Here is a 143,501-nt window from a genome sequence, read left to right as displayed (position 1 = left end):
TGGCCAGTTTTGGCTAGTGACCTTTCAAGTGGCCACTTACAACTTCTCTCTAGTTTTGAGAGTGGTGGTGGTGATGGTGGTGGTGGGAACGATGAGAGGGCCGCACGTCGGTAATTCGTTGGCGTAAATGGGACATGAACTCAAACATTGTGGCTGCCAGACTCTGGTGGATGAGGTAGCGTGGCAGACGGCCCTGATGAAACAAAAAAATTTGCTTTTTAATATCTGTATTACATTTCATATTCCTTTGTTTTTGATCTTTATCTCACCTATATCTGTTCCATTTTGCCTTTTTCCTGCATTCTTTCTATTTATACACACACACCTGTTCAACTGCTCGTTAACACAGATATCTAACCAGTCAATCACATGGCAGAACTTCAGTGCATTTAGGCACGTAGACATAGTAAAATGCTTATCTGCTGGGAATTTCCCACACAATCATCTTTAGAGTGGTCCAACAAAGAGGAAATATGCAGTGAGTGGCAATTCTCTGGGTGAAAATGCCTTGTCAGAAGCTAGAGAACTATTTTAATCTGGTGGGAAGGAAGCTAAAAACCAAGAAAATGAGACTGGAAAAACATTGCTTGGTGTGATGAGTCTTGACTTCTGCCACAATATTCGATTAGTAGAAAAATTCCAGGGTGGTGCAGGGGTAACAGTGTGGGTTTAATGTCACAGTCTGCTTAAGTAATGTTGACCACAGTATAATCATCGTCAGACAGCTGTTCTCGGGATGATAACATACTATAACACAAACTGGGCAAAAGGGGGCCCAACCTGGTACTAGCAAGTTGTACCTAATGAAGTGTCCTGCTACTAAAATCATTTAGAAAACAACTTAGATTTTTCTAATCATACAAAGGGAAAGAATATCTTGAATACTGTAAAAATAAAGAAAATTCAAGAGTAATTCCACCATGTGTTTTCATACCTTTAAGTCTGTGTTGAGGACCCAGATGAAAGTGCAGATGGATGGGTTACTGCTGGATTTGAGGACCACAAAACCTCCGGGCCCATTTTCTCCTCTGAGACCAGCAGTAAAGGAAAAAAGACAAAGTTATACAAGTTAAACTAACACAGATGCCCTTTGTCAAATCAATACAATGTTCTAATTTACTGGATCAGTGACAAGGCCACAGGCATGGTCTGACCTGACATAGCGATTGCTTGGAGGTTTGGCATCGTGGTTGGTTGCTATGCCAGCAGACAGGTAACAGTCTCGTTTGCGCTCCACTCGGCGAACATTAACAAAGTCCCTGAAGGAAGAAAAATCAATCACCCAATCAACTCACTTTAATTCAGACTCGAAGAAAAGAAACGATAAAGATGGGACAGAAAGAACAGATGACAGAAAGAAAAGTCGGTAGGATGTTGTGCTGATGTACCTCGCAGACACAACTCCCCCTGCTGCTCCAGCAGATACGTCATATGAGACAAGAGTGTTGTCGTCAACTCTCTGAAGGATCTGAGTATAAGACGGGAAGAGATATCAAGCTGTAGCACGCCACAGGATTACAGTGAAAAATGTGCAAAAACAGCAGGAAGACTTCTGACCTGGCAGACAGAAACTGTTTTGTTCCACTGAACCATCTTCTCCGGCTGCAGGATCACTTCCTGATACACAAGCTCAGCGGGACACTGCATGAGGGCCTGAAGAGGAGAAAAAAAAAACAAGGCTGTAAACTAATGTCCAACATAGCCTACAGTTACAAGAAAAAAATGTCTGTAAGACATGACACCTAATTGCTGTCTGCATGTACTTTGGGCTATTTTCTACCCCTTTCTGTTGCAGATGATATAAAAAAAGCTCTCTTTTCTGTATGGTGCACTTCATCCCTCCGAGGCAAAGGTCAGAACAGGCCTTACTTCACTAATCTGTAATTGCCTGTCTGACTAGTTTCAAAACAGGATCTTGTGTCTGTTTATGACCATTGTCTTGTTGGAAATCCCTATTATGTAATATTTACTTCTACAAAGAGCGTTTTGTTTCAGTGACAGTTGTTGCATGCCAGCGATGCAAATTTTGTTATCGAAAACTAGTCTAGAGGTTCTATGTGGAAGTCTACATACCCTCTATATATAATATATAATAAGAACTGCTGCAGCAACTTTTCTTTAATGTCTACAGCTCTCAATCCACACATCTACAAGAGACTTTACTCCTGGCCTTACATCATTCATTTTGCTTTCCATTTTGTTCATATATGGCGTTTTAATGTGCCGATCTAGCTTGGAAAGAAAAGCAAGATTGAAAGAAGTCTGCCAGATAAACATCACACTGAAACACAACAGTAGTGTGTCAAAGAAAAAGTAAATTTGAGACTGCTGCAATAATAAATGCACAGTTGTAAACCTTTGAAAACAAAGTCCCTTCAGTTATGAGGTCTCCAATAAAGAGCAAACTTCCTCTGAATTCCTTAATGGGAAGTTGTACACGCTACAGGAACGTCCTTCTGACATGAATCAGCTTTTTCTGTGCAAGGCACCGAGTCTCTGTTGTATCTAATTGGATTTAGCATGCAATTCGTCTTGATTATTTCAGCAGCAGAAACTGTGCAAATACAGGCCCATCAGCTGCAAGAGAACTGGATCCATTTGTAGCAGAGTGTTAAGAAGTGTGACAGCTGACAGATTCAGAGCCTGTTCTGGTCTTTACGCTGACATCTATAATAATGGAGTCCAAGGAGATACGAGTTGTATATTTAAAAAGACCAGGGAGGCTTGAAAAAATATATCTGAATTCAGCCTATTAACAAATGCAGCCTATCTAAACATGATGAAAATGTAGCGTGGCATGTTTGGTGAGATACTGAATACACTAGAAGACTGTTGCACCTTGAGAATGAAAGTCTTTCCATGGAAAGGAACTTCCAGAGTGTAAACTGAGTCGCCCATATCCTGTCATGGGAGGTGAAAAAAAGACACAGTATTAGTGATACTTTCACTTTCATTTGAGTAAAAACAGATATGAATTAATAACGCAGGAATAATAAACCACTAGTAAGACAGGTAATGTAGTTTTCATTGTAATTAAAAGAACTGATACAGAAATACACCTCCTACAGAGAAAAATGTTGCATTGCTAAAATTAGGTTTCAGTTGGGTGTTGTGGTGCCAACATACCTGTTTGATTACATTCTTACCTTAATGCCCTACAATGTGAACAACTATGAAGTTAAAGTTATAATCGCAGTGTTTGACTCATCTCCACCAAATAAGCTACTAAAGCACTTTATCCCTCTGAGGCAAAGGTGGTTCTGTGAGAGTTTAAAGGGGTTTGATTTGGAGGGATTTATTTTCCCCTCAAAAAACAGCTTTTAATATTGTGTAAATTTGCTACAGTTCTGAGCAAAAGTCTTGAGCCACCTGTCATTTCTGTATATTTAGCAAGGAAAATTGGAAATGGGTGCAGCGATTTAGTGAAACCAGATGCTTTTACCAAACTGGCAGTGGTTTTTTTTTAATCATTATCATGCTGGGAAATGAAGCCTTTGTCAATCAGATGCTTTTTAGCTTGTATTTCATGTCAAATCGAAATCTGATGGCACTCTTCTATGCTCAGAATTTTAACAAGATCCCTGACACCACTGGCTAAAATCACAGAGCCCTCACCATGTTTCACAGATGGCTGTAGACACTCCATTTTTTACCTCTCTCCCGACCTCCTCTGTACATATTGACGACTATTTAAATAAAAATTTTCAAATTTGGATTCATCACTCCATGGGACCTGTTGCCACTGATTTTCAGTCTAGTTCTTATGTAATATGTCATATCTCGGCATTTTCTCTCTGTGCTCCTTCATTAAAAATGGCTTCCTGACAGCCACCCTTTGAATGAAACAGTTTGTGATGAAACTTTAGTGATCAATTGAAAAGCAAGCTGCATCACTGAGGTCATGAGTCAGGTCTTGGATTTGTTCCCGTTTCTTAAGGACATGACTTTCACATGTTGATCATATGATGTAAACACTTTGTTTTAGGGTTGCCACTTCTTCTTTTGCCCTTTAAAAGAAAGTTTTACTGATCGACTGCAAAATAGAAGAAACGAGGGATGGTTCAAGGCGTTCCCACAGTACTGTAGCAGCTAAATCTGACAAAAGGTATTCCTTATTTTATGAAATCAGCACTTTTGTGCATCACTCCTCAAATATAAAGAACAGAAGAAATTAAAAAAAGAAAGAAACAATTAAACTGCTGCTTAAGATGGCTGGCCCCTGTGCTTTAGTCATTTTTTGTAACCTGGCGTGTGCAGGAAACTGCAGGATTTTTCCCAAGTAGCGACACCCATCATTACAGAGAAGGCTGCAGTGAGCCCGGCAAGCCATCAAGCATGAGTATAAACGCTGACGAATCTATGGTGGTGTTTCAGTTGGCGCACACACAACCAATGCGATAATCAAGATATATCAAAAGATAGCAAAAATAACCTTTCAGTATCTTTGTTGGTTATATCTGTGTTTCATGGTTCATTGTTGCTTATCAGCTTCCTAAAATAGAAATGAGGCCATTAAAGTGCCATCTCTATTGCTGTTCGCAAGAACTATAAGGGACACTTTGATAGGCAATTAAATCTTTAAAAACAAAAAAGTCACTAGAAATATTTGCATTTCCTGCGAAAATGCTGTGTGGATGCCTTAACGCTGAAGCTGTCTGCTGAAAAGATGAAAAAGATGAAAAGTTGCAAAAAGTTGTATGGTGGTGAAAAAAAAATGTCGTCCTGAGCAGGATTCGAGCCTGGCCCTCCTGGGCTCAAGGGAGCTACTCATCTCACTGAGCCAAAGTCATTCTCACAAAGAAGAGGTGGACAGACTGACAATTCTGCTGAAATTAGCAGAAGCTGCTTAGAATTGTGCTGATAAGAGGTGGAAAGGCTGAAAATTTTGCAGAAAAGAGGTGAATTAGCAGAATTTCTGCAGAAAAGAGGGAAAGAAGCAGAACGTTGAACTGAAAAGAGATGAATCAGCAGAATTTCTGCTCAAAAGAGTTTTTTCTGAAAACAGCTGAGATTTGTTTTAATAAGAGGTGAAAAGGCTGAACATTTTGCAGAAGAGGTGAATAAGCAGAATTTGGGCTGAAAAGGGGTGAAAAAGCTGAAATTTGTGTTGAAAAGAGTTAAAAAAGTTTAACTGTTAACTGAAAGAAATGTTGCCATAAGCAGGATTTGAACCCCGGCCTCCCAGTCTGAGAACGGATGCTCATCTCACTGAGCTAAAACACAGGTCATCCCGGCAAGGAAAATCAGTGAGGCCACTGATAATATGGCAAAAATGGGCAAAAAATATTGCAAAAAAAAAATCAATATCTCAAAAAGTATAGAAGTTATGAGCACCAAAAGTCATAGCCATCATTAGCAGAAAGAGCAGAAATTTTTAAAGTTTGAATGGCGAAAATCGGATAAAAGCTGTGGGACTAGTTCCACGGCGAAAAACGTACGGAAGCAACTAGAATAATAAAGAACTAGAAAAATTTGCATTTCCTGCGAAAATGCTGTGTGGATGCCTTAACGCTGAAGTTGCCTGCTGAAAAAGCTGAAAAAGTTAAAAACTTGCAAAAAGTTATATGGCGGTGAAGAAACTGAAAATTCTGCTGAAAACAGGTGAAGAAGCAGAAAATGTTTGCTGAAAAGTGGTGAAAAGCCAAAAACTTCTACTGAAAGGGGTAAAGACAGGGAAATTTTTGCTAAAAAAAAAACATTGCCCTAAGCAGGATTCGAACCTGGCCCTCCAGTTCCTAAGGCAGCGACTCATCTCACTGAGCCAAAGTCATTCTGACAAAGAAGAGGTGGAGAGCCTGACAATTCTGCTTAAATGAGCAGAAGCTGCTGAGAATTGTGCTGATAAGAGGTGAAAAGGCTGAAAATTTTGCAGAAGAGGTGAATAAGCAGAATTTGGGCTGAAAAGGGGTGAAAATTCTGCTGAAAAGAGTTCAATCAGCAGAATTTCTGCTGAAAAGAGTTCTGCAGAACTCTTTTCAGAATTCTGCTGAAAAGAGGTTTTTGCTGAAAACAGCTGAAAAAGCTGGGATTTGTGCTGAAAAGTGGTGAAAAAACTGAAAATTGTGCTGAAAAGGGGTGAAAAAGCTGAAATTTGTGTTGAAAAGAGTTAAAAAAAAGTTTAACTGTTAACTGAAAGAAATGTTGCCATAAGCGGGATTTGAACCCGGGCCTCCCAGTCTGAGAACGGCTGCTCATCTCACTGAGCTAAAACACAGGTCTTCCCGGCAAAGAAAATCAGTGAGGCCACTGATAATATGGCAGAAATGGGCAAAAAATATTGCAAAAAAAATTCAATATCTCAAAAAGTATAGAAGTTATGAGCACCAAAAGTCATAGCCGGCATTAGCAGAAAGAGCAGAATTTTTTAAAGTTTGAATGGCGAAAATCGGCTGAAAACTGAAGGAGTAGTTAAGTGCCAAAAAGTGTACGGAAGCAACTAGAATAATATAGTGGAATAAAGAATAAAGAGAAACAGGAACTCAATAGTGTGGAAGCCCTTTAGGGCATCCACACAATAAAGAGAAACAGGAAAACAATAGTGTGGATGCCTTGAGGCATCCACACAATTAGATGTCACAGTGAAGACAATAGCATTGATTACAAGTTTTCTATGAGATGCGTTTATGTTAAAACAAAGGCACCCTGAACACTCTGTCTGTCATCATAAGCCTGCATGAGGAAGCAATGAAATCTGCGCCAGTGATATGATCTTTTAGTTATGTAAGCAAACGTCTTAACTGTGCATCCAAATCTGAAGAAGAGAGGAAAGCTATTCATTCAGTGGATACATCCTGGAGTCATGTACTCACATTGTGTTTTTCAAATTTCCAGTTTTCCTCCTGGGCTAGGATCTGTTCCACCACAGACATTGCCTCATAACCCTGTCTCACATACTCCTTCTCCTGGAATAAGAGTGAGAGGAGTGAGAAATGAAGCAGAAAATCATCATGTGAAGAGGAGTCAGTGGGGCTGATTATAAAGAGTATAACAAAAGCTACCTGAGCAGTGACAGCTCTACGCCCAGGACCCTCCTCATCAGGCTCCTCGTCAGAGTCTGCAGACACAAGTTCAAGACCATAACTCAATTTTTGGATTAAGTATGAAATGTACAATCATAACAGAGATAAAAGAAAACACTAACTAAGAAACCACTTGCACAAACATTCACCTGCGACAGATTCAGGTGGAGAGTAGAACTGTCCATCTGAGACAGCGTGAGAGTAAATAGGGGCTCGTTCACAGGCTGCATTCACTGCTGCTAGGTAGGCTGAGGTCACAAAAGAAAAGCAGTTAAGAATTAGACAGCTTTACGTAAGCAGCATTTGAACTTATCGGGCACTGTTATCCTACCCCTTTCATCATCAGCCTCCTGAGGGAGAACTTTGAAGTCAAGGAACCAGGTCTCCAACCAGGCGACCACAAACGAGGTGATGGGCAGAACATAGCCAAAAGCATTTTGCTTCTTCAAAATAGAAATCAAAGACTACATTTACTACTTCAGCTTCTAAAACAGAAGAGTGTGCAGCATTTGATGTTGGTTCACTTCCCTAATGTCAAATGTGAAAAGTTTACAAAGCTACATAAACTAATTTTGAACCACTGTAAAAAAAAGAAATCACATAAAGTCTTATCAGCTCAGACTGTGAATAACTGACTTTAAAGGCAGAAGTGAAAAAGTGGAAGTGGTTTAAACTGATATGCTTGCAAACGGTTCACATTGACAAATACAGGCTCAGTAGCAAAGAGAGGACACTCACATTCGATATGATAACTTTGACAACGAGGAAGATGGTTGTTACCAGAGTGGTAATCTGATGAGTAAAAAAAAAAAGTTAAACAGCTCACGTCCAGCAAATAACATATAAGACTTTACATTATCTATTCAGTGTGTAACTGAATACTGTAACTGAGATGACTTACCGCAATAACCCACCAATGCCTCAACCGAAAACCAGCATAGGCCACTTGTAGACACAGGAAACGAAACAAGGCAAGGAGCTGAGACGAGGAGGAAGAAGCAGAAAAAGAAAATGACCTTTCATTTTAATTACATGTTGACTTTGCAAATAATTTCCCCTTGTGTGTCTATAATGATGCAATCTGCCAGCTCTACACTTATGTAGCAGTATAATTTTAGTGTCTCTAAAACAAACCAAAAGGCAGGAATTACAAGAGCAGGTTACACATAATTAACTGCTCATTGTGATCAAAGCATGATTAGAATGACATGGTAATAAATGACCCATCATTTCAACACTGAATGCAAATAAACACAAATTTGGATTGACCCACTTACAGCAATGTCAAAGAAGGATGACTTGAAGTTATAATGGACGACCTCGTTCTCTAAACTCTCCCAAAGTGAGTTTAAGATCTGCAGAAAAAGAGGGCAGAGATCACATCAAACGGAGTCTTAACCATTACTGCTGCAGCAGCAACAAAAACAGTCAAAGCACACACTCACGTTAAGCTCAATAATCCAGAGAAGGAAAATGAAGAGAAGGTCGAAGGTCACAAAGAGACAGAAGGTGCGGCGCACGTCAGAGATCTTTTTGCGCTCTGCAGGTGGTGTCAACAGGTACGGGGATGGGATGGACATCGATGTAGAGTAGGAAGCGTTCAGGGAGGCGATGGCGGGGAGGCTGCCCCCGAGCTCCCCATAGGCTCCACCATGCATTCCTGCTGTGCCACAGGAAAATCCACCTGCAGCAAAACAGACATAAGTGGGTGGTTGTCATGTTTAGCACTGCTTCTTCTTCTTCGGGCTGCTCCCTATTGGTCATCAAAGCAGATCATCTGCTTCCATCTCACCTCCTCTGTCGCGGATGCCCTCTACATATCCTCTTTCACTACAACCATAAATCTTCTTCGTGGTTTTCTTTCTTTTCCTCTAGTCTGCCAGCTCCATATTCAACATCCTTTGTTCAGTATATCCACTATCCCTCCTCTGCACATGTCCAAACCCTCTCAGCCTTGACTCTCTAACTTTGCCTCCAAACTGCTCTACCTGAGCTCATTACTCATCTTGTCCATTCTGGTCACTCCCAACAAGAAAATATTAACATCTTTAACTCTTCCACCTCCACTTACTGTGTTTTTGGGGTTGTTTTTGTTTGTTTGTTTTTTTGGAGGTGAAAACAGCAGATGATAACTAGCCTTCAGTGGAGTCTCATGATCTCCTTTCACCTCCCTATGGTGAAGACAAACGTTGCTAGTTTTGCTTTATTTTACAAGAACAAACAGCCTGTGTGTTTGTGTTAAACGATGAGTGTTATATCTGATTTTCCGCCAAAAGCTTTTTAAAATGAACGACTCCAACGTTAATACTGCGTAAAGCATGTGGCGAGACTTCTTGAAAGCAAGTCTATGGTCACGAATCATTAGCTGAGGGATATTTCTGGTGTGACATCAGAGTCTGGGATAACAATTCCCACGAAGCAGGAAGACAGCGGGTTTTATTACACCACTGAGCCAATATTGAGCCGGAGGTGAGCGAGTTTCAATCACCTCTGGACCAATTCAGTAACATCGGTAGACGTTGACAGGTAGAGGTGATCAAGCATGTCTTATCTATTAACCGAAATAACATCAATTAAGTCAACAAACCGCTAAAGCGGAGTTTAAAGTCAGGTTAAGATCCCGTGACTCCCCCTAGCCTGTTCACTTGTGCCAAAAATAAAACAGCCTGACGGTCCGGGAGCTAATTCCTGTTAGCAAGCTAACTCAACGCTGTCAAACTGTGAAACACAAGACACGGAGGCAATATTCTCAGGGAACAATGGCTAGACTCAAGTCTTTCTTCTAGATAAGCACGGACTGGATAATTAAGAGATAACCAATAGCCAATGTTGTTAGCTGCCGCTTAGCTTACACTGTTCGTTTCGATAACAAGTTGGTCTCACTTGCGGAGAAACAAATACACTCCTCAAACGTAACGAAACGGGCACGCTAAGCAACGCTGCGAAACTTGGCAGAAATCCTTCTTTAAGTATTTCATAAAGCAAACTCACGGTATTGAACTCACTTGATTTACAGTAGCATCATCGCCTTTCGAAGTCTTCCGGGCTGACCTTCCAAAGAAGAAGTATCACAACAAGATGGATCGCTCACCCGCCGAGTGTCACGTGATCACAATCGCAACACAACTATCTCCCTGCCCCTTGCCGCACGCTGAAGTTTCACCCTAGGACCTAGGTTTTTGTATGCGTGTGTTTTTTTTTTCTTTTTCCTGTCATTTCGCATTTTCAGTACACGACCAAGCTATCATATAAAGCGGCATGCTTTTTTTTAATTACTACTGCTCTTGCCCGTGGAATCTTTTGCAGCAAGTGGTTTTGACTTTTTGATTGTTAGTGACCATGTGCAAAATCCAGATCGTCTTGTTGCTGAAACACTGCATTACACTTTTTATTGATCTTGTATGTCTCTGTATCCAGTCTATAACTATAAGGAATAATACTGGTGGAAGAATGCACCCCTGTCCTAGAAGAATGCTGTACTCAAAGTTTTGGTATAGACTTTAATGAGTGTGACTATTATGTTTTAGGACGGACTACCAGTTGGCATCATTATACCACGATCGGTCGAACCTGTGACTAATCTGACAATATTCTATGCTGAAATGTCATACTTGTCAGGTGTGTGAGATTTAAATAGACTCTTGAGTGCGATCGAGTGGGGCCTCTGCGCATCTGTAACACTGAAAGGTTTAAATGGGCAGAAATCTAATTTTCAGACCAAAACAAACTTACCATTTGGTCGGTAAAAATCTATATCAACCATGAAAAACTCACACACATGCACTCGTGCTAATCTTTAAATAAAAAAATTTATTTAGACTGGTGTGCAAATTTGGATTAAAGTTGAATCAACAACTCCGAAACTAATCAAGCGACCAGCGCAGACTCCGTCAAAGGATGCTAGAGAATAACCTGTAACGTATTTCCGGTTTCGTTCGAAATCGAAAGTGGTACTTATTTAAGCCAACACGTACACGCCGAACGTATTACACATACAGCATATGAAATATACTATCAAAACTCACAATACAAAATTAAGTATTTACAGCTGTTCCGTTTTACGGTTTCGATGAGATTAATAATGCTGTTTTGCCGTTTTTTAAAATAAATATTGTTATACATTGTAGTTGGACTGTCATATACAGTTTTAGATTATCTATCTGGGCCTACATTTCCCCTTTTGGTCTTTAATTTAAGATTAGTTTTGATGTATTGTTTTTAAACCTCTTTATAAAATCAATGTTAGTTATAATTATCTCCACTTGCTAATGTAGTAGTGCTGAACACTGGGAAAAAAGGTGAGGTCTAGTTGGAACATTGAAACAGTATTTGCTAATGCGAGCCTAACCCATTACAATACATGATATACAAAATATCAACAAATGAGCAAGCAAAATGGTTTTGAAACAACCAGAGAAAATTATAAGGAAGGATTGATTTATGTATTTACTTACTTATTGGTCTTTAACTCCATTAGTTTAAAGCTCAAGTAAGCCAAAGTGTAAATAATGAATGGTCTAGTTATTTTTAGCTCTGGCTCATTACTGTTTCCTGCCCTTTGCTTAAGGGGTGGGGAATGCCAACAAATGAAAGAACTGGAGTGCAAATGAATGAAGGAATGACTGAAAGAAATATTTGGCACATACTTTAAGAAGGTGTTGCATGAAGACTATATATTATTTAAAAGAAATTTTTAGATTTTAGGAGTTCTTCTTTCTTTTGCTGTTTGTTTTAGTAGCTCTTATATCAAAATGAAGGCAGTGTAGGATAATAATGACCTAACTCTTTTAGTAAAATATAATATAACATCATAAAATAAAATAATAATAAAAAATAAGGCCCAGGACCCCCAAATCGGCCTGGCAATGACTTTAATACACCTCTATTAGACAGCTTTGGAAACATGAAGGCTATAATTTTGCACTTTTAACTGTATTTTCACAGGTTTTACAGCTTCATCTTTACTAATAAAGACCTCTCCCATGGGCCATTCATGCTACAAAAAATTAAATGACAGAAAAGTTCCTGTTTTTTCACACTCTACTGTAGAAATTTTGGGGATACACAATAACAAATAAAAGGACATGAAAATTAACAAAAGCTTTATGTTTTATAATTACAGGATTATGAGTCAGCTGCCTGAAGATTTTCCTTAATGTAACACATTTCTTTATTACTATTCGAGTCCCAAGAGTTGTACTGAGATTTCTTTTATTTACTACAACACCATGTCTTTATCACATAGATAGAGATGTTCTGTGGAAGTTGTTAATTTGTTTCTTATGAGAATGCCACCCCTGGCCCAGTTCAGATCAACATAGGCTCTATCTGGCCCACAATGTAAAGTGAATTTGACATCCCTGGTGTAATGTAATAATAATGTGGACATTGTTAAAGATAAAAGGAAAATGTTTTGATGAAATAAACTGTGACAACATTTGTCAAAAAAAATAATTTGAATGGAATTTACCCACTCTGTAAATTGTAAAATAATTTTAAAAAATACTATTAAGCCTGTTAGCTTCCAAATTTTACATGAAAGTGAAGTTAAAATAAAGCTTAAAAAATTAATTATTTTATGAATCAGTCTTCTCTGGGAACCAGGGAAAAGTCTTACTCCTAAACTGTGTGTATATGTGTCTTGTGACTGTCTTTATGTCTCTCTTGTTGTCTGATTTTCTCAGTTGAATTCAGCTATGTCTCCTTGCCTTTCTGCTTTCACTGTCGTTGATTAACCCCATGTGTATAAATAGCCTTGCCCTGCTCCTTAGTCTTTGTCATAGTGTCTGTTTTTTCCCCTGCCTATTTTAAGAATCAGTCGAATCACTACTTTAAATTGGGTCTTTACCAAAGGTCTTAATTAACGGTGTGTTTTCAATTTAACCTCTTCTTGTGTCTGCACTTGGATCCTCTACCTGCAGTCCCTGACAGTCCATAACTGATTCAAGGATAAATTCTATAGAGAGCAGTGAATGTAGGGGGGGGTTTAAAAAACATGCAATTAAAAAGATCTAAAAGAATTCCCAAGCAAAAAATGTCAGAAGTAAGATTTAAGTAAGATTTAGGTTGGGATAAAAGAGAAAGGAAAAATTGTTTATTTCGATATCATACAGTTGCTCACTTTAAAACAACCACATCACATTGAGAAACAACAGAATGGAAAAAAGAAAAATAAAGACAGATTAAGCGCTCATACATGTCTTTCCATGATTGTTTCTTCTGACCTGGGATGAGGAGGGAGGTGGTTATAAAGAAGGAGGAAGGACATTATTGGCTGCAGAGCTCAGCACACAGAACCTGCTCATCCAGTCATCCCACAATTTAGGCAGGTCAGAGGTTGAAAAAGTCTCACAAAGTTTTATTTACAAACAGCAGCCTAGATGATAGAAACAGCAAGATTTATTCATCCTGTGGCACAACTAGAAATTTTATCATTAGATTTGCTTTGTCAGTTAAACAAAGTTTAATTCGATGCTGAAGGAAGTCTACCAAATGTCAGTCGCACAGTAGTCGTAGTGATTCGTTTGTGTATTTGGATATAGGTAGCAGAAGCAGGATAGTGCTAAGCAGTGCTCCCCATAAACTGGATTTTGGATTAGAAAAATATCTCTTTCAACAGACGATTAGGGAATGAGAAAAAGATGACATTACAAAAGTGTCAGCATACAAAAGGGAGATATCCTAGATTAGAAATGAAAATGTTTTTCAATTAATTTTTTTAAATTTCCCCAATAAGTTTCTGAAGAATCCCGTTCAAATGTGCCACAGAGGCAGCAAATGGGTGTTTTTGAAAAATTAGAGGTAGCTTTACAGATTGATTTTAAATTTAGGTTTATAAGAAAAAAACAAGGCTAAATGCAGAGTTCATATAATTTCAGATAAAGATTTTTGAGCTAAAAGAGACATACATTGATCTAAGCATGAACACCAAGCAAATTGTTTTAATGTAGACTCAGTGACAGCATGACTGTTTGGTAAATGCTGAGCATATAAAGCAAGAATAAAAGTAGATTTTTTTATATAGAAATGAAATAATTGATAATTTTAATTAAAGCTGATGACTTCTGTTGTTGTCAGTGACAAATAACATTGGCAACATCCGCCATTCAAGCTTCCAAGAGGCTAAAGTTATAATCAATAAGATGAAAGATTTGGCAACATACAGCTCAGATACAGCAAATTAAAAGGCTGTTGTTTAAAATGCAGAACATAAATCGCATCAAAACAGAATTTGAATAATGGATTTTAACTTTAAGTAGCCGCAGTAGCACTTTAACCTGTCATTTGTATTTTTTACCACAAGATGGCAGCACACACAAAGGACTAAACACTGAGGCTGCTGTAAATCAAAAAACAAACGATGTAGGCTGTGGTTTCAAAATAAAATGGAACACGTACCGCATACATTTAAAGACCTTCAAGTGTTTTTACAAAGGGTCATACAGGAGAGTTTGTTGTTGTTTTTTTAATCAAATGTACCCGAGAAAGATAATGTCGACTTTGTATTCCTTGTGGCCATTTTAGCCTTCTTTGAAGGTCTGGTCTTGCAGGGTGTTTGGTCACGCTGACCTTGGCCCTTCAACTGTCATTATAAACAAAAGGACACCAGGGCCAAAGTAGCATCTGTAGTCTGCTCTGTCAGTAGATCACTCCTCACCTGCTCATAAGGGCTGACTAATACAAAAACTCCCTCTTCGTCCTCGGTTTCAAAACCATGCTTTAGAGGTGAAGTACTACAAGAACCTTTTCTCACATGTTTAAGGTCACGAAAGAATCCATCGCTCAGTTTACTGACAGCTGTCATCTCATCTGTGTATTCAGACTACACACATTTAAAAAGACACACAACCCATTTCTTGATTTTTCTGAGTTCTTCAGATTTTAACCACCATGAGTCTCCCCACATCTTCCCTTCAAACGTTCTCCCCACGCTATCTTTCTCTCTCAGTTACTCCCACAACTGTTCTCCTCTGTCATGGCTTCAGTTTTGTCCCCCTTCATGTCTTCTTCCTCCTCATCTTCCTCCTGCGCTGGTTGTATCTGCTTGGCCGTCTCTCTCACGCTGGAAAACTTGTCTGACTGCTCAGTGGCAGCTGTCTCTTGGCGATCTGAGGAGGCAAAGACTGGTATCAAAAACAGCAGTAAAAAAAATCACAACTAACTTTGCTTATATCTAACTGTAGATATCGTTACCATACCATTGTGTCATAAATTTAATAAGAAATGGTAAATTAAATACCTGCTGGGCAGAAGGACACAAGTACTGACTCTAGAGCTAAAGCTTTTTAAGCAATTTCCTGCTTCAGGTATCTGAATCCCCATGACTTTTGCACTGTTTTGTGCTCTTGGTTAATTAATTTAGGAGTGAGAACATAAAAAAAAAGAAGCTTTATAGTTTCACTTTATTTCTTTATTCTTATTCTATGTCTTTCCTAAACTGCAAACTCACTTAGTATTTCAGAAACACTGAAAAAGAGATTGTGCTCATTCCTGAAAATGATGAACAGCTACCTGATGAAATAACTTGAGTTCCTTGGTTTGTCTTCTGTTTGTTATAGGATAGGCCGAGTCCGAACTGTGTCGCTTGACTGAAAGAACAGATGAACTGTCATCAAAAAGGCCCAATCAGTATATTTTAGCATCCTGTTTGGGTACTTTGTGTTTCAGCAGGCTTCCACAAAGGGATTTACCGAGAGAGTCTGTCATCTGGGCCGACAGAGCAATAATTCTGAATGAAATGCCACTGCTCTCGTGTGACTTTATGGGGATTATAAACCTATAATTTGGCATCATAAAACCAAACACACAGCGCACATAAATTTGATTATTATGCAAAATAAGAAAATGCACATATATAAAAAAGTTTAAATCAAAGAGATATGTAGATTTGTTTGTTTTTCTTTTGGCAGAGATTAAATTTTGCACAGATGCACATCCTGGCTGGCCTCTTGCACTGGAATAGGTGTTGGTGACACACCGAGACTTCCAATACATTTGGGTTTAAGAGATGGAGGGATAATGTAGCACAAGAGCTGTACCAGCTGCTCAGCACACAAGGGGCTTCCAGATGCTGAAAACCGCAAAGCAATTGTTCACTAAGAAGCACAAAAATGTAATCTTACTGTGGTTTGCTATTTTTCTTTTGTTTGTGCCTGATTTTTCTTTCAGTTATCTTAAACTGCATATAATAATCCCTCACTAGACACTTTGTTAGTTATACCTTGCTATTACACAGTTGGACCTGCTTTTACGTTCAGAATTGCGTTAACTGTTCATGGCATATATTCAACAAGGTGCTACAAACATTCCTCAAAGACTTTGATTCATATTGACATGAAAGCATTACACAGTTGGAAAACAGCTTAAGATAATTTAAGCTTTGTGATATGGTGTGTTATCCTGCTTGATGCAGTACAATGTGGTCATAATGGAAATGGTCAGCAACAATACTTAACTAGGCTGTGGTGTTTAAATGGGGCTTAGTTGGTACTAAGGGCCCCAAAGTGTGCTAAGAAAATCTCCTCCACATCATTACATCACCATCAACAATCTGAGGCCAGAGGTCAGATGGAGCCATACTTTCATGTTGTTTATGCCAAATTCTCAACCTCACCATCCATATGTTGCAGCAGAAATCAATAGAGAACGCAGTCTGGGCATTCTCCTCTAACCTCTGGCATCAACAAGGTATTTTCACAGAAAGAACTGTTGCTTGCTTATTTTTTCTTTTCCACACCATTCTCTGTAAACCCCACAGATGGCTGTGTGGAGAAAATCCCAGTAATTTCCTAAATACTCGGAGCAGCTTCACTCAGACCAACAACCATGTCACATTTAAAGTGACCTAAATAAACTTTGAACTTCAGCTGTTCATCTTGACCATGTCGACATGGCTAAATGTATTGGTTTGCTGCTATGTGATTGTCTGTCAACGAGTAATTAAACAGGTGTACCCTAAATCTGTGCTGAGATGATTTCCTTATATGGTCATCTAAATCTGTTTGTGGAAGGCTAGGTGAAGAAGTCAAGAAAGTGGACTTTTTTTACACCTTGGCTCATGTGATGACTCATGTGATCAATAAGGGATCAACAACCACCTCCAAAGGGGAGAACTCCTTTAGGGAGGGAAAAGCTACAATGGTGTCCTGTATGAGAACATTTCATCTTGAAATGTCAAATAACTGAAAAACATCATTAGGGAAAATGTACAGAAATGGGAATAACTTGGCTATTCATACAAACTAGAAGGAAAAATACACCTTTGGACTAGTTAAAAAGTGATATTTTGTGATGTTCAGTGTATAAGCTTCTCATAGGAGATTGTGATTTTAAATCTTAATGCGCAAACTTTTCCAGTTTTTCAAGATTTTGTAAGCACAATTTTTTCTCCAATCACTTTGAAATAATTACCAACTAGCTGCTAATTTAATTGGTAATATCAAAATGCAACCAATTGATTGTATAAAAAGAGTTCTACTGCATGACATTAAACCATTTATGCTTGGAAAAATCCCAATGACCCAACCAAACAAGACCCATAAAATTAACAGCTTTAAGTCCCTCAAAGTGTATTTTGGCTTTGAGAAACAAACATCAATGTCCTCGCTGTAACAGTGTTGTTACTGTGCTCCCTGACAGTTGAAAGAGAACCTCCCTCTCACCAGCAGCTTTGGTGGGAGCTGCATCCTCTCCCTCCTCTCCCTTCAAGTAGTCCTCATCCTCCTCCCCTTCACAAGGGTCTTCCAAGGGAGGGTAGACACCTAGTTTCTGCATATGCGCTTCAGCCATCTTCTGCACAGCTACACACAGGTAAACACACACAGGGACAGCCACACAGACACATGGACACAGACACAGGGATAGAGGGATATGTTGTTTTGGTTTTACCACACTTCAACTCTGTCAGTTTTTGTCAAGCCTCACGGGGGTTTTTGAATGCATGCCAGGCAGGCAGGAAGCCAGTTGTACACATGCACTGACAGACAGGCAGACAGGCAGGCAGGCAGCTACAAAACGGTATCCCGCACTGATTTTTACAGTAGAGCTTCCGCTGTTGTTTTCTAGCTCTCCTCTCACCCTGTTTTCCCATCTGTTTATTTGTACCCTTGTCTTTCCTCGACTGCCCACCCTCCCCAGCGCTATCTTTTGGCAATACTGCCTCATCCTCTCTCTCTCTCTGTTCCCTCTCTTTAGCGATATTATCTCAGCCACTCTCTCGCTTCCTCTAGGTCACCTTGGCTTCTCTCTCTCTATCATTTTTTCACACCCTCACTTACACAGTGCAGCAGCAGCACTCAGGCAGGTCACTTTTTAGCTTGAGATAGGTTATGCAACTAGAAATAATAGAGTTAGTTCTCTCTTTCACTCTGCGTCTGAGCTGATAAAGGGCAGATTTGAGATGCAGGACAAGGCTTCCTGGCTCATTATATCATCACTCGACATGTGGCAGCGCACACCCACAAATCCAAAGTAAATGAAACCCCACCGACAAACTTACCTTTCTTATTGACCACATGCAACAAAGACACAATAGAAAAATGCACGTCTGTGTTCATGTATGCATTTTAATCACGCCTATATGTGTGTGTTCGTGTGCGCCACAGCTGTATACACAACTGACTGTAATCCTGGATGATCCAGACTTTCCTAGACTCTCACTCAGTGTCTCACAGCTGTCACACTCTAATCTCTCTCTTTCTCCCTTTCTCTTTCGGTCACACACAGATATATGGACCCTGCTGCTGAGTGTAATATAAGGGCAGAAGCAAACAGAAACACAACTATGCATATCACACACGCGCATGCAGTGAAAAAAAAATAAAACTCCTTTATTGCATATCCACCCATCTGTCACATGCACCTTTATAAGGTATTAGAAAGCAAGTAAGAAATGCCTGCAGCGAAGCACGGTAAAACAAAGAAAGGATTTAAACACAAGGATGAATCACAACACACACAACCACCACCTGTAACACAAATGCTTGTACCAACCTTTGAGTGATGGCGGCTGATACACATTTGGATTAACTCGTTTTGGTTTGAGTACTCCATTCTCTCCTACAACCCACTGTGAAGAGAAAGAGCGAGCCACTAATCATGACATTCTCCGTCTGTCTGTCCTCAAAGCACTGGCACCTCGGAAGTTTCATTCACTATATGTATTTTATTACATTATTTGAAATTTCAATTAAAACACTTTCTTCCTCAATGAGATCTAAAGTCATAATATGCATGCAAAATATCTCCTACACGACTGATGCAATCTTTTTCTTAGTTCTTGTAGTAACCCTGGAGGTCTCTCCTTAGTTATTCAAGTTGTTTTGGGGGGATTTTGGCTTCCAAAGACGCTAGAAGCTGATTTGAAGTTTCTAGGTACACACTGGAGAGCAAAGACAAACTGTTCCTTTTCAATAGAAGTAACGTAACCATGAGGAAAATGGGGAAAAAGCATGCAAATTTAAAATTGCCTTGTTCCAAAACATTAAGAATATAAAGGATGGCATTTTCAAACAGCTATTCACACACTGCAGCTTTTGATGCAAACATTAACATCTCTAAACCCAAGGTGTCGTGTTTTGTCATGGTTGTGCCTCCTTATATTATCTTACATTGGCTAGGCATGCAGTATAATTGTTGGATGTCCAGTCTGCAACTCAGTAATGTCAGCACTACATGCTACTACATGCTGGCTTTCCCAAGGTCCCTTAACTCTTCGTGCCATGCTTAATCTTTAGGATCTTCACTAGAATTTGAAAAGTGTTATCATCAGGCCAGCTTACACTGAATTTCACTCAAGCTTTCAGCCTCATCTCACCAACATCAAGTAAACAAGATATTTTCTAACCTTGGGGCTCAAATAGTTTTAAGATTTCAAGGTGAGTTTGAACTGTGGCTAAACACAAACTCAACACACAGGATTCAATGTGGATTATTATGTTGTTAGACAGTGAAATAATGGCATGAAGTAAATTATATGTTGTAGGTAAAGTAGTTACGTGGTTAATAGGATTGAAATCTAATGGAGGAGGATGGATGAGAGCACAAAGACACTTATATAAAAAAGTGTTTTGTCTTCACCTTTACCTGATGGGTGGACTGATCATCCTCAGGAGACGACTGGTCGGCTACTCTGAACAGTGTGGCGGGTGTCGGCCTCCTGCGTCGGATCTGCGAACAAACAACACAAATGGCAGCCATAAATAAATGAATAACAAAACTGACGAACACTATATTATTAATAATGCTCAGCACAAAGCCATATCAATCACACGGATCCCTATATTGACAGTTTATGCTGGTGAAGGGCATGCTGGGCCCTCAAGGACTTCATTAGTCCTACCTCAGATTTATTTGACAGGTCAGCAGCCAACAGTGACTTTCAGTGTTCAGTACTGGTCACGTCAGAGCACACGCAACAGTCAGGTGCAATAGAAGAATCATTTAGAAACCTCAGATTGTAAAGACAGAGTAAACAAAGAGAATTCTGTGGTGTGAAACAGACGAAAATTATTCTTTTGACAAAGGGTTTATTTGAAATGAATGTTCTCCTCACATTTACGCAAACATGTTTTGCCACCCGTGTGCACCAAAAATGCAAATATTAAGTCTCCCAAACAGAGAGTCCATAGAAAAGGGATTAAATGAACCACTGCAATCAGCCCAGACACTCCCATCCACTCGCTCCTTTTCCATCCCAAATGACTGCTTCTTGGAGGCCTAATTCAGGTAGCTGACAGCCTAAAAGCAGAAAGGGGCCAGACAAAGTGCAGGTCTGAGCTACACCTCTACAGCACGAGCCGCTGTATACAGCAAACTCTCTGTTCCTGGGAATAAATGCACAGCTGTGCCTACAGCTCCACAGTATCATGGCCTGTCTGTGGAAATTCACTCATCAGAAGTGCTCATTGGGGCTCATTGACCCAATGCACAAAACACAGGGCCCTGCATGGATACAGAGACAAAAGTGCATTTAGCTGCATTTCATCAAAACACTAGTATTATAAATACTGCGAGTGTAGTAATGGAGGGTTTTTTCACTCGTTGGCAGTTACAGTTGTCAGTCAGTTAGTATATATGAAGCAAATATCTATGGACAATTTGATACTGAGCTCCTGGAATTCTGGTGCACATAATTGAATAACTTCTAAAACTATTTTTAAGAAGATTTAATCAGAAAAATAACCTATATTTGAATTTTTCTTGAAAGAAATCATTTATTTCCACCTAGACAGGCTTGCAGCAGAAAGGCTTGCTTATGCTGCAGCAGAGATTTAAAGTTTCTGTGCATGTTTTACTACGCCTTTTCAGCACGAAACTTGGCAATGACTGAAGTAAATTTACACTGAAGCTCACATTCACAGTCTCTGTTTCCTATGTTGGAACAGACTGTAAACTTTTAACAAGCAAACAGGAAGTGACTGTTTGATAATCAAAAGATAAGTTTGGGGTGGAGTATTACTTTTCAGAGTATTTTTCCCTTGCTAAGCAGAATGTGTGGGGCCTTTATAGAGAAAATGTATGTGCACAGCTCAGATCTTTGGCTCACATTTTCTACAAATCTACACAATACGAAAATGCATAAAATGATTTTTTTGGAAAAAATGTTAAAAATATATAAAACACATTTTAAAAAGGTAAAAGCAGTGGCATTAGTCAGGCAAATCAGGTGCTGAAAGGTGTCCTCTGTGGAGCAAGCCAACCTTGGCCATGACATGAACCTATGTGCTGCTGTTTACTATATCACATAACATTGCAGGAATATAGTTAAGTAGCCTGGCTCCATACGGAGAGTTGTGTTTGTGTTTGTTTCCCTTCTGTCGTGTGCGTCATCACAACGAGGCGCATGTTGCCAAAGCAGAGGCTTGCACGGCCCACGTGGTGGAAATCTGCCTCTGTCAAATTCGACGACATGGAGTAATCAAGCATGGATTTCACCCTTATTTATAACACCAGACACACATTTTAATCTCATCACGCAACTTCAGGCTTTCCTGCTTCCCCTGGATCTCTCACACTATCTGTCTTTCTCTCATTCTCCTCTCATTTCCTCCTTGCTCGATCCGTTGCTTCCTCTATCCTGTTTACTTCCATATCCATGCTATTTTTCATTCCTTGACAGTGACATTAACCTCATCCACTGTTCGCCTCTCCTTTTCAACACCACAGTGTGTCATAACCAAACTCATATTAGTGTGTTTTTGTTTGCTGGTTTGTCTGGCATTTCCTTTTTGTCATAGATGAGTAAGAGGAAAACATCCACAGAGCATCCTTTGACCCCACCTCTGCTTTCCCTGTGTCTCCCCTGGTTAGGTGTGGAGGCCTGGGGCTTCACGTTGATAAGAACCCTGCTGGCTCTGCCTGCATGACACCTGCTAACTGCCTTGCAGGGCAGCCTGAGGTGCTTCAGAGAGCCACAAGAGACAGAGAGCAAATACCAGATGTTGACATGACCAAGCCTGTGCCCGAGTCCTGGGGACGTAAGCAAGGACTGTATTCAAGTCCGGCAGATTATTGGTACGCTTGTGTATTTGTGTGATATATTTATTAGATTATACTGAGATTGGAGGGCCAGCAGGAAGGTATACGGATGGTTCTGCAAACAGATTCTTGGTTATTAACTGTAATTACTTGATTAGTCAATTAGCTGCCTGTTAATCGTTGACTGCCATATCAATCTTTATACAAAAATACCAAAAAAAAGGATTGGAAACTAGATCATTAGTAGTGGATATTTTCAGATTTTCTGTTTTTTTAGACATTTTTAAAGTAAGCCATTACAATATCTTGGGAGACTGTAATGGATGTTTCCACTACTTTGTCACATTTTGTTAGTTCCCACGCCTCTTTTTTGGTTTCTTTACTGTGATGTGAGCTTATTTTTATGAAAGAGAAAGGCCAAGCCAACGAGAAAGGCGTATTATATTATTATATTTTCTAAACTCCAGATCAGGCCCCCCAAAGTTTTAACCTCAATAATTAAACCCTATAAGAGGGAGCTGCTTCGAGAAAAGATTTGCTCAAATGGTGATTAGGGTAGGAATGATGACATAAACAGGATATGTCTTGATGCACACTCAATAAAATGACTGAATGGGATAACTTCATTGCTCTGTGACTTCACTGTGAAGCATAATACGATGATCTAGTTACCAGTAACTGTTCTCATGCTCAGCGTGCATGTGTTTGTGTGTTTGTGTAAATGGTTGTTATCCAAGGGCCATCTTGTCATCTAAACACTCAGCATGGTGGTCTCATGAAATGTCACGACACAACAGACCTCCTATAGCATGAGGCACAGTTTGCAATGCATGTAATGAATAAAATCACGGTGTTTATAAACATAAATGTATTTGTCACATTTACGTACACAAAGTGATGCCGGCAGTGGTGGCGGTGGTGACCTGCTGTTGTTTTGTGATGCCGGCGATGCATAAACATACATATTGACTCTAGTAATTTTCCAACCTTAAAACCCACTCCACTCTGAGTTACATAATATCGTATGTGACTTCCTCATTTACGGCAACACTAGGGCAAAGCATGTGAGATTACTCCAGCGCTTTATCCCTCTATCCCCTCCCTTCACTGCTTTTCTAAACCCCCTGCCCCCAATCTCCCAAACACTCCACCACTGGCAGCAATTGTTTTTGTACCAAGATCAGTCAAGCTGCAGTGGACTTTCACTGAGGGACTCTAAGCAGGCGTCTGCAGTGGCATTTCAGCAGCTCCACAGGTGTATGCCTGCAGGCTTCCCCAAGAGCCAGCAGCACCCCACTAGGTTTCACAAAGAGCTATTGTCTCAATAAAAACACTGGCTCATAGATCATAACGTATAAAGGTGTTTCAGTTAATCTGAAACTGAATTTGATTAATGTCCTGCGTATGCATTGTGTGAGAGATACAAACAGAAGGCTAAACTTAATTACTTGTACCGGTGTTTCTATAAGCTGTTTTCACATATGAACTCAGGATAATGTCAAGAGAATGAAGTCAGAATATCACCCAGTAGTTACCCTTTCTCATATGTGGCACACAGCCATGTTGTCATAATTTAAATTATTTTATTTGGTTTATGCAAACCTGAATAGACTGTGCGTGAGTTAGCACACAGTGTAACCACTTCCTCTTTGAAGTCACCATTTTAAAAAAAGCACTTTTCTCACATAGTATTAAGGAGATATGAGGTTAAGGCTACAGCTGTGCTCTTACATGAAGTGTACCTATGCAACAGATTTGTTTTCCATGTGTAAATAAATAACCTTCCCAAGTTTAACTGGGGACAAAGCGCTTCAGTACCCAGGTGTAACGCCAATATAGTACCGAGTCACTGGTAAGTGTTGACTTTGCATGTTTTTGAATGAGTTCAAGTGTGTGTGTGTTAGCTCAGCACTCTCTTCCATCGCAGTCTGGATGCAGATGGGCTGATATGGGTCTGCTCCCCAAAGACCATCCTCTAAGCTGGTGCTCTTGTGGCTGGGTCTATAAAAAGCAGTTTCAGTAGGACAGCATAAACTAGATCACAGGAGTCCCTGTGGGATGAGACCGAAAGGTTCTAAAACTCTGCACCAGTGCTAATAGTCGGGTATCCCGAGAGGAGTCTGCTGTGCAGATCTGGCCCCAACACGAAGACAGCACAGAAAGAAACACACCTCAGATCTCCTTCAGTTTTAGCTAACATCCCTTGTGATCTGTAGCACTTTCCATTGGGTCATCCTATCAAGCAGCGTGTGGCTTTGTGATAGAGATGGCAGCATGACGCAGAATCTCATACTCTCTGATGGCACAACTGTAAAATCAGTACCACGTGGACGGCTATCGATTTGTACAACGTTTATTTGCAGTTATGACATCTGCCTACATTCAGGCCATGGGTGTGCAATACATCAGCTGAAAGATACTCTTTTCAACATTTAGCTAGAAACTATATGAATTTCATATCAGTCAGAAAAAAGACTTATTTCCATCTCTAAAAGAAAGCACTTTAAGCTGCTCCCTTATTTTCTGTGGGGTTGCCACAGGGGACAGATCTTGCACTGATGGCCTTTCTGATAAAACACTAATGTCTCCATTGTTGGGACCAGTGTTTGTAGTGCACTAGCTTGTGACCTGTAGATCAAACTTTAGTAAGTAAAGCCATTGGTTATTTTTACTTTTATTTCAACCTGCAATTTTTCATATTTGGTGGTTGGGCTCTCTTCTAAGATAAGATAAGATAAGATAAGATAAGATGGCCTTTATTAGTCCCACAGGTGGGAAATTTGTTTTGTTACAGCAAAAGTGCAAAGTTATGTAGCAGAAATTAGAAAACACTGGAATGCAATAAAATACAATAAAATAAAATAAAATACTATATACAATAGAATAAAATAGAATAGAATAATATATACAATAGAATAAAATAGAAATACAAATACTATATACAACTGAGTAGGAAAATACAAAAACACAACTTCGTCAGAAGAAGAATTGCACGTATAGCAGTCTTATTGCACATGTGTGGGTTTGTGTGTTTGATCAGCTGCAAAAGTCTTTATTGTAGAGTCTGACAGCAGTGGGGAGGAAAGACCTGCGAAATCTCTCCGTCCCACACCGTGGGTGCCGCAGTCTCCCACTGAAGGAGCTGCTCAGTGCCTTCACAGTCTCATGCATGGGGTGGGAGATGTTGTCCAACAGGGATGACAGCTTAGCCACCATTCTCCTGTCACTCACCACCTCCACTGGGTCCAGAGGGCATCCTAGAACAGAGCTGGCCCTTCGGATCAGCTACACTAGGACCGCTACACTCCTCCATGTACATGCAGGGAATATCATTTGTGTTTTTGGTCAAAGGGTTTTGGTCAGGGAGCTTGGTCCACTACAGTGAAAATATGTAACTTTAATATTGGTTGTCATGTGATACCTTATTTCTTTGTGATTCTTTAACTGATTAAAATGTATTTTGTTTCACTCGACTCATCTTTTTTATGTCCTTTTATTTGTATCAAGTCTTTAGCAGGTTTTTACACACCCCCATCATACAACCTTAAATGTATCTGCTAAATATTAGCTTCCCTTTCTCTTGGTCATATTTGATGTTCAGCTGAATAAGAAGTATGAAGGGCAACTAATTTAAACAAAGCCATGATGTTGCCCTTTTCTCTCAGTCATGCCCCTGGAGATAGCCTCTTAAAAACAAATGGAAGAACCCCATGTGGTGCTCTAAGTGCAATCTGGCAATACAGTAAGGTGAAAAATGATCCCTTTTATGTGTTTGTGTGTGTGCGTGTGTGGGTGGGTATGTGTGCATGTGTTTTTTTTTTTGTTTTTTTGACTGTTTTATCATTTCTGCTATAAAGATTTAATCTATAATGTGTGATTTTTTTTTTATCTGTCTTATTCTTTATGCAAGAACTGCGCATAACGTTTTGTCTGTGAGGATATTTACACTGGATTTCTTTCTTTCTGTCTTTTTTCTTTAATGCTTATTTATTAAGATTTACTATTTAAAATTACTAGCAGATAATGCTGGCGGGCTTTAAAAAGGTTGCACTGAGAAACACCCGCTTGTTGAGTTTCCAGCTGTTTCAAGGGGGGTCAAGGACAAGGCTACACAAATTTCAACCCCAGCTGCAGCTCTGTCAGATCGGTGAATTCCCATAAGTCAGAGAGGCTGCTGCATATTGCTTCTCAGCATTCACACAACACTTCTGCAGTGACCTTTGGCCCCACCACTGGCTAACTGAATAAACAGATGGGCAGCAGATAGCATCTGGAGGGGTTCTCCAATGACCCCCAAATAGAAAATGTAATTACCCTGCACCCACTGGCAGAATTACATCATACTCAGACAACTATCCACCTCGCCCCACTCTTTCTTCTCTCTCTCACAGTGCCCCCCAGCATTTATGTAATTAGCTGCTGATAACTGCTGGCCTGTTGTTCCAGAGACTGCTGGTTTACCATCACAGCACAAATACTGCGCCACTGGCTGATGAGTGTCAGGAAGCCCCCTGCCAGGCCACAACCCTCAACTGGGAAGGTGCCAATCAAAGCTTTCATAGAGAAAGTAGCATGGCCAACAGCCTGCAATCACTGAAAAATTCCGCTTTTGTTCATGCACTCATATTCAGATGTGTCATAGTATGTAGCTGACAAAGAGCAGTTGCAGAGGTCCATAGGCTGGCACAAATGGAGGGCAGAGCAGCTATAGTTACTCATCTGCAACGTCACGTGTAACCACCCGTGATAAATGACATAGAAGTTACTGAAAAGGTTACCAACAATCCTATTTTATTATTCCTATTCCTACTATAATCTCAGTAAAAATGATATTACTGTGAAATATAACAGCATTTCCTTACCCATGTGCCCCTATTTATTTTAATTTTTCTTTTTGCCTTTATTGAACTATGACAGCTTGACAACTACAACCAGGTAGCATCTGGAGGAGCTCTACAGTGCTTCTGAAATACTTTTCAAATAATTTTCGATAATCTATGTTTCTCAAAGAAAATATATTGTATTATACCACAAAAATGTGCAGAAGCTTGCTCTAAGTATTTACTCCCTTAAAGTAACCCATTTACCGGAATTGAACTATATCTACATAGAACAGCATGTTACAAAAGAGACATTACAAAATTTTAGTTTCCATTTCCAGCAGACTATCTACTGTCATCTTTCTGCATATCCTTTCTTTTAGCTTTAGGGGTTTCCTTCTAAATGCACTGAAGATAACTGAGAGCTTGAACATGTACAAAGCTTATTAGGTTCCAGGCAGATAAACGCTGGAAAAAAATGTCTCAGTTACTGCCCTGAAAATCGGAGATTACAACTCATAGAGCAGCAATAACAAAATGCTATGTCTTCTCTGTGTTGATGAAACAGGGATTGGGACCAATCCTATTTGTTTTGATTCATGCTTCAGTGCTCCCCTCAATATGTTTATATCAGTGTGACTGTCCTGGGACTCCAGCTACAAAGCAACTGACCCTGAAAGCAAAATCAGGAGGGGTGGAAAGCCTGCTAAAAGGTGCAGTGCAGGGTTCAGATCCTGACAACCCCTGATCATCCCACAGATCCTGTCTATCTCTTATCCCCCACCCTTGATTTCTGTCCCTGCTGCTGCCCGACTGTTGCCCTTCTAATCCTATCCCTCAATTTTCATCACAAATGTGGCCACTGTTTTGCTGTACTGGGCAGGGTTAAAAGACATCCTTGCACAGTGCATTGTGATTTCTCTGCTACAGCTAGACAAGAATTTGGATATGTGTTTTGAAATGCATGAATGCAGATTAGGGGAATGCACTAGTCGGTATCTTTTCACTCCCTGGCCACAGCCCGACACTGTTTGATTAAAGATGATCCCTGAAGCGATAAATTAGTGACTGGATTGGAACATGGCACTGGCAGACAGTGGGGGATTTATCGACCAAAATGTTGAAAGTCTAAGGGAGTGTGCTGCAATACTACAAGCCTGCAACTTCCATTATGAGTTTTACATGCATGAGCTCCCGAGGGCATTATGGCATATTTTGAACTCGCTGTGTACAGTGTAATCAGGTGGCAAATCGCTCTACCCATAGTCAATATTTACACTTTTTAAGTGTTTGCACATTACACAGGTCTGCAGCACAGGAGCCAAGAGGAGGTGATAAATTGTTTGGGTTATATCATCATTAAGAGAGCATGATTTTCAGAATACCTCACTAATGGCTTTCTTACACAGAAGCTGTACTGTTTTGTTTTTTTATGGTGTTGTTTTGGGTGGAAAAAAGCAGAAAAAGCATAAATAATTAAATAAAAGTTTGGACAAAACTGCAAAAACAGATAGAGGCCATGAATAATATGTTGGTCTCCAGAGTCATTAACTACTCAAAATGCCCCAACTGTCAAAAACAGGGAGGAACAAACACATACGTAACCCCCAGTAGACAGAAGCCCATTGATTGTGTCCACACTGCAATTATAATGTGTGGTTTCAGCAAAGCAATTCATCTTTCTTTTTTCTTTTCAAAATAATGTCTTTCCCAATTAGTTTTTTGCCACCACAAATATCATTAAATTGCTTTGGGCAGGCAGCCTGGAGAGGAACCAGCCTGCGTCACTGGGAAGAGTGAGTAAGACCAACACAGTGGCATTCCTGGCTGTCCATACGCAGGGAAAGATCACTGCACCCTCTTGTCCAGTCCCAGCATGCTTTGTGGCATCCAGCAAGATGTTCTTTCTGGGAGCGCATGTTGACAGTCCCCCAGACAGCTAATGTTTACACACAAACACTCGCTGCATCAAAGGTCGCTGTTTGATGTTTAACCCAGAGAGTGGACTGGGAAGAATGAGGGGAGGACTGGAGGCCCGATAGGTGTTGGCTTTGCTACGGAGGATGAGATATAGCATGAAGAGCGTCATCAGGGAACTGTGAGTGAAAATCATACCCTCAATAATACCATTGAGGTTTAATATAGATTAATATGGACTGGCTTACTGTTAGAAGCCTTCGGCCAAATGCCCTTTCCAGGCCTTTGTTATTCCCTTTGATGTTATGCATTTTCTGTCACTTCAACTGGTCAGCATGAGCTAACAGGACCAGGCTGAGTGAAGAAAGAGGAGAGCACAGAGATATGTATCTGCTTGATGAGGCCGTGGAGAGGCAGACTTGAAGGGAATCAGGGATGCTGTGCCATGACCTTAATCTCTGTCCATTATGCACATTACCTTACATCATTTACAAAGCACGGAGGATTGGTGCCTTTGTGGAGTGGCATTAGTGATGGTAAACACAGCCATGTGCTCTCTCTGTTATGTTTCAGAGTCAATCTTGACCGCTTAATGTGAAGAATATTCTAAAGTAATGACTTTTAAAAGTTGTGTATTTTTAGAGCATATAAAGGAGATCGTGCCTGTTTTCCGATGTGGTGCTGGTACGTAATCTAGAACAGATCCAGTTCCGTTGATTAACATTAAAAAACAGACTGGCCCCAAAAGCTGGTACCAGCACAACACCACAAAGCTGCTGGGGCTAAAGTGAGGAGCTACTATGAGAAATTAAGTAATCATTTGCAGAAGCAGCCTGCAGATGTATTTAGATTGAAATGTGGGAGGAAGGCGGAGTACCTAGAGATAACACACACAAGAGGAGAACTTGCAAACACTACACAGTCTAGATTCAAACCTAAGACTGTGCTCATGCTGTGAGGTTCTTATATCCTGAATACACAAATACATTTTTATGGTATTCAATCACATAAAAATCCAACACATGTAGATTCAAAGATTCTGCCCCCCAGGATTTTGTTCCCAACTTCTGCATTACATAATGTTTGATTCTCGAATCAGTCCAACAGTAAAATGGACTGGCTCTTCTATAGCACTCTTTCTCACCCTTTCACACACACGTATTAATAAAAGCACCTTTTCCTATGCTTAAAAGGTTTTATCCTAGCATTCCCACAGTCACACTCCAATGGATGCAATAGGGTAGTTCCCAAAAGATACCAAAGCAGAACTGGTTCCACGGTAGCACCAGCACTGGATATCAATGTCAGGAGGTTAAAGATGGAAGGGATGGAATTAGAAAGTCTGGATGACACATGGAATTGACTTAATTTATCTGAGTGATCTGAAGAATACGGGTTGACATGTTTACATCAGTAAAATAATTCTTCAATGCTGTGCCACAAACAAAATTTCATGAACCTTCAACATACTGAAGAAGAAACAAGTAATTAGTGTCTGAAAATGAGACAAAATAAAACCAAGACAATCTGCATGCAAACAGGGGCATAAAGGGAGGTTTTATTTTAGTGTTATTTGACTTCTATTTATAATGGCTCTTGCAGATGTAAAAGGATTCCTCTGGAGTAAACAAGCAGGTGAGAAATGTTTAAAAAAAATCATCTTACACCTTTAAAGCATTTCCAGAACCTGCTATTTTCTCCCAAAATGTGCAACATTTCCATTCGTGGGAGGCTTGGAAACGTCATGAAAGAGCATTCACACATATACCTCCAAAAAATGAAATACTACCTATGTAAACAACCTATCAGATACACAGAACTATCCATTAAAGTTGACCTTTTAGATGCCAACTGTGGGGGTGCTTTCAATGACATAGTTGGACAGCTTGTCACCATAGTAACAAGGCAGTTCAGTCAATAGTGGTTTTGGGGTTTAAATGCCATTGCAACGAACAGTAAGATGTTACCGGTTGTGTAACAAGTTCCAAAGAATAGTATTGCAACTCATTAGCAAAGTCGGACTAGTGGGCGACAGTAATTGTTATGGGAGGGGAAGGGAATTAAACGAGTGTCGTTAACTGTTACCCCTGCCCACCCACATGTCCCTGGAGAATCCCATCCACCACTGGTAGATGCTATCTGCTTTTAAACAGACATAAACACGCATTCTCTCCTGAATGCCCTCTCTGTTTCCCATACTCCCTACCAGCTCATTTGCTTCCTTGTTCTAACTATCAGCATCCATCCATTTGCATGCACAGTAAATAAAACCACCGACCCCAGGCTTTCTAATTCTATGCTTCTGAAACGGTTGTATAGGGAAAGCCATTTGAGAATTTATCCCACATCACACAACACTTTCCACCCACTAGTCCGGTCCTTGGCCTTGCCAGAACTGGTTCAAGATTTCATTGTAATAATTTGTCATTTAGAAAAATGTACAAGTCAGCTAGCAGCACTTCTATCCAACTAGTTTGAAACAGAATCCATATTAGTGGCACTAAAGCATCAAAAACGTGTTATGTTGTCGATGCACAAATGGTGTAATGCTGAAAACCTTGGTATTTAAGTAGTTCTAGTTAACTAGGACTTTTTAAGTTTTCAATTTAGTAAGAGTAAAAAAATAGTTAGATTAACATGTTAGAAAATTTGCAGATCACTAGTTAACTATTAGTTAGTTTGAGAGTTACAAATTCAGCCCTCCTGGGCATCACTAGTAACAGATGGACTCTTGGAGCTAACGTAGGCTGTTTATAAAAGAAGGACATAACCACTAAGGCATTGCTCATTGGTTTTTGAGGTCCTGTTTTGAAACCTCAAACTGAGTATTTAGAAAACTTTCCTCTTAGCTTTTGAATAACAGCTTTGTTGAGTGAACAGTATACTTGACTGAGAAACTGAGGACACTGCAGGCTCTAATGGTAGCAACCTTTTCATGGAGTAGCCATGACATAAAACATATGCTGTTTACTATCTATTTATCCCCAAATACAGCCATAATTTACAAAATGAACATCATGTTGTATTAAATAAGACTTCAGGCTAGAGATTTAGACAATAAACTTTAAGCCACTTATCTACTGGCTTGTCATACCCAGAAGCTACGTCCATCCTCTATATACAGCCTGTGCTTGCTGAAAAGGTAATTAAAGAGTTTTTGTTTAACTAGTAAAGCAAAATCCTGAACTAGTGAGACCAAATCTCCAACTAGTGCAGACAAAGACCAAATTAGAAGGGGGAAAAAAATTAGAAGCCTGACATGGAAGCTTGACTGAAAAGATGTGGTAGTATTAATATGACATAGAAATTTCAACCCACATACCCTATTTGAAGGTGAAGCCCAGAGTCTGACTGGGGGAATAAAGCCAGCAAATAATCCTAAAAATACGTGATTGCACTTTGAACATTGAGCAATAAAATAAGGATTTTTTTTTAAAATGAGGGCGTAGCCCACATATGCCAGATTGGTATCCTGTGGTTTCTTGGAAGAGGTGATAAGGATCATAGCATGGTGGCAGGGCATAAGGGAGAAAGAGAATTAGAGGGGAAGGAGGACAGCACGTGTTAATATTTATTTTTAAGTAAAAGTCTTATGAAGTGCTGTGAAAATTTTCCATTTTAAAAATGTATCCTGTAGCACAGAAGAACACGAGATAAGACAAAAAACATGGAGGAAATTCAGCACAATCTCAAAATAAACTCATGAAAGTTAAGTGCAATCAGCCAGGGTAATGACAAAGTGTGATCAGAGATCACTGTTCTTCATTAAAAGCCTCTATTTTGCAAGCAGTGAAACAGGGGCAGTCACTAAGGGAGCTGACCCCAGACAGGTAAAGATCAGGCTTTGTATCTTTGTCTCTTTCCCTTCCTTCATATAGAACATCTCACACTTGCCCTCCCAACCCTTCTCTCATCAAGCCCTCGTGAGAAATGAGTCGCTGTCCTCGATCATTGTGAGATACTAAACAGTTTCTACTTTGGCCCACTTATTCAGATCTAAAATAAGAGCCACCGACATTAGTGCCAAAAGGAGAGATCTGAGTTGTCCCATGAAAAATGAGCATAAAACCTTCCACAGAAAAATGCAGGCATTGCTGAGTCGGTCATAAGATAGTGCTGTGGCAAAAGAGGACTAAAGGATTTTACTAGCAAAAGCTTATCTCAAAGGTCAGAGAAGGTGCCAAACAGCCAAGGACTAAAATATGTTTGTTAAAAACAAAATGTCACAGAAGGAGCAGGCTGGCGTGAAACAGAAGATAATGACTTTTGTGTCAATGTCAGAGTTTTAAACAGGTCAGGATGACATGAGGCAGCAACAAGGCACTAATCTCAAGAGGAAACCAAAACGAAGAGAGGGAAATGTCATCAAAATTTCTCAACAGTGTCTAACAGAGCAATCAAATTTAGCTTTCTATTGGAAAGCTGTTAAAAGTGACACAAAGCAGAGAGAAAACTTGCAGAGAGAAGATGCTCTGAAGAGAGAAATTTGGCCATTACATGTACAGAATCTAACAAACAATGTGGCCTCTGTATTTGTATGAGTGAGTGGTATTTGGATGGGAAAATACCAAAGAGAAATTCATCTGTTAAACTCCAATAGTGAATATTCAGAAACACAAAGAGAACTTGTCCTTATGGGTTTATACAGTAACCTAACCAGCGCCTGCTCACCATCTCCACTTGCCGTGGATCCAGGTTGGTGGGTGCATTGGCTGGCACAGCAAACTGGATCTTCTTCCTCTCCTTGGGCTCCCCCTCGGCCTCGGGTGACACAGAGGGCTCCATGACTCTGGATCCTGGGGGTCTGACTCCCAGCAGAGAGGAGAGGAATCGGCTGGAAATCTCTATAACCTCCCAGATGAACCTCCCACTGCTGGGTAGTCCCAGTCCTGAAGACTTTTCTTCTTTCTCCTGCTTCACTCTTTCACACTCTCTCTGTTTCTAGCTCTCTTAGAAAAAGTGAAAAGACTTTTTCACCTCTTGTCCTCTTTTGCTCTCCAGCAGCTGCTACAATTCCCCTACACCTCTCTGGGTTTCACTCTTTCCCTGTTTGCAGTCCCTTTAAACCTGTGCAGCAGGAGTGAATGAGGCATGTCCTTAGATCTGGCTGTGAGGGAGCGAGGTGGGTGGATAGAGGGTGGAGGGGAGGGGCCAGTGACCAAAAGAAGGTGGAGATATTCAGGGAGAGGGAGGAGTCACAGTAAATGGGGAGGAGGGAAAACAAGACGTGACAAGGGGTGGAGGGGGGGCAACGCTTTTTTCTACCTATTTAAGCTGAAGTTGATTTGTAATCAGAAAAAAATAGTAATCTCATCACATCAGCTGAGCCTCTTTTGGCCTCTATATGTGAGAGATTTATGATGGGAGAGGAGGGAGTGCAAGGAGAGATAAACAAGAGGAGAGTGATGCGTGCCGTATGCAGGAGGAATGTACAGAGGGATCCTGCTGCTAAGCCGCTGCCACCGACATTACTGGATTTACAGGCGGTGTTGTACGTGATGCTATGACCATATGACTGATAGCAGTCAGGGAAAGTACCATGATTGTCAGAGAGAAATGCTCAGGATGTCCTTCTGTCAAAAGCTTGATTGGATCTCAGTGTAAAAAAAAAACAAGTAAATGTATGCCAAATAAGATAAAAGTTATCACAACCTCAGCTTGTATGATTTAGAGTGAATGGGACATAGTGATCTTTAGATGACAAACATGGAGAAGATGCAAGCGAGAACAAGAGAGGGGGAAGACATTGTGGTGACATACAGGGAAAAGAGGACAGTTTCAGTGTTATTTTCAGGGCCTTGCTGTTATTTCACTCACATGGCAGAGGGATTTGGACAGTGGAGAGGAGTGGATTTGGCCTCAGGACAGAGTTGGGCTTTGGCACAGGCTGGAATGAAGGAGTCTGCTATAGTGTTGGTCATAGTGGAGGAGGAATAGGAAGTGCACAAGGGGCTGGAGGGCCTTTGTGGCCATAACAAAGAAGGTCAAGGTATATATGGCACTTGGGGACTGCATCTACAGAGTCTGAAAAGAAAAGAGTCAACATAGTGTTTATCCTGCCGGTAAGAACAAAATGAACTTGCCAGAATGAATATTGCATTTTCAAGGGTTTGCCTGAGTGTTTGACCCTGCTACAAAGCCACTTCTGTTCAAAGCAAAGCACCACCTCCACATGCCTGCAAGATGCAACTCATTAGTGCATTATTATCTTCATCTACTACATGAATCCCCAAAAGGTGGTGATTTGAAATTTATGATACAGATTGTCTGAGATGTTGCTGAGTGCTTCTAAAGAAATTTCAGTAATGCACTGCTATTTGATTTTGTTCCAGAGTGGTTGCATAATTTTTAGTGTGTTCAGGGGGGATTGCACAATTTTTTTTTTCTTTTTTATAAAAACTGTGTAAAATGCACTGTGTAAAAGTCTAGTTTACTACAAGGTACAGATTCCAACTTTTAATGAATCCAGAGATTGAGTAATTCCAATCGATGATGACGCAATGATCAAACAGAGATTTTCCTTTATACTTAAAAGATAGCCCCATGGCAGAATGACATGAAGCATACTTTATGAATCAGGGAGGTTTAATAGAGCTTGAAAGGCACATTTGACCAAATGTAATAAATACAGGTGCACTTCAGTGCCTTTGTTCTCATCATAGCAAATAAGACACAGATTTGGGACTCAACTTGGTCTCTGTACAAATATGAAGGAATGCTTTGCAGGCATTCCTCAGAACTATAATATTGCCATTATGGGAAAGCTCTAATTAGCCTCTGTCAGATCAGTACCATTAGTAACAGCAAGACAAAGAGGCCTCTCTTTTGTTTGTGCATTGCCTGAAAACCTACAAGTGAAGTCGTTTCAAATGTTTTGTTTCACTTCATTTACATCCTCATATTTTTCATGCTACACTGCTAAAAAGAGTTAAAAGATAGGTAAAAGAGGCAAAACTTTTAAAGAAGCCCAGTGACTGTAACTGAGTACCAAATGTCTGTCAACGAGGGGGCATGAGATAGCACAAGCCCCTCTTGAAATATGTCCCCCTCCTTCTAGTGTAAGAGTCCTGATAATCTTTCAATGCTCACTTGCACTGGACGACAGCATGGATATGACCAATGGTGCATCTTACTTAAAACAAATATCCATGTAATTTACTGAACTCAGGTTTTAATTTGCAGCTTAATCCATTTCTCCACTAAAAACTCTTCACCATTACCTAAGTAGGATTATGACTTTTACTTCAATAATCCAAAGAGTCGTGAGCCTGTGTTGTAAGCTACACTTGAGGCTGATGATCACGTTCAGTGGTTTGTTTGTTTGTTTTCTGTTGTTTTGTAATACTAATTTCCCTGTCTGTTTATAGTTCTGAGCAATGTTGCCCAATTTAAAAAGAAAGGGGAACTGCCCCTGCTGCGTACAGCTAAAAATACCATCAAGCTAAAGCTAGTAAAGAAAGAAAAAAAGAAAAGGAAAAACATCACACCTGCTTTTCACACTATTCCTTTGGGACACCATATGTAGGGATTTGTTTCCAACTTTGTTTCCTCAAACTAGAAGCAGCTTATAGTCAAACTATAAGCTTCCTCTAAGCATAATGAAGTGGTACCGGTACCTAAACCTAACACTGTAATTTAACGCCTTATTTATAATTTGAACCTAATCAAACAGAGACAGAAAATACAAGTGACAAGTTTAAGTTCATTCTCCTTTTTTGCTTATACTACAAACATATCAAAGTATCAAAATATGGAGTTCATGCATCACTCAATAAACCACTCATTTCCCTCTTCTCGTACTGATGGTGCATTTGGGATCTGGACTAAACTAAATATATTCCTTAGGTATTTGAATATAAATACGTATCAGTGGAGACCATTTTGTGGCCTATTTTAAATCATACTGAAACTCTGTAACAGGTTTCTTTGCAGGGTTATGTTGGGAGGCAGGTTTGAGAGAGGAAACTAAATCAGTGCTGTAATCAAATGCAAATTCCAGCATGGTGCCCACTTCACAGGAGTTAAATCTGCCAAGCTGACTCGGAATAAGGATCTGTTTATCATGAGCGTCGACAAGTGCAAACAGGACTTCGCTCATCTTTTCGTCAAAATTTCTTTTAACCCATTTTAAGATAAGTGACAAACCCAGAAAGAACTTAAAGCTCTGCTAGCACTAGTAGCTGAAGAGACCCGCTTGATAGTGAAGCTGGCTAAGATGGAAATCTGCAACTGCGCTATGTCATAGTCAGTAGATAAAGCTGAGAAATGCACCATAAAGCACCAAAGCTGATATGTATGTTTGTCTTCAACATCGTTTTCATCTAAGATCCAGAAAAAATGTTTTGATATTTAGATTTTTTAAAAATAATTTTAGCATTGTGGTCGTTAGAAACATGTCACAGGAATTTGTTTGGGCCTTTTTTTCAAAATTCTTTATTTTTTATTTTTTGTTCCTAGTAGTGGACACCGGGTCTTGTTTGATCACAGAATGGCGTGATGGAATGACATTTCTTCCATTTTTGTGTGGAAAAAAAATGTCTGATGAACATTAAACTCCATTCTGTGCACCCAATACTCACCTAAACTGGGGTTCTTAGGCCACATCCCTCATGGCAATAACAGTGATTGCAGATGGTATGAGAGACAGGTGAGTGAGGCAGATAGGATTTTACTTAGACCTGTGGAAGATGAGTCATACTTATTGCTGTCAGGATACGAGCTGCAGGAAGGCCAGACATTAGAGCAGGAAGATGAAAGCCCACAAGAGGACATTCTTGCTTTTGAGAAGCCCAAGGGGGTCAAAAAGATGACATATAAAATCCATTATGGAGAAGAAGTTGTGGAATTTGGTTTCTCAGCTCCTATACAGGACACCGACTTATGAAGGTAGTCATCTTACCATGGTCTCAGCAGATTCAGGCAGCCTTGATGCATTCTGTTTAAGAGAGGTCTCATCTTGCAGAGAACTTTATTCTTTCCCCCTCATCAGAGATTTCAAGATAATCTATGACTTTGATGCACTGCCTATTACTGAACAATCTGTATAAACTCAGTCGTGGAGACAGATTTGCTATAACTGAGTCATGCATGAACACAGATGTGCTGAACAATGTTTTCAGTGTTTTAAGTTTTAATGCTACCTTTAGAGATGAGCACCATTCTCTGGTTTGTGCACTCTGACCTATTTTTTTCTAAAACCTGGTTACCTATTTTCTTTTTGATGTAATCAGAGGACCACCTGTTTTGGTGGTTGGAGGCTGCGGTATCCTGTTTTCATGTTTCATCATAAAAAAAACAACCCAGTTTCAGTAGGGGTATAGTTTAATGCACTTTTATCATATAGTTTATTTATTATATAAATTAACAGGATATTCAGTAGGATAGATGATGTGCATGAGTGTGAATTAAAAAAAAATGTTTTTCCCTTTTAGAAATCCTAATGCTTAAAAGCATCAGAACCTTACATTACACAATTCTTCTCTAACATACCACCTCTAAATTAACCATGTCCTTCCTGCTATAATGACTTCCTCCACCTCACCACCTCCTGACAGCTCTAGGTCTGACTCTTCTCCCTCAGTTTTGAATAAAATCCTTTCTGTCTCACAGTCCTCTGTTTCCTGAAGTATGGACATGTGAGTTTTTGTTTTGGAAGGAGTAAAAATTCCTATACATTTCTGAAATCCTAAGCTAAGACTCTCAAATTGCACACAATTTGATTTTTAGCATCATAATATGTGAATGAAAATTGATCACTAAACTTCACTTCTGGCCATAAAATATGAAAGTTGCAATTTCTGTCATTTTCAAAGGAAAGTGCTCTGTTAGTCCAAATCCCACAAATCAGAAAACACAGGATATCCATTGACAATACAGTAGACCTCATATAGATTGCATAAATAGTGCTTGATGTAGAGATCTCAGACTCGTGTTCTCCACAGTGGAAAAAAAATGAATTTCTGGTTCTTGGAGGGTTTTTTGTAAAAGTGAATAAATAAAAACAGAGAAAAAGAAAACACACAGACTGAACGAGCAAGTGTGATGCTGGCACAGTAAACATAAACAGGATGATCATCTGGGATCTGAAACTTCAATTTCAGATAACGCTGTAGTTCTTCGAAAAGCAATCACAATTCTCGGGCAAAATAAGATTAGAGAAGAAAGGAGCAGCAAATAAAAAGAAAGTGTTTATAAATCAAGTAAAATACAATTTTAAAAAAGAGATTAAAAATAAATGATAATAAATGATCATTAAAATTGGTCAGAAAAGAGCGTGCTGTTCGGTATACTTAAAATAACAGTTTAAAATTCATACTTCATAATAAAAGCACATTTTAAACACTCTAACTAAATGATTTCATATTTTACTGAAGATTGACTATCATCATGCTGCACATGATGCAAAGCACATACCAGCTAAATTACATTAGAGCACCAGTAAATCAGATTTAGGGCACTAGTAAATCAGATTTTTTTTTCTAAATTCAGACGACTCCTTCTATTTCTAGGAAAATCTAACAGTATTTAATGTTGCTGTTATGGGCTGCTGCTCTGTTCTGCTAGCTCATTGTGTACAGTTCCACGAAAGCAGCTGAAATTATGTTAAAAGATGAAACCGTTTGGTTCTGTAGAATACGCAAGGCTGACTATTTCAGTGCATTATGCAGTGAAAATGTATTCAAACATTACATGCTAATCAGGAGCATGCTTCCTCTTTGGCTGTATGGATTACTACAGAGACAAATTGTCAGGTAAGCTTTCAAATCAGAGCAGCCAGGCATTGTAAAATCCCCCGACCGCCTGTCATATTAACGACATTACTCCACATTGCCGACACACTGACAAGTAGAACAAATTGCTCTAATTGGAAAGCAAACAGATATTCTACAGAACTCATTTGTGCATGAAGGGATTAACAAATAAAACTACTTCAAAGGGAAAAAAAAATGTTTTAATGCTCTGATACTAAGCTATCTAATTTTTTAATTTGTTCACTGTTACACTAGTGCCGGCCTACCTGTAGTGACTATCTCCGGGGAAGTCAGTTTTTATTTGTAGCTCTAATTAAATCAAATATGTCACTTGCTCTACTCATAATGCTGCTGTGTGTATTTACAGACACTGTCTAAACTCATCGATATGCAGACTCGCATGTCTCTAGCTCTATTTTTATTGCACTTCACTGTGTTTATTCATTTCGTTTCCGCCTTGTCATTAAATCACTATTTTGGCAAAACCACAGGAAAAACCTTTCGAAGATAGATCTTACTAGCAGCTTTAGAACAGCGAGCTTTATAATAACTCCAGCAGCCAGCAGGGACAACCTGTACAAAATGTGTGGCATGTGTACTGTAAACTCACGCACACAAGCACTCACAGTGGAGACACTCCAAGCCAGATAAAAGGTCCGTAATTCTATCTGCTCCTAAACAGAGCATCCTGTGCCGTCTGACAAAAACCTCCCTGTTATGAAACTAAATCACAGGTGCATTAGACCCCCTGCAGAAGATACCCCAACCATTTCAAGCTCAAAATGCATTCTGGTTATCTCAATAAAGTCGTGTCAAAAACAAAAGGGAACAATGAACTGTGTTGGTAAAAAAGCAACAATATAACAGATTAACCTGTCTCTTTGGGGCTAGCATAATTCTCTCTACCTGCAGGGTCCTGTAGTAGTAATAAACTCACACATTCGCAGGGGATTTCAGGGAGAAAAATCACTGTGAAAGGTGAAGTATTCCATTAGTCTGGATGACAGAGAGGCTTTATAACATAATAGCAGGTGGTATCTCAGTTGAGGGGCACAGAGAGATACTGTGTATCAGTCAGCACCTCACTTGACTCCTCACTCATCCAGTTATATAACATACCATCGCACAATAAACACACTCTGTTCATATAAAAAACCACAGTCAGATACACCTGGGAAAGCTGCCCTTCCCAGCAGTATCAGCACCAACTGTGGCAACATCATGTTGCATTGTGTTGACTAAAGATGCGTGTGTACCATCTACTGTTCTACTAGTGTAATTACAAGTTCTTAAACCGCTTTTGTCTTGAAGGCTTTACTTTTTTTCATTTGTTTTAATGTATATATGCATAAACTCCTTGGTCACTTTATTAGATACACCTTTCTGGTACTTGGCTCTATCCCCTTGTGCCTTCAGAATTACCTTAATTCTTTGAAAACATTACTCATAGATTTTGCCTCATGTTTACATGATTCTGACAAATTCTGACCCGACCACCCGAATGTCACAGCAGAAATAAAGGCAATATTTTTCAAGTCTTCTATTGTCCAATTTTGGTGAACCTATATGAACTGGACCCTCGGTTTTTGTGTTCTTAGCTGACAGAAGTGGCATCTGATGTTGTCCTCTACTTCTAGGTTTGATGTGTGGTGCAATCAGGGATGCTCCCTGATCGATGCTTTACCATCAGCTTGATTAAGTCTGGTCATTCTCATCTGTCCTCAGACAAGGCATTTTCACCAAAGAACTGCCAGCTACTGGATATTATTTTTTTTTTTCCTGACTATTCTTTGTAAAACCTAGAGATGGTTGTGCAGGACAATCTCAGGCGATTAGCAGTTTCCAAAATACTCTGACCAGCCTGTCCGGCACCAACAACCACGCCACACTCAAAGTCACTTAAATCACTTTTTGCCCACATTCCGATAATTGGTGTGAACTTAAGCACTTCATCCCGACCATGTCTAGAGCACTGAATTGCTGCGATCTCATTGGCTGATTAGATATTAGTGTTAGTGGAAGGGGGAGTTATGAGTTATTTTTGTGCAGAACTTGGATTGTTTTCAGATTTTTCTCACCATTTCAGCAGGGTGGATGTTTGACGCCAAACCAGGTTGTCTGATTGAATCAGATTCCTTCAACCACTGGGTGCCATCTGTGGAAGCCATCATCTGGAGTGGTACACTGAGTGCTGTGCATGGAAATATGGCAGAAATCAGACAGCCATAAAAGGAATTACCCCCCTGGAGTTTGTTAGGACAAGATCGCACAAATAAACCTGCAAGAGAATCAGTGAACGAACACAGGATGAAAAGACAAAAAACTTAATTCAGGAACAAAACAATATACAACAACGCATCAGGGGACACAAAACCTTCTGAAACAATAAAGAAGTCAATGCAAATTGTTCTTAAAATTTAACTTCAGTGTGATAGGCTGCTTGAAAAGTAAAATATGGTTCCCAGACTAGTGTGTAAAGACCAGCAACAGACCATGCTGGAACACCACTGAGGTCACAGTTCACAAACAGAAGGACAGTAAAGTTTCATACTTTCAACTATACTATACTATAAATCTAGACAATAAAATCTAGATAGTATAGATGCAAAATAAATAAATAAATAAATATAATCCTGTAGTCTTTTTGGTGGACTTTCACATAAAGTAACTTTCTAGATTAATTTGTGCAACACCCTGCATATCACTTTCACTTGTGGAAAGCACACCTGGCAGAAATTAGGTTGCTTTTTATATTGAAAAGTTATATTACATTGTTATATTTTTAATATATTAAACTCTTAAGCATTTTGTTTGGCATAATTTCTATTGTGAAATAAGCGCTAAAAGAAATTCCAAAGAAAAAAGCCTGACGGTATTTACACTTCATTTATTGCAAATTCCACTTCAATTTGTGATAAGCGATGAGTAAATACAGATAGTACTCAAAGCTCAACTCAGCACCATTAAATAATAAATGATACAATTATAAACAAATTCCAGTAGATGGCAGCCTTTTGCTACATTTGGCTCTTAAGCGGGCTCATCCCTTGTTGACTAGAAATAACTTTCCTAGTGGGGGTTGAAACTGAAACTGAGGTGCTCATTTAGGATGAAAGCAAATTTAAAACGTGTTGCCACTGAGGGGTATTAAATAGTTGAATAAATCACTCTTAATAGGATGCGGCAGTCTAATCAAGATACAGTGAAAACAGAGGAAAAAATTCTAAGACAGGACTATGAGGGTGAAGGACAAGCTGAACGGACATGAGGCAACAATGAGAGGAACTAAGTGTTTAAACTTTGACATGTAGGTTTCCTCAAGGATAATAGAGGGTGACGTGACTGATAGATACGTGAGAGCAACAATACATGTGTGGCTGGATGTCAGGAGCAAAGTAGGGTGGGGTGCTGTAGATGTAGCAGGTGGAAGACATGGTGAAGGCAGAGACAGAGGAGGACATGGCAGTAGGGCAGTGATTTAATTAGCACCCTCTACCCCCTCCAGCCCTTCACTCATAGCATCAATAATGCATGGCCCCTTGTTTCCACTGCCATAATTAATCCTCTCTTACTATAATTAAAAGCCAAAAATCCCACAAGATGGTTCAGCTTGGCCAGGCATGGGTAGGGTTGGCACGGGAACTGATGAAAAACTCCAGAGCCTCATATTCGCCCTGTGGACAGACAGATCGACAGACAGACATGTTGACAGAAAGATCAATAGTCGACCCAACTCCATCACAGGCAGAAGGAATGAGGCATGAAGACAAGCTGAAATACAAGGGGAAAATGTGACATGCAGCAAATCAAATGAATGAATTTGACAGACTTGTGATGAGAAGCGCTCCTCGAAAAGGGGGCTTTGTGTGCAACGTTTGTAAATGAGTGAGTAAGTGAAGAAAGAGCAAGCCAAGCACCCACCTAAAAACCCCAGAAAAGAGGACGGGTGTACAAATACACACACACACACACACACGTACTTACAGAGACATCCTGCTCCCAGATGAGGTTTATCTCTGCTGCAGCCAAGCCAGACGAGAGGGAGAGGTGGAGCTTTCTGATGCTGCAATTAGGACCACACTGTCTGGGCGAGCAAACAAGAATGAATATTTCAGTCCGGAGATCTCCATGGGTACCTATGGTGGGGGCCTGGCACACCTACAGGCACACACACACACACACACATACATAGACGAATACACAGCTTACCATGGCTGCCAGAATTATTCACCTCCCAATCACAGATGCCACAATTATCACATCAGTATCGCTGCGTAAATGATGCCAACTGTTATGCTCATTGAACTATTGTACAAGGTTTACAATGTGAGCATAAATATGGATCAGTAGGAGCAGTCCTAGTATGTAGCTGATCCCTTCTCCTTTATGAAAATAGGTGCAACGAGCATCCAAGCTTGGCCGCGTGCCAGGAAGCAGCACAGTTGGCAGAGCAGAGGTCATCTCTCAACCTACCTCAATTTCTTCTCTCCCCCCGCCTCCCCTCTCTCTGGCTACCTTTCTCACCTCCTCTTCCAGACAGAAAGTACTCACCTCCCTCAGTCACCCCTTTGGTCTCTTCAGCATTTTTAAACGGTGCTTTACTTCAGGATCTCTGGTGTGCACATTCTCTGCACAGCACACACACGCACACAAGCCTTGTACATTAGGATTACTCCCTCTGGTGTGGGTTCATTGTCGATGCTCCGTGCAGCCCTCCTCCTGCCCCGCCGTCCTCGGCCCCATCTCCACTTGATTTATCGCCCTAAAATACCACTGCACTAATTAGTCAAGTAATTAATTAATAGACATTTGCATTTGTGCATATGCAATTAGGGGGCTGGAGAGAGGAGAGTGCAGATGGGGTCCGGGAGTCTGATGGGGGTGGGAGGGTCCGTGTGTATGTGTGTATATGTGTGTTTGCATGTGAGCTGTATTTCATATTTGTGCCAGCAGAAGTTTGCACTTCTTCCAGAAAGACAAGTGAAGTGCAGGTCATCACCTCACATGTCTGACAGTGAAAAAAGGGAAGAAGGAAGGGGTGAGGGAATGACAAAGGTATAGGGAGGTGTGGCTTGATGACTTTGAAAGGCTCTTATGTGTCATTTGAACATGGAGGAAAATGAGTGATGGAGAATTTGAGATCTTAAAGGGAGAGGGCTTTAATTTAGAATCTGACTACATCGGTTTAGCCTATAAAAGCACAGCAGGTGGTCCTTACTTAAGACTAATCCACATACAAACCGGATGCAAAGTCATTCTAAAACATCATAATTCCAAACAAGCTCTTCTCTGGCATTTTAATTTCAGATCAAACTCTCCTTGATTGGAGCCGCCTTGAGCCCAGTGCTGGCTAAAGCCACGCCGTTGACATTTAGCATTTATTTTGGCAAGGTGACCTGAAGGTTGTTTTGGACTTGTTGAGAAGCACCAGGCTCACATCACCACAGCACTCGCATCTCTCCCCCCCTCCACCGTCCAGCTGAGGTAGGATAGGGCACCAATTTGGCTAGCAGTGAAGCTCAGTGTCCCTCAACACACACAAATACACATGCTGACACAATCACACCACCATGGTTCAAGGTACTGCCAGTTTATCATTCCCTCTTCCCATAAGGGATAAGAGACACATTAATGAATGTGCAACATCACGGCTCCCTAACCACAGCTGCCACACTAGTGTTAACCCCAGGGATGACCCCGCAACCTCCCAAACACTCCCTTAGTTGTGGCTTTGCAGGCAATGTAGGGGTGATCCAGACTCAAGGACATGATCAGCTTCGATCAGCTATTTCTCAGCCTCCAAGTCCCTGTTCCCTCAGCCCGATGGGTGTCTTTGTGCCAAGTTGGACTTGGTGGTCATCAGGCTGATTTCTCCCACATTAACTCCACTAATGCCTCCTAAATAGAGAGATCTCTGAGCTGGGGTGGACACAATGCAGCAAATCAGACATATTGGAGAGACCGGGGCGCTGGTGGCAAGGAATTCTTGCATCTCTGCCACTGATGTGCCAACATGCCTCCTAAATCTTGAGGATCTGTGCCAGATTCAACCAGCATGTCATCTACTGCTACACCCCCCTTCCTCCTCATTTTTCAAACATCCCTAGTGGGTCTGCACACCTGGGTCTCAGACTCTCTCTCACCCATCCTCTCACTGTGTCTCTGTATCTCTTTCCCTCTCTCTGTGACACTTGCCCCTGTGGACATCCCCACCCACCCACCCGCCCTCCATGCTTAGCATTGCATGCTGAAAACATGAGCAGCAGCTCTGGCAAACCTCACACATTCAGACACAGTTACCAGTAAACATTTGATCTTCACACACGCACACCATGCATGCTGCTGAAGCCTGTGTAATGGTATATGTTTTAATCTAATTCATTTGAAGCTCCGGCAAGTGGGTCATCTGCAGCCAGTGTTGGGCCCAGAAGAGTCAGAACAAATCACGGTTGGTTTTGGTTGTCGTTCCTCTGAATACATTGAAGCATAATTTGATCCAATTAGGTAAATAAATAAACAATATGCCGTCTGTTCCACGGTCTTAATGCACTTATAATGCATCCCCATCTCCCTCCCCCACTCAGCTTCTGAACGGGAGCTCTGGTGGAGGGTAAACCCCACAAATAAACACGGTTTACCCACCTTTCATTTGATGAGAGTTAATTGATATGATTTTATAATAGGCTTTGAGGATAGACTTTGAGAGAAGATAATTGATTAATTGCTTGCTCAGATATTTTTAAGTAGCTCTTGTTTGACTGCTGGTTATAGTTTACCCACTGTATTGCCACTTATTCCACATTTTTATAAGAGTATATCCTTCATGGGTGATGCTGGAGTGTGATGATAACCATAATATATGGAATTAGCATCAGTGGGTTTTCTGATATGACTTCACATACTTAATTGTCTTTAGCCCTTTTAATATCACCTTTTTCGTGGTAAGTAAGTGCGGGGATATTTGTGCAGCTCTCCGTTATATTGTATTAAACGCCGAGTCGTGAGTTTGGCAGGGGATTACCAAATTTCACAGGTTTGATTTTTTTTTAAAAGTAGCTTACATGTCTTGAAACAGCAGCACAGGTCAACAATGATGAGTTTTGTTGTTCCACCATTTTATTTTCTCCCTCTCTCTTCTGTTTTTCCTCCTTTTTTCTGGCTGTGTGAGCGCTAGCGCGGTGACAGATGGCGAAGCCCTCCACCTCCTCCACCACCACCACCACATCTACCTCCTCCTGCTTCTCTCTCTCTCTCTCTCTCTCTCTTTCTCTCTGTGTGTCTCTCTTTCCCCGGGGAGGGCAAATCTCTCCGAATGCGGGCGCATGTCAATCACCGGGCTCTCATGTGATGGCTCTTGCCGGTGACGTGCCAGCCATATGGGCGCTGGCATCACAGCCATAGCTGGTATGTAACCCCGTCCCCGGTAGCTCACGGTTGCCACACGCACACACACACACATACATGCATACACACACATGCATACATGCTCACTTGCTCACTCAGTCACTCACACGTATACACACAGACACAGCCAAGACGCACGTTCGTTCACAAGCTCCACTTATTCGGGCGCGCGTATACTGGGAGAGAGGCACCGCTGAACGTCAGCACCAGTGAAGAAAGACGCGCGCTTCCTGCACCTATACTCTGATAGAGAGCGGTGGTTCGCTCGCTCGTGCGGTCCCTGAAGATGGTCTGAAAGTAAAGAGCGTTTTTTTCTCCTCCCATCCCCTGCAAAGAGCTCGAGCCGAGGTAAGTTGGAACAAAAAAATACAGGCTTTGGAGAAAAAAAAACTGTGAGTGTTGCTGAAGTGTCCGTGCAAAATGTAGGAGAAATTTAATCTATAAATTAAATGCATTTTAATTCCAGGTGTTTGGATATATTGTCAGAATTAACTTTTAATAAATTTTAGAGGTGAATTAAACACACTCATATACATTTTATTTTAAAGGTCTAATCTACTGGTAAAAATGTAAATGTATAGCCGCCTCCACTGTCAGTGACTTTGCTCTGGTATGTTGGGATCGATCCACTAGATTAAAAGCACTATGCCGGTGATGGCACGCTTTGAAACCCAATCCAACAAAAAAAAATGTTATGCATTAACGTGCAATTGTCGTGTTTGCCTTTTTGTTGGATACCAATGAGGACGCATTTGCACAAAATAGCTCCTCACTCTCTCACTTGCTCGGCTTGCCCTTCAACTTCAAACATCCCAAACTAGCTGGATTATCATAAATCAGATAGCCTAACGCGCTCGAGTAAAAAAGCCAAGCGTCTCCTGATCCCGATTTCACTGCTTTATGATCATTTACAGGAGCGGTTCCGAGGACTGGAGCAGCCCTGATCACAGCGCACGGGCTGTAAATAGATCACATCGGACACTAATTTGATTTAGAGATTCCTGCGTCTGGACCTTGAATCTGACAAACAAAAGACAATGAGTGTGAGACATTTCCGTGGAAGATTTGTTTTTATAAATCGGCTCCGCTACCTTGATGAAGGACGTCCTCGAGCTTAATGGGAGATTTATTGATGATTTTGTCGATGATTTGCACGTTCAGTCCCGGAGCAAATGAAAGGGTGGGACAACGCCATTGACTGTGACAGGCAGTCTGCGGCATGATTTATCTCTGTTTGTCCAGTTTTATCTTCAACAATCTATCGCGCCACAACATGGTTTGAACCATAATCAGAACCTTTTTCAGTGGAGGGGGCAGGAGGCTTTATAAGAGAGGGCATTTCGCAAGTTGCTTTTTTTATATTTAACGAGGGCTAAAAGGATACAAGCGATTTCCATCTATAAAGGTTATCGCTGACTAAAAAGTGCTTTGAAATCGTGCACTCGTGCATACTGAATTATGTGTGAAATCTATTTCGTGTAAGCTGCACGGTCTGTTAATTAAACGTTGTTGTGTTTTTTGCTTCTAATTGAGCAAACCTCCTGAGCCTGAGATTTAAAAACTAGATTTTGCCCCTGGCACACCCCCCGAGATAATTAACCAACCATCACAGCCTACCTTACCATGAGCTGCAAGTCTATCTGCTGCTGCACTATAATAATAGCTCGGAAGTGGAACATGTCAGGGAGGAAGCCAGTGGAGGCTTATTGAATCTGTCAAAGATCACCGTGTTTCTGCGTGTTTCTTATTCTGTGATGGGACTGCATTTGCTAATCAAGTGGTAGGCTGATCGCTTTCGTTTCTTTTTCAGACGTTACAGTCATCAAATCTCATTAATGATTAATTGTTAACGGTTAATAATAAGGTATTATAATTATACTGACAGTATTTTATGTACTTTTACTATGATTATTATTATTTTCATTGATGTGATGTGTTTTTTAAAAAAGTATTTTTTGTGATCCATTTCCCTCTTTCTCATATATATACATATATATATATATATATATATATATATGTATATATATATGTATATATAGATAGATAGATAGATAGATAGATAGATAGATATAGATATGTATATGTATATATGATCAGACAAAATTTAGGTGGACAGCCTATCAGTTACATAAAATCCTCTTTGCCATGCCTGCTCTGAGCAGAGGTGCGTGTTGTGGATGAATAGTGCTGGAATGCAGCCAGGAGTGTATATGGGCGTCAGGAGGAGTGAAAGTGGGGGCCCCCATGGGACCTGTAATGTGGCCCCTGCCGCTGGGACCCGCTGCGAGAGGACGCGACAGGGCATACGACTGACAGCAGGGAATTAAATGGGGATCCGTCTGGCTGTAGCCCAGCCTAAAGATTTGAGGGATTTCTTTCTTTTTTACTCTTTCCCCAAATGTACGCATTTTGTCATTTTTTTCTGGGACAACAACAATTTAGCAATAACCTTGAATTTAATACATCCTCGGGAATTTATATATATAAGCCAAATATTTGAATTTTAATTGTGAAGAGCGATAAAGGAAGGGGTTTTTTTGTTTGTTTGATTTAGGGTTTTTGTGGAGCTATTGTATCTGAAATTTCTTCGCTGTCATGCAATCTGTAGCGCCCACACAAAATGTCTTGTGATTCCGAGGCCTAATTTTCGATGTATCCCCCCCCCTCTAGATCCACAATGTTAACGAGGCTTTTCAGTGATCCTTCACTGCTTCCCGACGTACAAAAATATTCCGGCTGGGCCGAAGACAGCGACAGCGAGGACAACAAGGTCAAAGAGGAGGATCAGGACACCCAGGACGGCATGGAGGCCTCTGGTCTAAGAGGAGGCAGTCGGACTCACTCAGAACACGATGGGGAAGACGACGAGGACGACGAAGTGGAGGAAGAGGACGACGGAGAGGACACGGAGGGAGACAGGCCCAAGAAACGGGGTCCCAAAAAACGCAAAATGACCCAGGCCAGGGTCGAGCGCTCCAAGATGCGGCGGATAAAAGCAAATGCTAGAGAACGCAATCGCATGCATGACCTGAACTCTGCTCTGGACAATCTGCGTAAAGTGGTGCCCTGCTACTCAAAAACACAAAAACTGTCCAAAATTGAGACGTTACGATTGGCCAAAAACTATATCTGGGCCCTGTCGGAGATATTACGCTCTGGGAAAAGGCCTGACCTTGTGTCCTACGTCCAGACGCTGTGCAAGGGTCTCTCCCAGCCTACAACCAACCTGGTGGCGGGATGCCTCCAGCTGAACTCCCGCAACTTCCTCACTGAGCAGCAGTGCCAGGAGGGGGGCAGGTATGGGTCAGGGTCCTTCTCCATGCATTCCTACCCTTACCAGTGCGCGCGTCTGTCTAGCCCCCACTGCCAACCGGGCTCGAACTCGCACCCGCTGAGGACACATGGCTATTGCTCGGCTTACGACTCACTGTATGGCGGGAGCGGATCCCCGGAGTATAACAGTCCCGAATATGAGGGGCCTCTCAGTCCGCCTCTGTGCATCAATGGCAACTTTTCCCTGAAGCATCAAGGCTCTGCGTCCCCCGACAACGAGAAGGGGTACCACTATTCTATGCATTACTCCGGTCTGCCTGGCTCCAGACCTACTGGGGCCCACAACCTGGTGTTTGGCTCCTCGGGGACCCGGAGCGGTATTCATACTGAAAACGTCCTGCCTTACCACGACATGCACATACACCACGAACGGGCCCCCGTATATGACGAATTGAACGCGTTTTTTCACAATTAGACGACAAGCCTATCGTGCGTCCCCTTGCAATCAACAATCTATCCACGGCACACTTTTTGACAAGCTTACCCGCCAGGATTTAGGCATTCTGGGGAAATCCTCCACTTGTTGTCATTAGTGTTGTTCTTTTAATTTGTTGTCTTGAAACATGTTTTTGCTATAGTCAGAGATGTAGTGGAAGGTAGTCCACCTAACCTGCAAAGTGTTATTTTGTGCAATGTTTCTATCTCTAAGCGGAAATTTGACAAAACAAATCAAGACTAATGAGGAAAATGGAATTTTAAATTGTTCATAATTTTAATGTGTAGTTTGTCTTTGTATTGGTGGTTGTCTGCATTTTCATGGCTGGGAGTCAAAGTTTACCCACTAATTTATTCACCACTACATCACTGGCTACAGCTCTACCCTGATATTTGCGACGGTTTTCTAATAAAATACATGAAAACCGAGCAAAACGACATCACATTTGGAAAGATGTGTTTGTATGTTTGTTTGGTTTTGTTTGTTTTTTTTAGAAATAATTAAATCCAGACGAACACAGAGGGAAAAATCCTGAGAACTGTACTTGTTGGGTTGCTTTAGAAGAATCTGTTCTACAGCAAATCAATCGTTTCTGCGTCTATGCAAAATCTAACGAGGCCACAGAGCGAGGCAAGTAGGCCCAGAAGGACACTGTATGTTTCATCAGCACTGTTGCTGCACGCACGGGTGCGCGCAGACACACAAATACACACGCGCGCGCACACACACACATATATACAAACACAGGAATAAACACGAATCTAAAAATGGGCTGGCCACAATGTTCAACTTCTAAAATAAAAAAAATAAATAAACAAAAAAATTAAAAAAAATTAAATTACATTGGAATCGGACCTTTTCTTATTTAATTTTCTACTTCTATTCATACATATTACCGTTGCTCTTCTAAGTGAGCCATTGCACTGTATTTTATTTTCAAATCAAATTTTTGGTTCCATATTTTCTATTTGCAATCTGCTATGCTGAACACTTCACTATTATTATTATTATTATTATAACTATTATTATTACTATTATTATTATTATTATTATTATTGCACGTATTTATTGTATTGTTTTCTATTTAATGTTAATAGTGTCCGGAAATGAAGGGAACACTGTGTTGCTGACCATTGTTCTATTTTTTTGCTTTTTTGTTATTTTAATTTATTTATTTTATTAATATTATTATTGCTTTATTTTTTGAAAAGACTCAAGTCTTTTAACTTTGTATTCAACCAACTGTGTGGTACAATAAAACAACGATAAACGAGACTGTGCAAACTGATTCCTTTCTAAGTCTTTGGACATCTACATGAGTTTTATATCCCTTACAGACCACATCTTGAATTAAAATGACTTTAACTTATAAGAAAAAAAAAGTGCATAGCCCGCATCACTCCTTTTGGATATTATGAGCCTGACCGGGCCTCGTGCCACAACCTGCAGGAGTTCCTCCAAGCCTCGGGGCTTTTATCCTATAAAATAGGGCAGGAGGGAGAGATCGGTGTTGCCATCTTTATCGATTGACTAAAATGGTGCCAGTGCGTCGTTTTTGCCTGGCGAAGGTCTCGGGTTTACAAAGCAGCCTTTAAAATGCATGGAATGATTTGAATGTATCTCAGGACGTCAACAGATGTACTGCGGACATTTGGATTAAGGGAGAATCTACAAGATGAATAAAAACTGGACACCGTGGTGGACACACGCACACACACACTCTACACTCTACACTCTACACACACTCACTCACACACACACACACACACACACACACACACACACACACACACACACACACACACACAAAATAGAGATTAAATTATGCTAAGAGCTGCAATTAACAGCATCATGGAGTCTCCTTCACACTTTCTTGACCAGAAAGAAGGAAGAAAGAAGTCTCTTTCAGCACCTCGGACAGCTCTTACACCTGGTGTTTGGTCCATGCAGTGTGAAGCTTAACGCCATGCAGAACATAAAGGGCTCCATTTTGGGAGTGATTTTTTAGATTTTTAGGAAACAAACACGTTGTGTATGTCCTTTTCTTTTGCACCAGAATATTCCATCCCTCATTCAGAAGTCTAAAGTTCCAACACCAAAAGGAAAACACATAAACACCTCTTTTGTTAATCATCACATTATTTCGATAGCTTATATACTCTTTACATCATTGATACATAAGCATTAGGCCTGTTTGTTTCAAATGCCTTTATATACACACACACTTTGCGATCCTGACTCAACGGAAGCAATGCAGCCGTGACACCAGCTAAAATGCAAATATTTGTTAAAACGATATTATTTTGAAGACTATTCATTATCACACTCCTGCTGATGTATAATCAATTCACTTTCCTTTTCTAAAAGTTCCCTTCTTCAAACTTTAACACATCTGAAACATTTAAACACGTCAGTAATACGGCAATATGAATATATGGGCTTATTCATCAGGTGTTTGAATTGATTCAGGTGGATATATGAGGTGTAAACTCTCCCTATCACACACATCAACTTATCACGGAGGAGAAGTCTGAATAACATAATTTCTAAAAACCAATTTAACCACCTTTCATTTATTTATTTATTATTTAAAGAAAGAAAAATCACCACACGCTGTCACAGTGCAAGGGGCAGCCGTTGCGACCCCGGCCGGGTTTGGAGCTCTGCCCTGGAACCCATATGCTCCCCAAAATGTGGTGGGTGCTCACTGCTGTAATGACACACACAGGACCTGAGTGGCGGGTGATGGTACGCAACATCAACACCGAAGAGAAAGCAAATAATTATATAAATATATCAAAAAGCAAAACTCAGATTGTTCCACGGCTTTTTAAAATAAATCCGAGGTTTTGGGCGCGGAGAATGTTTTAATTATATTGATGTTTAAATATGTTGCTTTGAAATGTGGGAATCATGTATTTTTTCTGGAACAACTTGCTTATCATTTCCTGTCAATTCGTTAAATCTGTGTGCTCCCACGAATTTAATCTGCTGATATCAATGCTTAAGGTTTGGATGATTACGACACACCATAAGTTATGTGAGAATGTAATAATGTTCTGTGTAAACCATACACCGATAAAAAAAAATAATAACAATTTTTACTTAGTTTCCGTCAAAAAAGAGAAAAAAATCAGCACTTTCTTAATTAAACGTATGTATTCAACACATTAACCTCGACGTCTGTACTAAGTATTGATCTAACGAAGATTGACATTATTTCAAAATAAAATGAGTGTTTTATTGTGAAAACTAAGTTATGAAAATTGCCATTTTTATCTCTCTCTTGCCCAAAAGAGGAAGATATCTTCATGTGGAATATAAAAATTGTAATGCCTTGAAAAGCTTGAAAAAAGACGAGTTTTTCGTCGTGAACATACCTGTAACAGGAAAAAAATATATATCGCTACATGTTTTGTAGTTCGGACATATTGACGGCATATATTTTTACTGATCCTCAACTAGTCTGTAAATTCTTCTCTAACAACAGTATGTTGTTTTATGTGATAAATATCATTGAAGATTGATCAATATATTAAAAAAAAAATACTTCTATTTATAGAAGCTCAACTTATGGGTGCAGTGACAGTACCTGGTGGGAATCAAACCGATGATCAGACACTGTTGTTTCGGATTATTTGCTTTAAACCTTCTCCCACATAAAACTCTGAGGCCCACTCTGCTTTTTTTGTGTTAACACTTTTGTGCCCCTATATTCTTTTTGGCCTCATCAGCAGAAAAAATAAATAAAAAGAAAAGGCTGCATGGATTTCTGGAGGAGCCAATCTAAAAGCGAAGCCAGCCAGCAGTGGGAGAGGGCATCTATCAAAATACTCCCCGAACCCCCGACACCACCATCACCACCTCCTCTTCCTCCACAGTCCGGTGAGAGTGAAAGAGTGAGAGGCTGGCAGGCTGGCGGAGGAAAGCCGTGCCAAGTCCCTTAATGTTCCCCAGCAGCAGCACCAGGAGCTCCGGAGAGGACAACCCAGTGTGTGCGCCAGTGTGCCAGTTCACCGGGCCAAAGTGGCACTGCTGGGAGGAGTCGATGTTTCTTTCCTAATTTTTGCAGCATCTGTTCATTATCCAGGACGTTTAAAAACGAGAGCGCTCATCCCGAGTAACCCTTCGCAAAACACACACACACACACATATCGTACACACAACTCACGCAGACACACAGCAGTAAGGCATTTCTGTGAAGAGTTGGCCTATGAATATGCATATTTCTCTCTAATGTTATGTAGTACACGAGCTCATGCATTGCAAGAAGGTTGTGTTGCATCCTTGGAATTTAACTGCGGGTGTTGAAAGCCCTTACATGCGGTTACCTTGCAACAAATTAGGCTGATGGCACACATACAGACACACGCGACAGCCAAATTTGAAGGAAAGTAGTAGTAGTTGATTTTAAAAATCGCAGGCAGCTTGCAAAAGGTTTTAGCTTTGAAGGAAAAAGAGCAAATCAGTTAGATTGGCAACCTCTTGTCTACTAACTTGCCACTGTTAGTCATGCAGTGAACGCATTTATGCTTTTAGTTCCATGGAACGATTACAGGCCTCTGCATGAGCGCTAAGTGCGTGTAGAGGGAAAGAGAGGTTGTGACACAATAAGCTCATAAAGGAGTGTGCAATAAGGTCAAATTGAGAAATATTTTAAATATAAATATATGCAGCTCTCGTCAATAAAAAAAGAAAAGCGACGAGGAATTCACAAGTGTTTTTCTTATAGAGTTTATGATTTTCTGCAAACATATTTTTTCTTTTCTGTGATTAAATCATTTAATATATAATTTGTGGTGATTTCGTAATTAAAAACTAAGTTGGATTTACAAAAAAAAATCTTTTAGCTAGTCTGACTTAAGAAAAAAAACTTCCAGTGACACTCCGTGCTCCACTCAGGATGAAAAGTGAGTGAATGAATCTCGCTGTTTAAATTATCATGTTCATGCCCACTCGTTTTCTCACTCAACTTGGTAGGGGGAAAAAATCAAGAGTGTTTGTCCGACATAACAGTCAATAGTGCGATTATCAAAATGTCACAAGTACTATGGTGTGAATTCCAATTAACGTCTAGCTAAAATAATAATCGAGTGTTTTTGCTAAATGCAGATATCAGTTAAGAATATGTGCAAAAGATATGAGGGGGGATAAAAGCGCTGGGAATTAAAAGTCGATGGGGGAAAGATGATCTGGTCAAGCGATTGTGAGCTGTCGCAATCTGTCAGTGACTGAAAACAAAATGAGTCAGTTAAAAGGGACACAGACGGGGAGACAGAGAAATATACAACACAGTGTGTGTGTGTGTGTGTGTGTGTGTGTGTGTGTGTGTGTGTGTGCGTGCGTGTGTGTGTGTGTGTGTGTGTGTGTGTGTGTGTGAGAGAGAGAGAGAGAGAGAGAAAGAGAGAGAGAGAGAGAGAGAGAGAGAGAGCGAGATTTAATAATTTATGAACAAAAAAAGGAAGAATGAGGTAAGTACACACACACCAGTGTTTACATTAACTTCTCTGGCACCTGCGCGCACGCCGCAGCGCTGAAAAACTGAAATGTTCCACATGTGTACAGACTGAGGAAACAATCGCGCAGGCTTCGGCCAACCCTTTTGCCAGACTCTGTGCCAGTGCGCCCCCCCCCGCCCCTCACACTGCCAGACAAGGGTGCAGGCCTGTCACTGGCAGTTCGTTCAGAGGAAATTCCTCAACATCTGTTTGTTATCGCACAATGGGGCACGGCGGAGTACAGGCAGTGGGGCAGGAGACGAGGCAGAAGCTAAACTGAGAGTGTGCTATACTGCTGGAGGTTCTGCCAAGGGAAAAAGAGGTGGGTGGGGGGAGGAGGAAGTAAGGTGGAGGGGAAAGGGGCGACAGGAGGTTGGGGGGTAAAAGGGGCAGGGATAAACTGCCAGGGGTGCAAAAAACCGCCCCAAAAAACAGAGGTGGAGATCAGGGTGAGAGCCAGGTAGGTTTCAGGGCCTTGGCGGATGGCCAGGTGCTTTTTTCCGGGGTTTCTGCGGTGCAAGATGTTGACGCATAGGATGTCTACCTGAACCGAAATGTTTGTTCACGTAAATTGAGTACAGAAACTCTTCTTGACCTGTATGACATCCTTACCATGGCCCAGTTCCGGTATGCTCAGGAGGTTCCGGCGGGTGGGCGTGGCTGGCCTCCTGTTTAGGAGGTTAAGTAGAAGCGTGCGCAGGGACGCAACTGGATCAGAGGGGGTTGGGGTTCGTTGCTGGTCTACACAGATGGCATGTGTACGCGTGCATGTGCGTGCGTGTGTGTTATGATAGGGTTGGATGATGCCCTGGTCACATGGGCAGCAGTAATTGGCCTCCATATTGACCAGTTTGCAGCGCTGGGGGGCGGGCAGTCTCCCAGCTGGACCTGTCAGATGGCATCGCATCCACCTCACTGATCACCCCCCGGACGACCTCCGTACCTCTCCCCTTTCCCTTTCATCTCTCCCTTTTCCTTCATCCCTTCATCATCTCCGCTTCTCTCAGTCACCTTTAATCTCCATTCGCCCGCCTCTTCTGCCATCAGAGGATGACCTGCTCTGTCCATCACCATTAATTTCCTCAGCTCTTCCAAACTTGAAGCAAGAACTTTAGAGTAGCCTTCTGGCTCATCACAGGCTGATAAACACCTTTTTCTTCTATGCTTGCCTATGATCATCAGCTTTGATTTATTAGATAGGAGCACTGCAAATCTCATATTTTTATGGATTAATAAACTGACCCCTAACTTTGACCTTGAAGCAAGCCAAAAAAATACCTATTTGTTTTTTGGTTGTTTTTTTTCAGTGCAGTATTCAGTTAACAATAATTTTGATTTAAAATAAAAAACCTTTTGATACAGCTTGTCTTGATTAAGTAATTGAAATTCATTGTTGGGTCTGAAATGCAAATTTGATGTGCCATCATTGAAATAATTAAACTCATAGATTTTGGTGGGACAAAGTCCTTGAACTAAAAACAGTGCAATGAAATGAGGGAAACTAAAAGAGGTAAAGATAATGAGAACATTTCAGTGAGAATTTTTTTATAAGAATTAAGAACATTTCATGTAATGTTTATAATAACATTGGACCACCATGAAACAAAACCAGACCATTCCACGCAATCAACTAAACATTATTTAGTTTCTAAAGCAAAAATAATGCTCTTATTTAAAGGTGGGAAAAAATTTTAAGCAGGAACAATTGACTTGCAAAAAGAAAGAAAAACATGTTTTTGCAGCGTGTAAAACAGACTTCTGTGTATCTGCTTGACTTCTGACATGGTATCACCCTCCCACCTGGAGAAGTGATGGTGTGCGTTTTGCTGTGAGGCGCCCGACTGTGAGGAGTTAGCGCTATAGAAAGGATTTCATCCCAGGCTTGGCAAGGAAGGGTCTCTGGGTAGGTACAGAACAATCGTCTCTCCTTCGGTCCTGCCAGCCAGGAAACACAGAGAGCTGGCACGCGCTCAGTGGGAAAAAGAGCGGGAGTGACAAGGGGGATGGACACACATATACACACACAGTCATTGTGTTCATCCCTTCTTCACAGCACCAAAATGGGTTCTGATGATGCCGCCGGGGATTGTGGGATGACAGGCTGGTTCTGCGAAGTGAATGGGAGGACCTTATGAAAATAGTCTGTAAAATGACCGCAGTGTTAGTCTGCTGTGAGACTAACAGATACACAGACAGACAGACAGAGAGGGAGGGAGAAGAGAGAAGAAAATAGAGACAGAGAAAGCAATGAAGAGACCGGCAGAGCAGCACAGTGTCTGCCATGCATGAACCTCTGCCAGGAAACGCTCACATGGGAACACACGTATAAGAGTTTGTGTGTATGTTCAATAAACATTCACGTGAACAAGTGCTCTTTGTATTTTTCAGTACAAGTGGACACAGGAGTGTATAACGCACATGCATGCAGTGTGTGCGTGCGTGTGCATGCGCGCCTTTATGCATGAGCAAGAATGAGAAGGAGGATGAGGAGAGGTGGGAGAGGAGGGTGAAGTGTGTTTGTGTGTGCGGAGGAGAAGGAGGGAGGTGGGGGGAGGAGTGGGGTGCACGTTTAAATTCTGTGACATCTGTTCATTACAACTAGAGTGTGTTTATTTTTATACAGCCAGCCACAAGCAGTGAGCTCGACTGGCACCGCTGGTTAATGTACCAGCCTGAGAAGACGACAAAGCAAATGAAATATTAACCGACAGACAGACAGAAAAAAGGAGATGAGTGAGGACGAAGGGAGAGAAAGGGGGAAAATTATAACATAATATGTAACAAAAATGCACAAACACACACACACAAAGACATACACACACAGTGTCTAACCTCACACAATAAAGTCCCCCATTCTGATCTAATTAAGAAGAAAGACACAGTCAACAAGACACAGTGGAAAGGCCTAGGAATCTGCACGCACATGTGTCTGCTGCAGGCAGGATAAAGGAAAGTGATGTTTAGCGGATACAGGTTGCAATACACAAAGATGCTTCTACATTCCCCATTACTTAAAATAAGCTTCATTCTTTTCAGACAAAATCACAAATGTCTGTTGAAGCTACAGAGAACACAGCACTGCAACTGATACACACAGTTCAACATGAAGGTTACTCCCTTTTTAGTGTATTTAACCGGAAAAGTGTTGAATGATTTGATTTCCAGCTGCTGCACGGAATATTTCAGAAGGTGTTTTGTGTCCACAGCTGTGAGGAAAAGGAGAGAATTTTTGATTTTCTAGCAATCGTCTGACATCTTGTTTTTAATGTTCTGATTTTAAGAGCATCACTTGGAATTGTATTTTCATCTGTTAACTTGTTCTTGTCTTAAACTTGTTGACTAAATTGGCTCCAAAGCACAATGTCCTTAGATTATGATATGATGTGTTAGTTTTACATGGCTAATATGAGGCTGATTGTGGACTCTTTGCTTTTCTGCTGGTGGGGATTACCTATTATTCGTCCAATGGGACACATCGTTGCTGGTCAGCTCAGGCCAATCTGTTCTGCTGCTCATGTAGTCACAACACTTGACCAAGAGCGCAGACCAACAACATTCCAGACTTTTGCATCAACAAGGTCCCTGCACTGCACTCCCTCTGACGACAGCCTCAACTGCCCCCACGCCCAGCTCCACTCTCATGCTCCCCTGGGACAGCCTGCTCTGGAATGCCACTCATGGGGAAGAATCTTGCTGCAGGCACTCAATATGTCACATGTGTCTCTGAGAAAGAGAGAGAGCCTGAGAGAGGTGTGACAGGTATGTGGTTTTACAAGGCAATGACAGGTTGGCTGTCATGCCTTTGTGTGTGTGTCTGCGTGTATGTAAAAGACTGCCAGATTAAAGGTTTAAAGGGTTCAGATTAACAGGCTCAGGATGCAACGCCTTGCTCTGAGCAAAAGGGAATTAGGATGGCATTAACATCTCCTCTGTACCAGCACATTAGCCATTCATTACCGTGTGGTTGCACAATCAGTACCAGGCTGTCCCTCTGTGTTATTGCATTCATGACAATGTTAACATGTCGGAACGCTTTGTTATTCATAGGCCATTAGCACAACTAGAATTTAACCACTCACTAATCAGGAGTTAATCACCACGTTCCTTCATTTTAAAAGCATTTTCTCAAAGTTTGAATTTATTAACATCCTTTGATTTACACCTTGGAACTTTAATATTTCTGATTCTACTACACTCTTCAGTTCAGCTTCTGCGTCTGTTTCCAGTGTGTGCAGTGACACAAACGGGCATCTATGCTGCACTGAACCCTGTACACCAGTATGTTGTAAATCTGTAGAGCTGCTCTGTGAGAGCATTTTGGAAAGGCAGAAAAAGCACTGAAACATAGCAAAACACAAAGGGACTCCAATGCAAGTCATCAATGCCAATTAAAAATTATTTGTGCCAAAATAAAGCTCAGTGGCTCTGCGAGATATTAAATGTATAAAGTGTTTATCAGCTCTGGGTTTTAGAACTAATACTTTAATATCGCACAGCACTGTGTTTTGAAGATGTTTGTTTTTGATTGAGCTGAGGATTTTTTCTTCCCTCTACAAGAGATGCTCAATTTATGGGTACTGATTTATTTATGCTCCTACTTCCCAAACACTTAAAATGAAGCTAAGCTTGTGCCCATTCATTTAAGTGGGTACAGCTGAAATTTTTACATTGTTTTAAATTCCAATATGAAAGAGGTACCGCAATGTGATGAGTCCAGAGAAAATATTATCGGAATCTCTTCGGGTTTTAAGAGGTTTAAAGCAACTTGTAGCTCATTGTTAGCTAAGTGTCCCATAACTTTGATGTTTTTATTTTAAACATTACTCTGATAATGTTGTTTTCAGCTAGAGCAAGCAGCTGTTCCAAGTGGAAAAAAACCTCTAAAAACCCCCTGACCTGCCTGCCACTAAACATAAACAAATATACAGGATATGTTAAAAAATCTCTGCGTTTATCATAAAAAAAAAACTACCTCAAAGGTTAAAGGAGACCAAAGAGTTAAAAGAGAGCAAGTATCCCATTCAAATTTACCAAGTCCAAAATGCAACTTTTAAATGAACGCTAATTCTTGGCTAACAAGTTTGTCACCTTAACACCTTAAATTATACTTTATTGATCCCCGTAGGGAAATTCCTCTCTGCATTTAACCCATTCACTCAGTGAAGCAGTGGGCAGCCACTGGGCACCCGGGGAGCAGTGTTTAGGGACAATACCTTGTTCAGTGGTACCTCAGGATAGCTCTTCAGGGGAATCAAACCCCCGACCTTCCAATCATGGGGCCACCACTCTACCTACTGAGCTATCCCTGCCCAAATCACTGTGAATTAAATCAAATTAAATCACCTTGAATTGTGATTATGAAGTGCTCTGTTCACTGACTACAAGTAGATAAAAGAAATAAGTACAGCGTGTTTAACAGCAACACAAGAAAGAAACTGTGCCTTTAAAACATGGTTTTAAATTTGAGAAATGTATTTGTTACCTGGGATGACAAATCATCTTCTCTATTGCCTCATTTCTACATTTATACGAAGGCAAAGCAATACATTTTGTGCTGCAAAATTCAGTTTGAACAATTTCTAGATGACACACTTCACACAGAATAGCATGCCTAATTCATTAAAGCACTGCACAACTCTCAACTGCAAACTTTTCCATGTGCCTGAGCGTGCCAAGAGAGATGTGAAGACATGGACTGACACACCATCTCTTCTCTAAAGCCTTCCTCCTCAGCATCGCCAGATTAAGGGATTAGCAGGCAAGGCAAGCACTAAAGCTGGCTAATTCTCACCCAAGCGCAGAGAGCTAAGGCTACCCAGAGCCCCGTGGAGCCCCTCTCTCCTCAGAGCAGCTGTGTGGTGGAAAAGAGGGACAGAAACACTTCCCTCTGAGGGACCGGAAGAAAAGGAAAGAGAAATCAAAGCATCGTTTGTATGACTTTTGCACGGATGGCCTTTTATTTAGTGCTAAGGACAAAAGCAAAGTTTGTATACCCCGCAAAGTGTCAAATATACTTTCCTCTGTAAATAGTGCAATTAATTTCATAAGATTTTAAATCATTTGTATTGTTCTCCATTGTATTACTTTGGATCTGTAACACAGATTCTTTAATGTGTCCTCGTATTATGTGTTGATACAAGAACCCACTTCAAATAGAATCCGGACAAACAGACTATAATACAGTGCGATCCTTATGCAGTGATCAGGATCTAACCAGTACTAATGGGACGTCACAAAGCTTTACTTAACATAACAATGTCCCAGCACTGCCACTTTTTATACATGACTGCACTTGATATCTATTCATTTAGAGTTCCCTTTCACACCAACATTTAGATCTTTGCTGGTATGAGAGGCATACACTATGAATCAATGAATCAAGGGTCCAACTAATTAATTGTTGAGAGATATAATATAAAGAAAAATTGTTAACCAGACAGGCAGCTGGATACTTGTTGAAATTCTGGGTCTATATTAATTATATTTTATTTGAATGAGACCAAACCAATCAACATTAACAAAAGCACTTTTAAAGTGATATTTACTATTTCTCTTGGACGAAGGTTGGAAAGTTGGTGGGACACAAAGGCAAACAATGAAGCATGGGGGAAAGATTTCCCAGCAGAGTCTCAGCACAAACACACACATATTCATCTTGAGTTTCTGTGCACTTGGGAGAGCAAAAGCAGGTAAACGACATCTATCTCAGTTCGCATACAATGAACAAGAGGAAAGGCAATGAAAGTGAGAGAGAAAGAGAAGGAGAAACGGGGGTAAAGACAGAGAGGGTCCGTGGTTTGGGCGCGTGCTCTCCAGTGGGCAGAGGACAATGCAAAGCTGGCAGAGTTAGTGTCTCTTGCCAGAGGGAATAGAGTGCCACATGGTGCCCCTTTTGAGCAGGGCCAGCCTGGAGGGGGATGTGGGCCACAATGCATGCACGCATGTGTGCTTGTGTCTGCTTTTGTGCATGCACTTGTGCACATATGTGCATGTGTGTACATCCGCACATATCTTTTCAAAAGGTGTAGAGTCGAGGATAATGTATGTTCAAGTTTTAGGTGTAATTTATGTAGATTCATGTGTGTGTTAAAGTGCAAAACTGGTTGTGTGAGTGTGTGTGTGCCTATGTGAAGGAGGGGGTACAGCAAGGTGGGGCACGGGGTGGGTGTGTGTGCGGGGGAGTCCCAGTTCCCTTTTGCATCTTAAATTCCTCAACATCTGTTCAACCCTTCTCCGTGGTAGCAGCAGCGGGTTGTGATTTCTCTGTGTATGTGTGCACGCATGCTTCTGTGTGTTGACTGTTTGTGTCTGTCTGCATATGTGCATGCTCTGCTGAAGGTGCTGGTTGTTACCCGCACCTTAATTAGAAGAAGACAGAGACTCATTTTCAACAATACTTTCAGGTAATGGGAGGCGTTCACAGTGAATACAAAGAGAGACCCATTCACCTCCAAAAACTGCGACGTCTCCTCTGCTCCCAGGACTGTGACCCAAATTACATCTCAAGTTTAACGCCTTTGATCAAAAACTAAAATGCATGTTGCATGTTTGCATTGTTAATTTTGTGTTTCCCTTAATCCAGCAGTGGATAAGGCTACGGTTTGCAGATGAAGCAGGATAACGTACAAAGCCAAGTAGGGCAACCTGAATGACCCAAGAGTGTGTCCCAGCTATTAAGCCTGACTGCATTTAGTACAGTTTTCTAGCACAGATTTGAAGAAGTCTGAGTGAGATGTGGGTTAGCAGTAGAGCACCATGTGCACGTATGAATGCGAAATGACAAAGATTTTTGAAATGAAATATTTAGGTCCTGTGTGCCATCTCCTGAGCGAGAGCGACTTTCAAAGCGTAAACACAAACAGCTCTGAGCGAAAGTAGTGGTGCAAAATAAATTTTATCAAGTACGGTATATGTTTTCAATGCCACTATCTTTACTAATAACTTTAATAACACCATACACAACAAACTGACTACATTTCAGAGCAGAAAACTCTTCTCTAAACTCAATTTAACTAACAGTCCAGCAATTGTTTATTATATTGCAGTTTAAAAAGTATACATTGTTAGAAATTAAATGACAATGCAATGCAGAAAATAAGTAACATTAGCAAGTTATGTAGCAGTAGCTGCATGCTTTCAGATGACTTTACATACAGAAGTACAATGGCATTCTCTTATAGCAATGCAAGTTAAGTTTATGTTTAATATAGGATGTAAAACTCTGTTCATCAGTTGCCTGTCTGGGTCAGAGGTAGACACATAAAGCAACGAGACTGCACAGACCCATCTGTAACCTCTTTGACAGACACTATCCATTCGGCACCCCTCACTAACCCGGTGCCAGTCTTGTGCCACCTTGATGCCAAGCCTGCCAAACTTATGTCACATCAGACCAGACCCTGTGTCAACTCCTCACAGTACATATGCCAACCCGATGCCCTCCACATGCCAACCTCATGCTAGATTGGTGGCAATCCTCAGACAACAATATGCCAAAGGAGGACCTCTGTTTGGTCCTGTGTGCTAATCCCCCTCAGTGGTGGGCACTGGGCGACACTGTATGGAAGTGGAAAAGGTCAAAAGTCACTAGTGAATTAGGGTTCAAAGACAAATCTGTCGTTTTGGTTCTTCTTCAGTGAATGCAATTAGCAATGAAATCCTGCTCCCAAGCCCTGCTTAAGCACTAATCTCAGAGTCTCTGGGTTCCCTCCAGTCTGCCTGTCTACCAGCCTGTCTCCCACCAAAGCCCCTCACCTCTGTCTCTCTCTCTCTGTCTCTCTCTGTCTCTCCTGATGCCTGCTGGCACTTTGGGAGCAGTGCCCCTCCAATCCCTGTACCCCCCCATCCTCCATTTCCACCTCCCCCACCCACCTCCTATCTTCCTCCCTCCCTCTTCCTCCTCCTCTGGATGCCAGCCGACGGCCCTCACAGTGTGGCACGCCATCTGCTGCCGCCCGCCCCGGCAACCCATCCACCCCTCCTCTCCCCCCGCTCTCCCCCCAACACACCCTGCAGACAGCAGCTACCCACAATCCCCTCTGCCTCAGCCGCGCAGCGCATAGAACAGGAGGCTTTCACACAGATCACTTCACCCCCCGATGCCCCCGCCATAAAGGAGGAAACTGGGGAAAGTGTGTGTTTTTGTGTATCTACGATGAAGGTGGTGGGGGCTTTATGGCCGAAGGAGGCAAGCTAAATAAAAACAACACACGTTCTGTACATGCATCTGTACATCCATGTATGCACGCCCAATACAAAACACTCTGTTATACTTCACATTTGTTTTTTGTTGTTGTTTTTTGATTTTTTATCTTGCTGAGCATGCATTCACATTCCCAAGTTACTTGTTCACACTTAGCCAAACACACTTTTTAACTTGAAGTTTACTTTTTTTGGGTTGTATAAGCCACATACACAACTATCATTCTCTCACATGCATTCAGGACTTGATCTTCTACTTCAAATGTCTTTTTTTTTTAGCGAGTTTACAGATAATTTCTACAAATATATAGAAATCCAAGCAGGATGTTGATCTTGTCGTCTGTTACAATATATGTCAGTAAATTTGGATACCATCACTGAGTCTTGTACTTGTGCGTTGGATTTTGGTGTTGCGTTTTACATTTAGTTAATAGGATGGACACAATACAGGACGCCTTGACACAGGCGTAAAGCCTCTTTACCAATACGCATGCCGCTGCTCCTGGTGGCAGGGCTCTCTGATTACTGTTTATCTTTGAAAAAGAGGAATAAATAAGATGAGAGGCATTAAACTATAGAGCAGAGAGAGAGAGAGAAGGAGAGAGAGCAGTGCTCCATCCATCTTGTGTGAGTATGGAGCCTCATTCCTGGCACTCTATCCATCAATGAGCGCAACATTAACTCTCTGGATCAGAACCAACATCCCCAGATCTCTCTCCATCTCTTTTCCCCTCCCCTCACTCTACTAAACACACACACCAACACACTGATGCAGCATTAGTATTCCAGTTCCATCTATGAAAAACCTCAACATCCACCTCTCTACCTTCCTCTCACCAAGACCCCGTTGTTTTCTGTGTTCATCCCAAAATCTCCCACTCTACTGGAAATCAAGGAGATATTTTTACACTTCACATGCCGGTTTGGTTTTGCTCATCTTTCTATCCATCTTTACGCACCACACCACCTAAACAGTAAACCTCCTCTGCACCTCTGATGTTTAGTTTGTCTCGATTCGCCTCTTCTTTTCTCCTCTCCAGATCTCCTCTTTGCTGAGCTGCCTGATCCGCTCCTCTCTTTGTCTCTCTCCCAGTTGGTGTTAATAATTTAACTACTGAGCTGCTGCAGAGCTGGCTCGTGTCCAGGCCTCAGATTGGCACTGTCTGTCTATTTATGACACTGTGTGGCGGTGCACATGTGTGGGATGTGCAAGAGTGAGAGGAGGATTGTGCGTGAGTGTGCGGGTGAATGCGTGCATGTGTTTCCCTATTAGACTTCAGCCAACAGCAAATTAGCCTTCAAAGCCACAAGACTGACACCTAATGTGAAGTTAGAGAGAGATATGCGAGTTACATTCTTTTTGCAGATTTCTCTTTGCAAAAATGCGTTATTTAACTTACTATTATTTTAAGGAGTCAGTTTGTATTAGTGTAGTGAGTGGGACACCTAATAACCAATCACAATAAATAGCTGAAGGTCTACTTGACTTTGAGGTTATGTTTAGTGTGATGTAACAGCAGTGGGTGTGAAGTTATTTTTGCTCAAACCCCTTGGTAATCATGCTGAAAATGATTTGGAGTTTTACTTGAAAATCTTTATGTATACTGGTGATCTGTCCAGGATGTACCCTGCACATATGACAAGTTAGACAGCCTCCAACCCTCAACCCCAAACCTGGATGGATGGATGGTCGCCATTCAAGTTACATTCTTATCTTAAAATAACATGCATATCACTTTACTCAAGCTTTTACTGCTCCTCAAAAACCTTAAATTCACACATTAAAAAGGAAACAAAATACAAAAGGGAGTGTATATTGGAATTGCAGTATCAAAAGCTTACAGGAACCACAGTCCTAAGATTACATTTTAATCTTAGGACAAGTTTGTAAGTTTTATGTGTCTAATTGGGGAAAAGAAACACTGAGAATTAATAATAGTGAAGAAAAGTGTGAGTTTGGTGACTGAACACTAAAGATTCTTCACAGTAGTTTTAAAGGTCTTTTGCAATAACGCAAACAATTTTTCTCATCTTTGGTTTCATTCATAGTACTGTATCAAATTGATGTGAAAATTCAGGATATTTCATACAGTAATGCAATATCATAGTTACCACAACGCCTTTTGTGAAAAATACATACGCTTCATGATAATAAGTGTTGTGATGGTTATTTGGAATGGGATCTGGTATGGCTGAGAGCACTCTTAAAATTCAGGTTTCTTCCTGTTAAAAGGGAGTTTTTCCTTCCTGTTGTCACCAAGTGCTTGCTCAGTTCAAACTGTAAATCAAACTTAAATCTTTCATTTATTTAATTTGTTAAATTTACCTTAGCTTTTTTTTAGTTTAGTTGCATCATAGTGTAGTAGTTTACACATTGCCCAACCAGCCAGAGATCCTTGGTTTGATTACAGGAGGAGACACAAATCCCTTGGGGGTTGTGTCAGGAGGGGCGTTCAGCATAAAAATCTACCAAATCAAAAATGTAGCACTTACCCGCTGTGGCAACACCTTTTGAATAAGGGAACAGCTCAAAGTAGCTTTGATCTTAGTCCTTAGTTTTTGAAGTTTACTTATCTGTATATTTTGCCTGCATATTGAGGAACATGATTGCACGAGTATGTTCCATTAATTAATTTGTATGGGATACAAGAAGGCACAACATTTGAGACTAGGGCCTCTTAACTTGTCACTCTTAAGTTGAGGCTTACATAATTTTATTCTTAAAAAAAGAGAGAGAGAGAATTAAAGTAAAGCATCTTGTCATAGTTTACAAGGAATTTAATTCAGATTATATGGGCGAAGACGTGCAAAAGTATTTTACAGTAACAAATTTATCATGGAGGTAAACATAAACCTTAAAGTCTATAAAGAGCATAGTACCATGCTATATTTATAGCAAGAGACCATTGCTGTACATTACAGTAGGTTGACTGTAAAATAAATGTTCAGTGTTGTCAATCAGAGCTAACAGCTTTTTGCTATAAATTAATTGACGGCAGTTTCTTACAATGTAAATCCTGAAATACTAAATACACAGAAATGATAATCACTTATTTTAATTAAAGCTGCATTACTTTCCTGTGCCAACGCTTGCTGTAATGAGCTCTACATCAAATTTCCCAAAAGTGGATCCTGCATTACCTGAAAGAACAAAACAACTATACACTCTGCAGATTCAGCAATTCAGTTTAAAAAAGAAAAAAAAGAAAAGAAAAAAGGTGACATTTCCGAAGCAAGTGTGTGACACTGTGTGAATCTCGATGCCACCTCCTACACCTCTCACCCTCCTACAACGCAGCCCACAACAGATCTCTGTCGGGTAAAATCAGTACAAGCAGCTCACGACGTATTTATTCATGGTATTATCAATCATCCTTAGAATCGGGAGTCATCCTAAGTTACATTATTCTGTGCTGAAGCAAAGAAACATTTGTAAATGCACATACTTTCTCCAGACTTGACACAAATTAGAAGAATTATATACTCATTTACTTGTAACTTTTTTTGGCCTTGCGTTTCTATGCCTTCCGTACATTAATTTATACTTTCACACTTAATTTGAAATTCTAGTGTTTTGTCTAAACTGTGATCAACAAATGGTTGCTCTGTTTTGTTTGCCAGTGATGTCACTGTCAAATTCTTACAATGACTCTGTGCCTGCAAAACCGATGTTGTTTAACGAATGGGCTGTCGTAGCATTGAGGCCTTTTCTGGTATTCATAGTAAACAGACATATGCAAGGCCGCCCACCGCTCCACCTTATCTAAATTTGATATCTCAGAAGGGCCTTTCACACTTGTCGGAAAACATAAACACACCACGAGCGGCTGCGCGCACATAGAACCTGCACTGTCATTAATTTCAGAGATGGAGGGAGGTCAGCGTACCAGACGGTGTTTGTGTGTCTGTGTGCAAGCATGTGTGCAAGCTCGCATGGTATTGGATGTGTGTGTCATACGTATGTGAGTGTGCACGTCGAGTTGGGGGATGGAAACATGCATGTGCACACACACATACACACACCGGTGTTGACAGGTGGCTGTGGTAAAGAGGTGGTCCCTGAGCTGGGGTCTGCCTGTCTCTGGCTGAGAGAGAGAGGAATAAAAAGCTCCCAGCAGCTGTCGCCCTAATTCCTCTAACACGGTGCTTGTGCTCTGATTAGAAAACAGATCTGGCCTCTAATTTACTCCTGACACCAACTAATGCTCTATATCTCAATTGCTCCGTCCCCGCTTGCCACTGGCCTGCCTGGCTGGACACACACACCTAGTGACTCAGAAAGCTAAAGTATAAGAGCATACACCGGGACACAAAACAACCAGATGAGCGTGACTAGCAATCCGCTGAGTCCTCATTGACATATGATGACTGCAATCCAGATGTGACATTGCATTGCTCTTCTCCTCAATCAGAAAAGTCAGGTCTGAGGAGTCAAGTGTGTTTCATGGCAGTCTGCACTGCCAAATTTTTGCATGTAGAGCAATTTTCAGCAGAAAGTGAAGATTCAAATGAAATTTACTAACTTGAATTTATGGAAAAAATTAGCTTTGAAATTAACAGATGACTAAAAATGTTATATACGCACAGTGGTTCCTCACTATGTCAAAATAAAGCTATGTCTTCTTGGGGCCCTCATCAGAGGCTACACAAGCATGCAGGTTGAGAGCAGCTTGACCTTAAACTTATTTTATTATCATGTTTTTTTTCTATTTTATTAATCTTTAAAGGCCAGAAGATGAAAAATTATTGAGTGCCGCTTCCTCGCATTTCAGCTTGACCTCTTGTTTTTAATTACAACTGCTACTAAAATATGGCACCAAACCCGTACAACAGAAGGCAAAAACAGAGTGACGAGGTTGTCAGATTTATGTCCGAGCATGCCTGGAATCCAAAATATGTCCAAAGTATTTCATGTTGGGAAAACAGAAAATTACTGCTGGAGATGACCGTCTTTATTCTGTAGCCAAATGCACATTTTTCACCTGACGTGTCTTCTTCTTCTTTATGGTTCCACAAGAGATAAATTATTCCTTAATAAAATATTTTTTTTGTTGGGGTCTTTTGCTTATTTTTGGTGAAATACTGAAGAGATTATAATATTTTAGTTATTTTTTAAGTGTCTCATTGTTTTGTTTTTACATATTAAATTAAATCTTTTAAGGAGAACTAAAAGTTGATTAAAAAAAAATAAACCTATTCATCTATTTTATGAAAAAAAGGGTATCAGACAAAGAGATTGGGAAATAAAGAGCCTATATTTTTCGACTGTGGGACTGACTGCGTGATAGAATATAAAGTGATGTTCAGTGCAGCCTGTTTTTATGCCAACAACGGAGGACAGGCTGGCTGGGTGTCTGGGTGCCATGACGGGGTTGGCCCAGCAGGGGGCAGAGGTGTGATGCAGGGAGTAGGAGGTGACAGCTCAGTGTCACACTGCACACAGGGTGTCACCTCAGCAGGCTGGGAGAGAGAAAGAGAGAGACGAGAAAAGGAGAGGGAGAAAGTGGACAGGGAGACAAAAAGGTGAGAGCTCTATCTCAATCTGTGTGTATGTTCTTGTTTAGCTATCTTAGTGAGGACCGCTTTGAGTTTCAGACCATTGGTGCGAGGGCACTTTGACTGATCTTCACATTTTTACACCACTTCAAAGATCTCTTTGATTTTAGTGTCAAGGTTAAGCTTTAGTTCATGTTAAGGTTAAACACTTAGTCAGAGCAATTAAGGTTTTACGGTAGGAGGCTAGGGACCTTTTTTAAAAAATATCTTTTTATAACCTTTAAAAACCAGCTAAGTTTTTTTTATGTTCTGGAGTATACCCGAACTTGGCGTTATGGTGACTTAATTGTATTCATACCTTATTACTGGTGTGTTTTATGTCAGCCAACCAATTATTAGTTCAGCAGACTGGGGTGTAACCTTAGCCACAAAGATGGAGCAGGCTAGTTTGGTAGAGTAATGGTGAAAATATATATATAAAGCTTCCAAGCAAATCTAGATTAAAAAGAAACTAATAAAAAGGATTATAGTCTAGACCAGAACATGGATCATTATCTTTGTGTTTTTTTTCTCAGAGCATGCATGTTTATGTAATTACACTCACTCCCAGAATGAAGAGGCAAAGTTCACTATTGCATGTTTTTAACACCAGAATCTGTGTTAAAAACTGTGTGAAAAAGCCCCCCCCCCCAAAAAAGAAAAAACACACAGTGGCTTTTAGATTTTTATTCTGAAGCCTCAACTTCCATCATCTTCTTGGGGTTCTTGTTAGGGTCATAAACACTGGTTGGTTGGTTGGTTGGTTGGTAGGCAAGGTGTATCATCTACATGAGAATGTCTTACAGAAAATAAAGCCAATTAAAATACTAGAACTCCATACACTAATATTTTAGTGAGTGAAATTCTATTAATATTTTAAACTTTGAAGACAGCAAACTATATTAATGGTAAGATATCTGCATTGAATATATTCCAAAAGAAAACACCTCCATCAACATGACACAGCTAGTGGCCTAGTGAGTGTGACGGTCATTGGGCCACACCCTTAGTCACGTATAACTTTAAGCATTAAAATTATTAACAGTCAATCAGTTATAAATGGTCACAAAGGAGCAAATTAGATACAGGGACCATTATTTATTTATTTACTTTTTACCAGGTTGTAAATGTGTTTATTTCTGCTGTAAATGCAGGAATTATGGGGAGTGACTCGCTTTTAGAGCCGGCCTCAAGTGGCAATTTGAGGAACTGCAGTTTTTGGCTCTTCATACTGTATTCCTAGAGTGAAATGCCTAGTTAAAATTGAATTTAAATTTATACTAATTTTTTTTTTATTTTAATAAGGACATAACGTCAGAAATAAAAGATAATGTAAAAGACAAAATTTTATTATATCAGGTCACTTTAAAAATGCTTTTCCTATGTGTGTAAAAAAAATCAAGCTTTGTAATAGGCTACCACAAGGTTAGGTTTCTTTGTGTAGGTGGCTCTGTATATAGTGTGTGTGCTGTGTGTGTGTGTGTGTGTGTGTGTTTTTATTTCCTCTTTCTTCTCCCTCTGTCCCTACTATCTGTCTCCAGAGACTCACTTGGCATCTCTCCCTACTTTTAATTTTTGCTCCACAAACTGCTGCTGTCTGCACACAAGCTGGCAATACACACACACACACATGCACTTTCTTGGTTTTAGAATAACTCCCCAACCCACAAAAAAAGAGAGATACCCATGCAGTCATGGTTTAGATGCAACACACACATTTGTCTTTTACATCACTGTCATCTGAAATATTGGAGGGGGACTCACAAACACATACAAGGGGCATTAATCACACAGTACAACTTGAATCCAAAGTGATGAACACAAATACACATCCAGTGATGAAAGACCGAGATGCTTACAGCCTCCCAGGAAATACACAGTCATTCCCAGATACACACACACTTCACCACCGACAGTAACACACACACATAGGCGGCATCCTTGTTACTGAGAATACAAATCCAGTTTGAAAGAAAACACACACGATAAGCCCTTAAAACATTAACGCGAGTCGAGAAAGTAAAAGGATATGAACATTACAAACTTATTTGACTATTATGGTCCCTGTTTGCTGCTCCTTTACTTTTAAACTCGGCTTAATAACACAGCTGTCAGCGATGCTCGCACAGCCACTCACATGCATTCAAGTTCTCGAGCAAAACATACACTCACTGACAGGCAGACAACACAAACTTCAAAAGCAAGAAATTAATAAATTAAAGGAAAGCCTGATAAGGATGAATAAATAACAAGAAGAGAGAGAAAGGGAAACAAAACAGGAAGGAATGATAGAGTTTCTGTAAGAGAGGAAGCAGAAAGGGAGTTGCGGTGATTTTGGAAGGAGGCTGGAGGTGCAGGCAGAGAGAGGCAGATTCTGTCACACACACTTCCAATTTTAACTGGCATGCAGCAATTCAGCCGTAAAGATAAAACACACACACACACACACACACTCCACAGATATATATACCCTATGTGTGCAATTGTGCGTGTGCTGCAGGTGGAAAGTGCCTGCAAGACACAGCGTGTGGCAGAGTGACTCGCTTGTCTTTTGAGTTTCCTACACTCCGAGTCCTTTTTTTAATTATTTGGAGAAGGGTGTGAGTGTGAACGCAAATATGCAAATGAAACGGTTATTATTGCATTGCTCATCAAGCAGCGCGGAGCAGACATTAATAGGCTGATGAATATGCATGTGAATTTGTTAATTAAGTTAATTATTCTGCTGAAAATGCATTCGTCTTCCAAGGACATCTTCCCCAGGATTCCAACCTGCTCCACTCATTAGTCATGCGATATTTTACACTGGGCGCTGGGACAAGAGGTAGGGAAGGGAGGGGCAGTAGGGGCCACCGGGGTTGATATGTATACAATATAAGGGCATCGTGGGTTTCAAGTCCACTTAAGAACAGTACTAAAGGCTTCAGAAATAGATATAATGGCGACTAATCATTCAGCAGCTCTTCAGAACTGAAGGGTCAGTGAGAGAGACAAAAGCACTGCAGCCACAGCTACAGTGGGGCGTGCACGCTCCTACTGGCCAGACGTTCGCTCCATCTCTGCTTTTCTCTTTCCTCTCCAGTAATTCCCCCTGTTCGCTGCTTTTCCTCTAATTGCTTATTAAAACCCTCTTAAATGAACTTTTTGTGCCAACTTTCCAACACATTAATTAATTGTTGTAGCCAATTAAGTGTCGCTGCGCAAATGAGCTTCAGCACAAATGGTCCTGCAGGGCCCGTCCCCCCAACTCCACACCCACCCCCAACCCCCTTGCACCCCCACCACCCTCCTCCTTTTCCTCTTCCACCATCCTCACCGACTGCCTTCCCAGCAGCCCCTCTGCCCTTAAAGAGGCAGCATCAACACAGACTCATGGAGAGAGACAATAATGTTGCCTAGCTCATGAAGCGCTTTGAATAGAATTGGTAATGAGATGGTGAGACCTTGGAAAAATACTTTTGCAAAAGTGCAGCATCACGCAGAGAGAGAGTGAAGTGTCTTTGGCTAACGGGGAGTTCGCTGCGATAAGGTCAGGGAAAGATTTTTAAAAGTCAGCATCATCCACCTGTGAGGGTATTGATTATTGTTAGAGCAAATCATTTAGAATTTGGCCCAATCATTCCAGATTATTTTCATTTTATGACCTGGCAGCAGTGACTTAATATAAAAGCATCATACATCTGTATCATCTGGCTGATCCAAAAAGCCCTCCTAAAAAAAGCCCTCTTTGGTTGGCCTCACTGCTGTTCAACAATCAAAAAATAATGAGTGTGTGTGTGTGTGTGTGTGTGTAAGTGTATGAGAGAGAGAGAAAGAGAGAGAGGGAGTGCAGTTTCCTCACAAAACTATAAACTGAGAAGAAATGGAGATGGTGTTATGGCATCAATAAAGCATGCTGTTGCAGCAGTAAAGCATATATCACTGCTGGGATAAAGTCAATCAATTTTTGAAATATCACATAAATAAAGATGTAGCCATAAACGAAATGGCTGACATTAAATTCTGGTTGATAGAAGACAAAGAAGGATATGGTGAAGACAGCACAATTTGCTCACGACCCGAGATGCTTTCAAAATTCAGTGTTTTTTCTCCTTTCCATTTGGTGACAGTAAGTTTTGGGGGGGGGGGCGCTAGGTGTACATTTCCAGTCAAGAAAACACTGTATAACTATATTTTCTTAATCACACTTTGTGTAGTGTGTGCCTTAGATGACAAACTGGGGGAGTCCCTGCCTCCCTTCACTGAGTTTACACATAGTCACTGATCAAACAGCCTCAGTCATCAGACTCGACATCAGACCGTAGCATTGCTCAGATTTACACTCGGCAAACGAGATGCCATGCAGACCCGCATTCATGCATGTTCTCATAGCTGTGTGCACTCAAGTAGAATAGATGGGTATTCGGATACTTTACATGATAATTATAAATCCAGATAAAATCTAGAAATGTATTGCAGCATTTAAGATATAATGACTGATTTACAAATTGGTCCGGAATCCTTAGTTTTGTTGTGTTTCTGAAAGACCCACATGAAAATATCTAAATGTGTGAAATATCCCTCACTGTTTGACTGACGTAATCGTTTGCTTAAAGTGAAACATTAAAATGCAGCTTTAAATGGCTTACTGTGCTCCTGCTCAGCAGTTGCCCTCTTTGCCTGCCCGTGAATCTCGTCTTCTGTCGTCTCACTTCACTTTCTTCTTTTTCTTGCATCCTGATTTTGCTGCCAAATTAAAATGTACAAGTTGAGACACATTGAGGTGCCAGGCGTTTAAGATTTTTAGATTGCTACAATGTTCCCTGCAGGAGCCAGAAAAATGTTAATGAATATTTTGACTGAGAAAGTTTCAGCTTGAAAACTAAAACGGGTCACTTCACTCAGAGTCTCAACAAAAGGAAATAAACTAAGAACTGTCATTTTGCTTTTTTTCCCACTTCTAGCAGCTGATCTGCATTTACTCAGAAGGATCGGCATTCCTGCTAGTACTTTTGTTATTTTAGCTTTAAGCAGATGTGCAATGTGATGGCTGCTAATTGTTTAAGGGTTTCAATTTTGACACAGTGGAGACAGGGTGTCTAATTGATCAGATTATGTTTAAAATAAACTAGATTTCAAATAATCTATCAATCAGCTCACACAAGGCTGAGAACATTAAGCCCAGCAGTGACAGGAAAAAGAAAAAAAAAATCACATTTCATGAATATAATTTGGCGTGAACTGACTGAAATATACTGTCAGTCAATTCACTGCTTGTCTGGAAGTCCACCAAAATCCCTGCAGCTGACAGTGAAGTGCCGGCATCCAAAATGGAGGCTCCATTTTGAGCACCACCGTCGCCTGTCTCTGCCATCGCGAGTACGTGCTTCAGACTGGCAGCATGGCACATTTATGGGCATTCCCCATAAGGTGCCTTTCTGATTGATGGCACAGCCTCATGCACCTCCCTCTCATCACTCCTCAGTCCTGATTTATTCGTCTAGTCTCTGTGACTTGGCACTGGCATTGCCCACTACTTCTCCTGTGGAAACTCCCTGCGGGCACATTCACTATTATTTGGAGTCCCGGTGGGCAAAGGCATCAGACAGAAACATGCACGCACACACAGCACCGTCTCATCTCACTCACACTGGGCCTGTGCTAGAGGGCAGGTGAGCCTCCCACTGCCTCCACTCTGAAAGGATCTCTCACCCAGAGGGCTCAGCTGCTTGGTGGGCCAGAGGGGTAAGCGGCTCTGTAAGCCTGCCAAGTGAGGAACTGGTCTGGGGTATGCATGAAGCCAATCCAGCACGCGCAAAAACTCACACGTGCACAAACACACAGGCAGCCTGTATGAACCTTGCATAGTTCTCTCGTTGCCAATCTACATTTTATGAGCCTGTCAGGATCTCCATAAAGAGATCAACCCTAGTAGTGAAGGAATCAATATATATAAATGTTTTCAGCATAGGCAGCCCTACAAATATGTTTTGTGTGCATTATAGCTACTCACTTCTTTTGGTTGGTTGGGTGTTTTTTTGCTCATTATGATGAAACTATAAAAATATTTATATAAAATATTCTCAGGTTATGCTTAACCAGAGCTATGACCAAACCTAAACACTGATTCCCTTCAGAAATGATAGTGAACAGATTATGGCATGTTTGCTAAAAGGGAAAGAGGACAAAAGGACATAGGAAGATGGCACGTTACAAATAAGGGTGAAATATTTGGGCCATTTTCGTGAACCTGTCTAACACACTGGAATGCACATGCTCCAAAATCTCAAAGTTTGGTAAATCCTTTACATGGAATTATGCATATTTTCTTGCTTACTTATTAAATTGTTTGTATCTTTAAGTTGTGGTTTGTGAGATAAATATCATTCCTTAGTTGATTTGTTTTTAAATCAAAACAGTGTTTGGAATTTACCTACCACAAGATCAGATTAATAATTAATAATTATAGCCCGGTACGCAACTTGCTCCACATTGCAGTTCTTGAGTTTCAGTCTTCCGAGAAACCCGACTGTGTGGACTTCCTGTAAACTGAGTGGTAGCATGCGTTGATGCCTACCATCTAGTGGCCGCTTTACACAGAAACATCCAGAAACGGCAGAAGAGACAGTTCATCTGGTCGCATAACTTCCTTTAATAAACTGAACCAAGAGGGAAAAAAAAAAAAAAAAAAAAAAAAAACACATTACAAAATTTTTTTTTACAGACACATGAAACCATTTTTCCTTTCTTTCTTTTTCCAAAGCAAAAAAATGGAAACAGAACAATGGACCATTATTTAGGCATTTTATCATTTTCTTTATGTAAAAAGTAACTACACAAAAAAATGAGGGGAAAAACGAAAAAAGCTTTTCTTGGCAGGTAGGTGAGGAGCAGACGTATGCAACGAGGCTTTCAAAGCCTACTAGAAGAAGCTGGGAAAATGTGTTTCTGTATGTTTCTAGCTTTGCATTCATTTAGCAGAAGAGTATGTGCATTATGGAGCAGTTCATCAAAATGCAGTTTATTCCATGTTTGAGACAGGAACATGAGCACTACAGGCTTGTTACGACACAAAGATCTGCTGTATGTAAAGAAGCGATACCTTAAAGTGAGCAGAGTTAATTTTAGGTGATGACACGAGTGCGTCATCCAAGTAACCTGTACACCGGTGCCATTCAAAGCAGAAACTTAGCCCACATTTTCACACTAGGCCAAGATCAATCAAGGGTCGCCGGGGTCAGAGTGGAGGCACAAAGATGAGAAGAGGGGAGCTCGAATATGAACAGAAAAAGTCAGATCTTCTGAGGTCATTTCCTTAAATGTACCCTTATGCAACAATTAACTTCAACAAATCTATCAGACTGTCAGGGTGGAGCATAATTACTTCATTCTCCAAAACACTGGTAATCCTGTTAGAAGGGGGGCACTGCTGTGCACATGACAATCATTTGTTCTAGGGCAAAAAAAAGATATTGTATTTGTTTTCAAAGTTGCTTGTCAGCGGTGTAACACTCAATTTGGAAGCTACACTTCATTCGACACCAGACCCTTCAGTGTAGAGGAGAGAGAAAGGGTTTGCAGATGGAGAGTATCCATAACCGCTGAAAGTCAGACTAACCTGCTGAGATACTCCAACCATAACACCACATGACAGCTCATTCTGCAGGCAGAGATATTCATGACCACTTCTAAAAATACCCCAGATCTCTTTCATTCAGGCATTCATTATCAAAATCTTTGATCCAACTTTCACTACCTGCACAGGTTCCAGTGAGTCATACTCTGTAGGTGTCCCTCTGCATTTCCCTATAGGCCAGGATTGCTGGACCAGTCCCACGATACCCAGGTTGATCTCGACGGGGGACTGAGGGTCAGCGGGCAGCTCCATGGGAAAAGCGGAGGTCCTGGTCTTTGGGAAACTGTGCTGCAGTGGTAGGAGCAGCAGTCGCGAGTCCTGCTGGGGCTTCAGCTGCAGCTGAAGGTTTAGGTGGAGAGCTTGCAACCCATGGTGGAGGGCACTGTCTGTGGGCAAGAGCATCCACAGTAGGAGAAGGATCGTTGCTGCGCTGTGAGGCACCACATTCCGAGTCCTGCTGAGAGATGAGCTGGAGCAAGGCGGCTGCTACAGCAGGGCTGATGTCCTGGCTGGGTTGCGTTTCTGGCGCAGCCTGCTGGGAGTTTCCAAGAGTTGATGGAGGTGGACCTGGTGGAGAGGGTGGACGTTGCTCAACAGTTGAAGGCCCCTGGTTGGCCCCAAGCTTTTTTCTTTTTGTCACTGCACCATCTGAAGGGGCCAAACAGAACAGAACACAGCACATTAGACGTGAAGTCTAATAAGGCATATTTAAGTTAAACCTATATACTAGCTACACACCCACTAATAAGCTTTCTTTTTCCTCTTATACTCCCAACCTGCATTTAAAGACAGTAATACTGCATTTCAAATGAGCCTGTCACGGAGTTACACAACGTTGACATTCCTACCTTCACCACAAGAGGGAGGGCAGAGCACTTTAAGTGAATCATCACACTAAGTAACTACAATTAGGGAACCGTGCTGCAGTGGTAGGAACAGTCTTTACAACAGTCTGTGTTTTTGGTACCAAATAACTTTGTGAACCTAATGTAGATGCTATACAACATCACTAAAAACAATTAGAGAAAAAAAATGTTTTTTTACATCTGCCACATGAAACACATAACCATTTACCTACTCAAGTGAATGGTTATAGGTAGGTAAAAATAAAATAAGTATTTTTTCTATTTTTAAATAACTAGTCATTACCATTTAGATGTTTATTAAACAGAGAAACATTAATGTCTTTTAATGCACTACCCAATAACAGATTAACACTTGCACAACAGATGCAGGCCCACACTTCCAAACACCCCCCCCTAAATCACAGAAAAAATGTGGGAACTAGGTGGGAAAACATTACAAGGGGGATGTGCAGTTGGATGAACAGAAAAGGTGACTTAAGCAGGAGAATTTCAAGTACTTTTAAAGGGCGAGTAAGACTACTAAAGCAGCACTGTCTATTCTTTTGAATCTACTGAAGTGCAAGGTGGACCAGGGATGTAAGGTTTTCAAATGCTTTTAAAGGTTCACCATTCAGTGTCAGCAGCATAATCAGTGTTATTCAACTTCCTAATCACATTTTAAGAAAAACGTGACCCAGAGTGAACAGTTAACAAAAAAAAAGTGACAAAAACCAAGGTTAAAAGAAACACATGCAGGTGACATCTAAAGATTCAAAACATTTATTTTCACTTGATAATTTATTAGACTTTCTTCATAAAAAGGCTGACATTACAGACTGTTTAAAGCAACATCGCTCTCTGTGAAGAATCCATGACACCTGCTTTATAATGAAAATGAAGCGAGGAAGAAAAAACACATGTGGAAATGGGACAGAGAGAAACAAAGACTGTGATAAAGAAACAAGAAAGAGGGAAAATTGAGGGAACATCACAGTGTGAGCCTTTTTACTCAAATGAATAACACCGTACTTTCTTCTGGTTTATTGAGTACACCAGTGATGAACCAGTGATATCCGTGTGCAACAAACCTTTACCTGGTTATCAGGGTCACAGGACAGCAAACGCTGAAAAGACAATTTGCCAGGGTTTTCTTTTGCACTTTTTTTTAATAGTACAGGTGTTTATAGGGGAAGATGTTGAATGTGTGTCACTCGTATGTCATGAATAAAAGAAGGGGCGGGTGTAATATCGGTCTAATAGCCCTATTTGCAAATTTTATTAAGTATCCTAAAATCAAAGTAATTTGATACAGTATATAGTCAGCTTCTGTTTGTTCCTTGCCTGGCTCTTTCCACTCTTATGATTTCCAACTGACCCTGGTACCTTTTCTGTTTCACACTCTATAGGCTAAACCCAGACTTGCCCTTGCAATCAGTAGTAGAAGCGGACGAACCGCGCGTTAGTGCCTCCTCTGACTGAACGCCATTACTTTCATCGCCTTGCTCCTCGGTTTGTGGCTTTATAATTTGGCCCAAAAGGAGAGCCAGCAGCTTGGCCTGGTCTTCCTGGCTGAGTGGCGGATCTCCAGATGTCGGTGAGATCTCTTGGGGTTCAGGAGGCGGCTCTGGGGGCTGAGACCTGGAAGCTGCCTGGGTCTGGTCCTCTGGTGCCCCCTGGTGGTCAGAGGCCTCACTAACAGCAGACAACAACTGGCTGAGAGTCTCTGGATTGGGGAGGTTGAGGAGCTGAGCAACCTGGGGCAAGGCGTCTGCCTGTCCCTGGAGAAGGTTTAGCAGCACTGCCAGCTCTGTCTGATTCAACTGCTCTGCAGCCGATGCCAGGCCTGAACACACACATGCATGCGACTAGAATTCAGTGCCAGTCTAATAAAGACATAACAATCAAATACATTTAAAAAAATAATAATAAATTCTTATAGAATTTTGTTTTTCCACAATACAGAAACTTTTTTCAAAAAAGGTAAAATACTTAGTATCTGTTACCTGAGAACTCACTCTCTATGTTGGTTGTGGAGGGTGGTTTTCCTGGGGGAGGTGGTGGAGCTCCAGTGGGGCTGCTTGGGGGACGAGGGTTCTCTCCACTGGAGGTCCCTGTCACATCTTTACGGGGCACTTTGGGCACAGGCACATCCTCGACAACCCCACTCTGACGTGCACGCCTTCTCTTCTTACTCCACAACTCGTGACAGTCTTGATGATGAGGAAGGCTAAAAAAGACAAAAGAAATTGTACAAATTTAAAATATACATTTTATTAACCAAATAAAACTAAAATGAAAAGATTGACCTAAATAGGCAATAATTGTATTCTGATACAGATAATGTCCGAGTGTTATTTTTCACGTGCTCCATCCAATACTGTCATTGTGTTAATTTGGAGAGGTTGGGAGCTACTAACTCTGGTGGTGGCATCCTGTTGGGCTCAACATCATGCAGGAAGTCACTGAAGAGAGCTTGCTCTGATGTGCAACGGCGTGCAGGGTCAAGGGTCAGCATTCGGTCCAGTAAGTCCAGGGCAGGAGTAGGTAAACTATGTTGAGGAGAAGAAATATTATTCCTCTAGAACCAGACAGAGTTGATCACAGCTGCCTTAGGTAAGTGCACTTTGAGTACATACTGTGCAAACTCCTCCCGTAGTCGCCGTCTGTACTGCTTCTTGGGTTTCATTGTGTTGAACAATGGAAGTTTAATGACATCAGGCCAAACGGCCGGACAGGGACTCCCACACAGTCGGCTGAGACAAAGGAAAGGGTTAATAATCTTGATAATTAAATCAGAAATTATTACTTGCAATTTATTTGTGGCAGGCAGTCTACCTGATCAGCTCTAGTTGCAGAAGTTCCTGGTTAGCCTGGAAGATGGGCTTCTTCGTAAAGAGCTCTCCAAGAATACACCTGAGCCACGACAAGTAAGAAAAGGTATTGCATGTATATAATGTAAAGTTTAAAACAGCTTTTAAAAAGTACTTAAAGAGTAATTGTCTGGCAAAATCTTGGTCAAATAGGCCTGTGAAATGTGATGAATGTAGGCCCTTTTATTCCAACAAGGTAAAACTCTAAAAGTATTCACAAGGAAAGACTCTCAGACTGTAGATAAGGTTGATTTAGATTTGCATGACAAAAGGTGAAAGATTTTTGAATGTTTATAACCAAGTGTGATGATTCTAATTAAATATAGTAATACCTTTAGGCTTGCTGCAAAATAAGACAAATTATTTCCATAAAAAGCTATAAAACAATTGAAGATTAAGGAATATGACACATATCTAAAGAGAAATTTGCCTATTAGTCACCAAAGGTAAAGAGTACATTGTAAAGATCTTCTCAAAATGTTCCCAACACATCTGCTTACACTGCAGAAATAAATACTTAAATACATCTACCAACCACCATTAAGAAAAAAGTTAATAACTACCAGACAGCGGACAGGTAAAATATGTGAGATTAGACACTGCTGTAATATAATAATAATTAAAAAAAGACTACAGCAGCTGTCCAAATGATCTACATAAACCATTTTTGAAGAAATTGAGTGAAAATGACTTGTAATGAAGGACAAAGCAAGGATAACACAAGTCTAGCACAAATATGCCATTTTAGAGTAGTTTGTGGGTTGAGCCAAGGTGAACGGGAAAATAGGACTCTATTTTGGTACAGTGAACCCTGATGGGTGGGAAGCTTTAACCTGCAATTATGCACCCTAGGCAAGTCAGGGGTGTTATGTGACTAACCTGAAGCAAAGGCTGAGACTCCCCCCAAAAATTTATCCTAATCTACATAAAAACAACAGTGTAATCTGTTGTTACCCAATTATTCATCTGAAAAATAATTCATACACTTGAAGACCATGTGATTTGACAGACAGAAGTACTAAGATAACTGTTGTACTCACCCACAACTCCAAACATCAATGGCTGGAGAATATCTCTCCTCTCCCAGCAGAAGCTCAGGGGGACGATACCATAGTGTGATTACTTTATTAGTGTATGGCCGGCTGGGAGCAAGGAAAGAGAGATGAGATGGGAGTCAGCACAGTCATACCAGACACATGTCCCCCAGTGACAAATCAGAATCATTTTAGCTCCAAGTAACTGTATTATTCCTGAGACACAGCTCCATCTTGTGGACAGACATTGTAAATTAAAAAATAATAATTAAACATGCTTTCATTCAGCAACTTAAACACTATAATGTCTATAATCACTAAATGGAATTAAGCAGATCAGGTATATACAACCCTCTCCTCTTACCTTTCCTCTGAATTGTAAAGACGAGCCAAACCAAAGTCAGCCAGTTTGATCTGACCTCTGCACAAAAAAACCACAGATAACATTAAAAAAACAAAACCAAAAAAAGCATTGCTAACTACTGAATCTTAGTGTATCTAATCCTAAAACACAACTCAACAAAGTGTCTTCACTGTAAGTATCAAATGATACTGTAAAATACACACTGCTCTTAAAGAAACACCAAATATTATTGGTCAAATTTGGTAGCGCTCAGGTGCAAATGTTCCACTTCTAATGTCTATTTGAAGTCAGCTGTTCAGTAGTAGGGCAATAACTTCATGCAATGTGGTTTTTAAATCCTCCACTTCCCAGAAAAACTCACATTTTCTTAATTCTTGACAGCTCATTTAAGCTCAGTTTTTTTCATGCACCTTGGTTGCACATTGGATGTTCAACTGTACTAAGCAACCATCTGTGGGAAGTTGATGTACTCCACTAAGGTTATTTGAAGCATCCAATTAATTTAGTTACTTTGTAATTAGCTTTCCTGCTGACACACTTTTGAACCCTTTCTGCCTGACAAATTATAGCAATCGTTTGATAGTATTTAAGGAATGTGGATACATTTAAAGGTGTGAATATTACATTTCTTAGTGTTTGTTTACATGGGTGAATAAGAAAAAAAAAAAGTAGATAAATCTTAAAATTCACATGTCACTAATTACTACTGAAACACTTGTGACTAGAAACAGCCTAGCTGCTACAGCATTTTACTGCAATTGTCTGCACACAGGACACAACAATACTTTACTCACTTGTTATTTAGCAGTATGTTGGAGCATTTGATGTCTCTGTGCAGGAAGTTGTTTTTGTGGCAGTAGTCCAGGCCCTCCATCAGCTGACGCATGAAGCTGCGGATGTGCTCATGGGAGAACTGGACCAGGCCTGACTCCAGCAGGCCCATCAGATCATGGTCCATGTACTCAAACACCAGGTAAAAAGCTCCTAAAAACACAGCAAAGATGTATTCAGATGTTTTAAACAAAAATACATGCACACACACGTCTGTGGGTTCACATAAGTGGACATGTGGTAAACGGTTAATAGGTACTCAGGTAAATTTAACCATGCTTCTTTAAAAGTGAAGTTACTGAGCTGAAATGTACACAACTGCATTGCCAGCTACAATGCAATTTAACATTCATACAGCCCAGAAAACTCTACCAGCACACTTCTCTCTGGATTGAAACATTAAAGAGCTGTTCAAGTTAACAGTGACTACAGAGAACGCAACCAGATGTGGTCATTAGATCAGTTCTAGTTTTTCAGTTTTTATTTCTTTCGCTCTAAATTATGTTTTATCTTAACAATTTCAAATGTCACAAACACTTTTTTTCCACAATAGTAGCGGTTTCGCTTCCACTTATACAATTCAGTGTTACAGAGAGGCTGGGTACACCCTGGATAGGTCCCCAGCCGGTCACAGGGCCAAAACAGACATAGAATGATTCACACTCACATTCACACAAATTAACCTAGCCCCACTAAGTGAAGGGAGAGAACCCAAACAACCATAAATATATAACTTGTCATAGAAACAACAATAAATAATGTACTTTTGTATAAAAAAAAAAAAAAAAGTGTATTCTATGAGCATCACCTTTTCTTATAATTTTCTGCTCTAATTTTTTGTGTCATTATCTGCTGCCCTGAAGTATGTGTATGCACGTTTTCAGACATGTTGCAGTTTCAGGTCTGACTCCGTCAGTGCTGTCACAGCTGCTAAAACATATTTCAGTGACAAACAGAAGTGCTGCACATCCGGTTTCATATAGAGTGCCCACCATTACTTTCCTGGCACATGCCTGTAGTCTGCCAATTAGGTGGAATCTATACACCATTTAAATGGCTTCTTGGGGTTCGGTTGTTTAGTGTTCATGAAAAGTGTGTAACCAGCACAGCCCTATAACTATTTATACACTTGGTTAATTTGCCCTCAACTACTTTACAACCAGTTTACTAAAACTAAAGGCATCATTCACCAGTAATCATAAAACCATTTTTATCGCAATACCATTTGCAAGGATGACTACAGCAAACTTAAGCTGTCTCTAGGTTACCTCCTACATTGAATGACATACTCTATTCAAGCAGTGAAAATCGTGGATATACCTACCTCGATCGCATGACTGATAAAAACCCAGTGTAATTCTAGATACGAAGTAAAAAAGTATTGCTAAACTCATTAATAAATAAGTTTAGCAATACAATCTCTGTATTGCATTGTATCTCTGTGACATCACCATTTAATTAATGACACTAAAACCAAGATCTTTCTAAGGGGATGCCTTCTCAGAACTGCAAAGTTTTCTCCCTGCATTTAAAACAAACACTCCCTAACTTATCATCACTTCTTACCTACTTGTACCCCACATGAACAAAAACAGCAAGGTTTTTTTTTGCCCCCCCTTACCTTTATCCTTTTTAAAGTCAAGTGCATCCTGCTTGTCAGTGACGATTTCCTTCATGTTGACAACACTACGGTGTTTGAGCTGCCGCAAGATCTTAATCTCTCTGATAGCTGTGATGGGGAAGCCCTCTTTTTCATTGTCCAAACGCACTTTCTTCAAAGCCACCAGTTCACCTAGCATATTTGGTGAACACACATGGATTTTAGAGAGCCACTCTTTTTATTTTTTATCTTATTTGTTTTTTTAAGGAAAACATAGTAGTAAATGGATTTCACTTACCAGTGTCTTTGTCCTTAGCCTTGTACACTTGCCCATAGGTGCCTTCCCCTATGATGCCAATTATATCAAATTTATCTACACACCGTTTGCCCCAGTCACTTTGGGTATGTTTGCGCTCGCCATATCGCGGGCAACAAATCCTGGAAAGCACAAACAAGAAAAGGAGCTAAGACGTCATGTGTGATTCATGAAAGGAAAACTTTAAGTGGGTGAGTATAAAAGAAGAATGCTGACTTTGGTCTCTTCTTAAGGGCTGTCTGGGGTAAGAGAGGAGGCTGGCGGACAGGTAACTGTGGGGGTGAAGAGTCCCCTCCAAGCAAGGTGGGCGGTAAAGGCAGGTCAATGATAGAAGGGCGGTTGCGACCTTCTTTGTCCTTTCTTGATGGCCTCTGGGGAGGAGTGGATTTCTTTGGGCTGATAGAGCAAGATTATTTTTTTTTAAAGTTTAAGACAAAACCAGGAACACATTTTATGCACTGTTTTCATGCCGATGTAACAACTAACACACATTCAGATTAGAACTAGTTACAATAAAGTGTACATACCACGACTTAAACTAAAGAGGAAAATTAAAATTCACTTTCATCTAACAGTGAGCCATTTTTGTTTTTTGTAGGATGGTAATTGACATATTTAAAACACCAAAGTGCAAACATAGCATTTATTCATAAAAAGTTTTCATATCAAGTTATGTCTTGAAATTACTTAATTTTTGTTAAAATGACTCATGAAAAACCAAAATGGGATGTCTTGAATGGTGTGTTCAAGACATCCCGATGTACATACAAGTCACTGACAAATGACAGTATAAGTTCAAGTATAACAGCTGTAACCTCATACAACAGATTAGTAGGCACTAAGCTTATTGAGCAGTGTGCCTGTTGAGGGATTCCTCACCTGTCCTGAGCATTTCCCAGCAGTGCAGGTGGTAGAGGCAGGGGAGGAAGAGTCGAAGTCTTGTGGAGTGGGGTCTGACGGACAGGGCTGCGAGCAGGAACCGACGCTGGCGATTTAGCCTGTGATACGGTTGAGGGTGTAGGAGGCTGAATATTTGTTTCTGCCTGAGGTGGTGGTGGAACCTGTGTGGCTGGATTGGGTGGCGCTGGAGAAGAGGGCTGTGGAGGAGGAGGCGGTGGTGCAGGAGAGTTGTTTGAAGAGGAAGTTAGAGTTGCAGTCATCAGCTCATCAGCATTGGGAACATCATGGGATAACTGCTGGGTTGGTGGGGGCTGAGGTTCTGATGCTGCTACTGCTGTTGCATCTTTTTCTGGCTGTAGAGCTTCAGCTTTAGCAGGCCGTGAGGATGAGGAGCTTGAAGTTTTTTGAGCTGTCGGAAGTGGAGAGCCGCCTCCACTAGCACGAGCAGCCGCCTCAGCAGCCAGGCGTTCCTTCTTCCTGCGGGTCAACTCTGCACCCAAGCTGGAATTGAGGGGCAGACGTGACGAAGGAGGAGAGCGGCTAGCTGGCCGGCTACTGTGGGAAATGCTCCCTGTTCCAGCAGAGGAGGTGTGCCTCTTACCGCGGGAACGAGAGGAGGAGCGGCGAGAAGAAGAGTAGTGCAGAGGGGAGCGACTCCTGGAGCGGCCCGAGCGTCTAAAATAAGAAGCACATTTTTAAGATCATTTATAGATTAAGACAGAGAATTGGAGCCAAATGGAATGCATGATATAACTGAGACAGACAGACTGCTGATCCATGGCTAAATAAGATGTTCTCTAATCATATTATAATGAAAGCAAAGCCATGTGGGACAAGTAAAACTAAAACTACTGACGCTTTCAAAGATGGCCAACTGGATCTATTTTTGTTGTCTAAAGCAATAGACTGGGCTAATTAATTAAGAACATTATTCAGTTTCAAAAACATTTCATTGCTAAATAATGGTGAAATTTTGAAAACGATATTGCACATCAAATAAAAATCTGTTACCTTCTCTATAAAAGAATGTGAAGCACTCCTAAAACTAAGTACCGGGTTTCATTAAAGACAGCTGTCTTTTTCTGAAATCAGTGGCAAGTATGTACTCTATAGCTCAAAGGTAATTATGAACACAAATACTTATGGTCACAGAGCCAGGGTGTAGTGCCCTAAGCTTCTCTTTTTGAATTGAAATGACAGCTTAAGGTAAACCCTGTTTTCAAATACACGTATTGCCAATCTCCATCCTGTAATTTTCTCACTCTCAAGCTTTTGTCTGTTATGTATGGTAAATTTCAACTTCAATACAGAGATCGATTAGCTGGAGTGAAAAGCCCTCTCCAAGTTCAACATATTTGTCTAACCTCAAACTTAAAATGCATGCAAAGTGAAGGTGCTGGAAATATGCAAAACCTCTATGGAAGGTGGCTTAATGAGTAAATGTCTCTAGAACATAATTCCCAATAGATTTTAAGGGTGACCTACAGCATATACTCACCGAGACATGGGGCTCGTACTGGAGGACCTGCGGTTACCATAGGGGCTCATGGAGCGTCTCCTAGAGTAAGGGCTGCTGTCCCTCTCAAAGCTGGAGGACCTGTGTCTGCTGCCGTAGGGGCTGTCTGATCTCTGCCTGCTACGACGAGACACATCACCATAGGGACTCGGGCTTTGCTGGGCCGCCCTCCGTCTAGAGTAGCTGTCATCCCCCTGATGTCCATACCCACTGCCCAGTGGACTCTCACTGCCGGCCCCTCTTCTGGGACTCGGCGACAATGCAGAGCTGGTGCCCTTTCTCCGTGGGCTACCCCTACTTGAAGACTTCCCCTTCGGGCTTGACTTGTGGCTCTTAGAGGACTTGCGATGGCTTCTATCTGTCCGGCTCCTCTGGGAGGAGCTGCGACTGGCCTCCCCTCGGCCTTCTCTCCGCTGTTGCCTGTCTTTGCGAGACTTCCCTGAGCGGCTGCTCTCCTTACTGCGAGATGAGGATGTGGAAGAAGTAGTGCTACCTACACTGGCTGCAGGCGGTGCCTGGGAGGAGAGCATCAGCTCCCCACGTTTGGAGTCACCCTCTGACGGCACCTGGCGTTTAGATGAGGAGCCTGACGAGGCCTCCTCCTTGCCCTTTCCAGAAGTCACTTTCTCGCGATCTTTACTGCTCTTTTTCTTGTACCCACGTTCTCCATTTCCAGATTCTCTAACTTTGTTAGTGTCCTTGGACTTTTTTCGTGGGTGTCTGTGCCCCCTGCTCTCTCTATTACCTTCTTCTTCGCCAATATCCCTATCGTAGTCTGGCGAGGGTTCCAGTCGATTTCCCCCCCTCTCAAAAGGCCTGGAGGACGGTGGGTCCGAGAAGGTGTCCGAGTCGGAGCTAATATCGTCGTACTCCACTAGAGGCTTCACCGTGTTGACACCAGGAGGCGCCGTATCGCCGAGGGTAAAATCGTCAGGTGCCGCCAAGGATTCCCGATTATGTTTTGTTGATTTATGCCGTTTGCGTTTTAAAGAAGAGGAGGACATTGAAGTTTTTAACTGCACCTTGCCGTCCTTGCTCATCATGTCTCCCGCAGAGGTATGAGTCGGGCCCTGGTTCTGGTGTGGCACACCACCGATGCTAGATTCCGGCTTCCTCTTGGTCCCATGGTGTCGGTCCGACCCAGGCATCCCTCACGTCGGCGTCGGTGCCTCTTCTGCGACTTGGCCTCGGTGATCCAGGCAATTCATTCACAGGAGACCAGTAGCAACTCCAAATGTCAAAACAAGTCTTACTAAGCAGAATCAGGACAAGAAAATACAAAAATAAACACACCAGGCCGCTTACGTCCACTTCTCCTCAATGCCAATTCATTCCATTGAGATCGCCAGCATATTTCGTCAAAGCAGATAAATGCCAAGTTGGTTTTCCAGTGCTGCGAAGTTTGTACTTTCAGTTAGTCAGCGAATGAAAAAGACTCCAACCAAACATCGGATCATTGTGGTGTCGTCTCCGTCTCAGTTTAGCTAGCACAGCTAGCTAAAGCTCGGCAGCTAGCGAGCTGACTCCTAAAAAAGAAAAAAAGTCCCTTTGTGAAAGCTGTCCTTGTCCGGTGCCAAGTTAAGTAAAGGTGTTTTTATTCCACAGAATACGGTCTTAGCATTCAGAAACAAGCAAATGCCTTCATTAAAAGACGCTCGTTTCTCCAACAAAATGAAAACTTGACCCGGTTGGTACTGTTTACATGTTCCCTTTAATGTAAGTTTTATCCCCTATAAATTCAATATTGATAAGAAATTATAATATTTTCGTGTGCAGGAGATGTTCCAGTTTATTATCAATGGCTCTGGAAATCAACCAGGCCTATATTTAGGGCGATGCTAGTGGATTTAATATCATCCACAGCCCTAGCTCAAGGAGACTACAAACGCCATTATGGCTCCTGTAACTAGCAACTTCTGCGCACAGCCGATTGAACCGGAAGACGGAGCACTGCCAATCTTGACTGTATCCGAGCAACTTCCTATCAGCGCAAAGATCCCGCCCACCGTCCTCATGGCGACACGACAGAGACGTAAAATGAAGAGATATGTACTAATTTGCAAAAGTACGTTTTTAAAAACTTTCCAAGTTTCAGATAACACATTTAAAACAACACACATGTTAGATGTCAGGCTCATGATGGGTTGTTAAATGTTGAGCTTGTTGGAACAGAAAAGGAAGACACTGGGGCAAAGATAATAGAGCAAAGTCTTATTATCAACAGGCAGCAGGCAACTGCCTCTGGGTCCTGAAAGCGTCAACATATTTAACCTACTACTAAGGTTCATTAACTTACATGGTAAGGTCTTTTTAATAAGTTCTGCTTCACAAGATAAGCATGAGGTCCAGTCTTAGGTGGGCGTCTTTCAAAATATAGTAGTCTTTTATTATGCTATCCCAGAGAAATCCATGTTTAAGTAATGCTCTAGTAGGAAAAAAAAAAGCAAAGAGAAGATCTTGCAAAGTGTTTAGGAGAAATCCACCAAAGCATGACTTTATGTTTGGGCTTGTCTCCTTAATAGTACTTTACATATCAGCAGATGGATCAGCAGATGGATCAGCATCCTGCGTATTGGTAAAATAAATAGAAATCTACATGTCTTAAACAATACAACAATCAGACAATGGTCACTTGGAAGGCAGTGAATGAACCAAAGCTGCCATGAAAGAAAAACAGCATATGTTCTTGCCCTGTGACTGACATGTGACAGTTTCCCTGTGGGTATCTGTGGTTTAGGATTTTCAGGTTTACGTGTACACAGTATATTTTAAATAGAGAGCTGTACTTTATCTTACTGAAAAAAATAAAGTAGTTATCACAATGCACAGTTTCACTAAAAGTATATGATATCAAATGGATAATTAAGCAGAGATCTTTCAGATTTTTTAAGGACAATGCTATATTTAAGTGCATTTATACACACACACAAAAACAAAACAAAACACACTGACATGTCTGCTGGTTGAAATTGAGGCCTGGATCTTTACGAAACACACAAATAAGGCATTTCTGGGTCAAAACTTTTCTATGTCTTTCTGATAAAACTCTTTCAAGCTACAGACACACACACAAAGACACAGTTCTTGTTGTTGTTCCCTCTGATGTCTCTTTGTCCCCCGATGACCTCCCTTTCTTCACTCTATTTGTTGCACTTGTTCATATCCTGCTACTGGAGGAGTGTTAAAACAAAAAGTCATGCAAAAGTACGACCGAGAGAGAGCTTTTTTGGGAAAAGCATGCTTTTGGGATATTTCCTCAAAATGATTGAATAATGAATATTTTGTTCTTTATCTAAAAATAAAATAAAATAAAATAATGAATGTGAGAATTTTTCAACAGTGATTATGGTTTTTTTAGCTTGCGGTGCAGCCAGTGTGAAGGCACCCTAGCTGCTTCATTTAGATCCAACTAAAGTCCGTTAACTGCTACTACGGATAATCTACCGATTATCTTACATGTAAATCTTGCTAAACTTTAAAGTTAACCCCAATGTTTTCTTCCTTAATTTTCATGAAAGTCGCACATCGTTTTTTTTTGACAGCAGGTACCTATTTATACGCTTGTGGTTTGTACTTCACAGAGCAAGTTTTGGGTGTTAATTTTTTAATATAATGTGATAATACAAAAACAAACCCTTTAAAAGACTAGTAAAATTGGGTATATAAACACATTTTATATTACTTGTCATTCCTATACTTGGAATTTAACTTTCATTCATGTGAACTAACTATTTCTTTTCTAGTCTTCCTTAATATTCAGAGCTTTATCTATCTCACATCTCTGTTGTCAAACTGTTTTTTTAATGCCCCACCTTCAGAAAACCTTCAACATTTTTCCCTGGTAACAACACACCGTTTGAAAACTACTCCATTAACATAACAAGCATCTGTCTTTGGACCAAAGAAAATCAAGAAAATGCCTGGAAAAGGCTGAACCCCGACCTTATTTCTGTGAGAAAACAGTACTATCATCTGCACCTCTATGTCACTGATATACAAGACCTAGACAGAATAAACCTAGTCAGGTATTTAATGCCTTACTTGTAACTGAAATAGGAAACCAGGTAGCTCCCACATATCACATATTAAGAGTATTAAAACACTGAGGTCCAATGAACAGTACTAGAGAGCACATTTGTTTGGATTATTCCTTTAGGGATAAAATTGTCTTCTACTGTATGCCTCTTTCTGGGTGTGTATTTTTGTAGATTAACACATTTGCATATACACTCATAACTGATTTTATTAGGTACACTTTGCCAGTACCGAGACACTTGCCTTCAGAACTGCCTTAATTATTCATGGCACAGATGCAATAAGATCCTGAAAACATTTTGATCCATATTGACATCATAGCATCACACAGTTGCTACAAATTTGTCAGCTGCACATCCATGATATAAAGCTCCCATTATACATCACATCCCAAAGGGGCTCTATTGGATTGTGATCTGTTGATTCTAGAAGCTGTTAGAGTACAGTGAACTCACTGTCATTTAAGGAAACCAGTTATTTGAGCTCTGCAACATGGCATGTTATCGTGCTGGAAGCAGCCATCAGAATATCCGAAGATCCAAATGTTGCAAGACTTATCAGACCAGATAACGTTTTTCCAAGGTTTGATGTGTTGTGCATTCATGATTGCTCTTCTGCATAGATTGGTTGTGACGAGTGGTTATTTGAGTGGCTGTTGCCTTTCACACAGCTTGAAGCAGTCTCGCCACTCTCCTCTGACCTCTGACATCAACAAGCCATTTTCACCCAGAGAACTGCTGCTCACTGGATATTTCCTCTTTATTTTGGACCGTTCCCTGTAAACCCTAGAAACAGTTGTGTGGGAAAATCCCTGTAGATCAGCAGTTTCTAAAATACTCACACCAGACTATCTGGCACCAACAACCAAGTAACATTCAAAATCTCTTAAATAACTTTTTCTTCTCCATTCTGATGATAAATTTGAACTTCAACAAATCTACTTGACCATTTCTAGAAGCTGAAATACATTGAGTTGTTGCCATGCGATTGGTTGATTAGATAGCTGCATTAAAGAGCGGTTGAACAGATGTATCTAATAAAGTGGCCAGTGAGTAAAGAACAAAAGATGCAAAGGTCCTCTTCAAATTCAAACTTTGGGACTAAAAGAACCCAAAAAGAGTATATTGTTTACACACATTTTAAAAGGTGTTTCTTTATCCTAAGGCGCATCAGGAGATAATTGATCAATTGAAAATCACTGTTTTCTTAAAGTTACAGAGCACCATACCCCAGTCACACACTACTATTTGCGTATTAGAAATTAAGAGAACATATTAGCTATCACTGGCTTTGCTATAGATATATTGAATGCTCAGTGTTGACTGGCATGTTAGTTTTACGCTCTACGATGACGCAGTATTACGAGCTGCCGTCCTTGGATGCTGATTGGACACGCTGTTGAAGAGGGGTGTGCCCGAGGAGAAACGAGGAAGTGGCGTTTCCCTATTGCAATAACAAAGTTGGAATGTTTAATAACAGAAGATGAGATAGAATAACCTAAAAACGAGTGTTAGCCGTTACTGATAGTTAATAAAAGGCCGAACTCACAGGTTCTATTCTGGTTTTAATACTGTTTTTAATACAGTGGAAAGGTCTTCAAGTGGCAGAACTCATATCAGACATGCACTTCACTTCAGATGTTTTTGTTTCATACTATACGAGAAACATAATTTTTAGCCTGTGTTTTCTCACAAAGTCCGTATGAACTTTGAATCTGATCTAACTTTTTAATTATAACATGTGGCCCCAAACCCATAGGTATTCATGCTACGTGTGCGGGCAAATGGTTGACACCCCACTTTGATATTTATATTTGCTCCTCTGTGAGCTTTGGTTAAAGGAGCAGCCAGCGAGCGAGAAATAGTGCGCACTGAGCAAGGTCATTATATTTATTATTTTTCATATTAATGTTATTTATTTATTATGGATGTAGGGGTTGTACCGGTTGAATTTTAGTCTGCCCCATTCCTGTCGGGCTATTGTGTGGATGGATAGAAAGCTGTGCTTATAGGGGGAGGAGGAGGTGAGGGCGAATCGAGCTGATAAGAGAAGTGGCTTATGGCTGGCTTGCTGCTGCTCGCAATCCATATGATTTGTTTTTATCGGTAACTAGAGGTTTTGTGGTTCGTGGTACAGGTCAAAATACATCAAACCACCGGAGCTACCGAGAGGACGGTAGCATGATAATCGTGGAGAGGGCCCGTATCTGCATTTTACTGCGCCTACACCGAATCCATTGAGTCGGTTTACCAGCGTCCGACATGGGGAAGGAGGTAAATGGTGTTTCGCGGAGCCGGTTTGAGGTGAGTTAATTATTTCCATCAACTGACAGTCACTGAAACACATTTAAAATAGCCGATATAACCGCTAGGATGCGGGCCTGCGTGTTGACTGTTGCTATAATTATTATAAAACTGCGCTTATGGGGAGGCTATTGATGCAGCTTCCGCAGTCGGTGTTTGGGATTAGGTCAAACACTGTTGTGTTATTCAAACAACATATAGGCCTGGCGTGGTGAGGACGCACGTCGGTATTTTCCACTAAAGCCGACGTGCTGCTCGCAGCCACTTTCAAGGCATTTTGAGTGCTCTTTAAACGTTGTCCTCGTTTCCCTTTGCGCCGTCAAAACAAAGACAATGAGGCTACACAGAGCACGCCGAGGAAAGCTTCGGCACACGTCAACATAATGAGCAGAAGTTGAGGATTTAGGTGTTTCACTTTGAAAAGAAGCTGCTTAAAATTATCCTTATAGGCAGGATTGTTAAGTTTCCCCCTTCTCTCTTTTGAGACCTTGTTATGTATGCTATATCTATAGCCGCTGCGGCGGTGGTGGCCTCAGTCTGCTACCTGCACCCGGTGTTAGCACAAAATATCTGAAAATAGTGCCGAGCTACAACAGTGCAACACACATCATAACCTATACTCGTCTAAAAATGCCCATATGTACGCTGTCTACCTACAGTGTCGTTGTTGTTCGTTTTTTTTTTTTTTCCAATGCAAGGCTATTACCATAAACTTTGTGTCGCAGCCGCGCAAGCGTAGCTGAATATTTTGGTGCGAACTTGTATACAAACAAATGTATGCGGCCACTGACATTGGCCTGTATAGCCCGAGCATTTGATGTTGTTTAATCCCCAGCTAGCGTGGGATTTGTGTGTGGTTTTATTTATTTTTAACGGTGAACAGCTGACGACTCAGAGGACTCAGGCCGTTACCTTCTGGCCCGACAGCTGCGGTGGAGCTGCTGTTTAAAGGTATCTGGATTTAGGAGAGGGGAGAAGCGGAAATTGCGACGTTTTGCCTTCAAGATAAAAGTGTTTCTATTTTTTCGACCATTCTGTAGTTAAGGTTTTGTGTGTTGTTGTTTTGTGTAGTTCAGAAATTTATGTACTTTTTTTTTAACTTCAATTTCTAAAGGACAAAAGGCCAATAAACTAATTTTGATTAAATTTGATCTATTATACCACCAATTCACAGCAACAGTTTCCTCGGGGCACTTTATATTGTAAGGTAAAGATCTTCAAATTTTTTAGGAAACCCCAACAATATTATGACCACCAATGAGGGAGCACTTGGCAACAGTGGGAAGGAAACACTGAATTTTAACAGAAAGAAACCTCCAGCAGAACCATGCTCGGGGAGGGACAGCCATCCACTGTGACCAATTGTGGGAGCAGAGAGAGATGGCACACAAGGCAAAGTATGGGAGAGAGAAGCAGAATTTAATAATTACCAAAAATTACATGCAGTTGTGGTGTATTAAACACATGGAGGGTGAAAAGAAATGAGTGAAGAGGAAATGGTCAGTGCATCATGGGTAGCCACCCAGCAGGCTGAGACTGTTGCAGTATAACTGTTGCAGGAGCTGGATAGTTGAAGGCTCTGCTTCCTATTCTACTTTTAAAAACTCTAGGAAACACAAGTAGGCCTGCTGTCTAAGAACAAAATGTTTAGTTAGCATAACAATGTACTATGAGGTCTTTAAGCTATGACTGGGCCAAATTATTTTACATTTTGTATATGAGGAAGATTTAAAACCTGATTCTAGATTTAACAGGAAGCTAATGAAAAGACGTTGGAGCCAAAAATATATACATTTTTCCCAATCCTGTATTTGCTCTACCAGTGAAATAAAAATGATTAAACTCCGATAATTAAATCTGCTTTTTGTCTTTGACAAGTTAATGCAGTCACTGGAATAAAAAGCCTAATGTGATACGGTTTATTTATTATTAGTATTAGAGTCTCTCCAATATTGGATTTGGGGGTTGATGAGGGTATTTTTAGGAAGTAAAAAATCTGGATATCGACATATCAACCAGCAGTATGAAAATTGATGTTTTCATTGCTTATAAACTTTTAAGCAGTCTATTTAAAACACTAGGTAATAACTTAAAGTGAAGATGCCGCTGGACTTTGCACCAGCAAATGATTAGCTGTGATATGATCAGTTGGGGGCATCAGCTACTACTGTTCCATCAGATCCCATTGAACACACAAGTTGTACTTTGGTGTTTCAAGTACCCAATGCCAATCATGAAAATATTAGATGCTGAGTGACAAACTGAGTCCAAAATGGGAGGCTAAAAGTTACATGTTTGTCATCCAGAAGACTGCAGTTTGTGTCCTGTTTGTTCTTTCCCACTATGTGAAGAAGTCCACTAAGATAAGATGCGATGTAATTATTTAGCCAGGATTTGGGGAAATTCAGTTACAACAGTTAAAAAACTAAAGTCAATGTAACAGAAATGGGAATATGTAGCTAAAATAAACCTGATATCTTGATAAGGTAAAGACTAAACTGAAATATACATGCATATGTTAAAGAAAAGTAAGTATAGTTTTAAATATTTACCAAATACTTATAAATAGAATATATAACAAGTAAAATATTTTCAGATCAACAACCCTTTATATGTGGCAAGCATGATGTGTCATATTTGTTCCTATAACCTCATGCCAGTGCCAAAGGACACCTAATGTATCTCTGTGAGACTCTAGCTGTTGACATATCTGCAGTATTTGACCCCTTGGGAATGAGGAGGGGCTGGGATTCTGCAAAAAGGATCAAGACTGTTTTAAACAATGAAGCTGCTCAGCTGGACAAACAATGTGAAGATTTGTAAATTACAGCTGTTGTGTGTTGTGTTTTTTTTTTTTTTTTTTTTTTAAGTGGTTTGTGGTGGTGCAACATTTAGCACTGTCATCTCAAAGTGAGAAGGCCCTGGGTTCTGTGTGGAATTTGCTCGTTTCCCCCCGTTGCTCACAGATACTGCAGTTCAGAGAAATAGAAGTTGGGTTAATTGGTCATTCTAAATTGGCGATAGGAGTGTGGTCACACTGTGGCAGGGATCGACAGAGTCTGCCACTGTCAGTTGATGATATTGGCCAAGTAATCTATCAGTTGGGCTTAATTTATGATATGAGCTAAACAAAGCCTTTGTTGTTCGCTAACCTAGGATTTTAATTCCAAGCAAATTTAACAAATGGTATGCTCAGTAGCTTTTAGGTTTTGGTGGTTAGTTATAAGAAGCTTGAAACCAAAAATGCAGTCTGCCAGTGAGTGTTTTACTTTGAAAGGCAGGGAAGGAAGTTGTATTAAATACACAGCTCTGCTGCAAGCACTAAGCTGTTGTACTTTTATTCTGTTAACAAAAGACCACCCAACAGACTGGAAAAATAGATACTTAAATGGCCACTCATTGTATTCACTAATTAGAAAGAATATGTAAACAACTGTTTTGGAGGTTTAAACTGGTTTAAATTTCTAACCTTAAACGGGTTCCTAGACTTCACCATATTTAGTTGTGCCTAATTCAATCTGTGCATGTATGCAATAATAACCTAAAACTCAAATATAAGCCCCTCCTTTCAATCAAACAACCAGAATTTAATTATTTATTGGCAGGAAGGAACATTTACAGATTTCCTAAAAATAAAATTACCCTTTTGCCTTTGCAGTAGTTTACTACAAACTACAGAACACCCAGCTTGTTTTTGTTTTTTTTAACCCCCTGCATTACTGTTTATAGCGGAGCAGTGGAGAAAACGTAATGCTCACATTCATACAGCATCATTTTATGTTAGATTACAAAAGGGTACTGTGTATGGCTGTTGACCACGCACATCTGCTTCTTTTGAAACGGCCCTGGATTATTTGGCCAGAAAGAAACGCTCTGGAAGGCGTGCTGTCAGAGTCAATTTGCCCCAAATCCAAACAGCAAATGTCTGTCCCTTCTTACTCCCTCAAAATTTTACACGTCTGCGCTGGCAGGCAGCCCCCGCACACAGCTGTGAGTGTGCGTGCAGCTTGAGAGAGAGTTTGTTTTTATCAGAAGTACAGCTTTGACCCCGAGATGCCTTATTTGTGTGTGCGCGCTTGTGTGTTTCGTAAAGATCCAGGCCTCAATTTCATCTGGCAGACATGTCAGTCTGTTTTTGTAAGTTGATGAATGGGTTTATGTGCACGTCCCTCAAAATCTGAAGCTATTGTGTGGCTTCAGGATAAACACCAATAATCAAAATAGAACTCTGCTGGGACCTTTAAATCATTCCCTTTGTTAAAACTGGGTAAATAAATCTTTCTTTTTGAAATTGGTGGTATTTGTTTCTTTCAAGAAGTGCAAATAAGAATTGACAAACACCTTGTTGATCTTGTCATAAATCTTTTACCTCATGTAATTAACATGTGCCTTCCGTCACATTTTATTTACACGCCAGATCCGCCCGTGGTATAAACTTTTTTTTTTTCTGAATCTTTGGAGAAAAATTGATTGAGCCAGATGTTGCTTCGTTCATCCTGTTGTGATTGAGTACGTGCTTCCAAGGACCATTGTCTCAACATCTTGCATTCAGTGATTTAGCACAGTATCATTTCCCACAAATTATGGGAACCCTAAATTCCTCAGTAAGAAGGGTGTGTGTAGCCGGGACTCAATAAATGCAAATTTATTGTCTCTTTGTTTACTGTGACTTTTTTTCTGTGGATTAGACTCAAATTTGTGCTCACACAGCATGCAGTTATTTGTGTGGAAACCCATTAGCCGTTTACTGAAGCTGGAATTATTTGTCTTAGAGTCACAAAAGATATATGGTACTGTAACCAATTCCAGTTTAAAGTTTCAGTACTTCTTGTTTTAAACACTGGGTCTTACTCAATAGCACGTATACTAAGGCGGAATATGCACGCAGGAAAGATAACATGAAAGCATAGGCCATTGCAGCCTTGTAGTTGACAGTCCCATCTTGCTGTGGCCTGTGTGGCTTTATCTTCTGTCACCCTTCGTGTTTTCTGGGAATTGACATTGAATCCATCTCAGCTGATGAGATTTTATCCTTGCTTATGTGTTGGGGCCGTCCTTGGGTGAGGAGAGGGGATGAAAGGGGCCCCGGCCACTTTGTAATAGGCTGCCAGGACTGATATTATCTTCTCCACCCTTTCAGATGTTCACAAATAGTGATGAAGCAGTCATCAATAAGAAGTTGCCTAAAGAGCTGTTGCTAAGGTGAGTGACATTTTGATGCACTTGCTTGCAGTTTTTTTTGTTTGTTTGTTTTTTGAGGAAAGCAAAATTTGCATGTTGAAATTTCCAGTCACATTCATGACTTTACTATAGCACAAAATCATACTCAAAGGCAGCACCTCCATCCTCTGTGTGTAACCCTAACACACGCAAATATTGTGCGTCTCACAATCATATCGTTTATGTTCACTTGCCCTTTTTAAACAAAGATTCCAAACACTAGGATGCCAATTTCTCTTGGCTCTACACACCCACTGCTCAACCAGTGCTAAAAGCATAATTACAAACAGATGCTCATGGTTATAAAACTTTTAAATTGATTTGAGAGAAAAAAAAGGGGGGGGGCTCACAAGCCTCTTAGCAAACACAAAATGAAGGCCATAACTCAAACCTCGGCCTTGCCAACCAAGCTGTCTGTGTTGCGGCTGCTGACTCTGTGCTGCTTGGCCTGGTGCAGTGCCGTGATTTGTGAGGCTGGCAGACTGCTGCAACTCACTGCATCCCTGCTTCAACCCCAATTCAGGTTTTTGCTGCATTGTAGGATCCTCTAATCGGTATCCAACTCTATTCCTTAGGAAAAAATGCCTTCCCCGTCAAGACCTCACTTTAAGAAAACATATCTGTTCTGCAAGCAGGGAAATATGTATTTTGATGACAGTAAAAGCAATATTAGCTGATTTAGTCAACACCACTCTGCTGTTAGGGGAAGCACACACAGGGTTGCGTTGAGGGCAGTAAAGAGGAAGCTTCTGGCAGCGGGGAATCATGGTCTCTAAACCGTCCCTGTCTGTCTTCTAGAATCTTCTCCTTTCTGGATGTGGTGACACTCTGTCGCTGTGCCCAGGTCTCACGGGTGAGTCTGTGTTCACAAGGTGTGCGTATGTGGTCTCAGTTATAGTATGTGTTCTGCGTGTGCATGCTAAATAGCTCAGACTTTCTGTCCACTCCCCTCCACACCCTGTTTTTAGTCCTGGAATGTTCTGGCCTTGGATGGCAGCAACTGGCAACGAATCGACCTCTTTGACTTTCAGAGGGACATTGAAGTTGGTTAATTTCTTTATATCTTATTATTAACAGATGCAATAATAAATGTTTGCAACTCCAACTATTAAAAAAACAATCATGCTTCAAATTTGACCCATCTACCCTTCATGGTAGTCTTCTTAGGCAGAACTGTGCCCCTTAAAGTGCAGTTGCTATTTTTTGGACCCTGCCTGGAAGTTCCACTTTTATCACCTTCATTTGGATCTTCAGCTTGCAGTTTGTTTGGATCTCCTTGGGTGTATCAATAACCATCTATAGCCCTAGGTTTGAGCCCATCCCAGTATCAGCATAGTTTTAATTGTGAAGAAGATGATGAAGTCAGAGACTAATTTGATGAGCAGGATGGGTTGTGGGTGAAAACTGTTTAGGTATGGTGTAAAACTGCATTGCATCTATGTCCTCCATAGAAAAGCTCTGGGGAATAGTAGAACTCCACTTTGACAGTCTAACTCTGCAAGATGAATTCTCAACCCCATCAATGTGTAAAAATAATAAATGAATAAATAAATAATGACCAGTATGCCCCTGGTTGTACTCCCCTTATAAGCAGCCATGGTCTGTGAGTCGCAGAACAATTTCTAACCACCAGAACACATTAATGCTGTGTCAGTTTTGAGATCCACGGAGAAATCGCAGATATGCGGTTTATACGAACGTGACCTGCGATGAACTCTAAGAGACCAATGTAAAAATGGCTGGGACTTTGGAGGCTTTCTAGTGCAAGAGAAGTTGATCTTGAAGGGTAAATGAGCCAAATATAAACCATGTGTGTCATCTTTGTTTGTTTTAGGTGGAGTCTGTGAACTTTATGAACGCAGCTTATATGTCACTTTATACTCAGTACTTTAAAGGTGCTGTAGAAACAAATACAGCAGAAAGAGTGTGTTGTTTTTGTTGCAGGGTCGGGTGGTGGAGAATATTTCAAAGCGATGTGGGGGATTCCTTAGGAAGCTGAGCCTGCGGGGTTGCCTGGGTGTGGGTGACAGTGCCCTGAGGTGAGTTTATTGAGGACCTCGCCTGATTGAAATTCTCCTACTAGTGCAGACCCTGAGGGGAGACAATGAGAGAATTGCAGAATGACTGATATCACTGATATAAGTGTTTCTTTTTTTCTCTCTCTCTCTCTCTTTAGGACTTTCTCACAGAACTGCAGGAACATTGAGGTGCTTAATCTGAACGGTTGCACCAAGATCACAGACAGGTATAGTAACAGTCCATGCAGCAGTGCGGTTAATGTATCTAATGTATCGTAATACACTTTTATCACTGTATTGTTCTTCTGCAGCACGTGTAATAGCCTCAGTAAGTTTTGTCCAAAGCTAAAGCACCTGGACCTCGCCTCGTGTACCTCCATCACCAACCTTTCACTCAAAGCTCTCAGGTATGCCCAGTTGTTATTTTGATATACTGTTTTTCCACTAAATTTAAAGCACATATATCAAAGTGAACCTGTTATGTCTGTTCTTTTTTTCCCCTCTCAAACATAATATTACAGTGGTGAATGCCTTCTATTAACATGACCATTTAGCTGATTTCCGGAATAAATATATGAAGCTGGAAATTAGCTTAATAAGTCCCCTTCAGTCCTATGTACCACTTGTTGGCTATGATTCATTTTTTCTTTTTAAACCTACACAAGTCACAGAAGAGATACGAATAATGTGAGAACATTTCAATTTTGTTATGCATTTAACATTTCCCCTAATTGTCATTGCACCTTTCATCATTTGCAAGTTTCCACTGCTCACCCTTTTCTTTGTTCTATTCTCAGTGAGGGTTGTCCTTTGCTGGAGCAGCTGAACATTTCCTGGTGTGATCAAGTCACGAAGGATGGCATCCAGGCCCTGGTGCGCTCCTGCCCTGGTCTCAAATGTCTATTCCTCAAGGGCTGCACCCAGGTACACATGTGATTATGTTATAATAAGTTGCTGGCAATTTCATTCTGTGTAACGTTTTATTGAACATATTAGAATTTTTTTTTTTTTTTTTTTTTTTATATATCCTTTCAGTTTCAAAGTAGTGACTTCATAGGTGCTCTGTTTTCTATCGGTCAACACTGTAGTGAATTTATTGCAAGAAAAAGCGGCAACTGCACGCATAAAAGAAATAATTTCCCGTGCAACAAAGCATACCATCAGGGACAGACATTGGATTAAAATAAACAATAAATAAATAAAATAAAAAGAACAGTCTGCACTGATTTTGACTTTTTTTCTTATGAAATTCCTTATTGAGATGTCAATTTTCTTTCCCAATGCTTATCTTTTCCACAGCTAGAAGACGAGGCCCTAAAGCATATCGGAGCTCACTGTCCAGAATTGGTCACATTGAACTTGCAGACATGCTCAGTAAGTACATTTAACAAGAGTAGAAGAAACACAGAACACGGACATCCAGACCATAAAGCCTGCTCACACAATCCAGTTAGTCCCCCTCTGCATCTCTTTCTCGTCTCATATCTCGTCTTTGATTTTTGTCATCGTTTCACTATAGCCTTCTTTTTGTTGCCGTCCGCTTTGTAGTATTTTTGTTTTCTTTTTCTTTTCTTTTTATGGGGAAGCTTTCTTTCACCTGTTATTAACATGTATCTTATGAGTTTTCTAAAACAGCACCTAAAAAAAAATAAAAAAACTCAAATGTGTTACATTTAATCATTTTACAACAATATCAACAGTAGTAGAAAGACACCATATCAATTGTTAAAACTCATTTTTAAAAATGTATGCTCTTTATGAATTTCATCAAATATTTCTTGACGGTTGTGGTGGGGAAATGCTTAAATGGAAAAGAGGGTAATTTAACAAAAAAAACAGAACTAGGTGAAATACAAACTGTTTGGGTAAATAAAGAGCAGCCCAAAGAAAGTGATGCTTTCATATTAATATGAAGGTGACACTGATATTATTCTGTTTTTCGTTATAGTTTGTATAACTGTTTTTGGACACAGGGTTGTCCACTGTTTGCTTTTGCGCATCTACCAGAGAGCACTGCACAGAGAAGGCATGTTTTTACATTTCACAGTGGATGTTGATTTGATTCACTTCCCTCATACACAAACACGTACTGTGTCTTTCTGTGAGCAGCAGATCACAGATGAGGGCCTCATCACAATTTGCCGGGGTTGTCACCGCCTGCAGTCTCTGTGTGTGTCAGGTTGTGGCAACATCACAGATGCCATCTTGCATGCTCTGGGACAGAACTGCCCCCGCCTCAGGTGACTTCACACACCTACACATCAAACTTTGTTCTGAGTTTTGCGAGAAGCTGCTAAATATTTAGTTTGTTTTATATAAAAATCCAACTAATCTTTGTTTCAAGAGTGTTTTCAAATTGTTTGACAATATTTATCCTGGCTGCCTGATGTTTGGGAGGCTGTTCTTATGCTTTCAAATTCCAAAAAGAAAGACCTGAATTCTCATTTTAAGCTTAAAGATTGGAGGATTGAGGTAATGGAATGAAAATAAAAGAAATTACACTGACCTGTCTGCAGTACAGATATCTTGAGGCCTGTGACTGTAGAGCCAGTTACCTTTTAAGTGTGAAAGAACTCAAAATTTTGGACTCTTAAGTGATCCTTCAACTGTATAACTCTTCATTGTGTTCCTCCTTTTAGAATATTAGAAGTGGCTCGCTGCTCTCAGCTTACAGACGTGGGCTTCACTACATTAGCAAGGGTGAGTGTGGTGTCTGCCTCCTGGTTGCATTGCAGATAAATGGCAAGCAGAACTTTGGATCCAACAGAATCTTTTAAAATGCATAAATCCATAGTGATTATGCAATCTTTCTTCTTCTCTGTTATTTCTCTCTATAGAATTGTCACGAGCTTGAGAAGATGGATTTAGAAGAATGTGTGCAGGTAAATAAACAATATGGTATATAATGGTTGAACTGTTTTCTCCTTTTCTTCGCTTAAGAGAATTGTGTTCCTTTCACTTTTGCATCAGATCACAGATGGAACACTCATCCAGTTATCTATCCACTGCCCCCGTTTGCAAGTCCTGGTAAGTGTGTGCTTGCCACTCAAACATATTTTGCTCCTGCAGCATTTTCAAGCATAATGGCATGGCTGTTTTCATAGACAGTTTAGTAATAGAGCATCTGTATTGGCAACACAATGTTCCTGCAGAGTCTGTCCCACTGTGAGCTGATTACTGATGATGGCATCAGACACCTCGGCAGTGGCCCCTGTGCTCACGACCGTCTGGAGGTGATAGAGCTGGACAACTGCCCCCTGATCACAGATGCCTCACTGGAGCACCTGAAGAGTTGCCATAGTCTGGATCGCATCGAGCTCTATGACTGCCAGCAGATCACTCGCGCTGGTATTAAGAGACTAAGGGTGAGTTGTGTGGGCTACGAGTAATGACTAAGTGCTTGTTCAGTTGCAGAATGTATGGTAAACACGAACTGTACTGCTGATGTAAAAGGTATTCAGTTTCTTTTTGACCCTATACTGAATAAATCTTACCACGCTTGTGAAAAAAAACAATTTTTATAGGACTGTAAGCAGCCCTGTGTGGGGGGGAAAAAAAAAAAAAAAACTAAATACATCCTTACTGCTTCTTCTTGAGTAAGTAGCAGCTGGGTTCTGCTAATCAAATACACTTGATTAACTGATCATCAGCAAATGTGACCCCCACTATGAAAGCAGATGTTTCATAGTGGGGTTCATAGTGATGTTTCATGGTCTTTCCAGGAGTGGACGTTCCAGTCAATTTTCACTAAGATCACACGATGCAAAGAAAACCCCAGCACTAGATCTCAGACACTGCAGGTCTCAGTAAGCATTTTAAATGTTCATGACAGGACAATTGGGCAGAAATAAAAAAACACTGAACAGACATGGATTGTTTGGAAGGTTTGCCAGTAGAAAGCCTTTTCTCTCTAAAAATAGGCAGCACGGCTTAGGTTTGCAGATTTGCATCTGAATAAATCACAAGGCATCTGGAAGAATTTCAGATAAGATCAACGTGAGCATGTATGGTGGAAACAAAGTACTGCATATTAGCACACCTCATACCAATTGCCTTTAAAAGAAAATGTAACTTTTAAACATTTTGCAGCCACAGGATCTGGGCACCTTGCAGCCATTGAGTTGACCATGAACTCCTCTCAAATGTGAGGCCATCTGTCCAACAGCTAACTCTGAGCTGAAACTGGGTCATGTAGCAGGACAACGATCCCAAGCACAGCAGCAAGTCTACAACAGAATGGCTGAAAAAGAAAAGAATCAAGGTGTTGCAAAGGCATAGCCAAAGTCCAGACGTAAACCTGACTGAAATGCTGTGGCCGTACTTTAAGCGAGCTGTGCATTTAAGAAGGAAAAAAAAAAAAGGCAGTGTTGCAAAGAAGGGTGGGACATTCCTCCTCCAACATTCCTCCTCAGCAATGTTAGAGATGAATAAAGTCATCTTGAAAACAACTGATCTTTAGCAGTTTATTGCTGCTAAAGATGGTTCAACAATTTATTGAATCATGGGGTGGGTGTGTAGTTTTTTTTTTACAGGATTGCATAGAGTCCTATTTTAAAAAAAAAAAAAAAAAAAAAAAAAAAAAAATTTCACATGACCACATACCAAGTAGTGGTAACAAGAAAAACAGACAACTCCTGTCATGTGTAATGTATAAGGAAAAGGACAACTAAAGACAATGTCTGGACTTGATTCTCCCGACATTGTCCAGAGTTCTTGTGTGAAACCACTATGGATGTTTAGTTGTTTACCTTTGTAAACAATGCTGTGTAGCAAGAGCACAAACACTAACACAAAGGTATTGCATTCTTAGAGTTGCTTTGTCAGTCAAGCCATTTGTGCCTCACATTGTTGTAATGTCCTTTTACAGAAGAATGCTGAAAATGCAAACTACTATCACTATTGATGTAGGAGGTTAGACTGGTGCTCTCTAAGTATAGATGTAATGCAGAGGGTGGAATCAGACAACACAGATTCATGCATTTTGTCCAAATGAAACTCTGATGTCTGAGTCATCGATCCACCCACATGAAGTGATGAATCAAAACTTAAGCTGTGAAAAACAAACTGTCTCCTTGACAGCAGTGAGTGAACACTCTGTCCAGATCAAGTCAGACTTGTCATCACTGAATCCTATGTTAGTTTTTGAATTTGAATGAAAATCAGACATAACTGCTGTCGACACAGTCAGGCTTTTTGACAGTGATATCGTTTTTGGTTACTGAAACAAAAATAAACTTGAGGTTTGCAGCAAAGCTATAGCTACTGGAATAATAAATGTCCCAGAACAGCTTTCCACATATTTGTACGAGGGATTAACGCATTTCCATCTGTTTCTCTCTCGTTTGTTTGTTTGTTTGTTTTTTTACTACAGACTCATCTGCCTAACATCAAAGTGCATGCATACTTCGCTCCTGTCACTCCACCCCCCTCAGTCGGGGGCAGCCGTCAGAGGTTTTGCCGCTGCTGTGTCCTGCTATGATGTAAAGCGAACAGCCCCCTCTTCCCTCTCCCTGTGTCCCTCGTACATGCTCCCTGCAGCCAGTCATTTGACCCCTGACCTGCTCCCCCCTGCCACTCCTGGCCCCTTGTCACAGACTACATGCTGGTGTGTCCCCCTTTTGGAGCTGCAGAGAGAGGGAGAGAGCCAAACAACACTACAGGGTCTTGGGTAACTTTCCCCAAAACGTTCTTAAATCTTACCACTGCACACAAACAGAACATATACAATAGGCTTTAATACAAGCTCAAGTGAAGAGACGCATTTACACAGATTAACTTTTGGAGGACTGTCGGGACTTTCCTGGGCTGTGTTCAGTGGACACACCAGTATTACAAAGAAGTTTATGTTTTAAAAAATGTAATCACCATTAAGGGATTTAACTCGCCATCAAATGAAGTACAAAAAAAATCCTCACGGATGAGTTCGGCTCTTCAAACTGAAAACCATTACGACTTTTTACTTATTATGCACTTTGAGCTTTTAAACATGGCTGAAAGATCCCACTCAAACTCCCAAACACAATTCCCTTAGTGTTTAAAGGTCAACTCAACAGCTACCTCTAGACAGGAACTGCACTTGAGTACGACCAGTGTTCGCTTGGTTCTACAGGCTGTTTATTTCAAAAGAGGGGCAGCGATGTAGCCACCTAACTGCCAACATCCCCACAAGAATGCAGCAGAAACTTTGATTTTTTTATGTTATTTTATTAAGAATACTTGCAGCTATTTGCACTTACAGTAAAGCAATGATGAGACACTTTACAAAACCGGCATCTCAAAATTGAAGACTACTAACAACTAACAACACACACAAACACATAAAGAAAAAAAAAATTCCTCAATTAACGCATACACTGCGCTTGCAGCGAATATGCCCTCACCTCTCTCTGTCTCTCTCTGTTACAATCAGAAGCTTCAATATAGTGCAGAGGAAAAAAAAAGAAGACAAAGTTTAATATTTTTCTAAAAATGGACAATTAAGGCTTACAAGTGGGGATTTGAGAAGATGCCAAATGTTGCATGTAACACCTCTAGTTTTTTATATCTCAATGTAAATACGTGAGGACTGCGGGAGTCAGAGAGTTGAAGCCAGATAAACAGCAACATGATGATATGAGACGGGGCAGAGATTACCGTTGATGGGTCTTTCTGAGGATTCTCGAGCATGCTTGTTTACGTGCAGATGTGCGTGAGAATATGTGCTGGAGCTTTTGGAGAGTAAAAAAAAATGACCCAGTACTCGATATGGAGTGAGACAAACTGATGCTGGCATGTGAAGGCTCATGTCAACGAAAGAAGACGTTAAAAAGATACTTTTTTTTTCCCTCTTTTTGTCAACAAAAAAGGTCCGACTGCATTAATTCATGGTGTCAGACCAGGACAATGGAAAGAAAAAGCCAACTGAAAACAATCAAAGTAAAGCTATTTTCAGTTAGTTTGATTTCATTAAGTCGATCTTGTTTTCGAGTCCTTGATGGTTCCGATGACGAGGAACTGGTGAACCCCACGCAGTGGCGAAAGGACGTGCTTGATGTTGGAGTGGCATCTGTGACTCCTCAACTTCTATGAGGCCTTGCAGGGGACTGAGTGATAGTGTGCTGCACCCTGCCACCTGTGACCTCCTCCGTCTGTCTGTCTGGGACCAGTGATGCTGCAGGAGGTTACAACCAGATCAGACTGGTGGAGGAAGTTGACTGAATCTTGAGCGCACAGCTCTGGCCTGCTGACAGATATAATGGAATGATTTTTGTCACAAAAGAGGGCTATAATGGACTTCAGCCCCCTCCCCTGCCCTTTAAAGTATTGGCGCCTTTTCTTATGGATTATCTTGTCCTACACTTGCACCGGCTTCATTCATTATCTTCCGTTCCCTTTTCATTTTATAAATGTGTCTTTTACTGCTTTCTCCTCTACACGATTTTCCTCTGGAGCTTTCTTTGTATTTCTGTTTTGCTGTGGTTTGGATTCTGCCTGTTTGTGTTTGAAGTCACAAGTTCAGTGTCTCCAAGTTGAGTTTGAGCCCTCTTCCAGTCCTTAGTTTTGATCTGACGGGGTTTGTTTTTATCTGGAGTTTATTGTTAGTTAATGTCCAGAGTGTAGTCTTTGTCCAGGAGAAGTGTTCGCACCAGTGCAATTGTTCGAAATGTTAAATGTGAGTCAGATTTTTTTTTTTTTTTTTTTTTTATTATTATAAATAGGGTTAACGGTCACAATGACGTGTATGTATGACGTACGGTCTGCTTATTGAATGTTTCCATCAAGGAGAAGGACGGAAAGATTTTCTTTTTCCCCCCCATTAAGTGTGCTTTTCTCTCCTTCATTTTTATGCCTTGCTGTTCCAAATGGGATCTGTCCCATAATGCACCTATCCAAATGGTTCAATACAACAAAAACAGGAAAACCCACTGCAAAATTTTGATTACCTGCAAATGTCCCTGTGTTTTGGTTTTGATGTGTTCTGCAACAGGCATCTATCATGCAAAACGCAGAATGACTATTCTGTTCGGTGTGTCTGCGTGCGTGCAATTTGACAGCTATGACAAGCAGGATAATACAAGCAGAGATGAATCCAGTGTAATCCAGTCTGATCTGTTTTGTTTGAATGGGGGTTTATGGGGGATTAGAGAAGAACCAAGAGTCAAAATGGTGGAGAAATGTAATGCACTCTGTCGCTGTGCTCTGGTTTTAAGACAGTTAACTCAAGGAAAAAGAAAGTCAGGGAATTTAGTCTGTGAGCTGGGATGTCAAACCTGCTTGCCCTCGTCGCGCACCGGCTGAGTCATAAACGCATGCCGACAACATGGACTACAACTAATAGTACTCACCTTGCTCCTGAAGGATTTATATATGTACAAAAGAAATGACTTGTCATCAGTTTTTTTTCTTCTGTTTTTTCATGGTACAGAAATACACTACAGGCTCTACACAGCAAAACACCAGACTTTTTTTTTTTTCCTTACAGTATCAAAACACCGTGTGTGTGTGTGTGTGTGTGTGTGTGTGTGTGTGTGTGTGTGCATGTGTCAGATCTTCCACCAGTTTACACAGAAGTCGAGCTGTTACGCTCTGGGTCCGTTTGTTTGATCCTAAACACTGGAGTAAGGTTGTGGATAAGGATAGAGGCAGAGGGCAACAGGTGAACTTACAAGTGTGTGTTCAGGGTAGATTGGCACCTGAGATATTTAAACAAAAAAAAGTTTTGACAATGACTGTAGTTAAATTACTGTAAATCTCTTTTTTTCTTTTTTTTTCCTTTTTTTTTCTTTTTTTTTTTTTTTTTACAATTAACCGATTATAAATGAATATGTACGTATGAATAAATATATACCTATATTATTAAGAGTTGGTTTGGACCTTGTTCTCACTTTGTGGTTAATGGTGGTTTATCATTGCAGCAGTAGATGGCAGCAATGAGCCACTCTCCTCTCTGCTGCTATGATTTCAGATCTCAGCTCATTTCAGGATCCAGTTCTGAATCAGTTATTCAATAAGTAATTGACTTGCTTCAGTTTGGAAGAAAACTGGTCCCAGACTGGAATATATAATTATTATTAATATCATTTTTTTTTATTCTTTTTTTTTTTTTTTATTCAGCTACGTGTCAAATGGAAGTAAATGTGGCTATCAAAGGAAAAATGCAGGTGGTATTGATTTCAATCATAATGGAAAACATGAGCCAAAATGCACAATAACTCTGAAACTGTGAAATAAAATGAATCCGTCTCTGAATTTTAAATATCTACCAATACCCCTGCACTCCTAACATGACATGCCCTAAAGTCTCTTCCAAAAATGGAAAAGCCTTGCAGCAAAAAGCAAACATTTGAAATATGAACAATACTTTTTGTGTTTAGCAAAGCATTAATACATTTCTAAATGTATTTCTTGATTTCTTGTAATGTTAGTGTAAACAGAGATGAATCAAAGAACCAAAGACATAAGTTCTTCCTGTATGCCTTAATTAATTTGTCAGGTATTCATATATACATGTAATCCTCAGGCTGTTAAGGGATGAGCAAATCCATTTCTTAACATGTCTACAATAACATTTCTACAATATATTAAAAAAAACAGTTATCTGAAGACTTGGGTCAGGCTACCAGAGCCTCAAAGTCAGTGACAGACTTTAAAAAGGTCTGATTGTATCCTTTATTCTAGATTGAGCTTATTATAAAAGTATTTTAATCACAAATGCAGATAAGCAGTTGGGTATAGTGAAAAACATTGTCACGTTGGTGACTGTGGGTTCAAATGTGAGCTCACAACATACTGCATGCAAAGTCATGCCGCTATATTTGTTTGAGCTTACATTCAGATGTCTGAGGTGGAGGAACAGATGAACAATCTGTATCAATTTAATGCGATGGAAAGAGCTGCAGCCCTGGTCCTGTAGCTGCACCATGACGACCGCTGTCAGGACTGGGATCTGTCTTCCGCCGCATGGGACTCATTTTGTTCCTCTCATCCTCCCATTGTTTCCTCCTGTGTCTAAATCAGTAAGAGATCAAATGTGTTTTCACTCCGTTTTAATGTTCATTTTTAGCCGGGGCGTGTTCTGGCACCTGGGGTATCACATGGAGGATGAAAGGTGAGTAGCTCAGAGGGGAAAATTGAAATGAGTGTGTATGCGTTTCCCTCATTCAGCTCTCTCAGCTGTTCTGAGTTCAAACATTGTTGGATCAGATCACAGCTCATAGCACAACACTGCACCAATATATTTAACTTAAGTTTATTTTTAACAGCAGACACTGCTATACACTAGAAAACTGAATGCTTTTTTGTTTTGGTTTTCTGTTTTTTAAAAACTTCCAGCAGTCACTCTGTTGTGTGGTGTTCTCTGGCTCTGAGTGAAGCAATAATTAATGTGATAACAGAGGCTCCCTCTCTTAGCCTTTCTTCTTCCTCCATTCTCTAGCACACCCCCGCCCAAAGACTTTCTGACAGGAAACTTTGATGTCAGCCTTTGGAGAAAAAATGCTTTGCAGACAGAAGAAGAAGGAAAAAAAACTTGAATCAAATTTAGAAGTCCTTCTCCATGCCACTCTGTTAATATTAGCATTGAACTCCTTTTGAAATGTCATTATTATTTAACCCACCCTGTCTGTCACCTGTGTGTTTTATAAAGGAGACAAGCAATAGGAACTTGTCCCAGAACGCTGATTATACCAGGTAGGAAATGAGATTGCATTTAAAAGCAGGTACCAATACTGAAGCCACTTTAAATTAAGCTTTAATTCTGTGGGGCAGCAGCTGGTAGCCATACTTTCAGTATTCAGTGCTGTAGGGTGCAGGCAGAAAATGAAGAGGAATGGATGATAACAGAACAAAATTGTCTCAATATAGTTTCTCTAAAACTCGGAATAATTCTAACTAACCCAGCTCAGCCTATACTCATTGTTCTTCTGCTGAAGGGGAAGATGTCTGCGCTGATTCACTGCTTAATGAAGCAGCAGAAGGCTCTCTAGCGTCTTTTGTGTGTTCTTATGGCTTCTTAATTCCTTTTTGCATGTGTCTATCTAATGTATAGCCTAAAAATCATAATTTGTTTTAAAAGATATCCGTGTCTGTGAGTTACTGTATGTAATCACACTTACTATTTGTAACTACGCGTCTATGGCTGCACCATGGAGGCGCATAGAATTAAACAGCAGCTCTGACACATACACACTCAAAACGCAAAATCCGAGCAGCAGAATGAAGTGCTGCTCTTGCTTTTACTCCAGAAAAGAGAAAATTTTAAGCTAATGTATATTTGGGTTTTGAATAAGCTTCCGCCCGTGGCCGTCAGTCTTGATTTAGACTAAATGAATCCCGGTAGAGTTGTAAAAAAAATAAAAAAAAATAAAAATGCCCCAATCATGCGCCTCAGACGCATGGAAAGGCGTGCCTCAGATTGCGCTTAAATTTAAGTCTGTGCAGCGGTGAAGGACACAGTTCGCTTTGGATTTACACCTAGCGAGTTCCTCCAGAAGACAAGCTGATGACGATTTGGATATGATTTTATTTCGCTGACATTCTCATATTCACACAGCGACATTTTTGCTGAATTGAGCCGTTTTTGCACCTGGAGGACGGAGGAATTGTGCCACATTGGAGCTTTCCTGTGCGCGTCAGCGGGCGACACAAAAGACTACCCACACGCAAGATTCAGCCGTTTCCTGAATGCCTATCCTCACGTGGCATAAATGAGATATTAACAGCTGGTGAATTTATAACCTGTTCTCACAGATCCTAATAAACCCAGAAACGTGTTTTGGGGAGTCGGTGGCCCTGAGGCGCGCACAAATCCCTCTGATGTGGATTTGTCACACTTTGTCAGTCTTTTAAATGGCTAAAGCCGGAAATCTTCTTCCGACTGGACTCTATTTGAGGAGTTAAAACTTTTACTGTTTGTGTCTCGAACGGCGCTTCCCACTTCGACACGAATTATGACCGAAAACAATGAGATAGAGTGCGACTCGGAGCTCCAGCGCTCTCCAAGCAATATGCCCATCCAACCAGTGACTTCCAAGGCAAGTACCTAAATTTGGAGTTTGGTTCTTGTTCAGATGCCATACAGATCATAGCATACACGTATTTGTGCCTAACGAATCGAAAAAGAACAGTATCAGTAGATATAAGTGAACAACTTTGCTGAGTAGTTAAATGCACACACTGAACTATTAATAAGAAGACTTATTTTATTCATTTTAAGTGTATTCTTCCCCTTTGATTGTTTTCTGCACTCGCATTTCCACCGTTTATGTAATGCTAATAACAACACAATTGCAGTAGTATTCATCACGACTGCGTCACTATAGGTGTAACCTCACACGTAAGGTGTGATGTCATACTGTCTCCCCGTGTCTCTCTTTCTGTCAAAATCCATTAGAAGCAGGCGCACACAAAAGGGTTCAAGTGTGTGTTTTTAATGACTATTAGGCAGCAAAACAAACATGTAATAATTGAAGTGTTTAATGCTTTTGTCTATTTGTTATTTTAATTTGCTTTTTTTTTTGATGAGCTACAGTTTTTTTGCTGACATTTCAGCACTCACTTACGCTGTTTCTTCTATGCTGGTAGCAAGTTTATATTGCAATAAATAAGACGCTGCATTTGCTTATGTGAATTTTGTGTCTGTCATATACACAGCTACTAGTGTGCATGTCTAAGATACAAATGCCCTTTCAGAGTGTCTTTATGAATCCATTTAATTTGTTCACTCAACTATATAAACAAAGATTTCAAGGGCTGGCCTCCAAGCTGTGGAAGCTTTCCCGATGTCTGCTTCTTAATGGAAGGACACATAAGACCAACCAGCTTGATACAACTTTCCTTAAGTCAAATCTGCCCTATGACTCTTTATGCCACCCACACACAAACACATGCACGCTGCTGACATGTTTGGAGGAAAGTGACACTCCGCGCAGCACAGTCACATACTTCACCAGCCTCAGACTGCTTCTGTGCTTCATCTAAATGTTTGATGTCCTCTTTGAAAGCATACAAGTTGGCGTTGTTACAAGCCATTTTAACACCACTTACTCCAGGCGTTCTACTCCAGCTCTCCTCTTCTCACCAGCTGCTACTGGTGAAAACTGGGCGTGAGCCTGTTCCAAGCTGGACTAATTGGTATTCAAATGATTCACCGGTTTGCTCTGGCTTCATCATGTCACAGCCCTCTAAAATTTAAAAAACAAAACAAAACATCAGTTTGATCATCTGCCATTGGTCTTTCAATCAATTGAGTTCTCTGTGTGGGATAGATTCAAAATTAACCTACAACCTTCATGCTAGAGGAACTCATCCTTTTGAATGAATTAAGCATCAAAGTAAAAATGCAACCATAAGTACAATACTAGAGTTTTTGTCAGCTTGGCTCTGGAGGCTGTTCCTCACATGAAAATACTCAGCTACAGAGCGACATTTTTGAAGGAATCTAATCAGACACATAGTCATGTGTCCGTGATGGTTTTTATTAGACAAGGATGACAGGGAGAAAACGAAAGAGGTAACAGATGCTCCCCAAAATCCACCAGCAGCAAATTCCCCCAAAGATGGATATCGTAAATCAAGAACAGAGGAAAACAGTGCCAGAAGATTACGAGAAGAGGAAGCACAGTCTCTCTCCAGCTCCCAACAATAATCTGTAGTGTATTGCCAAGCCTGGCAGAAATGTGAGTGGTGGAGCCAATTAGATGCCCGAGTAGCAGTCATCAGCCTATAGTGTTGCTCTTTTTGTTGAGAGCAGTTTGATCTCTCTGGGCTGTTGATGCTTTGGGAGCTTTTTCTGTGATGGAGGTGCACAGGTAAACAACTTCTCTCCTGGATGAACACACAGGATGATGTCTGAGCACAGAGATATAAAGGCGTAAACATGTTTTTGGTTTATATACTTGTTTGTCAGCTCGCCCGCTGAGTAATGACAACTCCCACAATCCATCCGTGTGTCCACTTTGCATTCTTCATTAAACCCTCTTAAATGGATGTGAGCACACAACACACACATGCGCAGCTGACTGAGAGATGAAAGGTGACTGGCATTCCCTGCAGTGAAGCTTTACTGTCTCAGTTTCAAAGCTAAGTTACAAGCAATCTTAAAGAGCTTACATTCAAATTGATCTTTTTGTGATGGATGGCTTTCTTTTTACGTTGACACATCCAAAAAGCTTTTTTTTTTTCTTTTGGCTATTCAGGAAAAGGCAGTTTAACAAGGCTGAGCTGTATCACCTTGTTTTCACTTTGTCCAAAACATCAACTGGGAACGCACAACCAGGAAGTGTGCTTTAAATAGTAGCCTATTATGTGTTCTTATACTAAAATAGTCTTGATTAAATAGTCTTGGTCTCGATTAAATTACAACCAGTTAGTTGTAATATCAGAGTCGTCAGGATTGTATGGAAAGCAGCATTTAAAACCAAAATAATAATAAAAGAAAGAAAGAAATAGAGTCTCCATCTTAACTAATGGTGGTGTAAAAACTGGTACACTCAAAAAGGTGATGCTAGCATGCACGTTAAGCACTATTTGCTAAATTCAGCAGTGGTACTGAAGTAGCACTAAACAGAAGTGCAGTAGGATCTATTAATGGTGCTACTACATTATTAGTCACCAGTTTATCCTGATGGAAAAAATTAAAGTTGTGCCAAATTTCAATCCGTAAAATAGCTATTGAGACATTTAACTGAAATTACCACCCAAACCAGAAACTTTATGGTCAGACTAAAAGAAAATGGATTAGGGTTTTTACCCCAGGTGGTAATGAACACCTCTGTAATGTAGATGGTTCTAAGAAAAAGCACCGTCTTTATCGACTTCTCTCTTAATTCATTTAAGGATAAAGGGGTGGTTGCTGTGAAGACAGCATCGGATGGGAGAGAACATTTCACTGCATCATTTTTGATGGATACAGCAGTCATCATTTGTCATAAAGCAAGCAGGTTTTATCATGTGCACCTGCTCATGTTCACACAGGTCATAGTCATTACTGCCATTCAGGTTGAACTCTTCCTAATCATCTAGCAGGTGCATGATTTCTGGTGTTTTCACTGACATTTCGGATGTACAAACATCTTTGAAATCGCGCTCACACTTTTGGCTTCTCTTCAGATGAAGGGGGTATGACACAGATCAGATAGATGTGAGCAGGGGAGTAAGTCAAATCAGGAAGCTGAAGTGGGCCAAGGTCTTCTTTAATTAATGTAACACCTTCACTGCTGTGATGCTTATTAATGTGACACTACAAGGAAAAGTGTGAGATGCTGAAATACTGGACACTAGAAATCTACAGGAGCACAAAAGATACTCCACACTGCTATTCCACAGAGATCATCTCTGCTGTTAAACAGTCCTTGAAAGTGATTGTGTGTGTGTGTGTGTGTGTGTGTGTGTGTGTGTGTGTGTGTGTGTGTAAATGATTGACGGTGTGTGTACATGCATGTGTGATAGTAGCAGAACGGAGGAGGCAGCCTGTGATTATGCATCTCTTCTCTTGCACTGAGAGCAGGAATTTGCCAGGATGCATAATAAGAAATTTTGACCAACCCGAGAAATGTTGGGACATAAAACCACTCCACATGTGCTCCTTGTAATCATAAATACAGCTGTTCGCTCATATTTTTATTCTATGTGATTTTTTTCCGCTGTTGTGTTTCCCTTTAATAAAATCTTCACCTTTGTTCGGTTACAACTGTTGGAGAAGAGTTGAAGCCACACAGTGAAAATAATTATATGCTGAAATCCATGCACCTGGTATTTGATGGTCACAGTTTCCTCTGAAATGACATATTCTGCTGATGACCTAGAATTGGAGGGAGCCAGGAGACTGTGTCTTTCAGAGCGCAGTTATAACTCGGTTATCCTTCTTAAGGCTGAAATATCCTCACTTAGAACAAGGTCAGTCACTATGACGTCTATCATTGCAAAAAAAAAAAAGAAAAGAAAAAAAACGTACTTAGTTTTTTATAGCGCAACTAACTGGAGTGATTAAAGTGGAAATTCAAGGGTAGACAAATTAAAATATTGATTTCAGGTCATATGGACTTTGTTGAATACTGGTTTTGACTTGAGGCGCAGATCAGTTGCAGTAACTGTTTTTTCCAATCTGTGCAGCACGTTCTCTTTTCTACTGCTGATGGCAGAGCAGAAAATTGGCACACTTCAGGAGTGATAGGGAAGAAAGGGAATAAGAACCCCCCCACCACCACCACCACCACCACCACCTATGCACACTGACAGAGTTTTGACTTATAGTAATCCTATTGTTGTTACATTTTTAAACATTGAAAACATGTGATGCAGGCCCAACCCAGACCATCTCACCAAATTCCAGAGTGCCTATATTATCCTCATATTCCCAGTGGGACAAAGGCTTTGTTGTTGAGTCTTGACCTCTGGGCAGACTGGAGCATCCCATAAATATCTCAGTCTGGCCTCATTAAATTTTGATGGCGGTAGAACCATATTCGAGTGACATAAAAGTCTTATCATTGAATTATGACTAGTCAATCCTCGCTGTCCCGCTGTGGAGAATTGATTTTGTACATTTATGCTGGCAACATGTGAGAAAGGCAGAGGACTGCTGTAATACGGATCGAAGATGTGAAAATTATGGGCTTTTACAGGTCTGCTGAGACAGCTCGTCAGTCTGCTCTGCGGCAGTGAGATAGGAGCTGCTCAAAGAAGACTGACTCTGCAGATGCGTGTAAATCTGTGCAATATTTTGCATTTTGCATCACATTATTAGTCATTTATGAGTCACAAAAAAGTTGAGGGAGGAACAGGCAGGCAAGACTTGACCCAAATGCGTCTTTTTAAGCTGAAACGGTTTGAGTATTACTTGGAGAAGTGCAGTTGGGGAAGAAGTGACAGAAGACTGAGGCAGGTCCTGCTGCAGGTCACAGGGATTTTCATAAAACGAATAATCAATAAATAATCAGCTATACATCTGGGACTAAAGTGTGGCATATATCGCTTCTGACTCATCGATATCAGCATCTCACCTCATGGGCGGTGGTGCACATGAATGTGCAGTGAGGCCCCACATCATACTTGATGTCACATCGGCCTTGACTCAGAAGGATTATTCTTTCAGATAATGTTCAAATGGAAGAAAACGGGAATACTTTTCAAGCCCGCACACTGACAAATGATTAGATTAGCTGTAATTGAGACATGTGCTCTATAGCCGGAGCTGTTATGCCAGCACTCAGCCACTCTGATTGAAAGAGCTCTGCTCAAGGCTGTGATGCCGCACATAAAATATGAAATCAAAACAACTTTGTACTGTTAACATCATTAAAAATATATTTTACCCCATTATATAGTTTATAAGCTGTAATGTTTCATGAGTCATTTTGTTAATCATTAATAAGTCATTATTGAGAAAATATTACCAGGTTGCAAACAAGTGGGTTTTGCAGTACCCGCTTCAACACCAAATTTGTTTTACCCCTCGTAAAAAAAAATGAATTACTAATGCAACTCGAAGTAGATCATTAGATTTTAATTATTATTTATTTGGTAAGCATAAATTAGATGCTTGTTTATCCTTACAGGACAACTTTTTTTAATTTTATTTGTAGAATAAGACCTGAGTAGAATAAGACCACACACAACAAAGCAAAAGGCATCTCTGCCTTTAGACCTCCCTGCAATAAATCATTACTTGTTATTAATCTCTGGCTCTCTTCCACACCATGTCTTTTGTCCTGTCTTCCTCCCCGCACCCCAACTGGTCGGGGCAGATGGCCACCTCTGCCTGAGCCTGGTTCTGCTGGAGGTTTCTTCCTGTTAAAAGGGAGTTTTTCCTTTCCAGTGTCACCAAAGTGCTTGCTCATAGGGGGTCATATGATTGTTGGGTTTTTCTCTCTATGTATTATTATAGGGTCTACCTTACAATATAAAGCGCCTTGAGGCAACTGTTGTTGTGATTTGGCGCTATATAAATAAAATTGAATTGGTCTGAAATTGAATTGAATCTTCCAAACTGAAAGTTTTAAGTCATGCATTAGGATCACTGTGGTGCATAGTTCAGTGAAACCCAGAAAACATATGGACATATCCAACACACTAAATGCCTGCATCCAGGCTGCCCGCCCGTGAACATGCATCTATAAGCATCATAGAAGACATGCTCCACATTTCCTGCAGCTAACAACACTTGTGTGTCAAGAAGCTGCCATAAATAGGTGAACGAACGCTTGCAGCGATTCAGCTTACAATAAGAAACCCTAAATCCCCAACCAGAAGCTAAGAAATGCAAATGAGATCCTGCAAAATGTCCTTGCCCAGATTATATGTATTTAACGCAGCAGTTGGTTACAATGCGGCGTACTTTATTTCAAAGTTGTAAAAAAAAATAAAATGATAAGAATAACACCCTTCGGTGCACAGAGATGTCTAACACAGATATAATGAATTGTAGTAGTCCACAGCATACCTAATCTTCATCAATGTAATCTAATGAAGGGAAATAATTTCACAAATAGAGGAAGCATATGGAGTGTGCAAATGTACACTCAGTTACACTCCTACAGTTTTGTTTCTTTTGCGCTACATCGATGTGTTCCTCACACACACAGACACACACAGTCAAATAGACAAACTGTCTTCATATCTTATTCCCAGACACACAGAGCTGTAAACAACATGTCCCTGTTAAGTGATTATGTTTGGTGCTGAGCAGAATGAGCACAGACAGACAGAGCATGTGCGCAGAGTGTATGTAGCCTGCTGATGATCTGTCTCCTCGTCTGTCGGTGTTCATCCGTTCTTTCCTTGCGACGTGACCACACCCTCACACAGCGTTACCTCTTCCACCGCATGTCATTGTAACAAATGTCTGTCTGTCCCCTGGGAAACTAGCATCATCAACCGTACATAGAGCTGGAGGCAAATGTCAGGAACCATTCATTTATCTAGTCAATCAATGTTAGGCATTCTGTAGATAACTGATGTGATGCCTGTTGATGTGATGTTTTATCATCTGACTCTTAAGATTTTGAAATGCACTGAACTTAAAGTACTGGTTTGGTCATTACCACTAATGTAACAGTGCTCCTGCAAAAGCTGTTAAAAAGTTAACTGGTAACCGGCCAGTAAAATGATTGGGTATAAAAGGGAGCATCCAGGATGAGTCTCTCAGAAGCAAAGATGGGCAGAGGTTCATGACTCAGGCAAAGGCTGTGTGGGCAGACAAATCCACAAATCCAAGTTAACACTCTACCATACAAAGAATAAATTGTAAATATGATCCAAGAACGCTGCAACCATCTCTGGGGAATTTAAGCTATACTGAGGCAAAAAAAAGAAACCTGTCTTGTTGTGTGACCAGTCAAAATCTGATATTCTTTTTGGAAATAAAAGACACCACTCCAGCTTAGTGAGGAGAGGTACCATCCAGCACATACAGTGTTGACAGCACACTATAAAGAACTGAATTGTCCACTCATTTCTTTATATTTTGCTTCCAATCAGCCAGACATTCTTCTAATTTTCCTGTCTGTGCTTTCTGGAGGCCTTTCAAACATGTATTTGGACACTGGCTGTATTTTTTTACTCATTTTTAGTCCAGTGCTTGTACCTCACCATTTTCATAGGAGTGTTTTTTATTTGTTAAGCCATTTAACACTGAACTATGAATCATTCAAGCACAAACTCAAGGTATGAACCAGTATTGTGTAGACATAACAGACAGCTTAGCAATGAACTAATTTTAAATTGTATCTTTAGGCACTTTGTTACTAGCAGCCTATTACAAAACACGTGTAATTTTATCCCTTTTCTTTATTTGAGTCCATGAAAAATGCTAAAAATGACACAGTTTGACAAACATAAAATGGTATTTTTCTAACAACAAGGTGATTCCCAAACAGCGATTAGCCAAAATCTGAAATATTTCTGCTTCATGTGTAGATTGTCCTTAAAAAACCTGAGAAAGCTTGACAAGTGGAGGAAAAAAGGAAAAAATGTCAGGCCTGAAAGCTTTCTACAGAAGATTAACACAAAGTCCTGACAGAGCACCTGAGAGATGCATCCAATGCACACTGCCAATGCAGTAAAACTATACTTGGACAGAAAAACAAACTGGAGCACCACTAGTCATGGATTGGCCTCCCCAGAGCCTGGATATTAACATTACTGAAACAGGGTGGGATCATCTTGAGAGAGAATGGAACCAAAGGCAGCCAACATCCAAAGAAGAGCTTCAAACGTCCTTAAAGAAGCCCAGAGAAACATTTCCTGAAGAATACTTAAAGAAATGACAAGAAAACTAGTGTAAGAGCGCTCAGGCCATACCACATACTGACTTTCAAGCTTGTTATAATATTAAAGCATCTGGATTAGTCTTTTATACTGCATTGGCATGTATTTTTCATGAATGTTTGCAGATATTTGCAGATATGAATTGCCACACTTATTTCGCATTTTCCTAATCATTTTTCCTAATCTTTTGTACAGAACTTCAGAAGATCTGTACTGATATGGGTTTGCATTAGTTCCGATGACATGGGCAGCTTGCACATCTATAGAGGGACCTTGCTGCATATTGATGCTTAATAATACAATATGTACAGGCTTTAAAGCAGCTTTTCTTACAATCCAGACAATGCTCTTTTCAGGGTAGTCCTTGCTTTTTTCATGATGCCAAACTACACGTTGTACATAAACAGCATTATTCTGTGGTAAAAGTCTGGGTGCTGCATTATAACCCTTTACATGTGTGTATTCACACATGTGGTTGGTGTGTGAGTTGAACCACTTGTGCTCACTGCAACCCTGTGGCCTCTTTAGTGGAGCCAGCGCTCACTTTAAGGGCCCTGGTGATGGGTTGTTGATAGATGATCGGGCTGAATAAACTCTTGTTTCGTTTTATCACAAGAGTCCCTCTGTCACTACCACTAAGCGAGTACAATTTATACACACAGCAGTGCTCAATGTAAGATGCTGGGTGTTCTCAAAGAGAAAAAGCTTATCTTGTTCAACCAAAAGCACAAGCACCCCTTTAAAAATATGAATTCGATCTCGCTGAAGGGGACAGGTAGCTCTTTTATTAATGTGTTGTTTCCTTATGAGGTGATATTGCTTTACATGAGTCAACTTCTTTCCCTAAGGTGTACTGATCTGAACAGAGTGTGATGTTTATGGATTCCGGGATATTGCCTGTGCTGTCTTGAGGGCATGTTGGACATTTGTTATTGCTTCTTGCTTATCTTGTGTTTATTTTTAATGCATTATCTTTGTCCCCATGTCTGTCGATGTGTGTCCGTGGGTGTAGCTCCAGAGACTAAAACGCTCATTGTCCTTCAAGACCATGATGCGCAGTAAGAGCGTGGAGAACTTCTTCCAGAGGTCCTACAGCGATGCCCGCCTGCCCCAGGATTTCATCACTGACCCGCCGCCTCCGTCCCCTCCTCTGCTGCCTGGCTCCCCACTTGTTGGTGACCGGTCACCATCAATTTCACCATCTCGCAGCCCCAACCCCTCCATCTCCTCCCACTCGCCCTCACTCAGCCTTTCTCCATCACTGCCCGCCAAGCCTCCCCGACCCCAGATTACCCACTGTTTCCAGGACCACATCTTTCGAAAGCCCACCAACTGCCAGCATTGCAAGCACATGATAGTAGGTAAGGTGCCTGATATTCTCACAGGACATGGTCTTTGTTGATCCACTTACTCATGAAAACTAAAGACTGAAGAGTTTAGATGACAAACTTTGAATTTTGTGTAAAATTATTATTCAGGACCTATGATTTATCACCACTGTGCTATAATGTGATTTTAAATTTCCTGTAAAGATGAGAGAATTGGTCATATGAACAAGCAAGCAAATTTGGACAAGTAATTGGTCTTACTTCTTTTTTCCAAATCTAGTTGGAAGTAGGCAAGTGGGCAAGAGCATTTGGACAATTGTGGAACTTTCCATTCACCTTTAAATTCACTTAAATCCATGCAAACCTTTGCATATTTGAAAGCACAGAAACTATAAATGTGGTATCAGTCTTCTCATACAGCTCCATATCAGACAGAAAACAAGCATATTTAAGATGCTCAATTACCTGAAGTGGTACAAATAAACAAAATAATAATGATTTCCTGAGAAAAGTGAAGTTTTTAAATCTCACCTCACTGCTTCCTTCTTTTTTCTCCTCGATTTAAGTCATTCAATTAAATCTGGACTTCGCTATAGCTCTGGTGCAGATGTGCGACTGCTTTTGTCTCTGATTTGCCACCTCTAAGTGCTACTAGCTTCTAGTATTTCTGCTAAATCTACTTCCTGTCACTGTGATTGATTACAGTCTCCAACCTGCTCCCCTGTTTTTGCTCCTGTGCAGTTTTTTTTAATTTATTTTTGCATCCTTAGTGGGTTTATTTATGTAACGCATCACTTCGCTCTAGATTTACCTCTGCAGTCCCGAAACAAAGTGTAGCCTCTTTCTCATAAGCTGTTAAACTAATTTTATTTCTCTCTCTAAAACCACTATTTTTCTTGAGCTACCCAATTTATTTGATTGTTGTTTCTGCTCTAATACAGACCTGTCGATATAATCCCCATCTGTAACAAATTCAGAAATCAGTGATCTTTGTTTTCTAGGATAATAAGGACTCAACTCCTTAATCCCTAAAACACGAAAAGAGGATTTCTAAACATATAACACATGGGAAGAAAACAACTGGAGTCTCAAGAGACTTCAGCTCTCAAACACTTGAAAATACAAACGTAAATGACTCAATGCCAAATCGATTATGATTGAAATATGTCCAGCTGCTTTCCAATCTCTCTAAGTTGTTTTGCAAGAAGAGCTGTTCATTATGAAGCTGTTAGTGTGAGCTCTGTTTGCAGTGCCAGCCTGATAAAACTGGGACAGGGTTTGATTTCATTCTCCACCTGAACAGAGAAAAACCTGCACATATGATCTAAGGGCCACTTTGTTCTGTTAGCACTTTCTGCCGAGTGCACATCTGTCGCCTGCTGTTTTTTTTTTCTTTTTGTGACCGCTTCAATGTCTGTGTCCCCTGCTTTCATTCTCTCTTCTTTATCCCACTCTGCAGGAAACTCCAAACAAGCTCTACGGTGTAAAACGTGCAAGATGGCTGCTCACCTGTGGTGCACCTCAGAACTATCGCAGCAGCCGTGTCACGGGAAGGTGCGAAATAGACACACAAAGAGTTTGATGTTGCCCTCATTTATAGCATTGAGAGTTTCTCTCAGCATTGTCACTAACTGCACACTTTGGTCTGCTCAACTCTTTTAAACTGACTCTGTCCCTGATTTAGCACTCTTCAGTGGAAAGTGATTGTTGCTTTCACGTTTTTCCATTGCACTTCACGCCAGGCTATGGCTATGATGAACCATCTTCTACTGTGAAATGAATAAGAAACATAAAAAAGTAGCATTGGCTTTGTTTGTTTCTGGATTGCAAGAATAGAATGGCTACGTTTACTTCTCGTGTTCACTTTTGGCAAGAAAGAAAATATTTCAGTGATTCATTGAAATAAATGTGCCAACATACAGCCAAATGACACACGGACATGGCAGTCTATGCAGTCCTGTGGAAAATTAAGTGCACTTAATTAATTGATAATCACCATAAAGCAGTTTTAAAGAAGTCTTGGCAGTTTGCTGGTCTGGAACATTCAGGTGGGTTTTAAAACAAAGCTCCAGTTTTTCAATAAGTGCAAATCTGGCAAATTCATTCCAAGAGAAATTTTAAAAAAGAAAAAAAAACAAGCACTACATCTCAGACTCTACAGGCCTCAGTTAGCACGTTAAATGTTCAACTCCATGACAGTATAATTAGAAAAAGACTGAACAAGTATGGCTTCTTTGGACGATTGCCACAATAAAGTCTATTCTCTCTAAAAACAACATGGCAGCATGGCTTATATTTGATATATTGGATATTACAGCACAAACCCACTATTAAGCAAGGTGGTGAACAGCTTGTTTTGTAGCCATAGAAGCCACCTGAGCACCTTGCAGTTATTGACTCAACCATGAACTCGCGTGTATATCAAAGTGTTCCAGAGTCAAATGTGAGGCCACTTGTCTGACTCTTGCCACTAAAGCTTGGCTGAAATTAGGTCACGCAACAGAGCAATGACCCCAAGCACAGCAGCAAATCTACAACAGAAATGCTGAAAAAGAAAAGAATGAAAACATTCCAGTGACCCATTCACAGCCCAGACCTTAAGGGAACCATAAGTGAGCTGTGCGCAAACAAATGCCCGCAAACCTCAATGAACTGAAGCAACATTGTAAAGAAGAGTGAGACAAAATTCTCCACATGGATGCGAGATACTAATAGAGTCATACGGAAAACAATTACTTCAAGTTATTGCTGCTTAAGGTGGTTCCACAAGCAATTGAATCATGGGCTCTACTTAGTTTTTCACAGGACTGCATAGAGGCCCAGAGGGGCAATGAAACAACCTCCATATATGCAGTTTATTGCATCTCCTCATTTCTCTTAATCTCTACTACAAAGCAGGAGAGTGCAAAGCTACAGTGATCCGTAGGAATACAAGAGTCCCGTTAACTGGAAATATGCAAGGTGTTCATGCGGTGGACCCAATTAACAGAGAAGACGTTTAGGCAAGGCCTTAGTTTTCAAGTCATGTTGCAACATACTCACACATTTGCAACAAAGAAGTGACTAAAATGTGTAAATTGTTAAGTGGTTGACATTTTATTTTCTGATTTGTTATCTGATGGTCAGTTTCACTGCAAACTCCAAACATTGATTTGTCATATTACCAACACAGTTTGGATTACAAGCATGAATTGAAAACCTGACCACAAAACCCTGTGCACTCTGCAATTAATTTAATGTTTTTAATAAAATAGCTTTAGGTACAGCGTTAATGGGAAAGAAAAACCCCCACAGATGAATCAGTATTGTATCACATCAAACACATTTAGGTTATTACATCAACACACAGACTCACACGTATAAACACTGAAACACTCTTGACCTGCAGGCAGTCATTTTTGCTCACCATATGTGCAGTTTCAGTTAAATTGCTGAAAAAACACAGATACATATGGCAGAAGGAAAAGTGCTGTTTTGAAGCTGTGAAGTGTTGATGCTACTGAAATAAAACAATTAATCATTGCGCTATCCTTTTAGGGCCACCGTTAGCAATGTTTAATTTTCTTTACTACTGCTTACATAAAGACTATTTCACACACTTGCGGAGTAACGATTAGATGTTACACTGTGTATTTTTTTTGTTATCATGAAAAATGTAATATTATGACTGTTTGAAGGACAATGGCAGAAGGTGAGTATGATTCACTAGGCAGAAAATTGGAAGTGATTTCAGACACAGCTTTTGTGTTTATCCTCTAGTGTAAAGCAGAGGACATTAGCATGCAGCAGGAGGCGAGACCTTCTGAGAGCCACTTGGAAAATTTTAAGAGCGCTGTGCTGAAGAGAGCTCAGTGCAGTTTGACAGCAGTGCACAAACAGAGAGGGGGAAAGGTAGGGGAATGATGAGGGCAGCGAAAGCTAAAATATCATCAGAGCACAATCTGGGTGTGTTTGTGGAGAACAAAGGTAGCCACTTATTGCCTTTGATCCGCTGAGTGTTTCTCTCTTCAACATAATATGACAAAGTGAGTGGCTCATTTGCAAGTCAAGGCAAAGACAAACCGATATCTCAGCTGAAACTCTCACTGTGCTTAATTCGGTGTGAAATTGCAGTCGTGCTTACACATACACACAGAGAATCACATGTCCATGTCTGTGTCTAAGTCATGTGGCCACAAGTAGTGGTTGAGTGAATTTATTGTTCATGATTAGCAGCAGAGAGAGCTCATACTTGGCTTGGGTTTGCTTATTTTGTTCTTTCCTGGAGCAAGTGAGCCCCTCTGCGTGCGCTAAAGCCCAGTTAATTGTTTCACTTACATTTTGTACGTGTTCTGTATGAATGCTCAAATAGCACTACAACGAGATATATGTTGAGCTATGTGTTGAGTGTATAAACAAGAAGTTATGGCAGCTGCTAAAATCCCTTGTGCTCTGTTCTCCCCTCCATTAGTCGGGAGCATTCAAGCGAAACTTCAGCTCGCCGATGCTCGTCACTGACCAGTTGGCTGTCGTCAAGGAAGTTCAGCCAAGCCAAGGTGAGCGCAGTCCGAGTGTGCATGTGGGTGTGTGAGTGAGTCCGCTGGTTGGGTTTGCTTGTGTCCCTGTGCTTTTGTTTCGTGACGTTGCTCTTGTCCAGCCTTTTGGGTTTTACTTTTCGATTTTTTATTTTATTTATTTTTTTTGCACTTTTGCTTGTAATGTAATAAAAACCAGAAATGTCTTCACCTCACCTGGCAACGGACGAATGTGAAGTGGAAAAAGATAAAGAGAAGGAGACAAATTCAGTTTCACTTGGAGGCTGATGGACCGTCTCTACGCTGAAAGTATGTGAATAAATATTTATAAGTTCTAATGTTTATGTTTTTATATCTCTGTTTATGAGTTGTGCTGTATATCCTTGGACTGGTGAAGAGGATTAATTTATTAGATAGGCACCACAGTTGCATGTTTAAAAATTCATAAACATTGAAATGCTGCCCACGTTTTGATTGATAGTAACCCCAAATTCACGAACATCCACCTTATTTCATTCAGCAAATGCTGGGAATAAATTTCAAAGAAAATTATATTTTTAATCAGTTTTCATGTCAGTGTTTGTCCGCTCAAGGCCAGATCATAGTGGTACGAGTTGCTTTTGCAATCACTGGACTAAAAGTGCTTACATTTGTTCTTCCTTTGATTGTCACTGCTGAAATGCAGCTTCATTTTTCTTTGTCATACCTTTGGAAGAACACCTTTGAACATGACACAGTCATCTGCCGTAATGCATGACTCACATCAGGGTCGGCGCCCCATGCTGTCACTTGCTTGTAGTACTCATGAGTCAGGGTACAATGAACCTACAACTCCATCATCACCTCGAGCTCAGCACCATGATGCCTGGGACTTTGCCAGGGCCAGCTGAGAGTGCAACCTGCCAAGCTCACAATCACACATTACACAGTGTGCTCATAATTATGCTAACAAAAGGCTTGGTAAAATGTTTACACACATTCATATCAGACAACAGTTTTCATTTTGTATTTACTCACAGACCCCCTTAATTTCCCATCAAGTACCTCCTGGCCACAATTTACTGTTCTCATATTAAACCTCATTTATGAGTCTGGTAGTTGCGGGAACTTAATGGTCTACGTTGCAGTCTTGCAGTGATGATTCATATGTGATGAATGTGAAAAGGATTTCTCTGTTTAAACGTTAAGGTTAAATCTGCCAAAGAGGACCTGATTATGAATACTGATAATATTCTCGGGTCAGAATGTTATCAGTTAACTGATAATTAACAACATTATAATAAAAACAGACCTGAAGCTACTTTACATAAAAACTCTCCTTCCAGTCTCAAAAGGAACCTTAAGGAGCTAAAAAATAATTATTTATATGGAGCAGTGGAGTGTAGAGTCTCTAAGCTTGGCTTCCCATCCCATCATTTACTCGTCTGCAATTAACTTCTCTCTGCAGAAATACCTTCTTCAGTGAAGTTGCTACAGTCAGTGTAATGAGCTTTATCGACTCTAAATACCTGACATAATCATACTAAATAACACATTGCTGCACAATTTCTGTTCTGTATACAGAAGAAATGACTTTAGCATGAAACTGCAGGTGATTTCAACTTCATCCTGCACAGGCACAGGCACACGCACACTGAGACACATCTGGCCCTGCAGCAAAATCCCTCTACCCTCCTTCTGTTGAGCTGGATGGGGAAAGAGCTGAAAAATCTCATTCCAAACTTCAGAAATAGTGTGATAGCACCCAAGCACTGCTGTCTACATGAAATGCAGCAGTGAAGACTTTCTGAAGATTTCCATATTTTATATTTCGTCTCTTATTCCCTTTCTACTCTTTCTACAGTTCCACATCTGTTAAAGCTATTAAACTAAGACACATCTCTTGCCACTAAGTTAAATAAATCAAAGCATGTTAATTCATTGGAATGTCTTCATTTTCTTTTGAATTTTTGGCTGCTGTCCTCGCAGATCTAAAGTAGGCCACTTTGGTTCAGGACCGACTGTGTTACAGCAGTTATATTTAGACCCCTTGGTTCCTCCAGATTGGCACAGGCGCAATAGTCATGATGTACAGTGTAATCTCAGCGTGTAGCCCTGACTGTAGTGTGTCCGGAGTCTTTTAGTGAATAATTTACGTGTCTGTGTGTGGTTTCAGAGGCACCGCGGATGCGAGTAGACCCTGTGTATGCCGCCTTGCGCTACGGGACGTCCTTGGCACAGATGAGTCGCTCCAGTTTTGGCAGCTTGTCAGAATCACCAACACGCAGCTTGGTATGACATCATAGGCCTGTGGGTGGGGGTAGAGGACAGTTCAGTCCCTGGTGTTTGACACAATAAACAACACTGGTCCATTAGCCAACTTACTTATTACATTAAGAGAACTGACAGTGACATTGCCTTGTTAAGCCATATTTTGTAAAGGGTTTTTTATTGAATTATTAAGAGTTAATATGTTTACGAATGCTTTAGATTCAGATTTTTTAGGTATTATCAGAACAGCCATTAAATTGGAAGAAAATCTTTAACATAACAATATTCTTGTCTTCTTAGCTACTGCTTTTAGTCATAATATAAACATGGAGACTAATTCAAAAGGCTCTCCGAATCCTCTGAAAAACAGCTGCAAGCCATCTGGATCAAAATTGTAAACCCTGAATAAATGTTGCTATATCTGAAAGTAACAGTTCAGCTACAAATATTTGAGACTGATCTGTGTACAGCTTATAAGCAGCAAATATGAAGCAACAGCCAAGAGATGTTTACTGCAGCTCAACATCGGACCAAACAGCTCGCCTCACCAAAATGTTGCATCTTTGTCTGTTTATACACATTTGAGACTGATAGAAAGGTTCTCATCTAACTTCTCCACTGAAAAGAATGTGCATGCTTGCTAAAATGTTCACATTTTGTGAACTGCAGGTATCTCTGAAACCTGTTGAATACATGAACTTCCAGCAAACTGACTGACAACAAGGTCACCCACTATCAAATGCATCCTCTCTGGCCTCCTGATGCTGATATTTTATTGCTTCCTCTCTATGTTCTTATTTGAGGGGGAGGGAGGAGAGGAGATGCAGCAGAGACAGTCCAGCATGGAGGAAGAGTTAACTCAGGAAACAGGGGGTAAAGACGTCTCTGTGTCTGTGCCTTGATGTATGTGGATATGCACATGCGCTGCATGCCCTTGCCTATGTGTGTCTATGCAGATGTTGTGTCGCGCATAACTTTCTGTGCGTGAGAGAGAATTACTGTGGCTGCTTGTAAAAAACAAAAACAAAAACAATAAAATGAGTGCTTATGTGTGTGATTAGCGACTTTTAAGAAATTTTCTCGCTGATTCCAGACGCTCCTATCCCTGAGCCAGAGATCGAAAAGGAGGTAGAAGAGAGCAGCGAACAGACTCAGACTGCAGAGGAGAAGGTACCGCTCTGTTTAATCCACCTGTGCAGACTTTCATCCCTTGTTGCTCTATTCCTCAAGCGTGTATTTCTGTCTCACTGCCTCCCCTTCCTGCATCTCCCTGTAACCAGGTGCCCAAGCGCATTGAAGTCCACTCTATCCACACCTATGTAGCGCTCTACAAGTTTCTGCCTCAGGAACCAAATGACCTGGAACTACAGTGAGTAAAAGCAAAACAACCTGACTATGTGCAAGCATTTTTATAGCTATATGCGTGTGCATGTCCAGGAGTGCTTGCATGCAATTGCTTTTTTTAGCATTGCGTGTGTAAATATGGTTGGTTTTTGTTCGTGTTTTGCCCCGGCTGTTGTTCCTGCAGGATGAAAATGTCCCCACCATCTGCAAAGGACGGTGCCAGGGCACCCTTAAGGACGACTAATTATAAACTCAAAGCCCATCACTGTCCCCACGCAGAACTAGTGACTGAGCTGTGTTCCCAGCAGGGAAGGGGATAAAGACACTGAACAACTGAGAGATGAAAGGGAGGACATGCATGAGAGGAAATGGCACAGAGCGGAAGATTATCAGAGAGAGAAAGAGAGAAAACAGATGGAGAAAGCAGAGCGCTGTTGTCAAAGTTAAAGCCCAAATACAAGAAAGTAAGATCAGAAAGAAGAAAAACTATGTAACAGTGTGAGGGCAGAATGCGTATGTGAAGGTGTTTTGTGAGTATATAGATGATTAGGGCATAGCCTTCATAAAGTGAGGGCTCTTAACAGCCATCTGTGCTTTGGCTGTGTGTGTGTGTGTGTGTGTGTGTGTGTGTGTGTGTGTGTGTGTGTGTGTGTGTGTGTGTGTGAGGCTATACAATAGATGAACTAATGAACCACTGTTTTTCTCTGCTTCTGCCAGGATATGACCATTGTGGATGGCAGAAGTCAAAACATGTACCATATTCCGGACAGGTCGATTTTAACAAACCAGTACATGGATATGAATCCTGCAAAAATGATTATGAGAAATTTGATAGTTTAATGACCTAAAAAAAAGATAATTTTTATGTGGGCAGAATCTCAGTCATCTAATCAGTGTGTATTATATTTGTAGTGATGATGAGTATTGGTGGTTTGACTATAATGGCTCACAAACACGTGGCTTACATGAGAATGAGTGGGTTTGGGGGGATTTACATTCATTTGGATTTGATTTGTAAGGACTGACAACCTGTCCATGATGTACCCCGCCACTTTCCCACTTTCAGCCAGGATGGGCTCCACCCCAGCTGGTTTCAACCATTTTAGGATAAGTGGTTAAGACAGATGAGGTCAGACAGTAGTCTCCACGGATTATGATGTTCACAGATGACATTGTGATCTGTAGTAAGAGTAGGGAGGAGGAGAAAGACAGAGGTAGAGAGGTAGAGGTATGATCTGGAGATAAGGAAGACAGAATATCTGTGTGAATTAGAGGGAAGTAGTGAAGGTGGATGAGTTTAAATACCTAGGGTTAACCATCCAAAGTCATGGGCAGTGGACAAGAGAGGTGAAAATGAAAGTTCGAGAAGCTGGAGTGGGTGTAGATGAGTGTCAGGAGTGATTTGTGACAGACAGATAGCAGCAAGAGTGAACCTGTTGTGATGTATAGTTTTGAGAGAGAAAAAAGAGCTGTAGGTGGCAAAGTTGAAGATAAAATTTTTGTTTGGACTGATTAGGAGGGAAAATTATCAGAGTATATCAGAGGGAGACAAGGTTGAGAGGATTTGAACAGAGAAGAAAAACAGCATATTGGTTATATTGGTAAATGGCCTGCATTTGTATAGCGCTTTTCTAGTCCATAGGACCCCAAAGCGCTTTACACTACATTCAGTCATTCACACATTCACACACTGGCGATAGCAAGCTACATTGTAGCCACAGCTGCCCTGGGGCGCACTGACAGAGGCGAGGCTGCCGGACACAGGCGCCACCGGGCCCTCTGACCACCACCAGTAGGCAAACATGGGTTAGTATCTTGCCCAAGGATATTTGGCATGCAGCCAGGATGCAGCCTGGGATCGAACCACCGACCTTCTGATTAGTGGCTGACCTGCTCTGCCACCTGAGCTACAGCCACCCATTGGCTGGATTTTGAATGGAAATGAGGAAGACCATAGAGGTTTATTGTTGTAGTGAAAAAGGACATGCAGGCTACTCTCACAGAAGAGGAGGCTACGGCTACAATGAGATGGAGGCAGATGACCCGCTGTGGCATCTTCTCAAGGGAGAGCTTGAAAGAAGATGAAAAAGATGGACAGAAATGGGTGGAATTTAGATAACATTTGTACTTGTTACAAGGATAGTACGTATGTAGTAGCTTGCGTTTCATCTCTGAGTAGCTTTTTTCACAGATTTCTTTGAGACTGAATAGCAGCTAATCTCACCACTAGGCATTGTGAGGATTTTTTACAAAGAAACCTAGCTGCTCTTTCTGATGCCTTCCATATTGTCAGGAAATATTGTACATGTAAAATATAATATTTAAAAATTAAAATAGCAACAGTAAAAGTTATAAAATACTAGCATTGTTAAGTTAGAACCACTATCCACTATCTATTACTACCAGGAAACTGCTAAAGTTGGCTAATTCTACTGTTAGGAATATACAATATAGATATAAATGCTTAGTTAGATACACAATATAGCATATATAAAAACGTTTGGGCACCGAAAACCTTTATAAAAGATGCATTTAAATTTTTAACTGCGCTCATGGGAGAAGCTGCATGAGCAGAATTGTACCAGTCACCTAAGAAATATGACTCACATGGTAGTGTGTAACCTGTGTGTGTGTGTGTGTGTATACCATGATCATATAGGGCAGCTGTGAATGCAGACACCCGGGAGACAGAACGCACAGCAATGCAATTGGGACAGCTTCTCCCTGTGTATCTAGGACAGTGGGCATACTGTGTATGTGTAGAGAAGTCTCATCAAAAATTGGTAGCATCATTAGTATGCAGGCCAGGCTGGCTGCATATCAGGCCTAGCCTTCATTGCTGCAGCAGACACTATAGAGTTATATTTCATGTAGACCTCATGACTTTGTTTTCAGCTGTTCTGTCACCTCTACAGCGAGACACAAAGACTCACCCAAATTTTAACCTCCACAGTGTTGCTACCGCGGGTACAATACAGCTTTCTGTGGCAGTTAGATAACTGTAATATTTTGTGCTTGCACTCAGCTCTCCTTTCTTCCCCCCCTGCTCCGTTGCCTTTCCCATCATGTTTCCCTCTATTGTCTCCCTGTCTCTTTTTCCTCTCCACCCCAATTACCTCTCTTCTCATGCCCTTTTTTCCCCATCTTCTCTCTTGTCTTATCTCTTTTAGTCCTGGTGATCGGGTGCAGGTCACTGACGACTCTAATGAGGAGTGGTGGAAGGTGGGTAATAAATCATTTGCGAACATCTGTGTGTGCTAGTTGGTGCATACCTGGTGATGTTGGTGTGTACTATGTTTTTTCCCCCCAAGTTCTCAGAAGTGTGCGTGTGTGTATGTTTATGTGTGTGCACGTGCATTCACACTGCGCATGTGTTAAATTAGGTCTTTAAACCAAGCTTTTAATGCATAACACCTGCTCCATTTTTGCCTGTCACAAACATGTAAGGAGCCACAGACAAAAATAGAACATAATTTCCTCGGAAAATTACCAAAAGAGTTTAACATAATGAACTTGACTACTGTTGCAGCCGCGTAGAGGCCCTTATTGAGTCTGTAATGAGCTTCACTAACTCCCAATGGAAATAAATGTGCATTTGTGTGTGCGCCCGTGTGTTTCAGTTCACGAAGAAAGAAAACGCATCCAGAGTGCAGATTTAGCGTACACTGTGTGAGCATAGTTTTCGCTTGAACTTCCGTAACCCAAAGCGGAGCAGCACATCAACACATTTGTTCCAAGAAACCTTTAAATTATGTATAATCTGTGAATCATCTGTTCATTACTAATGTATGGTTTGTGAATCACTTCGATAAACACATCAACACCTGAGGCAGAGGGTGTTAAACTGTGAAACATTGCTGCATAATGAGGTATACCCAGTTATCACTGGCAAGAAAGGGACGAAATCTGTTGTTTATGTGTGCGCAGGTGGAAAACAAACGTTTCATCCTTTTTATACAAACAGCAAAAACGGGATGATTTGCCACTACATGAGGCAGAATTTTAATTTAGAAAGTGTTGTTTCTCTCATTTCTGTTTATGATGGTGTAACAATAAAGGTGCCTGCTCAATTACACTACTAAATAACTAAAAGTTCATTTGGGCTTTGCTTTTATGAGGTGGAAGCGGTAGATATAAAAGTGTTCAGTTCTTATCAGTCAGTCTTCAGTGAAAAACTGTTTAAAACTAGTATGAATTAATATTTGGTGCCAAATCACTCATTTTTGGGGACTTTAGTTTAAAAAGGCTTTAACAATATACTGTCTGCCTTCTACTGGATAGTCACTGCAGTGAATAATGCGTTTCTGGCAAAAGTTTTTTGTTTTGTTTTTTGCTTGGACCAATGCAGTGAGTAGCTTCTCATTTCTTAAACAACCATTTTGGAGGATGTTTCCTGTGGTCGTGGAAAAGATGTTACTTTGTTTCAAGAAGACAAGAAAAACAACTAAGGATATTGCTGAAACTACTAAAAGTGGGTTGAGAACTGTCCAATGCATTATTAAAACCAACTATCATCCGAGGAAGAGATGTGGTTGGAAAAAAACCTTGAACGATCGTGGTCAGAGGTCACTTTGGTGAACTCAAATAAAGATCAACAGTACATCTCACGACTATATTTAATAGCAAAAGTAACTGCAATTCCACATGCATAATACGAAGAGAATTCAAGGGATTGGCACTAAATAGCAGCCCTAGGAAAACCGCTTACCAGAGCTAATCAGAAAAAAAAAAGGCTTCAATTTGCTAGAGAATATAAAGATTGGGTTCTGAAGCAATGGAAAAGGGTCATGTGGTCTGACTTCAGGTTTACCCTGTTCCAGACTGATGGGTGCATCAAGGTAATAAGAGAGGTCTATGTAGCGATGCATCCATCATGTATAGTGTCTACCAGACAAGCCTGTTAGGTCAGCATTAATAGCTACGGTTGCTTCAGTTGGTCAGGTCTAGGTACAGCAGTGTTAAGTGTCCAGAAGGTCAGCTGACTCCCTGAATATACTGAACGAGCAGGTATTTCAATGGATTTTTCCATGTGATGAACTACATGGGCCTATTCCAAGATTATAATGCCAGGATTCATGGGATTCCAACTGTGAAAACGCGGTTCATGCAATATGAGACATCATTTTCACACATGGATTGGTCACCACAGAGACCAGACTTTAACCCCACGGAACATCTTTGGGATGTTCTGGAGAATACTTTACACAGAAATCAACTCTCCCATCATCAATACAAGGTTCTGGATGGAAATAGATATTGTGACACTGCATGGCTTTATTAAAATGATGCCGGTGCGAATATGTGCTGTCATCTCTATATCTGTGGGTAGTCTGTGTATTTATTTTTAATATTTATATAGAGACGTATATATTATATATACTGTAAATATCATACATTCTATTTCTGCATTACTGTTTTGGGTTTTTTTGCACGACACCATCACAGATTCCTTGTTTTTTACAAAGTGATTCTGATTCTGATCAAAGCTAAAGCTAAATGCGGTTCAATGACATATTAGAGGATTAGACTTTTGAGTTTTTTGGCCAGGCAGTTTATTATATAGAGATATCCAACAATCCTCTTTTAAGCTTGAACTTGACAACAGTGGAGCAGAAAAACTCCAGATTTTCCATCAGAAAAAGAATCAAGTTGGACTGTCAACTAACAATTTGGGTTGAATGCAGTCTGGTGGGCCAGTAAGAGCAGATCAGGCTATCATCGCGCAATCTCATTAACTAGTTCTGAAGAATCTGTGACAGCTATCTTGGCATCCAGATACAGTTTAAATGCTGACTGAACTGTTTTGGTTTATTCCTCAGGGTAAATGTGGCGACAAAGTTGGTTTTTTCCCTGCTAACTTTGTGCAAAGGGTCCGACCCGGAGAGAGAGTGTGGCGGGTTATTCAGGGTAATCCCGGCAACCGAGAGAGAGGACACATGGCTGTGAGGGAATCCCAGGTATACCAATGTTAGAATACTGGTTTGAGACTTAATTTATTTTTGTTGATAGCTTCACTGTTTTTTCTTCAATGTAACCATTAAAAGGCTATAATGGCAACCCAGCCTACACAGATGATTGGATTCCAATTCTCATTCATGAAACCTGTCCTGTGAAGAGTTTCAGGGGACTGAAGCCAAATCCAGTACACGCTGTGTGAGAAGTGGGGTGCATCCTGGTTAGAGAGCGATCAAAGGATTGGCACCAGCATTATCTATGTCTGTTTGTCTTTGCTATGAATAAGGCTCATCATTTCCAGATTGTATAGACCTTTAGAAAGAAAACCCCCATTGTTTTTTGACCTTCAGGGTCACATTCAATCAGTTTTCATCCACTGTATTTTTATTCATATACACACAAAGAGAAAATTCATAGTGCTTAGTCAGAAGTAAAAAACCTGTAGGCAGTTTGCACAATAACTTTCCGATTTTTTTAAGGTCTGTTATTCATTCTTTTAAAAACACTTTTTATATTGGTAAAAATAATCTTTTCTTCCAGTTTCCTTTTAGAAAACAAAGCATCTTATTTTCTGTCTCCTGCTTTTAGATTTGTGTGGGGAAACGAGAAGAGGGTGAGGTGTTTCTAAAGCTGAGCAGTGGAAAGAAGAAAGGGCTGGTCCCAGCTGATTCCATAGAGGAGATTTGAACCTTTGTGCACAGACCACCATCTTTCCACATCTACTTTCCCCAGGGATGCACCCATTTTAAAACTACCCCCCTTCTGCCTCATTCCCCTGGCTAAACAACTGCTCCAGCCTCTCCAACTGGTCAGCCAAACACAGAAAAACTAAAAACATAATACACACTTCTGCAAGGATCTGGAACCACAGCCCCTCATAAACACATGGTTTCCAGTTCAGCTGGTTGATTGTAAGCCTTTAATGGTGGGGGCAGTTATGCAATTGCCCTGCTCTAGTTCTCTTGTAGGTTTATCTTTTCAAAGCCAATAAATCGATGTTTAGTAGACAAGGGTGGTCAAAAATGCTTTAAAATGTCTGCTGGATGCCAGCTCAGATTTAGTTTTTCCTCATCAAAAAGACGTCTACCAGCGTGGGAGGAGGCTGAATCCTGTCATGGGAACATGATGCTTCTATCAGTGTCCTTTTCTTGTTTCTACCCACTCCGTGTGTCTCATTCCTATCTGCTAATTTCAGGGTCTCTGCCCTGGGGACTGATATCAGCTTCGTGTAGACTGCTACAACAATAGGCACTTGCCAAGAACAACCACTGCCAGCTATGGAAAGCTACTGCCATTTAGACAGACGGCAGGATAAGATGAAAGGAATACACCAGATCTGAAAATTGTCTGTAGTTTCTGGCTGAGTTACGACTGCACTCAACGATTTGAGAGTGCAAAAAGAAGAGGTCTTTCACAGAAAAATCGAAAACTGATTCTTTTCATTATGAAATGACAATTAAAGTATGCTATAAAAATTCTCCAGCATCTTTTAATTTCTGGTATGAAAGCCTGTCAAACCCTGTGAACATCACTATTTACCCAAAGACTCAGAGTTTACCTTTTCGACTATCCTTAAAACAAAAACATGAACTCCCAGGAATTGCCTGAAAATTTTTCCTTTCTTTTAAGTAAAATTTTATAGATTATTATGTCTGTCCACTTTTGAGACACAGCTGTGTTTGTCTACTGTCCTTATTCTGTTGTGTTACTATTTTACAAACCGATGAGGTAAAAGAAATCAAAGCTAAAAGGGAGGCAAATCTCTTTAGGAAGACTAGGCAGGTTGTTTGGGAGCTTGTTGTGAGCACTGAGGAAGAAAAATGTCAACATCTACCAAGTTTAGAAGTTACAAGTGGCAGAAGGTGTTCTGCTGTTTTTCGCATGAAAGACCTTGGTGGGCATAAACCCGCCGGTTTCTGCAGGGACCTGCTGAAGAGCTTCAGTGGGATGTTGCAAGCGTTGCCCAGAATTTTAACATGTTCACTAGAGCTTGAAACAAGAGGGGAAAAAAACTGTAGCCAGTCTGCCTGAAAAACAACAGCACAATGGGGTTCCTTCTGACCATGACAAGGAGTTTCACTGACAGCTTAGAGGGACACAGGAAAACAGGAGGAGGAGGAAGAGGCTGCACAGTGAAAGGAATGACACGAGTGCTGAACCGTTATGAGTCAGTGTACATGCAGGTAGTGTTGTACCCATGGGTGCACGAGTCATCATTGATCAAATGTCAGCCTGTCATCTCCATCTTCCACTCCCCGTTTGGCCTCCTTTGTCCTTATGTTATTGATGTAGTTCTGACGTAAAGTCAAGCCATTTTTAATACCAGTACATTTTGGATTGCTTAGAGTTCTACTCACTAATTCATTATTTATTTAAAACATTTGACGCAATTCTTTCTTTTATTTTTTTAAAGTCCTTGTCCCTGAGTTTACGTGTGGAAAATCAGGAATGTGAAAGAAATCTAGAACTGAAGGACAGATTGCATCATTTGAATAATAAATTAAAACGCATTTTAGCTCACCCATCCTTTTCAGAGCACAAGGATCTAGCTGATTCCTTTTAGTCTGCATTTTTTGTGGAAGCCTTTAGAAGCTGTGATTTTTTCCTTTAAAAGCTCCTCTTGTCATCACGAGAGTAGCACTTTGTTTTGAGTCATTTGAATAAGCTGTAATTTTGTAGATGTGTCTCCTTGATAGTAATACTGTAGATGTTGTATTTAAAAATACTTCAACTGCAACTTCACTTCACCATGAAGTTCTTCAGCTGGTGGACTTACGGTTTGTCTTTGTTGGCAGAGAACGGGCAGCATAAACAATACCACACTCCTGAAAACATATTCCAGGGGGAATATGTTGTCACAGCATAACTGGAAGTTTGATTTTACTCATCTAAAAATGTGCTATCATGAATTGTGTCTAATTTCACGTAGCATCTACTGTTTACACCTTAAAGACTTCAAAATGTTAAGTATGTGTTTGGATGTTTCCCGAGTCCAGATTCGTTGGTTGGCCGCGTACCTCAATAAAACATCTTTACAAAACCTGGTCTGCCTGTTTTATGCATGAAATATTAAGGATATTCCACAGGAGTTGACAGCTGATCATTTACACGTCCACATGACAAATGCATGTAGCTTTTGCTGTTTTTCTATATCCCTATTCAGTCTTTTTAGCCCAGAGAGAGCACAGAACTCCTAAACGAGGCCACTTTAATGACAAGTTTCATTGGCATCCATGCATAATACACCATCCTGCAGCCACAAATACACTGCTGTGCAAAGAGGAATGCTGAAACGATGCTCCAAACAACCGCAATATAAATAGCACATAACGGCACTGCTGGAGGAAGTGGAACTCAGCCTTGTTTATTCAATCACAGACAACTGCATAAATCAGAGGGCAAATGATGGCGTTTCTTGCAGACAAATCAAGGAAAAATAATGCCGGTTTTTAACTTTTTCTGATTTGGTGTTATTTAGAGGGGAAAAATGTAGTTTCTCATTAATCACACACTCACTCACTTGTGAAATTTGTTTGTCTGCATAGCAAGTTCAAACAGTTTCGGTGCTAGCTGAGCAACATTTGGGTTCATTTTAGTGTGTCACAGCATAATGCAGGATTCATATTGGGGGGTTTTAAACCCTCACAAATTACACTCCTTTACATGTATACTTATTATTAGTGTGATTTTTTTTCTGGTAAGTATTGCATTTAATTGGATAAATGTAGTTCATATGTGTTTTTTTATTCAATAAGGCCCAAGCACTTTGCTTTCTTTATCATTATTTACACCAATGACACTGCCTTTTTGAAGGCCTAAACATGCCTGAAAAATGATGAAATTAAGACTTGTGAAAATCTATTAATTTTACAGGTCTTATACATGGGGAGAGGTAAAACAGCTCCATAGCAACCCATACAAAAATGATGCAAAGGAGCCCCACTCCTGTGTTTAATGTAGATTTATGAAATTTGGCACAACCATGTAACACCCTGTGATATTTTTTTAAAATCCTCTTGCGTCCATGCCCTAAACCCAATAAAAATTCTATAATTTCCAATTTAACGTGACAGTTTAGTAGCTTTTATTGGGCATTACACTGGAATTTGAGAGAATCCTCTCTGAGAGTCTTTTTTGGAGGGGTGCTGAAAGACATGTTTATGGTGAAACATGAAGTTTCTGCCAGTGTTTGGTCTACAATGTAGCACCACTTAGTGGGAACAGGAAGTGGAATGTTTTTTTCTTCTAACAGGATAATCACATTTACCTCTGAATAAATTTTAGATGTTGATGTTGCTTACTTTTAAAAATAGTGAGTTTTAAGTGGACTGCATGGCTGTGACAGCACAGCAGATTTCACTCATTCACCACTGCCCAAGATATTCTTGATTAGACTCCAAGAATGGAAACATCTACATCTATGCATGTCAATATTTTGTCAGAGTCATAGCTCCACCTAGTAGCAACAGAAAATCAGCATTATTCAGCATAAACATGAAATTTTCTTTGTGGGTCCCACATGTTGTACACAGTAACATGACATATAATTAGGGTGCGGCTGAATGCCACATAGTGGGGCAGTAAGTGATAAGTACAGCAAATGGTTTGTGCAACATCCACTTCAGCTGCACACCTCAACCGCAGCATGCTTCAGTGTGTGAGGGCCCTATCTTCACTGCTTGCAGATTTAATTTTCTTTGTGCTGTATGATGTATTGTGTTTATTCATCAATTGGACAATTGGTAAAGCAACAGCACAAAAAGACTGGCAGCTGCCATTTTTGTTGGCAGATGCCATTAATGCATTCAAGTTCCAAGCATGGTGATTTTCCTCATCACTATATTCGCTCCCACATAATGTGAGCCAAGCATCATAAAGCAGAACAGTCGTCATTTAGCTCAAAGGAATTTGTACCTACAGAAGAAATTAGCTGTATTTGAAAGCATGCTTTCATGGCTGTTTTCATTTACTGATGCAGCAGTCTCTTATCCCTCAGACGGAAAGAGCT

The 143,501-nt window shown here is 40.7% G+C and overlaps 6 protein-coding genes across 19 annotated transcripts in view; 3 read left to right on the top strand and 3 right to left on the bottom strand.

Moving 5' to 3' along the window:
• stard3 (StAR related lipid transfer domain containing 3) overlaps nt 1–10,179 on the bottom strand; it is an 11,065-nt gene extending 886 nt beyond the window's left edge. The window contains exons 1-15 of one of the 3 annotated variants that reach the window (XM_005468872.4): nt 10,025–10,179; nt 8,465–8,703; nt 8,297–8,374; nt 7,921–7,998; nt 7,758–7,811; nt 7,351–7,462; nt 7,169–7,267; nt 6,999–7,054; nt 6,810–6,902; nt 2,839–2,901; nt 1,558–1,653; nt 1,389–1,468; nt 1,155–1,259; nt 935–1,028; nt 1–193 (exon numbers count right to left, since the gene is read on the bottom strand). The exon at nt 1–193 is cut by the window's left edge and continues 886 nt beyond it. In XM_005468872.4, the coding sequence (XP_005468929.1) occupies nt 50–193; nt 935–1,028; nt 1,155–1,259; nt 1,389–1,468; nt 1,558–1,653; nt 2,839–2,901; nt 6,810–6,902; nt 6,999–7,054; nt 7,169–7,267; nt 7,351–7,462; nt 7,758–7,811; nt 7,921–7,998; nt 8,297–8,374; nt 8,465–8,677 (1,365 nt within the window). In that variant the 5' untranslated portion in view covers nt 8,678–8,703; nt 10,025–10,179 and the 3' untranslated portion in view covers nt 1–49. Of the gene's footprint in view, nt 194–934; nt 1,029–1,154; nt 1,260–1,388; nt 1,469–1,557; nt 1,654–2,838; nt 2,902–6,809; nt 6,903–6,998; nt 7,055–7,168; nt 7,268–7,350; nt 7,463–7,757; nt 7,812–7,920; nt 7,999–8,296; nt 8,375–8,464; nt 8,704–8,811; nt 9,152–10,010 lie in introns of those variants that run through there. The other 2 variants (XM_005468873.4, XM_025906395.1) reach the window with 2 other exon arrangements.
• Nucleotides 10,180–13,091: 2,912 nt separating this feature from the next.
• On the bottom strand, nt 13,092–44,185 carry ppp1r1b (protein phosphatase 1, regulatory (inhibitor) subunit 1B). Of its 5 annotated transcripts, none has more exons than XM_013269636.3 (7): nt 43,969–44,185; nt 43,557–43,658; nt 42,063–42,175; nt 20,097–20,186; nt 19,011–19,086; nt 17,681–17,818; nt 13,092–15,127 (listed from the first exon to the last, which is right to left on the bottom strand). In XM_013269636.3, exons 3-7 carry the CDS (start codon nt 42,153–42,155, stop codon nt 14,964–14,966), a joined length of 561 nt encoding a protein of 186 aa, XP_013125090.2. In that variant the 5' UTR covers nt 42,156–42,175; nt 43,557–43,658; nt 43,969–44,185; the 3' UTR covers nt 13,092–14,963. The 5 variants fall into 5 exon arrangements, with proteins under 5 accessions (XP_013125090.2, XP_025762179.1, XP_019213255.1 ...); XM_025906394.1 differs by having other exon boundaries at nt 20,103–20,186; nt 43,969–44,113; XM_019357710.2 differs by lacking the exon at nt 43,557–43,658 and having other exon boundaries at nt 43,969–44,109.
• Nucleotides 44,186–47,276: 3,091 nt separating this feature from the next.
• On the top strand, nt 47,277–52,437 carry LOC100712448 (neurogenic differentiation factor 2). Of its 3 annotated transcripts, XM_005468864.4 has the most exons (3): nt 47,277–47,736; nt 48,303–48,568; nt 50,059–52,437. In XM_005468864.4, the coding sequence occupies exons 2-3, from the start codon at nt 48,561–48,563 to the stop codon at nt 51,134–51,136; spliced, it is 1,086 nt and encodes a 361-aa protein (XP_005468921.1). In that variant the 5' UTR covers nt 47,277–47,736; nt 48,303–48,560; the 3' UTR covers nt 51,137–52,437. The 3 variants fall into 3 exon arrangements, with proteins under 3 accessions (XP_005468921.1, XP_005468922.1, XP_005468923.1); XM_005468865.4 differs by lacking the exon at nt 48,303–48,568 and having other exon boundaries at nt 47,281–47,736; XM_005468866.2 differs by lacking the exons at nt 47,277–47,736; nt 48,303–48,568 and adding an exon at nt 48,575–49,168.
• Nucleotides 52,438–78,254: 25,817 nt separating this feature from the next.
• cdk12 (cyclin dependent kinase 12) lies at nt 78,255–91,793 on the bottom strand. Of its 4 annotated transcripts, none has more exons than XM_013269633.3 (14): nt 89,265–91,793; nt 87,746–88,441; nt 87,083–87,262; nt 86,849–86,988; nt 86,572–86,742; nt 84,914–85,103; nt 84,120–84,176; nt 83,762–83,863; nt 82,687–82,764; nt 82,488–82,604; nt 82,269–82,400; nt 81,867–82,078; nt 81,275–81,694; nt 78,255–79,654 (listed from the first exon to the last, which is right to left on the bottom strand). In XM_013269633.3, the coding sequence occupies exons 1-14, from the start codon at nt 90,428–90,430 to the stop codon at nt 79,242–79,244; spliced, it is 4,074 nt and encodes a 1,357-aa protein (XP_013125087.1). In that variant the 5' UTR covers nt 90,431–91,793; the 3' UTR covers nt 78,255–79,241. The 4 variants fall into 4 exon arrangements, with proteins under 4 accessions (XP_013125087.1, XP_013125086.1, XP_013125089.1 ...); XM_013269632.3 differs by having other exon boundaries at nt 81,855–82,078; nt 89,265–91,775; XM_013269635.3 differs by having other exon boundaries at nt 81,341–81,694; nt 81,855–82,078; nt 89,265–91,774.
• Nucleotides 91,794–95,098: 3,305 nt separating this feature from the next.
• Nucleotides 95,099–111,523, top strand: fbxl20 (F-box and leucine-rich repeat protein 20). Of its 2 annotated transcripts, none has more exons than XM_003442024.5 (16): nt 95,099–95,196; nt 95,454–95,620; nt 100,761–100,822; nt 101,639–101,693; nt 101,809–101,883; nt 102,785–102,879; nt 103,017–103,085; nt 103,170–103,265; nt 103,656–103,782; nt 104,158–104,232; nt 104,968–105,098; nt 105,498–105,558; nt 105,696–105,740; nt 105,829–105,885; nt 106,011–106,223; nt 108,230–111,523. In XM_003442024.5, the coding sequence occupies exons 2-16, from the start codon at nt 95,579–95,581 to the stop codon at nt 108,335–108,337; spliced, it is 1,311 nt and encodes a 436-aa protein (XP_003442072.1). In that variant the 5' UTR covers nt 95,099–95,196; nt 95,454–95,578; the 3' UTR covers nt 108,338–111,523. The 2 variants fall into 2 exon arrangements, with proteins under 2 accessions (XP_003442072.1, XP_005468919.1); XM_005468862.4 differs by lacking the exon at nt 95,099–95,196 and adding an exon at nt 95,255–95,340.
• Nucleotides 111,524–114,219: 2,696 nt separating this feature from the next.
• Nucleotides 114,220–141,533, top strand: LOC100700177 (SH3 and cysteine-rich domain-containing protein 2). Of its 2 annotated transcripts, XM_005468860.3 has the most exons (11): nt 114,220–114,869; nt 124,115–124,463; nt 125,890–125,984; nt 128,881–128,965; nt 131,100–131,215; nt 131,998–132,067; nt 132,288–132,364; nt 132,475–132,563; nt 135,709–135,760; nt 138,358–138,495; nt 139,082–141,533. In XM_005468860.3, exons 1-11 carry the CDS (start codon nt 114,786–114,788, stop codon nt 139,178–139,180), a joined length of 1,254 nt encoding a protein of 417 aa, XP_005468917.1. In that variant the 5' UTR covers nt 114,220–114,785; the 3' UTR covers nt 139,181–141,533. The 2 variants fall into 2 exon arrangements, with proteins under 2 accessions (XP_005468917.1, XP_005468918.1); XM_005468861.3 differs by lacking the exons at nt 131,100–131,215; nt 131,998–132,067 and having other exon boundaries at nt 114,221–114,869.
• Nucleotides 141,534–143,501: the final 1,968 nt, after the last annotated feature.

This window comes from Oreochromis niloticus, linkage group LG4 (genome assembly GCF_001858045.2).
Source record: "Oreochromis niloticus isolate F11D_XX linkage group LG4, O_niloticus_UMD_NMBU, whole genome shotgun sequence".
Lineage (NCBI taxonomy): Eukaryota > Metazoa > Chordata > Actinopteri > Cichliformes > Cichlidae > Oreochromis > Oreochromis niloticus.
Note: the sequence above shows the minus strand (reverse complement) of the source record. Positions and strands in the feature narration are given on the sequence as shown.

What these genes read in the sequence shown, in the direction of transcription:
- ppp1r1b (XM_019357708.2), bottom strand. Translation starts at nt 34,018, where the DNA reads ATGGAGCCCTCTGTGTCACCCGAGGCCGAGGGGGAGCCCAAGGAGAGG. An exon ending in ATCCACGGCAAGTGGAGATG is followed by an intron (nt 20,187 to 33,904) that starts GTGAGCAGGCGC and finishes GTTTGTTCGCAG; the next exon opens with ATCCGACGCAGGAGGCCGAC. An exon ending in AGTCCACCCATCAGGTAAAG is followed by an intron (nt 19,087 to 20,096) that starts GTGAAGACAAAA and finishes TTCTCTTCACAG; the next exon opens with TGGGTTGTAGGAGAGAATGG.
- cdk12 (XM_013269632.3), bottom strand. Translation starts at nt 90,430, where the DNA reads ATGCCTGGGTCGGACCGACACCATGGGACCAAGAGGAAGCCGGAATCT. An exon ending in AGTACGAGCCCCATGTCTCG is followed by an intron (nt 88,442 to 89,264) that starts GTGAGTATATGC and finishes TTCTTATTTTAG; the next exon opens with ACGCTCGGGCCGCTCCAGGA. An exon ending in ATTGATGTTTGGAGTTGTGG is followed by an intron (nt 82,765 to 83,761) that starts GTGAGTACAACA and finishes GTCGTGGCTCAG; the next exon opens with GTGTATTCTTGGAGAGCTCT.
- fbxl20 (XM_003442024.5), top strand. Translation starts at nt 95,579, where the DNA reads ATGGGGAAGGAGGTAAATGGTGTTTCGCGGAGCCGGTTTGAG. An exon ending in TGAACTTGCAGACATGCTCA is followed by an intron (nt 104,233 to 104,967) that starts GTAAGTACATTT and finishes TTCTGTGAGCAG; the next exon opens with CAGATCACAGATGAGGGCCT. An exon ending in ATTTAGAAGAATGTGTGCAG is followed by an intron (nt 105,741 to 105,828) that starts GTAAATAAACAA and finishes CTTTTGCATCAG; the next exon opens with ATCACAGATGGAACACTCAT.
- LOC100700177 (XM_005468860.3), top strand. Translation starts at nt 114,786, where the DNA reads ATGACCGAAAACAATGAGATAGAGTGCGACTCGGAGCTCCAGCGCTCT. An exon ending in CTCAGACTGCAGAGGAGAAG is followed by an intron (nt 132,365 to 132,474) that starts GTACCGCTCTGT and finishes CCCTGTAACCAG; the next exon opens with GTGCCCAAGCGCATTGAAGT. An exon ending in TGGCTGTGAGGGAATCCCAG is followed by an intron (nt 138,496 to 139,081) that starts GTATACCAATGT and finishes TCCTGCTTTTAG; the next exon opens with ATTTGTGTGGGGAAACGAGA.